This window comes from Phodopus roborovskii, unplaced genomic scaffold (genome assembly GCF_943737965.1).
Source record: "Phodopus roborovskii unplaced genomic scaffold, PHOROB, whole genome shotgun sequence".
Lineage (NCBI taxonomy): Eukaryota > Metazoa > Chordata > Mammalia > Rodentia > Cricetidae > Phodopus > Phodopus roborovskii.
In genome coordinates this window covers 21,292,616-21,433,533 of record NW_026125052.1, presented here as the reverse complement: position 1 = coordinate 21,433,533, position 140,918 = coordinate 21,292,616, and the positions used below count along the sequence as shown (strand labels likewise).

The 140,918-nt window shown below is 47.6% G+C and overlaps 1 protein-coding gene and 2 non-coding genes across 6 annotated transcripts; 1 reads left to right on the top strand and 2 right to left on the bottom strand.

The window, feature by feature from the left end:
- Positions 1-31,812: 31,812 nt before the first annotated feature.
- Tex2 (testis expressed 2) lies at positions 31,813-133,333 on the top strand. Of its 4 annotated transcripts, none has more exons than XM_051179205.1 (12): positions 31,813-31,905; positions 77,929-79,597; positions 95,312-95,512; positions 96,889-97,228; positions 99,688-99,935; positions 107,035-107,181; positions 112,145-112,244; positions 122,325-122,457; positions 128,246-128,365; positions 129,756-129,965; positions 131,518-131,638; positions 132,593-133,333. In XM_051179205.1, the coding sequence occupies exons 2-12, from the start codon at positions 77,954-77,956 to the stop codon at positions 132,713-132,715; spliced, it is 3,387 nt and encodes a 1,128-aa protein (XP_051035162.1). In that variant the 5' UTR covers positions 31,813-31,905; positions 77,929-77,953; the 3' UTR covers positions 132,716-133,333. The 4 variants fall into 4 exon arrangements, with proteins under 4 accessions (XP_051035162.1, XP_051035144.1, XP_051035157.1 ...); XM_051179187.1 differs by having other exon boundaries at positions 128,240-128,365; XM_051179200.1 differs by lacking the exon at positions 31,813-31,905 and adding an exon at positions 67,044-67,081 and having other exon boundaries at positions 128,240-128,365.
- A 1,971-nt stretch (positions 133,334-135,304) lies between these two features.
- On the bottom strand, positions 135,305-135,436 carry LOC127221626 (small nucleolar RNA SNORA76). The gene has a single exon (XR_007834458.1). It is a non-coding gene; the product is annotated as a small nucleolar RNA SNORA76 (small nucleolar RNA).
- A 179-nt stretch (positions 135,437-135,615) lies between these two features.
- Positions 135,616-135,685, bottom strand: LOC127221950 (small nucleolar RNA SNORD104). Its single transcript, XR_007834512.1, has one exon. It is a non-coding gene; the product is annotated as a small nucleolar RNA SNORD104 (small nucleolar RNA).
- Between the last annotated feature and the right edge of the window lie 5,233 nt (positions 135,686-140,918).

Sequence of the window (140,918 nt, the reverse complement as noted above, 5' to 3'; positions counted from 1 at the left end):
TGTCAGGACCTCTGCAGGTCCCAGGGAAAGGCGGTGAGCCTGAACTGGACACCGTCTCTAGAGGCTCCACCACGCCACCATATCCTGACTGGAAGTGTGTATCCCAGGCTGGGGATGTGGCTCAGTTGATAGAGTGCTTGCCTGGCATGCACTATCAGGAGGTAATTAGGCAGCAATTAGGGTATTCTTTCTAACAAACCCAATGAATACTCGGAAAAATGATCCACTAAGAACCAAATACACACAGAAACCAACTTTACAGACTTTTGGAAGTGCTGGGTTCTATCCCCACACTCCCCCATCCTCCCCCGCCCCCGCCCTCCCCCACCCCTCCCCCACTGCACAAACTGAGGTGTGAAGGTTTCTTCTCCTTGTCAACTTGACAACCCAGAATCTCCCAGCAGCAAGAGTGTTTTCCACGAGGTATTATCTAGATCAAGCTGGCCTGTGAGCATGTCTGTGGGGAATTATTTTGATTGCCTTCATCTGTGTGGAAACACCATTCCGGGTTTGCACCCCTGGACTATAGAAGGGTAGAGAAAGCCAGCTAAGCACTAAACATGCATACGTTAATTTTCTCTTGACCACGAATGTGACTAGCCACTTCAACCTCTTGCCACTGTGACTTCCCAGCTGTGATGGGTTGTAGCCTGCAACTGTGGGATGAGATAAATCCCCTTTACCCTCCATCACACTTTTTGTTGAATATTTTAAATGTTTTTCAAAGGTTTATTTATTTTACATATATGAGAGCTCGGCCTGCATATATGTGTATATGTGTAAAGTGTGTGTACCTGGTCTCAGAGGAGGTCAGAGGAGGACATCAATTCCCCTTGAACTGAAATTATAGGCAGTTGTGAGCTGCCATGTGGGTGCTGGGAATTGAACCCAGATCCTCTGTAAGAACAAGCTTTCTTAACTGATGAACCATCTCTCCAGGTCTCTCACAGAGTATTTTCTCAGAGCAACAGGAATGAAACTAAGATACCCGGTGTGTTGACAGACACCTGTACTTCAGGTACTGGAAAAGTAGAGGCAGGAAGTCGGGCATTCAAGGTCAACCTTGGGTATATAGCTAGCTTGGGCTAAATGAAAGCCCCCATTTCAAAGCCAAAGCAATAACAGACAGTGTGCCCTGTGCCAAGACGAGTTTATTTTGCTGGTAGCTTCTCTGGTAAGGTTAGTTTTGGAAGAAAATTTGACAAAAGGGCAAGTTCTTTTTCTTTATTTATTTTGTGTGTGTGAGTATGTATGAGTGTGTGTGAGTGTGTATGTGAGTGTGTGTGTGTGTGTGAATGTGTGTGTGTTCATGCAGACACACCATAGTAACTAGGTGGAATCAGAGGACAACATTGAGGAATTTTCTCAATCACTAGGTGCATGCCAGGCAAGCACCTAGTGATTGATGTGGGAGGGAGGAGGGCCTGCTCCCGCCCCCGCCCCCGCCCCCGCCCGCCCCCGCCCGCCCCACTCCAGCCTCTGCCTATTGTGGGCAGGTGGTCCTGGGTTGAATGAAAAGCAAGCAGAGCAAACCATAGGGAATGAGCTAGTAAGCAGCGCTTTTTGCTCCCCCAGGTTCCCGCCTTGAGCCCCTGCAAGCATAAGGTGAGACAAACTCTTTGCTTAACCAAGTTGCTTTTGGCCACTACTGGGTCATCTCACTGGCCCGTGCTTTCTTTTTACCCTGAAACTTCTCCCTGGAGTCTTGCCGGTCCATCCTCTATCTCTGTACATTTGGAGCTCGGTTTCTTTAGGAAGGATCTAAGTATAGACTTAAGCCAGGCAGGAGTTCTCTGGGCCCTTGTGGAAGGGCTGGCTGTTACTCAGAAGCCACCTGCTGGTCTCCCCCTCCCCCCCAGCATCTTCCCGCCCCTCCCGCCACATGCATAAACCCGACCAAGTCCAAGAAATAAAGCTGCTAGGACTGGTTTCGGTCGCCAAAGCAGGGGTTCTCAACCAGTGGGTCACAACCGCTTTGAGTCAAATGACCCTTTTACAGGGACCAAACACCATCAGGAAACATAAATATTCCCTTTTCCACGAATTATGACTAATAACAGTAGCAAGATTACAGCTATGAAGTAGCAATGAAAATAATTGTATGATTGGGGTCAGCACAGCACCAGGGTTGCAGCATTAGGAAGGTTGAGAAGCTGCTCTAGAGGGACTGTCAGGGTACCCAGAGAAGCCAGGTTCCAGGCTCTGCCTTTTGCAGCCTGCACAGAGATACCTCATGTGACTGCTGCATCTCCTCCTCCGTGGAGCCACATTTGCGTTATGTGTGTGTGATGTGTATATGACGTGTGTGTGTGATATCGGTGGGGGGTGAGGTTGCACATATCATTGTGCATATCTGGAGGACAGAGAACAACTTTATTGTTTCTTCTTCTGTTTTGACACGGGGCTCTGGGGTGGAACTCAGGTCACCAGGCTTGCCAGGTAAGCATTAAGCATCTTTATCTGCTGAGCCATCTTTCCAGCCCTCAATGTCCTCCTCCTACTCCTCCTCCTCCCTCTTCTTCTGTTTTCAAGATAGAGTTTCTCTGTGAAGCTTTGGAGCCTGTCCTGGAACTATCTTGTAGACCAGGCTGTCCTCGAACTCACAGAGATATGCCTGTCTCTGCCTCCTGAGTGCTGGGATTAAAGGTGTGTGCCACCACCGCCCAGCTTCATCTTTCTTTTTTAAATTTTCCTGTGCTGTGTGTGTGGAAGCCTGTGGGGGCCAGCAGAGAGCATCAAACTCCTTGGTAATGGACTTAAACAGACATGTGTGTTACCTAATATGGGTGCTGGGAACTGAAGTCAGGTCCCCTGAAACAGCAGTAAGTGCTCATCATGCCTGACATGTCTCTCCAGCCCACAACTTATTCTCTTGAGAACTTCATTAGGGTCCCATGAGATCTACCTTAACTCCTTCAGAGTTCAGTACTGGCAGTGATCTAAACAGCCCTCACCAGGACCCACCCCTTCTTAATATCATCCCCATGCTTAAGTACTTGAATCACTCAAACCATATCCACCTTAGCAAAGGTGGAGGCCACTGAACACTTGGCGAGTTCAAGCCCCAGGCTTGCTCACAGCCAAAGGTTGTCAAACTGGTGGAACCAGTGCCAGACTGGGGGGGCGGGAGGGGGGAGCTCATGAGGAGGGGGGGTTGCAGGTGGGCAGAGTGGTAGGGGCCACTTTGAGACATAACCACAACAACTTACACGTATCAAAAAGCCACCAGAAGCTGGCCGTGATGGCACATCCCTGTCATCACAACACCTAGGAGGCTAAGGCAGGGGGATTACTGTGAGTCCAGTCTGGGCTACATAGGGAGTATCAGACCAGCCAAGACTCCTTAGCAAGACACTGTCTCAAATAAATAAGTAGCTGGAGAGATGGCTTGGTAAAAGAGTGTTTGCTGCTGGATCATGAGGATCTCAGTTTGGATCCCAGCACTCACATCAAGCAGCTCCTCAAAGTCTGTAATTCCAAGGGCTCCGAAGCTCTGCCCAGGCTCCTGCAGGTACTGGCTCACACATGTACACATATACCCCCACAGGCACACACCCACACCTAAATAAAATAGAGAGATGGTGCAATGGTTAAGAGCACTGGCTGCTCTTGGGTTCCCAGGACCCACATGATGGCTCACAATCTTCTGTGACTCCAGTTGCTCTTCTGGCCTCCGAGGGCACCAGGCACACATGGCTTATGTACATACATACATAGCAGCAAAACAGCCATATACATAAAATAAGTCTTTTCAGAATAAATAAACAAAAGAGCGCTAGACAGAAAACAAAATAAATGAATACCCCAGAAAACCTTCAAATAGAAAAAAAAATTTAAGAGACCAGGAGGAGTCTATAAAATAGATACTGACATTATTAAAAGATATTAGTTACCGCTATGCACTACAGTACAATGGCTCTCTATATATGTTCAAGGCCAGCCTGGTCTACAGAGTGAGTTCAAGGCCAGCCTGGTCTACAGAGTGAGTTTCAGGCCAGCCTGGTCTACATAGTGAGATCGTCTCTAAAATACAACAATAATAGTTAATAGCCAAAGGATGAAGAAAAATTTTGTTTTCTTAAGCAGCATTAGAAAACAACTATTATCCCTGCTCTTCCATGAAGGACAATTTCCCAGTGTCTATAAAAGGAAGGTAAATTTGCTGGGTGGGCAGCCCTTCCCTTTGGGATACAATAAGTAGGTTATTTGATATGAGAGAAAATGTCAAAGGCTATGGGGGAAAGGTTTGAGCCGGGAAGTGAAGGACAGAGGGTGTGTAGGGGTTCTGTGGGGCAACTCCTTTGGGAGGGAGTTCAGGGGAGCCGTGTGAAGCTAATTTGAAGCTGGACATGGTGGAGCATGCCTATCATCCCAGCATTGGGGAAGATGAAGCAGGATTGCTTCAAGATAGAGGGCAGCCTAAGCTATAGTGTGAGCCCAAAGACAGGAGGAGAATTGGGACTGGACAGATTGGTCAGTGGCTAAGAGCTTATACTACTACTATTGCAGGGGACCCAAGGAAGCTGAAGGAGTCAGTGAAGAAATATCTGGACAAAGAACATTCCAGACAGAAGGGACAGCTAGGAGAAAAGCCCACGGTACAGGAACAAGGAGGCCAAAGGCATGAAGTGAGCAGATGAGCAATAGATGAGATCACCTTTATTGCTGAGTAGAGCAAACAGTGAAGTTGCTTAATTGTACACAGATCCGTATCTTCAAATGCCTTCTCCAAGCTCCTGTCAATCAAAGGGTCCCCGCTGACCCACTCCACAGCATTGAAAATATAGAATCTCAGGGCCCACTCTGTGTCTACCAAAGCCAAACCTGGGTGACTCCTGAGAAGCTTCTGGAAAGGACGCCGTGTGTCTTTACAAATGCACAGACACTTCTAGCATCTTTTCAGCCTTGAGTGATTCACAAAGAACAGTTTTGCAGGTTTAAAGAGCTTTTCCAAGGGCCTTTGAGGATCATGGGATGCCGAGATTGCCACCTAGTGGCAGAGTATGTTATTAACATTTACCTTCCTAGGAGACAATCCTGAAGAACTTGAGGGCGTGTTTAAAGTAATTACAGTTTTAGCCCAGGCTTGCCTTGAACTCTTATATAGCTGAGGATGACCTTGAAGTCCTGATCCTCTTCCCTTTAAACCCTGGAATTACAGTTTATGTAATGGTGGGTTATATAATCCTGGGCCACCTGCAGGCAAGGCAAGCAAACACTCTACCAATGGCCATGAAAACAACTCTGAGTGGGTCTAAACTGAGGGAGACTCACTTTGACTCCATGGGTTGGGGTCCTGGATTGAAAAAGTAGGCAAGGCGCTGGAGAGATTGGGCAGCATATAAAATGGCGTGTTACCAGGGCCGATGGCCTGTTCGATCCTGGGACTTACAAGATGGAAGGAGAAACCACTTCCTCCCATTTATCCTCTGACCTCCACATGCTCACCCCCTCTCCACACATAAGATAAACAAAAACAAAACTGGTGGAAAGGGAGCTGGGAGCTGAGAACCTGCGTTCATCTCCGTCTGTTCCTTCCCTTCAGGCAGGACTGTCCAACTGCCTCTTGTTCCCGCCACTGTTGGTCCCTGGTGTGTGTGAGACCCTCAAACTGTGGACCAAAGCCAAGCCCTCCGTCAGCGATCTTGCCACAGCAATGCGACAGATGACCAACACAGATGCCATGTGGGACTAGGCCGGAAGGACTGAGCAAATAAGTGTTCTATGTCAAAAGAGACTAAAGAAACTCGAGCATGGTGGCAACTGGAATTTCTACACTGGAGAAGCTCGGACAGGATGATGATGAGTTTGAGGCTGGCCCGGGCTACTAGTACATCAATAAACAGACAAAGAAATGAACAAATAGATAGATGGATAATTGGGACTATTGAGATTGCGTGTTTACATGCAATGCAAGACCCTGGATTGGGTCCCAGACTTAAAAAAAACAAATGCTGGCGGGAAGACATGTCTGGTAAAGGCAGCATTTTCTGACAAGTCTGATGAACCAACAGCCTCAGATCAATTCCCAGGACTCATGTGGTGAAAATGGTCCTCAGACACAGACCTACACACAAACAAAGGGACCTGGCATTTTTGGGAGCTCATCAGGAGCCAGACATGATGGCACACTTGGGAGGCAGGAGAAATGTGTTTACGACCAACATTTGATACTGTGGCTCCAACACTGTATCTGTGCTGACCTTGACCTCCCCTGCAAGGTCATAGCCATGGCTCTGGCCTCTCATACGCCTAAGGTTAGCTAGCACATGAGCAGATGGAGCATGCTTAGGTGTGGCAGTGGCAAACCAGCATCCTGGTTGTCACAAAATAGATCCTTTCCCCCTTCCTTTCTTTCTCTTTTTATTTTTTTACCTTTTGCAAAAGACTTCATTATTATGCATTGATGGGAGATGTCATTCTGTAAATGAGTTTCTCATACTGGTTAATGAATAAAGCACTGTTGGCCAATAGGAAAGCAAGATAGGCGGGACTAGGAGACAAGGAGGATTCGAGGAAGTAGTAAGGAGGAGTCAACATGGAGAGATTGGAGAGCAGAACTGCCGGCCCCTCTCTCCGGTAAGATAAGGCCACGTGGAAGTACTTAGATTAATAGAAATGGGTTAATAATTAAGACAGAGCTAGCCGATAAGAAACAAGTAACTGGTCAGCAGCATAATATCAAATACAGAGTCTCTGGTGTTAATTGGGTCTGGCACGGCGGTGGGTCAGGCCGGTGGGGGAAAAACCTTACTTGCAACAATGCATATATTTGATACAGGAGAGGGGCACACCACTCCCCTGTATCTGGGGACAGAACTAAGGTCATTGGGCTTCTGCACTAAGACCCTTTTCCACTGAAAATAGCTCTTCTTTATCAAGAGTCAGCATTGTTAGGTCTCACAGGCTCTCCGCATATCAAGCTGGACTTTAGAAGGATTTCTGGTGGTTAGATAAAAGCCCGAATTCCCCCAGAAACTTGTGAAACAGATTTTCTGGCTCTGAAAGGAGTCATTTTCCTTACCTCCGGCAGAAGGGACATATGGCTTTCCTATTGACATATATCTGGGGTGCCTGTCAGTGTAGCAAACAAAGCCCATGCTGGCCTCCAGGTTCCTCAGTACAAGTATCTGTCACACTTTTCAGACATCTAACATCCCAGCCCTTCTCAAATCCTCCTCCCCCCCATTGCTCACTATTCCCTCTCTTGCTAGTCTTCCTCCACTATCTCCACTACACACAAACGTTGCTGTTTGAAAATCTCTCTCAGATAGCCCTGACCTTCTCTCTCTGCTCCAGACTCTTCCAGATGCCTTTAGTGTTCTCTCTCATTCATAATAAAGGCTCTTCCCCTCTAATCATGGAGCTGTCAAGTCAGCAATTTCCTTACTGCCCCTCATCAAACACAGGTATCTGTAGATGGAGGTTTCTGTCCTGCCCGGTTCTGCAGCCCTTCAGTCCCAAATAAACATCTAGAGGTAATTGTAAACTCTTTGGCTGATGGCTCAGGCTTCTTATTGGCTAGCTCTCTCTCAGCTACTAACCCATTTCTCTTCATCTATGTATCTCCATGTGGTCTTGGCTTACCAGTGATGCCCAGGTCTCTTTCTCCCTCGGCAGCTACATGGCATCTCTCTTGAAACTCACTTTCTCTATCCCTCTTCTCAGCATTCTCCTAGTCTTGTAGCCACGCTTATATTTCCTGCCTGGCTACATCCTGCCTGCTCATTGGCCAAAACAGCTTTATTCATCAACCAATAAGCGAAACATATATTCACTCATACAAAAGGACACACCCCATCAGGTATTTATAAAGTTATGGAGCTTACTGAAATTAGGACCTCCTAATTGTCTTAGCTGGGGTTTCTATTGCTGTGAAGAGGCAAATGACCATGGCAACTCTTATAAAGGAAGGCATTTAATTGGGGAAGCTTACAGTTTCTGAGGTTTATCATCATGGTGAGAAGCATTGCCATGTGCAGGCAGATATGGTGCTGGAGAAGGACCTGAGAGTTCTACATCTTGAGCTGCAGGCAACAGGAAGTGAACTATGACAGGCGTAGCTTGAGCATAGGATACCTCAAAGCCCACCCCCACAGTGACGCACTTCCTCCAACAAGGCCATGCCTCTTAATAGTGCTACCCCATGTGGGTTTTATGAGTTTATGGGGCCAGTTACATTCAGACCATCGCTTTCATTTCTCTTTTTTCAGGCTTGGTCATCAGCTAAGAGAGATATCCAGTGCTGGGGGCCGAGCAGGGTGGCTTCGGGCAAACAAACACTCCAGGGAAGGCATCTCATGGCTGAAGGAAGACTGAGTATGAGCCAGGAGCGTGTGCACTGTTGGAGTCAGACACTTGCCCTGCCTTTGCCTGCAACTGTACGGCTGGGTTGACCACCTTGATCTGGGATTGGGTCAGGGTGAGGTTTCTCTTTGTTAGGATAGAAAATGTCCAGATTCACATCTTCCCTGGTCTCCTTATTGCTGGGGGGGATGTGGGGGGCACAATCCCAACCCCCTTGTGCTCAGGGAGTACCCAGGAAGCTGCAGTCTGGGAGCTCCAATTCTTTGTCAGAAAAATGACCCTGAGGATGGATCCCTGAGACAGGAGCCCCGAGGCAGGATTCTGTCTATGGCAAGTTATCCCAGAGCCCGAGGCTGTCTTGATCACCTGACATTCACCCAGGGAATGGGTTGGCATCTCTGCTGCACATGCCTTTGGGGTGCAGAGAGAGAAGATAAGATGGTGAAGGTCAGGTTTAGGGATCACCTTGCATTTCCTTCAGGCTGCAGCTAACCAAAGGGTTGGGGAGGCCCTTTGGCCCTCTCTACTCTTACTCCAGCCAATCAGCTTCCTTTCTTTCCTCCCCATTAACCCAGCCTTGCCTTGCCCAGCCCACAGCTTCACCCATCTCTACTGATAACCAGGTCAGACAGTCATACTTTATACTTTCTTGTGCCTTATACTTGTTTCCTTTTTTTCATTTACATCCACCTTACTCTCCCCTGTGCAGGCCTGTTTCACAAATGAAGTCCCGAAGGTGGTGGAAGCTTATTCCATTAGGCTTTGAAGGGCAGGTGAGCTGGTGGTGTAGCCCAGTAGGTAGATCAGTTACCCAATATGCACAGAGCTCTGGGTTCCTTCCACAGCATGGCACAAAACCAAGTGTGGTGGCTCATACCAAGTACTTCAGAGTTGGAGACAAGAGGATCGATCAGGAGTTCAAGGCCAGCCTCAGTCACATAGCAATTTTAAGGCCAGCCTGGGCTACATGAGTTTTTTTTGGGGGGGGTTGTTTTACTTATTTGAGGCACTTAGCAGTAGGTGTTGATCCTGAGGGGTGTGTGGCAGAACCACTGCCAGATGGAGACATTCTGGTGAGCAGGAGTACTACTTCTTTTGTTATTTGTAGCTCCGGCTGGCCTGGTACTAGCTGGATAGACCAGGCTGGCCTTGAGATCTACCTGCCTCTGCCTCCCCAGTGCTGGCGTTAAAGCATGAGCTGCCACTCCTGGTTTACGCTTGGTTTTGAGTGTCTCAAATGGGTGAGGCTGTGCCGGTAAATTAATACATCAACTTGACACAAGCTAGGGGCTTCTGGGAAGAAGGGGTCTTTGAGAAAATGCCTTCATAAAATTAACCTTTAGGCAGGTCTGTAGGGAGTTGGTGTTTGTTTGTTTGTTTGTTTTGATTGACGATTATTGTGGGCGGGTCCTCCCACTACCGGCAGCGCCAAGGTGGTCCTGGATGGTATAGGACAGCAAGCAGAGAAAGCACTGGGAAACAAGCCAGGAAGCAGCACCCCTCCATGGCCTCTGCATCCGCTCCTAGGCTGGTGTCCCTCAAAGATGGAGTGTGACCTGAGAGTCGAAAGCTGAAATAAACCCTTTCCTCCCCATGTTGCTTGTGGTTGTGGTGTTTTATCACAGCAACAGAAACCCTAACTAAGACTTGAGGTGGCTCAGGGACCCATGGAAAGCTCTCACCCTGGAGGCACACTCGCAGAAGCCTGGATGGCCTACATATGACCCTTGACCTCGTTTTAAGAAGTTTCTGTCAGGTCTAAAGGATCCATTTCCTCAGATTCCAAAAGGCAGAAGGGACAAAGGGCTACTCCGGTACCTATTAGCATGCCACCACCCACACTGGCCTCTAGGCCCCCTCAGCATCTCAAGTGCCAGTTACACATTTCTAAGTCCAGGCTAGCACCCGGGCCCTTCTCAGCTCCTCCCCTACCCTAAACTCCCTCCAGCTCCTTGGCTTTCCTCCCCACAGTTCCTTATTCCTTATAGCCCTGCTATTTTAGCCATGCTTGGTAGGTCTCTCTCTCTCTCCTCTCTGCTGTCCTTCCTCTCTCCTGCTCCTGCTTGCTCTCATGGTCAGCTCCAGTCTGTTCAATCTGTTCCTTCCTTCCTTCCTTTTTTTGAGATAGAGTTTCCTCTGTAGCTTTGGAGCCTGTCCTGGAACTCACTCTGTAGACCAGGCTGGCCTTGGACTCACAGAGATCCGCCTGCCTCTGCCTCCCACCACCCAGCCAATCTAGTACTTTCTCTCCCTGCTCTGGATTTTTCCAGATGCCTCTGGCTGTACTCTTCCTCATATTTGCAATAAAAATCTTCCCATTGGCCTGTTGGTGGTGGCACTTTAATCTCAGCACTCAGGAGGCAGATCTGTGAGTTCAAGGCCAGACTGGTCTACAGAGTGAGTTCCAGGACAGGCAGAGCTACACAGAGAAACCCTGTCTCAAACAAACAACCAAAAAGAATGAGCTGCTTTGTGGAGACTTCTCTTTCCAGGGCAGCTTCATCCAAACACTGTGTTATAACAAACCCAGGGCCTGGAGAATACTTAGCAAGGGCTCTACAATTGAGCTCTATCCAAGCCCCACGGTGGATCCAAACTTTGGGCAATTCTGCTAGGGACACCTTGCTTGCCGCTGTTGGACGGAGAGGAAAGGACAGGAAATGTGACAGTTAAGAACTTAGAGCTTGGGCACAACTATGGGCTGTGGCAGCCAACCTCTGCTTGCCCTGTGAGCCTCTGTTAAGTTGCTGTCCACTGAGGAAGACTGTCCCTTAGATAAGTGGATGACGAGGAGGAAATTTACTGGCTTCATCTGAAGTGGGAAGGGAGTCTGGGCAAGCATATAAAGGGTACTCCCCACACTGGCAAAATTACCAACTGTGCACTGCAATTCCCGGCCTCTGCAACAGGCAAACGGCGAGTCTGCACGTTGCTGGGTTGACTAAACAGTAATTAGGCTTCAAAGGCTCACAAAATGTCTCCCTTTCAAAAGCTCCCAGCCAGGCAATGTCTCTCTCACTTAATAGTGACTATTCTTGTATTCTTTTCTACCCAAAGTGGCTGTAATTGTGGGGAGCTGATGAGACAGCGCCCCTAGGGAAGCCGCTCGCAATGAGGGATGCACAACGGTTGCTTGTGGGAAGATTTGGGGACAGTTTGTCCCAAGGACTGGGGAAACTTCCTCTTGCTCAGTGAACTCCGTCTCCTGGAAATTCTCCTAAGGTGAAAAACAAGGCTGGGGTGTAGCTCAGTCGGCAGAAGGCCCTGCCTGGTACACAGGAAGGCCTGGGTTCAATCCCAGCACTTGGGAGGCAGAGGCAGGAGAAGCAGAAATTCAAGGTCATTCAGGGTACACTGCAAGTTTGAGGACAGCCTGGGCCATGTAAAAGCCTGTCTCAAAGCAAAAAACATCCAGAAATGAAGATTTATGCATGAAGACCCTGGTTATTGTACAAAAACATTGGTAGTCACTTAAGCAGTGCCCCTTAAAGAGATATGGGCCATTTAGTCTCTGTGTGTCAGTCTCTCTCTCCTCTCTCTCTCTCTCTCTCTCTCTCTCTCTCTCTCTCTGTGTGTGTGTGTGTGTGTGTGTGTGTGTGTGTGTGTGTGTGTGTGTGTGTGATATTGCACAGATAGACTACTCCTGGACTTCTAAAAACATACAATAATACGGTAGGTACCCAAAAGGTTTTGAGCGATTGCTGTCACCATTATAATCTTCTATTTAGCTTTAGAAAGTTGTAGCTTGAGCTGGACATGATAGTGCGTGCCTTTAATCCCAGCACAGGGGAGGCATAAGCAGACAGATCTCTGCGTGTTTGAGGCTAGCCTGATCTACATGAGTTAGTTCCAGGACAGTAGGAACTACATAGTGAGACCCTGTCTCAAAACAAAACAAAACGCTGTAGCTTGAACGGTCCTAGCCAAATGCAGGGTTGGCGTGGGGTCAGGAAGCTATGGAATGTGCTGCACCATTACTCAGGTTGATGAGATCAAAGGCAGTGGGGCTAAGGCAGAGACCCTGTGCTTGGAAGGACTTGGTGAAATCTGCAGGACTTGGTGCCAGGGGTTAGGGGTGGGGAGAGAGTTAGCCAGAGCAGAGTAACACCCTAGGGAGCCAAAACAATGGCTCAAGGCCTCTTTCAAACTCTGGTTCTCTGGCATTGTTCTGGTAGCTCTAAATGCCACTCCCTGGTTTGTTTATTTTACTTAGAACTGTAGACAGAATGATTGCTTCCGATTTCAAATAGCGATTTATTTTGTTTTTCTTTGCCAGACTGGAGCTTTATTATGTCTTTTCTCCAGCCTGTGACAACAAAAGGAGGAAGAACACATTTTAGACCCTTGGCTCTCTCCTGGAAGCTACCGTATACGTCTCCGTCAGTGCGAGCACATTCCTAGTATGCTCTGAGTACATCCCAGTTCGTTGATGGCTGTCATTCTGCTGCCGAGGAGCCAGTCTGGAAGTGACGGTATCTCCTCTGAATGCATGCTGGCTGGCAGTACACCCGTGTTTTCCAATGGGGAGACGTCAGCACATCTTCCTGTGAGCGATGGCAACAAGAGAACGTGTCCAGGCATTTTGTATGAGGTAAATTCCACTCTCTAACACACGAGAAGAAAAAAGAGTAAAGATAGGATCATTTTCTCTTGACTTAAGATTCATTCCTTTCTTCCTTTCCTTTTTAATTTTTCGAGACAGGGTTTCTCTGTGTAGCCCTGGCTAGCCTGAACTCACTCTGTAGACCAGGCTGGCCTGGAACTCACAGAGATCCACCCACCTCCCCTCCTGAGTGCTCGGATTAAAGGCGTGTGCTACCACCACCCAGAAAGATTTCTTAATTTTTAGTTTTTAGTTTTTATTTTTACCATATGTATTTGGGTGTTTTTGTTTTGTTTTTTGAGACAGGGTTTTGCTGTATTGCTTTGGAGCCTGTCCTGGAACTCACTCTGTAGACCAGGATGGCCTCGAACTCACAGAGATCCACCTGCCTCTGCCTCCTAAGTGCCAGGATTAAAAGCATGCACCACCAACACCCAGCCTGTACTAGGGTGTTTTGCCCGCCTTTGTGTGTGCTGTTATACCCAGTCCTTTATGAACCACAAGAAAGGAGAGAGACAACACTTATGGGTTCCAAAGGTTTTAATAAATCACCATATAAGCGGGCCGCTGAGCAATTGATCAAGGCTACAGGACAAGGGTTTGGGTGCCTTTTTCCTCCTGATAGCCCAGAGCAGGGACAGAGTCAGGGGTTAATAATCCACCACCATTTGTTGCTAAGTTACACTTTTCCACCAATTAGGAATCAAAGCGTAGGGGCTTGCATTGTGTCCATCCTTGTGAATGCAGGTGCCTAGAAGAGGTTGGATCCCTACCAGTCCTGCCTCACCCTCCACTGAATCTGTGTCCTGTCATCCTTGTCCTTGTCCCCTGCCCCATTCTGAATCCACCCCTTCTGTTCTTTTCTGAGATAATTCACAAAAGATTTCTCTAGGATAAACGATTCCTGCTGAAGGCCACGGGGAGTGTCTCCAAAGCCGGACAAGTGTAATTTAATTCTATCTTTTCAGCCTCCCAGGAGGAAACTTCCTTCCCTTCTATAGCTTCCCACTTGGCTTCTTTAGTGAACAGACTGAGATCAAACCTTGCTTCTTACAAGGCCACTGATGAACAGCCCTAAGCAGCAACTGTGTCTGTTAGCTAGAAGCCAAGGTCTCACAGGCCCTGTTACATACCGCCTCTTGTCCCCGGCTCATATGCATTAGTCTACTTTAAACTTGATTATATTTTGTCTACTTGTGTGTGTGCATGCGTGTGTGCACATGTGGCGTGTCAGTATGTTTTGGTTTTTATATTATTTATTTATTTTTGGGTTTTCCGAGATGGCACTTTTCTATGGATACAGCCCTGGCCATCCTGGAACTCACTCTACAGACCGGACTGGCCTTGAACTCAAAGATCTGACTGCCTCTGCTTCCTGGGGGTGGGGTGGTGGGGGTGGAAGATGGGAGGTAGAGAGATAGGGTAGGGGGGTAGGGAGTATATTTGGAATTAAGGGTATGCACCACCACCACCAGGTGGCAATATCTATTTTTAAAAGACGTTGTATTTTTTCTAGTTAGGTGTGGGTGTGTGTGCCTACATCTGGGCTGTTCACAGAGTGCAGGTGCTGTGGAGGCTGGGGTCATTGGATCCCTTGGAGCTGGTGTTACAGCCGTGAGCTGCCCGACGTGTGTGCTAGGAACCTAACTTGGATCAAGCAAGAGCTCTCAACTGCTGAGCCATCTCCCAGTCCCTCGGAGTGTGTACTTTTTGAAACAGGGTCTCTCACTGAACCTGGAGCTTGTAGATTCAGCTAGACAGGCTGGACAGTGAGCTCCAGGGACCCTCATGTTTCTGTCCTACATGAACCAAGATTACAGGAGTAGGCCACCATGCCTCGCTGTTTTTCTTTTTCCTTAAATGTGTGTGTGTGTGTGTGTGTGTGCGCGCGCGCACGCGCGCGCGCGCGCCTGCTTGCAGACCTAGGGAGCCAGAAGAAGCCTCAACTCTCTGGAACTGAGGTTACAAGCACTTGTAGGAACCGTGTGGGCGCTGGGGACCATTCCGGGGTCCTCAGTAACAGCACTAAATGCTCCTAACTGCTGAGCCATGTCTCTGGATCTGTGCCTAGCTTTTTAAAGTGGGTCTTGGGGATCTGAACTCAGGACCTTGTTGTACTTGTGTGGCCAGTACCTTCCCATCTCTCCCGGTCTCCTCTCCTGCTCCTATCTACCTACCCTCTGTGTTCCAGAAGAAAAAAAATATTGAGTACAGTTTGCATATCATTGTGCTGGACCTGGCCAGGATGGGGCGAGGGAGGAAAAGAGAGGGATGACCAGGGAGACAGGGTTATAAGAAGACCGAGGAGCAGGGGGAGGGAAACTCCTGAGCTGGATAAGTTTATGGTAGAGGAGGAGGTGACAAGGGCTCTGTTCTTGTGACACTGAGCCTGCCATTTGGCGTGTGCTAATAAGCACCACAGGTAGCCATTTGTCCCTGCTGCCAGTGATAAGGAAATGACTCATTTGGGAGAGGGGAACCACGTTCCCAAGTTCCAGAGGAATGTGGGCTTTTGTCAACTGCCACAATTTAGACCTCACACCCATCAAAGTGTTTTCAGTTAGAGCTGTAACTATTTTTATTTTTTTATTTGGTTTTTGGATAATGGGTTTTGTGTTCTGTCACACGTAATGGTTTAGACTTAAGGGGGGCGGGGCTGACACTTCATGACACTCTGTTCTGGGAAGCTTAGCAAATTTGTCTGATAGGGGCTTACTTCTTGTAAGATGGCACCTTGAGCTGGGGACAGTGTAGGTCAGCGGTGGAGTATCTGCGTAACATGTACAAGATCCTGGGTTTAACCCTCAGTAGGGCAAAAAAGAAGGTCGGATGATGGGAAAAACACCATCTTATAGCATCCTCCAGAAGGAATCGTAGCTGAAGGGATAAAAAAGACAAGCTCTCTCAAACCCTCCTTTCTTCCTTCCTTCCTTCCTTCCTTGCTTCCTTCCTTCCTTCCTCCCTTCCTCCCTCCCTCCCTCTTTCTCTCTCTCTCTCTTTCTCTCTCTCTATCTCTTTTACCTCTCTCCCTCTCCCTCTCCTTTTCCTTGAGGATTCTTTGAGAACAAAACACCAGGGCAGGCTCAGTGTAACCCTCAGCAGCTGCTGGGAAGATGGAAAGGAATCGAGAAAGCCGTGTCTTTGAACTGGGGTCCAAGAAAGCCACGCTGGCCCACAACAGAGGTCTGCCCAGGGTGTGGACAGGCATGCTTAGGGCTTTTAGAGTTAGAACCCAGAAGAGCAGGCAGCCTCAACAGTGAGGATTTACGAGCAGCCACCTCAAAGCCCTGTGTAAGTACACTAATGTCCCTGAGCACATCACCCAGAGGCCTCGCCACTTACTACTGAAGAGTAAGTGAACTTGGGGGGGACACAGGTGTTCTAGCCATAACAGCTCTGTCTTTATATGGATATGAATGTTTTGCCTGCATGTATGTATGTGTTTGGTGCCTACAGAGGCTAGAAGAGGGTGTTAGAGCCCCCAGAACTGGAATTACAGATGTGGATGCTGAAAATAGAACCCTTTGGGAAAGCAGCCAGTACCCTTAACCACTAAGGCATGTCTCCAGCCTTACCAAGCCTGGTGACCTGAGTTAAAACCCGTATTGTGAAAGGAGAGAACTAATTCCTGCCAGTTGTACACACACACACACACACACACACACACACACACACACACACCACATACACATACATCACACTACATACACACACTACACACACACACCACATACACATACATCACACTACATACACACACACTACACACATACCACATACACATATATCACACTACAGATACCACACACACCACACACATGCACTACACATATACAGACACATGCACATATAAATAAGTAAATGTAGAAGAAAAATAATTAAAAATGAACAATTATTTACAGGCATTCCCATGCATGTAATATAGTTAAACTCATCACTACTAGGGCTGGTTGTGTTGATGCACAACTCAAACAAACAAACAAACAAAAACCAACCAAACAACAAAGAGGCAACCCCCTCCCCCCCAAAAAAAGTCATAGGTGGTAGTGGCAAATGCCTTTAATCCCAGCACTTGGGAGGCAGAGGTAGGCAGATCTCTGTCAGTTTGAGGCTAGCCCACTCTACAGAGAGAGTTCCAGGACAGCCTCCAAAGCTATACAGAGAAACCCTGTCTCGAAAAAAACCAAAACAAAACAAAAAAACCAAAAAACAAAAACAACAACAAAAAGTAAACACACACACATACCTCACAATTAGTCATAGACTTATGTTTTAGCAAGACTTGTAAGGCTTTCTGAGGGGATGTTCCACAAATACTTTATGACTAAATGTAAACAATGACATCTTTATTTACTTCAGTGCTGCAAGGCAGTTACTGATATTATCTTCACTTCACAGACACCATCTGAGGATCCCCAGACCCCTAAGCCCACAGAGTGTCTGTCACTTATAGAGTACCAAGCTCTGCCTGAACACCTAGGTCAGAATTGTTGGGTCAAAGTAACAGACGCATTACATCAACAGCCCACCAAAGCTGCTGCTGAGCCTCCTTCAGGTGCGAGCCTGTGCGAGCCTATGCAAGCCTGTGCGAGCCTGTGTGAGCCTCAGGTTTCCTTTCTCAGCTTGGCATGGCTGAGTGACTTGAAAGCCTCACACCTGGCTCAGGCTGCATACAGACAGGGCGGGCAGGAAGATTCCCATGTGGGTAGAGTTACCAAAGAGGATCCAGGTGAGTTCCTCTTGGGCTCCACCCTCCCTTGGGTGACATGCTGGTGGCAGGTCTTGGGTATTTGAAGCACTGGCCTGAAACACTGGGCCAACCACGCTTCTCTCAAGGTCAACAGAGCAGAGACGACTTTCCAAAAGGGTCAGATTGGACATAGACTAGCTTTGGAGATGGGAGACCAATATGGACCTTTGGTTGGTAGCCACACCATAGGTGACCCGCCGTGATGTTTATGGTAGAAATGTGCCATTGTCAGTTTAATTTTCAATAGTTTTGTTTTTGCTAACAGTAGTTGCTTAAAACTATCTGGTGCTGAGGACCCTGGTTCAATTCCCAGCACCCACATGTACACAAAACACCAATGCACATAAAAAATAAAAAGAAATAATGATGATGATGTCTGGTGGTGCTGAAGGTGGCGCTGCACACCTTTGACTCCAGCACTTGTTGGGAGGCAGAGGCAGGGAAATCTCTCTGAGTTCGGGGCCAGAGTAGTCTATATTGTGAGTTCCAGGATAGACAGGGCTTTATAGAGAGATCCTGTCTCAAAACAAACAGTAAACAAAACAAAAAAGCCCTGTCTAGAGGCAGATACCTGTAATCTCAGCACTCTTGAGGCTGAGGCAAAATTGTTTCGAATTCAAGGCCGGGTCTATATAGCTGAAAAGAGTAGTTGCTTAGTTTGGCCACAAGGTGGTGCAAACGGGCTGGGTAGCAAATAGCCGGAGTCAGGCTTTTCTACTCTCCCTGAAGAGAACAAGGTTGTATGAGGAAGGCTGAGCTGGAAACCCAACACACTCATTAAAAGGCCTTCACCTTCTTCTAATGGGCAGCATTCTGTTTGCAACAACGTTTACAGAAGCCTACAATGTCCTAGCCTTGGGATAGGAGGGGAAGATGAGAGCCGGTTCCTAGTTCTCTGGTGGGGTGGAGACACCAGTAATGGCTTAGAATCACTCTCAGTAAGTGCCACAAAAGATGGCTAGACTCCAGCAAGAGAAGAGCCGGAGGAGCATAGGCCACTCTCAATCTACAACACAAGGCCAATGGAGCTGGTTGCCAGGGTGACAGGCTTGATTTCATCTTTGGAGGAAAAGAGCTTAAGCCTGACTTCTGAGGAGGAAGAGGAGGTGGGCTCTGGAACAAAGGCTAGGATTAAGAATGCATTGATCTCCACAGAGCAAGGAAAGGCAGCAGGTTTCATGTATCTCCTGGGGCAGCTTTTGTGAGCATAAAGGTTAAACAGAATTATATCTGATACACAAATTTGGTAACTAGGTTCTTTAAAAAGGTCCTGGCAATTCAATCCCAGCTCCACAGAAACCTGAGTGACACTGTACAGGCCCCTGGCTGTACCATCCTTCAGAGCAATGAGGGATTAGTCATGGATCTCTCCCGGAGGCGGTAGTGGCCATCTTTTCCCTGCTCCTCATGCACAGGTGGGATCTGGGTAATCAAGTGCCCGAGCCTCTTAGGTTTCGTTTGTTTGTCTGACACTCAGATTTTCCAGTTGCCCAAACATTGTTAAAACAGCAATTGTGGGCACATGAGAAGGAAAAGTGGTACATGTCATCCTCTTGTTCCTCAGCCTCTTAGGTGTTTCGTTTCTGGATGAAGGGAGCCGGGTGGTGAGGACGTTGTTTGGGTATTGCAGTAACTATCATAGCCTGCCCTGGTCAGTACTCCACTTGTACTTCCTGGAACGGGGGACCAGATGAAGGTCCTGCTTCATTAGACCTGTTACATATGACAAGGGCCACCAGAGGTTCATGGTCAGGTCTCTGTGTCCCACCACAGCTGGAAGACCATAAGAGACCCGACAGACCAAGTCAGCGAGTCCCGGATGAGTTGAGAGGGTTCATCAAGAGATAAAATTCCAATGAACAGGGTTGGAGATGTAAATGGCTTTCATTCATGATTCATAAGTCAGAGCAGCCTTCATTTTACGAAGGCCAATGAGAGCTGGGCACGGGGCATACCAGAAGTGTGGGTTTTGAAAGGTGAGAACAAGGAAATAACAGAACAGAGAACCTTCTGACCTTCACAGGTGCCTGCATTCAAACACACACACACACACACACACACACACACACACACACACACACACACACTAAAGCTATAGGAGAAAAACAAAAGCCCAGAGTAAGGACTGGTACCCCACTAGGTGTCGTGGAGGAGCCATCCTAAGGCTCTAACACTTTCTGCCCGGGTCAGTAATTGATATCACCCACTCCAGCCTCTGGAACCTGTATGACTTCTGAAGTTGGGGACAGATACCTTCCTGGCTTAAAAAACATGACCTTACTGATTGTGATGACAGTGTAGAGTCAGGAAGGGTCAGTTACTGTTGCTGATGGCGATTTAAGTGGGACACTTCCACAGTTGCTCAGTGTGATGCAGGAGGCAAGCTGGGGAGCAGCAGGGCTTAGGAAGCCAAGTTCACCAGGAAGCTGGGCTTGTGAGAGGAAGCGGTGGCTTCTTGGCTTCGATAAGTTTAGTCTTCTAGTGGGAATGATACCAATCTTGCCTCACCCAGAGCTGTAGGCTCTGCTAATAAAAGTAATTGAGGAGGCTCTTTAGTAAACAGAGGAATTTAATAAAACAGCAGCGTAGATCTTCCCAGAAACAGAGACCACGGCCCTGTGCTAAACATAGACCAGACCCCTGGTACTCGGGGAGCCAGTCACTTCTAACCAATAGGCAGCTACAGGACCCGGCCTTTTGCAAGGATAGGGGATGTGCTGCCTGGTTTATTGACACAGGCTGGAGTCATTGGAGTGGAGGGAGCCTCAGTTGAGAAAATGCCTCATAAGATCTGGCTGAAGGCAACCTGAGGGGCATTTTCTTAATTAGTAAATGACGAGGGAGGGCACAGCCCATTGTGGGTGGTGTCATCCCTGGACTTGGGGTCCTGGGTCCTATAAGCAAGGCAGTAAGCAGCATCCTCCATGGCCTCTGCATCAGCTCCTGCTCCAGGTTCCTGCCCTGCTTGAGTTCCTGTCCTGACTTCCTCCAGTGATGGATTATGATGTGGAAGCATAACCCAAATAAACCTTTCCTCCCCAAGTTGCTTTGGCCATGGTGTTTCATCACAGCAACAGTAATTCTGGCTAAGGTAGGTGGCAAACAGCATTTGTCCCCTCCTTGCCTGTGTGTCCCAGGGACCTGTTGGGTCTGTTTGGGACTGTTTCCAGTTCCCTCTGGCTATATACAACAGGTGTCACCTGCAAGGTGGAGGCCTTATCTGTTCTCTTCCCCCATGATAGAAAACCTCTGGATGGAGCACTTCCTTAGGAAGCAGGTGCTTGGGCCTGTGGGTACCCACAGAAAAAGGAAGGGGGGATTGGATGGGGAACAGAGCCTGGAAACCCCAGCCTTCTAGCTGTCTCAGGTTGCTGTGGGTTGACTGAGCTCAGCTGTGTGTTCTGGTTCTGTTCCATTTCCTGGTAGCCAAGGCTGCAGTTATCCAGAATCCAACTCAATGAGGACCTCTACACTTCATCCAGATAATCATTGGTGCTGCTGTTGGCTGGGCACTCACTGAGCATTCAGTCTACCTGGAGTGTTTAACAACCTTCTGATGTGAGTTCTCCAAGTGGCTTGGACTTCTGATAACGAGGGTCTGATTGGAAGCCAGAATGAAACCTTTGGCCCCCTTAAGGCCAAGTGTCAGACTAACTCTTCTGACTTAGTCCATTGGTTAAAGCTAGCCATAGGTGTGCTAATTGTCTGCTGGCACATGAACAATCTCCAAACCCAATGGTTTAAAATGATGATGATAAACAGGGCTAGAGATGTAATTCACTTGATAAGAGTGCTTATCTGGCATGCATAAGGCTCTGTGAGGCTCTGGGTTCAGTCCTCAGCACCACTTAAACAGAACAGTGGCACATGCCTGGGATCCCAGCACTGGGGAGGCAGGAGGACCAGAAACTCAAGGACTTCCCTAGCTTTATAGTCAGCTCAGGGCTAACCTGGGATACCTGTGATCCTGCTCAGGTCAGGGCTAACCTGGGATACCTGTGATCCTGCTCAGATGGGAAAAAGTAAAATAAAATGGTGACAGACATGTAAGTCTTTCACATGTAAGTACAGTGCTCGTGGCACAAACATGGACACGTGAGTTTAGATCTCTAGAGTCCACATAAAAGCTGAGCATGGTAGCAAACATCTATAAACCAAATACTGAGGGTTGGGGGAAAGAGCTTCAGGAAGGAGACAGGCATGTATGCCCTGGGTTCGCTGGACAGCCAGGCTAGCCAATCATTTAGTTCCAGGTTCAGAGAGAATATCTATCTCAAAAAAAGGAGGTTGGGGGTGGGGGTGGCAGCAGAAAGCTAGACATGGTGCTGTGTGCTTTTCATCCCACACACAGGAGGCAGAGGCAGATGGATCACTCAAGACCAGCCTGATCTACAGTGAGTTCAAAGCCAGCCAGGGCAGACCTCTGTACACACACACACACACACACACACACACACACACACACACACACACACGTTTTTTTAGCCAGGACTACACTTGTCTGACAGCTTGATTCATCCAGTTGTCCAGTTGATCCCCCCTGTTGGCAGGAAGATCCTGGCCCTCAGCACGTGGGCCATTATGTGGCTACTTGAGGATTATTGCAACATGGTGGCTGCTTCTCCAGAGTGATCCAAAACACCGAGGCAGGCCCCTGAAAACTGCTCGGTTTGCTGTCACCCCCACAAATCCTGTTTACCACAAAGACCAGGCCTGGTTCATCTGAGGAAGACTGACAAGTCAGGAATGAGCACACAGTTAAGCTCACAGGAGGCTGTCTTGGAGGCTGGGTACTACAGAAGGGCTGGGAAGGACTACAAAGGCTCCAGAGGTAAGTGCTCCCGGAGGCTGGGGAGCCAAGGGGCCTCTCTTCATCTCTCTCTCTCTAGCTCTTTTTCTCTCTTTCCTTCTTTCTTTATTTCATCCTCCCTTCTTTCATTTTTTCTTTCTCCCTTTCCTTTTTTGTTTTTGTTTTTTTTTTTCCGAAACAAGAGTTTCTCTGTGTTAACAGCTCTGCCTGTCCTGGAACTCACTCTGCAGACCAGGCAGGCCTCAAGCTCACAGAGATCTGCCTGCTTCTTTCTGCCTTCCAAGTGCTGGGATTAGAGGCATGCACCACCACAGCCCGGCAAGGTTAGATTTTAATTACAGAATAGGAGATTTGTGTAGTTCCAACAACAACCGTTGTAAAACCATGCTTTAGAACGCACACAGGGAGATGCAGCCGTGGTAGCAACTGTGAATAGGTTGAAAGAAAATGGGTGTTTTCTCCCATCTGTGCTGATAATAGCAGCTGCTATCATATTCATAACAGAAAAACTCAAACCATTTCCTGCTGTGGTGGCCCACCCAGTAGGACAGGGTTAGGAGTAGGGTTGGAGGTGAGCAGGGGAAGCCCCGCCCCCTGTGGATTTGGCTCCTCCTCTGTTGGGTAGTATTTCCAGTATATGGTTTTTCTGAAAGCCCTGTGGTTTTTTTTGTTAATTAGCTCACCTGTGTAGACAAGGGCAATTTTCTCTTTCTCTCTCTCTCTGTCTCTCTCTCTTCCTCTCTCCCTCTTCTCTCTCTTCTTTTCTCTCTCTCTCTCTCATCCATCCTAATTTCAGATGATAGCAACCCCCCCCACACCAAAAAAAAATCTGGGTCAGCAAAAGGTCTCTTTTTTTTATAAATGGTGTCTGTGCCAGATACCACCGTGGAGCCTTTGGAGTGTCCAGAACCCAGACTGACTCTGGCAGCTGCAGTTGGCTGTACCTTGCCTCCAGGGTGCAGGCAGGACCTCTCAGTGAAGTCCCATGCTCTCTGCCAACACTGTGATTTAGCAGATGTGGAAAGCCATTTTGTGTTCAGCCAGGGCATCCTGGAAACAGGGTTGAGAGCCTGCCACCTGTGAGTACAGGAGACAGTGAGTAAATGCCTTGGGTTCCTCTGCATCTGATGGTGCCCAGAGACGTTTCAGACAGTGCCCCCACACCAAGCAGCTGGGACCACCACCCTAATAACGCAAGTGTCTCTGCCCATCCCTGTTCCATCCCCTGAGCCTGGGCAGTGCAGCCTGCATGTACACACCCAATACTGTGTTCACACATGAGCTTTTTCTCACTCTTAGCTTTAGGCAGTTCTGGCCAAAACAGGTCCAAACACTTTCTCTGTCAAAGCTCTCACCCAGAGGAGGGATCTGACCCTCCTTTATATTTATGCAGATACAGGGATCACTAAGAAATTCTTCCCACTCTACAGTCTGAAGGGTGATTGTTGGGTGGAGTTGCAAGAAAGAGGGTTGAAGGCAGCACTCTGTATAGGTGGGCCGTACCTCTAACCACCTCCATCTCTGGAGTTAGAATTGTGTCTTATGGCTGGGCACAGTGGCTCCTGTCTATAATCCCAGCATTTGGGAAGTGAAGGTAAGGATCAGAAGTTCAAAGTCATCCTCAACTTGGGCTGAAACCAGCTTGGGCTGGGCTACAGGAGACCCCTATCTCAAAAAAAAAAAAAAAAAAAAAAAGAATTCTTTGCATGACCATCTGACCTCCAAGTCAAGTTCTACGATTCATCCAAAGATTCGTCTCAGAAAACCAAATTTGAAAAGCCCATGTTTAATGGAAACACAGGTCCGGGATGGCCTTCTAGCCCCCTAGAGAGAAGACGAGAAAGAGAGACTGAAAAAGCAGGAGTCTATTTTCTGGGAGGCAGTTTAAATACGCGGTGGGCGTGGTCTTGAGCATCCCTGGGGGAGGGGTCATCATTTGGCGGGCTTTCTGAGATGCAGCTGTGTTTGGAAAGTGGTAGGTGAGGGGGCTTGGGTGGAACCGCCCAGAATTTGCCTGTGGACTGCCTGGCCTCCTCTGTGCCTGGAACAGGAAGTCTGGTTGTTCCCAGTTCTTGCTCTTTCGGTTTCTTCTTTCATCATCCAACACGGATAGAACCTGTGAGGCATCGCTTCAGCTGCTCCTTCCGAAGTGCTCCCACATTCCAGTATCTGTTGTTCCTGACTCTGTTAGTCACTGACCCTGAATTCTTCAGGCCTGACCCAGTGGCTAGGGCGATCTTATGGCCCCGTGACAGTTGACATTGGTTGTCAACTTGACAAGATGAGTGGTCTCCTGGGAGACAAAGGTCTGGGCATACTGGTGAGTGACTCATGGCGTCACAGGTGGCATCTGAAAGGGAAAGAGATCTGAGCACTGGCCTTCATCGCTGCTTGCTGACTGTGGACACTGCCTCACAGGCATGGCTTCTCCACTATGGTGGCGGCGCCCTCAAACTATGAGCTCCTCCCCCATCAACCCTTCTCTTCTCAGATTGTTTTTTGTCAGGTATTTTGCCCCAAGAAATGTAGTAAACGCAGGGTCCTTGTTGCAGAGACCCTTCTCTCTCCATTGGTAGCAGCCTATTTCGTTCCCCTTGGTGGCCTTTCCAGCAGCCGCTGTTTGCCACAAAGCCTTTTGGCTATTGGCTCCTTACCCAGTCTCAAGAGATTAACCTCATTCCTACTCATAAGCTAAAAGCCATAAGCCATCAGACCAGAGTTTCCCCTGCTTCCTGCCTCCACCTAAGAATGAATCAGCGCCACGCCCTCCTTTTTCATACCCCACTCCGACCGGGGAAGAGATGACCGACCGCCTTCCCTTCCTGTCTCCCAGTCTCCCAGTCCCCTCGGCCTCCACGTTCTCTTTTCTTCATATCTCTTCTCAGCTTGACTCCAGAGAGGCTCAGTATTTCCTGCCCCAATTACACTGCTTTTTATCACCAATTAGAAAAGCGAACCTTTCCTCCCTTGGCTTTAGTGGCGACACTTTTTTTTTTTTTTTAAAACCCTCCAAGACATTGCTTTCTTCTCTTTTTGAGACAGGGCTTCTCTGTGTAACCCTGGCTGTGGAGAGACCAGGCTGGCCTCGATCTTTCAGCGATCCGCCTGCCTCTGCCTCTGGAGTAAAGGTGCGCACCACCACCGCCACTACACTTGGTTCATTAGGATTTTACTACTTTTTTGTTTGTTTGTTTTTAATTTTATTTATGTATTTATTATTTTACATGTCCATCCCAGTTCCCTCTCCCTCCCAGGATTTTACTACTTTCCTGACTTATTTTAACTACCCTAAACTATTAATTGGGAAACTCTGGGGTTTATGAAGGTCTAATTCTTTCCCCCAGCATTCCTGGGTTCACACCTGAGGGAGTCTGCGGTCTGCACCGCTCTACCAACTGACAGGGCTTTCATTCCTAGGTCTGGGGTTCTAAACCCATCAGGGCTCTGCTGCCTGCCGGCCATTCCACCTGCTACTTCTGGAATGTTTGGTACAGCTTGGTGACACAGTGGGTCCCTAACCTTTGTTAGATGAGCAAGTGGTTCAACTTGGAGTCTTGTTTTCTTTTTAGTTTCTCTCTTCCCATCCCCCTCTCTTTTCCTTTTTCTTTCTGGTACCATGTAGTCTAGGCTGGTCTATAATTCATTATGTGGCCGAGGTTGACCTTGAACTCCTGTTCTTCCTAGTCTGAGAGCTGAGACTACAGGTGTGTGCCATCATGCCTAGTTTGTGTGGTGCTGGGGAGCAAACCCAGCACTTCCTGAGTAGTCATTTTGCCAATTGAGCTACATGCCTGGACCTGTGCTTTGCTCCTTCTCCCCGACTTTTTGTTTTGTTTTGTTTTTTCTGTGTAGCTCTGTAGACCAGGCTGGTCTTGCACTCATAGAGATCCACCTGGCTCTGCTTCCTGAGTGCTGGCATCAAAGGTGTGTGCCACCACCACCTGGCTGACCTGTGCTTTTCTTACCCATTTCTTTTTCCAAATATGTAAGGCCAAGGCAAAAATGGAATTAGCTTTATTGTTTATAGATTCACGAGGAAAGGATTATCTTGAAATTGCTAAGACACAGTATTCTACCATATGCCTGGAAAGGTGGCTCTGTAGGCAAAAAAAAAAAAAAAAAAAAATGCTTGCCAAGAAGGCTGGTGACCTGAGTACGATCCCTGGGACCCACATGATGGGAGAGAGTAGACTCCTGTAAGAGTCCTTTGACCCCCCCCACATGTCATCCAGGCATGTGCATGCCTATGCACACACACAAAATAAACAAAAAGGCAGCTTTAAGACGATTCTACTGTAAGGAGTCCTTGTTAGTTCACTCTGTACATGCTATGTATGCATCCAGAGCATCTAGAAGGTGTGGATATAAAGTAAGGAACCTTGGTTGATATATAAATTTAGCATCTCAGCCCCTGATCTGCATAAAATTCTCCTTTCCTTTGTAAGTTCAAAACACATGTCTCTGTACTCCTTGACCTACAGTAAGGTTATATTAGAAGTAAAACAAATAGACAAAACTGCATTAAATACATGTACCCTACCAACCTCCAGAGCTTAGCCACAGGACATGCTGTGGAGTACTGACCATTTCTGCTCACAGTCACGTGGCTGAATGGGAGCTGCCACTCACTACCATTGTCCAGCACCGAGAAAGCACCAGGCCCCATACTGCCAGTGTGAGAAAAACATCACAATCTGAAGTATAGTTTCTACTGAACGCCTTTCACATTTGTCCTGTCATAACATTGGACACTCACCGGTGGGGGCCAGCGAGATGGCTCAGTGGGTAAGGGTGCTTGTCACCAAGCCGGATGACCTCAGTTTGATCCGTGTTGCCCACACGGTGAAAGGAGAAGGCTGGCTCCCACAAGTTGTCCTCTGACCTCCGTGTGCATGCAGTGGCACATATGTATCCTCAAAAATTGACTATAAAAATCACCAATTGGGTGCCGGACAGTGGTGGCACACACACCTTTAATCCCAGCACTGGGGAGGCAGGTGGATCTCTGTGAGTTCAAGGCCAGCCTGGTCTATAAGAGCTAGTTTCACCCTGTTTCAAAAAACCAAAAATAAATAAATAAATAATAAAGATTTTTTAAAAAAAAAAATAAATAAAAGATAAAAATCATCAATTGAATCATCATGAGTTGGGGCCATCTGTATAGTCACATATGGTCTTTAGTTAATGTGATCCTCGTGTTAGTTCAAAGAGACAGAATTTGTTATTTCCAGGGATGGAGGGGGAGAATGGCTCAGTTTTCTCAGCATGTATACGTCCCTGGTTCAGTTCCCAGCAAGGCATATATTGAGCATGGTGGTGCACATCTATAATCCTAGTACTCAAGAGGCAGAGGCAGGAGGATGAGTTCAAGGTTACCCTTGGCTATGTAGTAAATTTGAAGCTAGCCTGGGCTACATGGAAACCTATCTCAAAAAATGATTTCCATTTTATAGATGAGCAATCTGATAGTCCGAGTTTTAACTATGTAACTGTTCACATCAAGGGCAAGCAGATGGTAACTGGACTGAGACTCCAAAGCTATGTTCCTGTATTATATTTCCTTTTGGCAAAGATTAGTGCTGTTTGGCTTTTGAAGTTATGCTGTGCCGGGGTCTTTTGGCAGGCCCTGTAGCAGAACGGCTAGGAGGAGCTTCCTCTTTAGGGTCGGGGGTGTTGGCTCTTTAACTAGCTCTCCCTGCCTTAGACACACCCTTGGTCCTCTGTGAGCTTCAGTTTGTACGTTCCTATGCAGGAGACAATCATGACTACTACACCAGGTTACTATCAGTTTCAGTGAGTTTCCATGTGCCAAGGGATGATGTCTGGAGCATAGTGGCCTCTTAGGAGGAAACATTGGATTGGTGTTAAGCTATTGTTTGTTCATATTTTCAAAGCATATGAGTTCTTTAGTTTTTTTTTTTCTTTCACTTATTTAGTTGAGATGGGGGTGGGGGTGTGTCTTGCTCCAGTACTTGCTATGTGACCAGGCTGGCCTCAAACTCATAAAGATCCGCATGCTTCTTACCTCCTGGGTGACAGGGTCAAAGGATGTGCCACCACTCCCAGCCTCTTTTCTTTTTAAATTACATTTATTTTGCCATGTGTGTATGTGTGGATATGCGTGTGCTTCAGTGTCTGAGGACCATCTTTGGAGACTCAGTTCTCTCCTTCCACCAGGTGGGGCCCAGGGACTGAACTCAGGTTGTTAGACTTGGTGATGGGCATCCATATTGGGTGAGTCATCTTGATGTCTCACAATCTTCACTTTTCAAAAAGGGTCTCCTCCAAGTTTTCACACGAGGCCTTATTGTCCTTAGCTGGACATGACGATGATGAATTGGTAAGTAAAATATTGGTGGAAGGCTAGGTATGGCCAAGGATGGTGGCGGTCACTCTTTCTCCATTTCTTTCCCCCTCATAAGGTGACAGTTTGGATATTGTGATCAAGCAGACCTTCAAGCTGTGTCACCACTGATATCCATGCCTGCCATGTGGTTCCAGGCGTCACGGGGCAAAGACACCTGATGAACACTTAACAAAACCAGAGTCTGAGTTTGAGAACCATTATTAAGCCAGCCTGCAGCTGTCTGGAGAGAACATGTCTCACAAGCAGCCCTGACTGGTTTCTGCAGGGAGCTTTCAAAGGAAAACAAAAATATCCCAGTTGGCGGTTGCAGGAGGAACAGAGCAAGCAAGCAGTTTAACAGAAGCAAAAAAGCAGGAGTCAGTTGGGGCATCTTGACCTCAAGTTCCCTGGGGCAGAGTTTGGTAATTTTCTAAGAGACTTTCCCATAGGAATTGGTGTAATGGGGGTGGGGAGTGAGGGGCTCGGGGATAGGAGGGGGTGGGAGGGCTGTAAGCTCTGAGTCACACCTTAGATGGCTGCAACAGGGACAAGATGGTGGAACTAATCATTAGTACCGTGCAGGTACTCTCCTATATCCTATCTTCCTATTTTCTCTCCTCATCTTTCTTCTCCCTCTTCATCTTCTCTTTTCTTCCTGTTTCTCTATTCTGGATTTGAAGCCAGTTGGCCTCAAACTCAAGGTAAGCCTTCAGCTTCAGCCTCCCCAGTGCTGGGATTCCCAGCTACACGTGTGATCATCACACTCAGCAATAATCCATTTACTTTGGGAAGACTAAGGGAGGCAAACAATAGTTCCAGGCAAATAGGTCTGTAACCGAGGGATCAACCCGGATCGAGGCTGATCCATTGCTGACACACACACCCATTATACACAGTGCGCATCAGAGCAAAAGAAGGGAGCTGTAATGGTTAATCTTGGTTGTCAAGTTGGTTGGATCTAGAACCAACTAGGAGTGCTTCTATGCATGCCTGTGGGGTGTTTTCTTGAGTAGGCTGATTGTGTGGAACCTTCTGGAGAGGCTCAGGACTGAGGAGGGCTGGGAAGCCTTTGTGATTTTTGCCTGCCTGTGTTTGCTTCTTGATGGTGAATGCTCCTGCTGCCGCCAGGATGTTTCACTGACGTCAGAACCCTGCTTCTTTGAACTTCCAACAAGGACTGAAGACTAAGTGTCTCCCCAACAATCCTCCAGCCCTTTGGTGAAAGACAGGGGTTATTGATTCATCTAGCCTCAGGGCCTGAGCAGCTTCACACAACATAGTGTGAAGACAGACTATGTTGTGTAAGTCAGTCCAAGAAATCCTCTTTGTTATATGTATTCATGCTATCTATCCATTCTATTCTGCTAATGAATTTTGACTAATACAAGGCCTGGCCTCCAAATCCAGGGCAGTGACTTCTGGGTCACACAGGTGTCTGGGACACTAGAGCCTGAAAAGGAATTTGGCCAGGGGTAGGCACTAGAGCTTGATGATGACATTGGAATGTGACACCAAAGGGCCAGGGTGTCCTTCTGGAGTTATGAGTGGTCCTAGTGATGAGTATAGGCAAAGGTGTGTTTGCCATGAAAATGTTAATGCACTGTCTTACTGGTCAAAGAATAAGACTGACTTTCTTAAGCGCTAGGCCATAGCCTTGCTCTTTTCCCCAGCAGTTCAGGCAGTCACCTGTTGCTTCTAGGGCCCTTCTAAATCCAGCTCTTGCTACGTCCCACTCGGGGAACCAAGCAGTTTGAGTTTGTGATCTCTCTAAATTTATTAAATAGCAAGCCTCATAAACATATTATGGATTTGGATAACAAAGAAGAGTCCAGCTTTACTTTTGGCAGTTGAGTTTTAATTTCACAGCTATGAAAAACTCAAAAGAGTATGGCCTGTGGAGTCCACCCTATTAGAATCTTCAGGGGGGAACATGTTGAAAATTAAATGTCACAGATCCACCCATTCAGGCATAGTGAATAGAGACTTTGGGGTGGGACTCAAGAATCTGCATGCTAAAATGCTCTGGGATGGGTCTGATGCCCAAGTTTGGGACCCACTCAGTTAGGAGGCAAAGTGGATGATGGGAGAGTACTCTAACAACCTGCCCTCCACCCCTTCTCTGTACACGTAAGTAACCCCAAGAAAGTCAGTTTAAGTGAAAACACATGTTTAAAAGTCTCATTCCTTCTCCCTCCCCCAGACATGATCTCTCTAAGGTAAACTTATGTTATCCAAGGGTGGCGATGTATACCTATAGTCCTAAAACTGGGAGGTAGAGTTCAAAGCTGACTTTGGCTACATATCAAGTCTGAAACCAGCCTGGTCTATAAGAGAGCCTGTATCTATCTATCTATCTATATATATATATAATATGATATGATATATTACGTCACACGAGTTCTAAGCGCTAACTCTACTAATCAGTTTCGGATTGGTTGTTACGGTCAGGTGTGGAGGAGGAGGAGCTCGGAAATTGCCTTTTTAATCCGGTTTCTAGAATTGGCAGGGACAAATGTGTCTGGTGACCTTTTAAGACTCCAATTCGAATGAATTTGCCAATCCAAAAATCTCCAGATTTTTGTAACCTCTGTTTCCCTCCCGGCTGGAGGCACTTGTTGCTAAATTTCAGGAAGAGGAAATTGAGAAATGCAAAAAACTGGGGTAGGCGCCTCAGCCTCATTGGGAGAGAAAACTCTTGCTCCTCCCATTGGGACTCCTCCAGGTAACTCGCTGTACCTTGGGGCTGCCCCTTCGCTCCACTCCCCAGCGCCGCTGCCCCTTTAACAGCCCTGACCAATCGCCGGGCGATCCCCGCAGCCTCTGGCAGGCGCGCGGCACTGGCTGGATTGGTCGTGTCTGGTGCGCGGCTGGCTCCGCCCCCTCCGCCCTGTGGTTGGCGGTGGTGGCCGCGGCTGCGGGGCGGGTCCGCCGGCGGGGCGGGGCGGGGCGGCCGGTGCCCGGGGGTGGGCGGGCGGCAGCACGGCGGCCCCAGCCAGAGCCCGAGCTGGAGCCGGAGCCGGAGCCGGAGCCGCGGCAGCCTCGGAGCACGGGCGCCGGCGCAGTAGGATGAGGCAGCCAGCGGATCCAGGGTGAGCGCGCCCGGGGCCAGGTGGGGCGGCGCAGGGAGAGTCGGGCGGAGCAGGCCCTGGGCTGGGGTGGCCCGGCGCCGGGGCACCCGCAGCTCCCGCAGCCGTTAGCGCAGCGGGGCTCGGTTCAGTCCTTTCCACGCTGCCGGGGCTCGGCACGCCGGCACGGGTGGCCCTGGGAGATCCCTTCCCTGCTTGGTGGCCCGGTGGGGCGGGGTCGCCCTGGGGCCGGAGGAGCAGCCTGCGGGTCCCAGTCCCCCGGCTCGGTGCAGGTCCCGGGAAGCAGCATCCACATTCTCGCTGAAGGAAAACACTTGTCACTTCTGTGCGTGTGGCCTCGGCTTCCCGCCGCCCCCTCGGCCACCGTGGGAGAAGCTTGGGAGTGGAGAAGCGCGGTTACTTTTGCGCGGATCTGTCAGCAACTGTGCCGGCGCCTCGTTTGTTTTTCTGCAACTCCTGGCGGATGCCGGGGACCGAGGGATGATTTGTGAGCTTTAGAAGGGAGGCGGAGGCACACCGAAACCCGGGGAGATCGGAAGGTTAACAAGTGACATTGGGCTGAGGCCTAACGCCAGCAGCCCCGCTGGGAGCGTGGGGATGATGGTGGCGGAGACCCGGGGACCGTAGCGGGGATGGGAGCCTCCGGCTCCATTGCACCACATGCCACCCCGGAGCTCCGACTCCGCGCGGGAGTTAGTGCAGGGGAGTTTTCCCCCCACTGAGAACAATTTTTTGGAAAACTTAGCCCCTCAGTGGGTTGATGGTTACCTAAACCATCAGTTGTTATGGTTACACGGCATCAAATTTAAGGGCAAAGTCTGTTAAACACCCTCGCTTTTTTTCCCCCCCCAGAGCTAAGAGCACTTTGTCATTAGATTTCATAGATACTGTGCAAGGACATACTTCTTTAGAGTTGAAGAAGTGTGGGATCCGTGAGGACACACACAGGTTGTGCCCTGTTCCTGTGTGAGGTCTAAGTGTCTTGACACCATTGCCCAGCGCTCAGTTGAGAGGCCTAGTCTTTCAAGTATTTTGATTACTCTCCCCAAGGATATACAGCAGGCATCTCAATAGCCAGATTAAACTCAAAGAGAATCAGTGACTTTTATGTGTCAGATAATAAGGAAGAACAGACAGACAAGTCATCTTTGACCCTTGGGGAAGGAGTTTGAAGGATTTGGGATGGAGTTTCGTATTGGGGTGACATGCAGGGAAAGCTTACCTTGTCCTGGTCTGGTGAAACCGCCGTGTCTGTTAGTTTCTCCCAACCCTTAAAGGGTTTCAGTACCTTTTCAGAGACTTCAAAACAGGCCATCTTCTGGAGGTTGAGGGCATGGAGTCAGTTTTGTTGGTGTCTTTGCTACCTGAGCGCCTCTGGGAGTGGACATGAAGACTTGGAGGGGGTTAGCGGAGGGGTCTGGGCGACTGCACTTGCACACATTTATCTTCGGGAGAGGAGATGAACAAGGGAGTCAGACCAGAGCATGGCAGTAATGAAGTTCGCTGACTGGTAGGAAGTCCAGGGACAGGTGAGGAGGAAGGACAAGTCGAAGAGTGGTTTGGAGCCTGGCTGTGGCGGTGCACACTTTTAATCCCAGTTCGGGAGGCAGTAGGCAGAGGCAGGAGGATCTCAGTTTTAGGCCAGCCTAGTCTACAGAGTGAGTTCCAGGACAACCAGAGAGGCACAAGGAAACCCTGTCTTGAAAAACAAAACAAAACCAACAACAAAAAGAGTGGTTTGGGCTGAGTGATGGGGAGTGAGAGATACAGCATATGCTAGACATGCTACTGTATGTTACTAAAGATTATGTTCTTACACTTCTATGAAAAGCAGCATAGGTTAGGCTTCGTGGTATGTATGTATGTATGTATGCATGCATGCATTTAGAGAAAAGGTCTCCTGTATCCCGGGCTGACCTCAAACTTGTTACCTAGCTGAGGATGATGTTCATGAGTGCTGGGATCACAGGCCTGCACCACCACCCCGGGTTTATGTGGTGCTGGGAACCAAAACCAGAGCTTCGTGCATGCTGGGTAAGCCCGCTACCAACTGGGCCACATCCTCAGCTTGATTACACTTTGAGATAGAATAACTGTAGCATGTTATGAACAAAGAAATTGCCAAGAGAAAAAAATGTAATTATTTGATAACTTTTTATTGCTAGAATCTGCTAGGCTTTGTGGATATGATAGAGGTGGGGAGAGGAGGAAGGGCTCTCTCCAAGTCAAAAGCTCTTGTTTCCCGAGGGGGGAAATGTACAGAATATTATTTAATAAAAACAGAGAAATGGAGAAATCCCTCCACTGTGGGTTACTTTGATATCAGACTGAATCGTCAAAGACCAGTTTCTGTGTCAGGTTCAGCATAAAATTGTATTCACCCTTGTGTTTGTTGACTCGTGTCTTTTGATATAGGGGTCTCATTCCCTTTCTCCTGTGGGTTCATTTATTCATAAGATAGGAAGATCATTAAAGAACACTGCCCTTGTCTTCTGGGAGCCTCCAGTTTTTCTTTCCTTTCTTGTTTTTCTCCTCCTCAAGAAACTCTTTCTTGGGCCGTAGAGATGGCTCATCAGTTAAGAACACTGACTTCCAGAGGAGCCAGGTTCAATTCCCAGCATCTACAACTGTCCAGTTCCAGGGGACCTGAAACCCATGGCAAAAACACTAATGCACATAAAAAAATAAATTAATTAACAAAAAGAAATTCTCCTGTTTGACTCTTAATACCTTCTAAGGGTTCCACTTAGGAATTGTTGAGGGCATGGGATGTTGGGTTCCTTGATTCTATTCCAAAGCAGAAGTTGACTGTCACTGGAAAGACAGGTCCTAGCTCTTCCACCCACCACATCCCAGTATCATCTGGTAGCAGCCTGTGATGGCAGATGATCGCCTGTTTTTCTGGAGGAGGACCGGGGCTCAGGATTGTTCCATGAAGTAACCAGGACCACAAGCTCACTGGACACGGACCTAGACCCTCAGTATGGGGCTGTTTGACCCCAGGGTGTACGTTTGCCATTGTCCCACATTGCTTTTCCTGGGAGCCAAGTGGGGCTTGTGAGAGCTGATCTAGAGTGGCGTCTGTATGATAGGTCAGGCTCTGCTCCAGCTAAAGAGCTCTGCACTGTGGTAGGGAACAGTCATTCACAGCTGTGTTCTGCCTCTCTGCTAGATGCAGTTTTGGGGGACCCTTAGGATTCAGGGGAAAGGTAGTCAGACTTACTGGGAATTCATCTTCATGTGTCTGCTCACCAGATCTGTGACCTTGGGGAGTTGCTATCTTTGTGTACCCCAGTCTCTTCACCGGTAGACATAGTATTCATGATGTAGCAATATCAAGACAGTGCAGTCTGTATTATCTTCTCGTTCCTAACAACACTCATCTAAAGACTTATGGAATCTTACAGTGGCACATGAAATGTGTTTTTTTTGGATAAAGTACTGGTGTGTCTTACAGTCAATATGGTCTTAGTGTAGATGGATGATGGTGTACAGTATTTACAGGAAGTTATGAGGAGGGTTCAATGAGGTCACTCATGCTTGGCACACAGTGAGCCCCCATAACAATTGATGCTGTCAAATGACAGAGTGAACAGTTAATTGTAGGTGGCTCTGGGGTAAAGCTTTGGATCATCTAGTAAGCTTTGCCACTCGGAGCCTGGGTGGTAATCCATGAACCGGACTCAAGGGCTGGAGGTTTCCAGCTTGCCAGGAGCACTGTCCTTCATCGGACTGTTGTCCCCATGAGAAGCATTGATTTCAGGAACTAATGAGCCATGTCCAGTCAACTCCCTTTGTCCTGTCTATTCATTAAGTTCTTTGTCACCTTTAAATCCCCTAGTTAAAAATGAAGATGGATGTAAAAAGACTGGAACCCCATACTGTTGTTCTCTTCCATGGGAGTTTTAAAGTTACAGTGTTAGTGGAGATTGTGTGTTGTTCCTTTCCAAACTCTTCATGGTCTTGATAGTGTAACATGAAATGAGACTCTGCTAATGGCAGGGATGCTATAAGGCATGGGTGTGGAGAAGCTCTTGAGTGAGCAGAACCCTGCCTTGGCACCCAGAGGCCTGGCGATATCACCTGTTATCCCCGTGTTCCTGAATGCAGCTTTATCACTCTGTGTGGGAAAGGCTATTACCGTTCTCGATTACTTGCCCTTTGTCTCCAGCCTTAAGCACAGTCTCAGAGTACATGAACTTATGAACCCAAGGAATGGAGGTATTCAGTGTTTGAAAGGAATTACTTCATTCAGGACTTTTTGGTTTGGAGATAAGGTTTCGTGTCATAGCCCAGGCTGGCCTTATACTTTTGTTTGTTGAGTAGCTGGGATTACAGGCATGTCCTATCATTTGAGAGTCTCAGTCATGAGAGAGTATTTTGAAAAGTAGAAAACAATACTTGGGAGGCAGAGGCAGGCGGATGTCTTGAGTTCAAGGCCAGCCTGGTCTACATAGCAAGTTCCAGTATAGTCAAGACTACATAGTGAGACCCTGTCTCAAAAAGAAACATAGGAAACAATGAGCAATCAATGACAATGGGACTGGTTATTATTTATGGAGAATTGCTGTGGCTGGAATCTAAACTTGTACCTGATTCAAATATCAGAACACCCTGGGTTTGCTTGTTTTTGTTTTGTGGGAGAGGGTGTGATACAGGGTCTCCTAATGTAGTCCTGGCTGTCCTGGATTTTGCTAAGTAGACCAGGCTGTCTTTGAACTCAGAGAGATCCTTCTGCCTCAGCCTTTTGAATGCTGGGATTAAAGACGTGGGCCTCCAAGCCTGGCAATGAGAAGACTGAGGTTCAAAGAGGTTAAATAATGATGCCAAGATCCCAGGACAAGGTCAAAAGCTTATGGCAGAGTTGAGAGCTCAGTCTTGTGCTGCTCCCAGCATGCATTCTGTGGTTAAAATGGTCGTGTGTGTCTCACCCATGTGTTCTGGTACCTTTTCAAGCCCTACACCCTGGGAGCTCCCTGGGATGAAAGGGAGAGTCATCCCAATAAGGCGAGAGCTTTCCAGCCTATACCTGTTCAAATCTGGGCTTCTTGGGGCAACTTGGTTAACTAAAGACAACTCCTCCAGGAGTTAGAGGAGAGTTAAATCCTTGAAAAGAAGGGGTTTTCTTTGGTGAACAAAGACAGTGGCAGGTCACTGTGTGCATAACTGGGACTATTGAGAGAAGAGTATGATCTCTCACAGCATCTCACAGGATGGGAGACCCAGGTGGGCTTTGAAGCCAGGAAGTAACCTCTGCCTGCTGGATTTCCCTGAACGTTGGTTCTGAGAACTGTCTCCTGGGAGATTGTTGCACTGAGACACCAGGCGCCTCCCTTGCTTAGCCTCACAGTTGAATGTGGCATAGGGATGACAGCTGGCTTCAGTCTTAAGTTTATCAGGATCAAACACTGTGTCCATCAGAATCCCAACCTGCATTTAAAAAGAGTGTTTCTCCTTTGCTATTTAAAGCTTGCCTAAGCCTGTTTACTTCCTTACCAGTTCTTTTCTTTATTTCTTTTAGGTTTTTGTTTGTTTGGTTTTTGAGACAAGGTTTCTCTTCTGTGGCTCTGGCTGTCCCGGAACTTGCTCTGTAGATCAGGCTGGCCTTGAACTCACAGAGTTCACCACCGGCCTCTACCTTCCGAGTGCTGGGATTAAAGGCGTGCGTCACTATGGCCCAGCTCTCACTCAATTCTTGGTCTATTACACCCAGTGTTTTTTTTTTTTTTTTTTAGCAGTATTCCTAAAAAAAATGTTAATATTTATTATTTGGGTTTAAAGTAGAGAATTTAAAAAATGTCCTACTGAAAGTAGTTGTCAGTCACCAAGCATTTGATTTGAAGCTTTCCTGGTCCCAGGCACTGTGCTTGGCATCGGGAATCTGACGGGGAGCAAACAGATGTGCTCCCTCCCCACCTGCCCATGACACCTTCTGAGGTCTAGACAGTAGAGGGGCCAACAGATGCACTGAAAGTACCATGCATACAAAGCAGTAGGGAGTGTGGCGTCTCTCCAAAGGCGATGAACAGGGCACTGGGAGAGAGCAGTATTGCAGAAGAGGGTGGCCAGCATGACTGCGCTGATCAGGGGTAGAGGCATAGGACAGCCAGCATAGCCTGTGTGTGCGCCTAGCTTGGGACAGAGTAGAGGGGTCTCAGGAGCCAGGCAGCTCTTGAGAGGCCTGGAAGTTTCTTAACCTCCTGTGCCTCCTGTGCTTGGGAGGATTGAGTGAACCCTGAGGGCCTTTCCTGGCATGAACACAAAGAACACTGAACAAGGGTTTGCCGACTCAGCAGTGGGAAACCTGACCCAGAAGAGGTACAGGTAAAGGTACAGGGTGGCTGGCTGCTGTGCGGGCTTTCCGAGGCTTTCTCAGGCAGCTGGGGTGGATTTGTGCAGTGCCTGGGGAGAGCCAGCCCTGCCTGCAGGAAGCCCTGCATCCGCCCAGTGCTTGGTGTGGAGCCAGCTGAACTGGAAGCTGGTGCTAGTGTCTGATTGAAAACATTAAATTACAGCCCGGTGGTGGCGGCTGCGCATGCCTTTAGCCCTAATACTTGGGAGGCAGAGACAGGCGGATCTCTGTGAGTTCAAGACCAGCTTGGTCTACAGAGTCTACAGGGTGAGATCCAGGACAGGGTCCAAAGCTACACAGAGAAACCCTGCCTTGCAAAACAAAAAGCAAGCAAGCAAACAAACAAAAAAGAAGAAAAAAGAAATTACATTAAGTGTGTGTGTGTGTGTGTGTGTGTGTGTGTGTGAAAAGCTGATGTGTGGAGGTCAGACGGCAACTTTTTCGGGTTGGTTCCCCTTGCCCACTCTGGGGGTCCTGGAAGATGAACCCAGGCCATCAGACCAGGTGTGAGTGCCATTGCCTATGGGCCTTCTGGTTTAGTGTCTGCTTTAGTATTTGGATGTGGGAATTAGTTTCCCCCCTCCCCCTTAAGAGGCATCAGAAACCAGTGGCTTTATTATTAGGTGATCAGATAGTGCTATGTGTAGTGCCTGTCGGAGCCCCATCTCTAGTAAGATTTAGTGTCGTATTTTCGAGTTCATAAGGACAGCTGTAACCTAGAATCATGAAGGCCCACTGCTTTGGTTCTTTGATTTGGTCAGTAATAAATGACTGTAAACCCAGCCATTTGATAGTTTATATTTTCCTAGAAAGTGTTCGTTATGGCCAAATTTGTGTATTATTGAATTCGCTTTTAAAGTGTTTTAGCTTGAAAAAAATTAAATACACCATGTAAAAGATAATACAATAGAACCTGTGCACTCATCATGCAACTTCAATAATTAGACAACATTTTGCTAATCATTTTCCCCTTTGAAATAGGATTTTGTTTGTTTTGTTTTTCTGAGATAGGGTTTTGCTATATAGCCTTGGGTAGCTTGGAACTCAGTCTGTAGACCAGGTTGGCCTCGAACTGACAGAGATCCAACTGCCTCTGCCTCCTGGCTCCGGGATTAAAGGTGTGCACCACCACTGCCACCACAAGCATGAAATGGGCTCTTAAGCATTGTAAGTTGTCCTGGAATTCTGTGTATAGCTGAACAAGGCCTAAACTCCTGATCTTCCTTCCTCCACCTCCCCAGTGTTGGGACTAGAGGCACGTGCTGCCATTTTTCTCATGCTTGCTGCATTTCTGTGCATGCTTGCTGCATTTCTGTGCATGCTTGCTGCATTTTTATCCTCTCTTTCTCAGTTGGTTTCACACTGGAGCATCTCAGTGGATTTTGTCACCCTCCATGTATAACCCTCCATGGAAACTCATGTGGTAGGTGTGGTCAAAGAGAAGAAATATCCTGCATGCTTGGTGTTGAAATTCACAATGCAAAATGAAATGTTTTTGGAAATCTGTAGTGATGCTTTGTTTGTAATCTACTAAATAAAGCTTGCCTGGATGAAGATCAGAAAAGCAAAGCACTAGAGAATTTTTACCTCTACCAGTGCTCAGACCAAAGGGGACGATCCTGTCCCCAGCGTGACTGCAGACTGCAATGCTCTCCACCAAACCTCAGACTGCACTGAGACTGCACTGAGCTCCTGCCTTGTACTCCTCTCTAGTGCTGGGATTAAAGGCGTGTCATCCCAAGTGCTAGGATCAAAGGTGTGAGCTCTGTTTCTCTTTTAAGACTAATTCACTCTCCTGTAGCCCAAGGTGGCTTTGAACTCACAGAGATCCATCTGCCTGTCTCCAGAGTGCTAGGATTAAAGGTGTGGCCACCACTGCCTGTCCTCTATGGCTAACTAATGGCTTGGGGTGTGTGTGTGTGTGTGTGTGTGTGTGTGTGTGTGTGTGTGTGTGTAATAGTGGCTTAGCTCTTAACTCCATGTGTGGTTAACTGGTGGCTAGCTCTGCACTCTGATCCCAGGTAAGCTTTGTTAGGTCACACATACAAAATAGCACTACAGAGATCTTTGTAGCCTTGGCTGTGATGAGTAAAGGGCTGGAGAGATAGCTCTGGGTTAAGAGCAGCTGCTGTTGCAGAGGACCTGGGTTCAGTTCCCAGTACCAACAGGTGCCTTACAATTATCTGTAACTCCAGTTCCAGAGGATCCAAAACCCTCTTCTAGCATCTGCCAGGCATGCAAATGGTGCACATAAATTCGCAAACAAAGCACTCATACACATAAAATATAAATACAATCTTAAAAGAAGACTAAATGGCCATAGTGGTGTATGCCTATAATATGAGCACTCAGGAGGCAGAGACAGGAGGATTTCTGTGAATTTGAGGCCAGCCTGGTCCACATATTGATAACCCTGTAGTAGTGCCCTGTGGGCCACTGTCCATCTGTAAAGTTAGAAATATTCTGGACTGGGCTCTCTCTCTAATGGCTGCCACTTAGCATATGTGATGACCATTTGGAAGGTGGGAATTAACCTTGGAGAAACTGAAGGTTCAATTTATTAAATTTTAAACACTTTCAGGTTAAATAGTTCTGTGTGGTCATATTGAACAGTGCAAGTTGCAGTCTTGGCTGGAAATGTTCTTACCATGTGTAAGGAGCAGAGTTGAATCCTCAATACCACAGAAACACCGAAACCAGAAACACCCGTCGTGATGTTAAGCTAGAGCCCAGCATGACTGTTTGTGTTTTTCAGACTGGGTTTCTCTGTAGACCAGGCTGGCCTCGAACTCAGGAACTCACAGATCCGCCTGTCTCTGCCTCCCTGGTGCTGGGATTAAAGGCACTGGACACACTGCCAGACTTGACTAATTTTTGTTTTTAGTTGGGAGTGGCAAATGTAAGTGTAACCATTACATGCATTCCCAAGCTCAGTGCATTGATTTACATGCTGGAAGGGAGAACCACAGGGTGGGGTTTAGGGTCTTTAGTGCCCATCTCAGAGACTCCAGAAAGTTGGATTTGATGCTGTGGTGTCTCCTGAACCTAGGTGATGAGCCCTGAACCCCCGAGCTGCTGGTTCACTGTGCGCTGAGGCAAGGGAAGCAGTTTATCTTAAGGCTTCAGACCGCAGGATGACCCAGCTGGCCGTGGGAGTTGTGTGCACTACTGTGAGACTTAGAGGCTGTCCCAGGGTGACATCCAGGGGCTGGGAAGCGACAGCTGCAGAGGGCACAGGGTGTCTGGGCACTTCTTATCCCCAGGGCACAGGAAGATGGCTGGTTGATGGAGGGCAGTTTCAGTGACTGGGAGATTGGCCTTAAATTTGTGTGGACACTGAAAAACGGGCTGCAGGGTGGCGTACTAACTAACGGGCTGCCAGGCTTGTGCAGTAGCCTCCTGCTGGGGCAGTCAGCATTCCTGCTGGGCCCTTTCCTCTCTGCTGTGTGCTGTTGATGTTCGCTTCTCTTGGGCGATCCTCTTCTCTGGCTCGGCTGCCACCACTGTCAGATGGCCCTTTTTGCTCTAAAGACGGCAGTGACTCTACACTGACTGCCCATGGCTCCTGTACTCCTTCCCAGTCTGTTTACTGCACACAGCAGAGTAGGCTTTTTAAAACCTACATGGACCGATGGGGCGGCTCAGCAGGCAAGTCTGAGGACCTGTGTTTGATCCCGGGGCCTGACACGTGGGAGGAAAGCCAGTTCTCATACGTTTTCCTCTGACCTCCACACAATAGATAAAAATGTAATTTTTTTTTAAAAATCCTGACACTGCTCATGTGATGTCTCTGTGCAACCCGTGAAAGACTAGTTAAGATTACACCCTGAGCATGTGCTTTAATCCTCTTGCCTCCCTCAGCCAGGGCCTCTGCCTCCTAGAGTGTTACTTAGGTGTGCTGGCCACTTTTCCAGCCCTGGCTGGAAGGGAGCTGGACACTGGGAACTGAATTGTCCTCGGGGCTTTTCACTTCCCTTTTTAATAGTGGTTATCACAGGTTGTTATTCCGTATTCTTTAATAAACAGCTGCTTTCCCCTTCTTCCCAGGAGGGCAGAGACCTTGTGTGTTGCAGCCTTTTTTTTTTGTTTGTTTGTTTGTTTGTTTTTTTTGCAGGGGGTGGGGGCACCCAGCTTCCAAATCATGACACGGAGACTTCTTATTAGCTATGAATGCTCAGCTTCTTATGCTTGTTTCTTTCCAGCTCTTAAAACTTAACCTGTCTCTCTCCATCTGTGCTTTGTCTTGGGATTTTCTACCTTTTCTTTCTGTATGTCCTACTCTGTGGCTGCTGACACGTTCTCTTCTTGTTCTAGATTTCTCCTCCTCCTTCTCTCTGCCTATCCCTCTCCTGTGTAGATTGGCCATTCAGCTCTTTACTAGACCAATCAGATGCCTGAGGCAGGCAAGACGGAAACAAATACAACACATCTTTACATAATTAAACACATGCAGCAAAATCAAATGTAACACACCTTTACATAGTTCAAGTAATGTTCTGCAGCAAAAAAAGGAAAAATGTAACACACCTTTCCATAATTAAAATAATGTCCTACTAAGTGCCGAGGGCCTAGCACAGTATCTGCCCTTGTCTGAGCTCTGAAGTGGCTGAGTCATTTTTAAGGTAGAGTAACGCAGAAGGAGAGGGAGGCAGGGAAGATTCTGCAGCGATCCATCAGGTTTAGAGGAAACACCTGGTTCTGAGGCCAGAGTTTCTATTCCTCTGTCCCCGTCAGAACAGGGTTCCTGCTTTCCCTCGTTCATGTGCATGGCATCACAAGTGGGGACTGCAGCTGGCCTCTAGGTTAGTGACTCGTGTGTGTGTGTGTGTGTGTGTGTGTGTGTGTGTGTGTGTGTGTGTGTGTGTAGATAATCTATTTGGCACATATGTGCTGGTAGCCATTGCTACTGTTAAAACACGGTGCCAGGTGGGCACTACAGAAGGCTCCAGGAAGTTGTGGGAGGGAGCTGTGGTTGCTTCCTGGGGACGAGAAGCGGGCGTTCTGCTCTTGGAAGCCTCCCTGTTGAAGGCCGCAGCTGTATGCTGACCTGGCCGTTCACCTCAATAGACTGACTTTTTCCCTCAGACTCCCTTCAGATGAAATGGGGGAGTGCCTGGCACCTGAAGTTCTGCATCCGAGCTCACAACCACAGCTCCATATCTGTGCCCCAGGGAAAACAGGAGACACTTTGATCTTCCCCAGACTTTGAAGTTTTGAGTAGGAGATTGAAGGATATGAGGTTAAGATGGTGGGTGAATTCCATCCACAGCTTTGTGATTTAGAAGAGAAAACTGGTGTGATGTGCTCTCTGTGTGGAAGAAAGGGACTCTCTCCACCAGGGCCTAAGATGCCAGAGAAGAGGTAACCCCTTGTGCGGGGGCTGGGAGGGCAGCTGAGTGTTTTAGTTAACTTTGTCAACTTAACACAGGCTACAAATATTTTGGAAGAGAATCTCAGCTGAAGAATTGTCTAGATCAGAACGGTTTGTGGGATGTTGTCTTGATCGCTCACTGCTAGGAGGACCCAGCTCACTGCAGGCAGCTGCAGCACTTAGGCGATCTTGGCTGTATAGGAAAGCTAGGTGAGTATGTGTCCGTCTGTCAGCCAGCAAGCAGCATGCTCCATGGTTCTTGCTGTTCTTTGATTGGGACGCGAGATTCTTAGTTGGAGTCAACGCTGTGTGGACTAGGAGGCAGACCTGACATCAGGTTCTTGCCTTAACCTTATTCAGTGACAGCCATGATATAGAATTGCAAGCCAAGAATTGCAAGCCGAGTAAACCCTTCTGCTGTGTGGCTTTTGGGCAGGGTATTTTGTCATAGCAGCATCCCTAGCCGGAGAGGACATGAGGGATCTCATTCTGGGAGACGTGCAAGTCTGGTTAACAAGGCCTTAAGGGCTGGGTCTGGTGGTGCACAACTTTAATCCCAGTACTTGGGAGGTAGAGGCAGGTGGATCTCTGTGAGTTCAAGGCCAGCCTGGGCTACACAGAGAAACCCTCACTCAAAAAACCAAAACGGAAAAAGAAAAAAACAGTCTCAAGCTGTGTGTTTCAATGACACAGAAGAGAACATAGAAGAAAAGTGTGGACACGTGTAACAAGTAGGTGCCTTGGCATGACAGTGGCAATCAGGAAGGAACTTTTAAGTGGACACTGGGACTGAAAGAGGGGTGTGACTGCCTACAAACTTTCGTTTGAGGTTGAGAAGTTCAGACTGCAGCACAAATAATGGGGTGGGTAGTTAGCATTGGAGGTAGAGCTAGGAAGGGGGGGTCATGTGGTGGTCCCCAAGGAAACATTTTAATTGTGATGGAAAGCGCAGTAGGAGAGCAGGTGATACTCTAGTGAGACTATCTGCTAGACCTAGGCAGCAATAGGCAAATTTTAAACCAGACTCTCTGGCAGGCTTAATCAAGCATGCAGATGTTTGTATGAGGTAGACCATGTAGGACTACCTTGTGGAGAACAGGTGGAGGGGAAAGAGACAGAGGAGGAGGGAGGGAGGGAGAGACCAGGGGACGGAAAGAAGGGCAGAGGGGAGGTGCATGTGCTTAATGATACCAAATGGTAAAAGCCAGAAGGGCATCCTCCTATGAGTGTTTATATTGCACCTAATGGTACCGAATAGGGAAAGGCCAGTTGTTAGTGTGTCCAGAGTCAGTGTGACTGCAGCTGAGCCGTCAGTAGGAATGAGCAAATGCTCACCACAGGCTGGCTCTACCTCTAACATCATCAGCTGAGTATTTCCTTGTAGTCCTTAGAATGAAAATGGTGGACTTCTGCCCACCTGGACCCAGGAACCACCTCGGTGTCCTCTGTGTCCAGATGCTTGTTAGAAATCACTTCTTGGGCTGCTGCTGCTGCTGGTGGTGCACGCCTTTAATCCCAGCACAGAGGAGGCAGAGGCAGGTGGATCTCTGCATTTGAGACCAGCCTGGTATACAGAGTGAGTTCCAGGACAGCCAAAGCTGTTACATAGAGAAACCATTTCTTGAACCCCGCACTCTCCACCTTCCACCCCCCAAAAAAGGAAGAAATGACTTTTGGGATGTCATTTCTCAACAGTGACTCACGTAGGCGGAGTCGTGCACAAAGACCGTATCCAGGACCTTAGCACATGCCCAGCTTACACTGTTGCTTGCACCTACTGCAGGTGAGCCGGAGAGCGCCCAGCCGCCAGTCCTGCGCATCCATTGCTAATACGCCAGGCAGACAGGAGAAACGTTGGTCGGTACCCACCCAGGGACTGGCTAACTCATGTATCCTCTGGGCCTCCATCCATCTAGTGTCCTGCAGAGCTCAGAAACTCCAGCACCTGCCCTGTGGACCCTGGGGAGCTGTCCTCGGGGAGACTGGAGTTGCTCCCCCAGTGAAGTTCAGAAGAGCGAGTGAAGTGGAAAATAAGTCAGGGTAGTGAGAAGCCCAGGAGAAAGGCGGTGCTTTTGTTTTAATTTCCCAGGGTAGACCAAAGCCTCTAGGAATAGGGGAGTGCCGTTCGATCCTGACGGGGAGGTTAATAGTAAAGCAGGAACATTAATTTTTTTTTTTTTCAAGGCTAAAACTCCCAGCAGAAATAGCTATTGATCATGCTCTGAGTGAGAGACCAAACTCATTTGTTGGACTTGGCTTTGTCTCGAGGCTTGACTATGATTGAGAATGTGCTCCTAGGAGACTTAATAGCCTGAAGTGGATTTCATTTCAGGGGATCGGATTTGTGGCCCCAGAATTTAGAAAAGGGAACAGCCCATCACATATCTCTGCATCAGGCAGCAGAGATGTGTTGGCAGCGAGCATTTGTAAGGCCAGGGCTGAGCATTTTCCTGGGGCAACAGTGTAGAGGGCCCTCCAAAGGACTGCATGGATTCATGATGCAAGGGAGTTCATCTTGAAAAATAAAATTGAGCCGGGCGTTGGTGGCGCACGCCTTTGATCCCAGCACTCGGGGGAGGCAGAGGCAGGCAGATCTCCGTGAGTTCTGAGGCCAGCCTGGTCTACAGAGCTAGTTCCAGGACAACCTCCAAAGCAATACAGAGAAACCCTGTCTCGAAAAAAAAAACCCAAAATAAATAAGTAAATAAAATTGAACACACATTTCTGGACTTTTTCTGTTTTGACCCATAGCTTTGAAGGAATAGTGGAGAATTTGCAGCTGTAACTGTTTCTGAACCTAGCTGCTGTGGCCTGTAGTAAGCATGTGGCATCTGCAGTTGATATTGGCTCCAGCTTCCTCTTCCAGGATAATAGCCTGCTCACCCTGGGTGCCCCAGCTTTGCACTCCACTGATGAGTGAACACATAGCAGGCACCTGCGGATCAGTTAGTGCTGGGTGAGAGCCGTGTTTTATGGCACGCTGAGGAGAGACGATGTATTTTTAATCTCATGTTTCTGTTTTAGGAGCTCATTTATACAAGCGCTTAAGTTGATATTTAAAGTAGAAACCAGGAGGTTCCATTTCCAAGTCTCTCTCTCTCTCTTTTTTTTTAATTTTTATTTTTATTTATTTACTTATTTATTTTGCTTTTTGAGACAGGGTTTCTCTGTGTAACAGCCCTAACTGTCCTGGAACTCCCTCTGTAGACCAGGCTGGCCTGGAACTCACAGAGACCCATCTGCCTTTGCCTCCTGAGTGCTGAGACTAAAAGCATGGGCCACCACTGCCCAGTCCTTTCCCTAATTTTAGTGTAGTCTGCAGTGTGTCAAGGGCAGGTACCTGAGTTCAGGCCTTTAGACTTTACTGTCACCTGTCAGGGTAATTAGTTAGTGTCAGCCTCTTCACAGTGTGATACCGTGCTGAGGGATGGACAGATGGGAGCATCCTAACACATACACAAGGAGCCAGAAACTCTTTAAATGTGTTTTCCTAATGTAATTTCAGCACTAGAGACTGAGGCAGAGGGATTGCTGTGTGTTTGAGGCCAATCAGCACTCAAGGCGCCACACACACACACACACACACACACACACACACACACACACACACACACACACACACACACACACACGAGAAAGTAAAAAGGAAAAGAAGCATCATCTAATACCTTAACTCCTGGGATGATTTCAGGCCAGGTCTTTGAGGCTTTTAAAGGGCTATACCAACAGATTATTCCTGCCTTGGGTTAGGTAGGCTGGTTAAGCAGCAGTCCCACAAGGGCTGGCCTGTGACATCTCACATGAGATAGTGGCGCTGATGGAATGACTGGGCAGGTCCAGAGTCTCAGGGGTCAACCTTCATCTTCCTGAATGCAGTGCCTTGACCACTACACCACCTGGACGATCTTGTCTTCTGGGGACTTCTACAGTCCTGTATCTCAGAAAGACCTTGAACTCCATTGAGCTGAAGGTGACTTTGAGCTCCAGATCTCCTGCCTCTTCCTCCCAAGTGCTGAGGTACAGATGCCTTTGAAGAATCTTAGAGGAAGTGTTCAAATACCTAGGGTAACATTAAGCACGCTAAGTTCTTAATTACAAAATTATTAGAGTCTTTTCTCCCAACTAATAGCTTATAAATCAATGTACTAGTTTTCCCAAATTTTTCTCCTTCCCCCTTTTAAATTTAAGAAAATATTTATGCATGTTTCAGATTTTCAATATTTTTGTTACTTCTTTTGTCTGGTAGTAACCAGCTGTGTTCCCATCTGGGCTTGGTTCCAGGAGTAAAAATACTGGTGAAACAGCAGGAAGCCCAAATGTCCTTTTCCTAGTGGGAACTTCACCTAGAGTCCCTTGTATCTTGGCCAAACTCCTAGGGCCGCATGCCTACTACCTAAAGGGATCCCATCAAAACTTTACTGAACTATTTAAGTAAAAACATTTAATGACTTGAGAGGCACAGCTTGTTCGAGGCCAGCTTCCTCTACCTAATGAATTCCAGGCCAGTCAGGGGTACACAGTGAGACTCATCTCAAACAAACACACGACAGCAACAAAAACAACATGTAGTGAATTCTCTACATCAGGTGTTTTTGGGGGAGTGGGAATGGTTGCTATCTATGTGGCTTTGGCTGTCCTGGAATTCACTATGTAGACCAGTCTGGCCTTGAACTAGCAGAGATAGATTCATCTGCCTCTGCCTCTAGAGTGCTGGGGTTAAAGGTGTGCACAACTACACCAGGTCTATCAGGTGTTTGATCCACGGAGAAGGAGAAGGAAAGTCTGTCTTTCCAGTAGTAGATGATTGTGAGTGTTGGGGAGGGTTTGGGGTCTCTACTGTTTACCAGGGTTTCATGCAGCTCTCACGTGTGAGAGCGCATGTTCTCACCCCTGAGGTGAGAATGGAGTGATCAGTTCCCAGCAGGGGTGAGGCTAGGTGCACCTGTTGCCAGAGGTACATCCCAGGCTGTCTTTACACACCAAAACCTCCCTTCCCTGGCCACTAGCCCCCTTAGGGCGGTGGTGCAGGAAATGTCATGTGAAATTGGCCTCTGGCCAGGTTCTCAGGTCCCCAGGGTATTTTCTCTTTCCTGGTTTCCTTAAATTTCTTTAGACAAGAAAGATTGTCCCTCTGACCTTTCTTCGTGGAGCTTCCTTGTTTTTCTTGGTGTTCTCTCTTATTCCTTCTCCTCTCCCTCTGCCCGCTGTTATCCGTCTTCATTCTAAATCACTCCGCTCACGGCGTTTCTGGTGGGTGTAGTAATTCTTACGGATCAAACAGGACCAGGAAGCCTGATGCTCCCAGTAGTGTGGCTCTGGCCAGTGGCAACTAGTCCTCCCTGACAGTCTTGGCTTCAGCTTGCCCTTCCCGCTTTGAGTGCAGCCACCTGCTGTGGCAGCCTGCAGCTGGCCCAGAGCTCACCCTCGCACAGCTTGTGTGCTATGATGGTGAGCCCTGCTCAGGGGTGTGTGCTGTGTCTTACCTCCCCTTTCCAGTTTTGCCAGCCAGCGGCAGTAAAGACAGAAATTGTTGCTTTCAGAAAGACTATGCCTCTAGAGGCATCACGATATATGTGCTAAAGCTGATAGTAGGTGACATTGTTGTAGCAGAACCCTGTCACCGGAGCTAGCCTCCTTCATTCCCGGAACATTGCAATGCTGAGGAGTAAAATAGGGCAGGCTCGTGCCCTGAGAGAGAGGCAAGAGCTCTACCACTGAGCTACATCGCCAGCCCCAGAAGTTTAAGTCAGATCGTCTGCTTTTGCTGTTTCCATTTCTTCCCCAGTGGTCTGGGAGTCAAACCTGGCTCTTAAAAGGGAGAAAGTGCTCCGTTCTTACTACTTCTGAGGAGTCCTTCACCCACAACGGTGGGCGTAATATCTGGGAGGCACTGCTTAAGAAACCGGATCTCTTCATTGATGGAGCCATCCATGAACTGGTAATGCAAGCTGTCGGTAATTACAGAAAACCTACCGTGAGACTCATCTAAAATTAATGAAGAGTCAGCGCCGTGAATTTTAAATACAGAGGGAGTGGGGCTTAGCCCTTAATTGTCCAGGTGCAGATGACTTCCTGCTGCACTCTGTAAGTCTTCAGCTGGCTCTCCTTGGTTTGATGTCTTCCCTCTCATCCAGCTGGCTTGCATCTCTGCTACACAAACTTCTTTTAATGAGAGGCTACCAAAGTATTCAGGTCAGGCCAATTGTTTAGGTTGTGTCCTGTGAATGGTCTAGTGCTTTCTTCTTCCTTCCTTCCTTCCTTCCTTCCTTCCTTCCTTCCTTCCTTCCTTCCTTCCTTCCTTCTTGGAAGGGTGGTGCTCCAGAGAGGATTTATTTGTGTAGTCCTGACTGTCCTGGAACTAACTCTATAGACCAGGCTGACCTCAAACTCACAGAGATCTGCCTCTCTCTCTCTCTCTCTCTCTCTCTCTCTCTCTCTCTCTCTCTGTCTCTCTCTGTCTCTGTGTGTGTGTGTGTGTGTGTCCCCGTGCTGGGATTAAAGGCATTAAAGGCATGTGCAGCCAGGGACTAGCTGGTCTAGTGCTTTCTGTTTTTTTTTTTTTTTTTTTTTCCAGACAGGGTCTCCTCTACCACCCCTTTCTCGTTCTCTCATTTTGTATTTTATCTGTGGGAATGTTTTGCCTGTATGTATAGGTCCCGCATCCCCATCTGGCCCATAGAGGCCAGAAGATGGCTCTGGTTCCTCTAGAATGGAAGTTATGGGTAGTTGTGAGCTGCCATGTGGGTGCTGGGAATGGAACCTGGGTCCTCTGTAAGGACAGCAAGCACTTCTGACAGCTGGGCAGTCCCTCCAGCCTTCTCTCTTGTCACTGTCTCAGCAAGTTTCTCCCAGAGTAGCCTTGCACTTCTGGAGCCAAGAAATTCTCCCACTTCAGCCTTCTGAGCCCCTGAGTCATTGCCACATGCCATCCTGCCCAAGGGCTTTACAAGACAACAGTAACATGCAGAGAACAAAAAGGTTGGCCGTGAAAACCAAGTGGAGGACTTTGACTCTGCTGAAGGTGGGATGTGTGTGTGTGTGTGTGTGTGTGTGTGTGTGTGAGAGAGCACATGCAGATCTCCAATCTCAGTTAGGCACATGTGCTGTAGTAGATGCTGAAGGTATTTTGAGACTAAACTCTTTATTTACTTGGTGACTTGGACTTTATAGGCATACGGTTCCACGATTTACCTGGAAGGGTGTCTGTACGATGTGCTTTTGTGTGACTTGAAGAGGGTTCCAATTAGGATAATGAGTTTGAGACAGCTCACGATCATTCATTTTCTAGACTTTTAAGGGAATTGTCAAATTACAGCAAGTAGAGTTAGAAATTATTTTGCAATTTCCCCAGCTGATTGCAACTTCTCCTTTTGCACATCTAGTCATCTTGGAAATAATAGTTCCAAAGTATCTTTTTTATAAATGGGACTATTTTCCAAATAGAATGGTAGCTTTTGGGCTAGAAAAGTGGCAGAAGGTCCCAGTTACTGTGTCTTTAGCCACTTTGGGAAGAAGATTGGTAACTGGGTGGACCTGTAATGGAAGTAAGATTGTTAGAATCACCAGTCATTTTCTTCTGGGTTTTAGGAAATGGGATGATCATGGTGGGCCCCAGCTATCACTGGGGGGAAAGTAGAAAAGTAATTGATATGATAATTGCTTTTTTCTTTTGAGTCAAGAGCTTGCTATGTAGTCCTGGCTGGCCTTGAACTTGCAATAATCTTCCTGCCTCTGCCTACCAGAGCCAGAAGATTGTCATGTCTGAAAAAGTAGAGTGTAAGAATTTACCAATACAAAAATAAAAAAGTAAAATTGAAAACTGGGAGGGAACTGGGCAGTAGTGGCACACCCAGCGTTCAGGAGGCAGAGGCAGGCAAATCTGAGCTCAAGGCCACAGCCTGGGCTACCCAGAGAAACCGTGTGTCAGGAGGGAAAATAAATGTACAGGTGTTCTTCGGGGATATTAACCCTTTAACCCTGTAAGACCTGAGGTGCTGAGGGTCTGGAGAACAGTGAGGAAACAGTTAACTTTTGACATAGAACTGCTAAGTGGCTGGGAAATCCTGCTTGGGAGGGAAGCTTCCAGATGTACCTCCATCTTGGGTGTGCTGAACTGTTGAAGACTCAACATTAATTTGACCTTTGATGGGAAACTGGATAAAATGCTGTATCTCAGAGGGGATAAAGGGCTTTGTGAATCACGAAAGATTGCAAAAGGGAGTGCCCACCCGTCCGCCAGTACAGAGCAAACCCAAGATCAGACCCCATCCAAGACCTTGCCCACAAGCAAGATGGCTGCATGGGCTGCAGCCAGAAGGTCTCCCAAACAGAGACCTCTGCACCCACAAAAACGTGGTGTGGGCTGCTGGCGAGGCTGTTTAGTGGGTCTCTGAGAGACAGCTCTGATTCCAAGCAAATTTGTTGGGAACCCTACTCATTGGAGGCAGCTCCGAGAAACCTGGGTCTCCTGAAATAACCCAGGGTAAAACTCTGCTGCTATGTTAGTCACTGACGAAATACCGGAGGGAGAAACTCAAAGGAGAGAAGGGTTGTTTTCGATCTCAGTTTTGGAATTTAAGTCCAAGATTGGCTGGAAAGTTCCCATGCTTTGGGCCTAAGGTGAGGCAGACATTACAGCGGCAGACCAAGAGGCTCCTTGCTCACTTGATAGGGAGAGGGAGGTGGATGGAGTGGAAGGTGTGTGTGTGTGTGTGTGTGTGAGAGAGAGAGAGAGAGAGAGAGAGAGAGAGAGAGAGAGAGAGAGAGAGAGGGAGGGAGAAGGAGGGAGAGGGAGGGAGGGAGGAAGGGAGGGTGGAGGGGGTGTTGGGGTTGGGTTGCTCTTGTCCAGGCCAAAGCCTTGCTGCAGTGATTTATTTCTATCCCTTTTGCCTTTCTTCTTCTTCTTCTTCTTTTTTTTTTAAATAATAATACAGATGCTTTATTCAGTAGTTGCAGGTCATCATGGACCAAGTGGTAGATATCCAGGACCCAGCAGCAAGGTCGGCGGAATCTCTGAGCCTCTCTTTGGCTGCAAGAGGGTGAGCACATCACCCTCTCGAACAGGGCTTGGATGATAGAGCAGCTGGTGTCATCCATAAGCTCCACTGTCCCTGTGACCTGGTCCTGCCCAGCACTTTGGTTACCCTAGCCGGCTTGATAGGCTACACATGACCTGTGTCCATGGTGGCAGAGGGCCTTTTTAATTTTTTTAATTTAAATGTCTTAAAAAAATTATTATTCGCTTATGTGCATTGGTGTTTTGTCTGCATATATGTCTGTGTGAAGGTGCCAGATTCTTTGGAACTGGAGTTACAAACATTTGTGAGCTGCCGTGTGGGTGCTGGGAATTGAACTTGGGACCTCTGGAAGAGTAGCCACTGCTCTTAGCTGCTGAGCCATCTCTCCAGCCCTTTGCCTTTTTTTTTTTTTTTTTAAACAACAGGTCTCAATTTGTATCCTAGTTGACCTAGAGCTCACTCACTTATTATGTAGCCCAGGCTAGCCACAAAAATTACTATCCTTGTGCCATAGCCTCCTCAGTGCTGGGATTATAGATGTGCAACTTCATATCTGTCATGTTGAACTATGAATCCGTAAAGGGATTTATTCTGTTGATGACATTAGAGCCCTCATGATCCAGTTACTTCTCAAAGCCACACCTCTGAACATTTCTGCATTTGAATCCAAACCTTTAACACATAAGCACTTTAGGGAACTTCTTCATATTCAAGCCATAACAGGCACCCCAGTAAAGAATGTTAGCTTCTAGGTGGACAAGACGGCTTAGCAGGCAGAAGCATTTTGGCAACATAGGAAGCAGGGACAGAATTGGCCCGAAACTTGCATCACATATGTGTGCCTTGACACACACAAAATAAGTTCTTTTTAATTTCTTTAATAATAATACGTTCAAGGTCATCCTCTGATGAATAGCAAGTTTGAGGCCAACCTGGGCTCCATGAGACCCTGCCTCAAACAGTGTCTTATGAAAACTGCCGAGTGTTAGCTTTGCATCCTGTGTTCTGGTCCTTTGTTCACCTTACCATGGGCCTCCTGCTAGGAGCAAGTGACTTTGGCACACGAAGGCCTAGAGCCACAGGTCTAGGCCCCGGATTCCTCAGGGACCCTGGTAGGTAGTCGTCTGCAGAGGTGGCTTGGTTTTTCTGGCAGAGGTCTGAAATGTTGTCACCACCCAGGCTTGCCTCCCTTTCTTGGGAGGGGCCTTTGCTTTACCGCTGAACTGGAAGCCCGGTGTCTGAAAGGAGTGCATTTTCACAGGACAGGGTTTTTACGGTGTTTCTCTGCCTCTCTTGTCCTCTAGAGTTGGGCGGGGCTTAAGTTCCTATTCACTTACTCTAGTGACTGCGGTGCTAGCTTCTGAACAGTATTGCTAGCTGACACAGATTCACTGAACTATTTATTTAGGGTCTTCTTTCTTTTCCTCCCTCCTCTTTTCTTCTCCCCTTCTCCCCCCTCCTCCCTCCATCCCTCCCTCCCTTCCTCCCTCTTTTTGCGCTGGAACAGTCCTTTGTAGCTCAGAGTGGACTCATACTTGCTCTGTAGTTCAGGTTCCTTCTGTCTGTGTGTCCCAAGAACAGATTACATGTCTGTGCCCCCCCCCAGAATGATCTATTTGGAATTTTCTAAGGAGAACATAAATAACTTATTTAGGGTTTGTGTGCAGTGTTCATTTAGTCATTTATCCAATAAATAAAGTACCTGCTGCATGCTGGCATGGGGACACAGCAATGAATAAAGAGGTTTATTCCCATAGAGAGTGTATTCTTGACATTTTTTTATTTTTTGTTTTATTGAAATAGGGTTTCTCTGTATTGCTTTGGAGCCTGTCCTAGACCTTGTTCTGTGGGCCAGGCTGGCCTTGAACTCAGAGATCCACCTGCCCCTGCCTCCCAAATACTGGGATTAAAGGCTTGGGACACCACCACCCAGCTTATTCTTGAAATTTTAAAAAATTACATTTTTTTTTAATTTATAGTGTGTTGTTGGTGGGCATGCCCCCCCCATGTCTGTCTGTCTGTGTTGCTCAGAGGACAACTTGTAGGAGTTGGTTTTCTGCTACTACCATGTAGGACCCAGGGATCGAACTCTGGTTGCCATGCTTGCCATCTAGCATCTTGACTTGCTGAACCATTTCGGTGGCCCCTCCCCTTTCCTTAGGGACATATTCTTGTGGGGCAACAGGTAACAACAGGTGGTAGGCATATGCCATGATGCCAGGTAGTACAGTTTTCTCAGAAAACTGTAGAGAACAGAGGCTGCTCTTTCAGGGTAAGGCAGTCTGGAAGGTCTTTGAGAGGAGGCAGCCCCTGAGCAGGGACCAGCTGTTTACTCCAACAGACTTGGAGTTAACCTTCCCTGGGTCTTAAAGTTCATGGGGCCCCTTTGCAGCTCTTGGCAGAGTCATTTGAAAGACTACCCCCCCCCTTTTGAGAGGGCGATCCAGTCATATTTTCCCCCTCAGTTTCCTGTGGCAAGAATGGAGGAGAGATGTCACCTTTCTGGCTGCCTAGCCATGGCTCAAGGCAGAAGTACGCAGCCCCTTGCTCTTCAGTTGGCTTTCGAGCTAGGCTGCTAAGCCTCACTGTCTGATAGTCTGTGAAACCACACCAGTCCCTCAGTAGTCTCCACAAAGAATGCTTTCCCTAGAGTGGGCCCCACATCTGGAGTCCAGGTGACCTGAGCTGCAGGGACAGGGCACAGGATCCAGACATAGGTGCTGGCCTGAGGCTCTTGTGAATATCGTTTTAAAGCTCTGAATCACAAAAAAAAAAAAAAAAAAAAAAAAAAAAAAAACCCCGACAGCCTGCCTTTTATGAAGCAGTTCCATTCTGCTGGTAGGTAGTACTGACTGTGTCTGAAGCATTTCCCCACATGTGTGACCTTTTGGTCACCCCCACAGCTCGCCCCATTAACAGACACAATTGGTTTAGAGCCGGAACTGGCAGGTTGGTGGGCGTCAGTGGTCCTGTAAACCCACAGCAAACGCCGTGACTGTCTCTCTGCATGCCCCGCTCCCACACCAGCTTTCCTTCACAGATCAGAAAATGGAGACTAAACCAAGGCAGGGACTAGCCATGCAAAGAGAAGCCCACAGCTGCCAGCGGCTTCCGTGCAACCCCGTCCATGTCCACACATGCTGGGGGGTAGACGCACCCCGCTTTGCAGGTGAAACAGGAGGAAGCTCAGGAAGGTTTTGTGACTTGCCTGAGGACTCAGCTGGGCAGGGGCAGCGCGAGGGTTGGCACAGAGTTGAAGCGGGAGCCACGTGTCTTCCCTCTGACACTCATCTGACCAGCCTCAAGCCACATGGCCCTTGCCTCTGTGACTCCCAGGTCACCTTTGCCAATTCTGAGCTGGAAAAGGGTGGTGGGTCATGGGTGGGCAAGTGCCATTAATCATCTCAGGTGCCTATAAAGTTAATAAAAGGCTTTGAAACATTTACTGCAAAAAGATCCATATGCACGCACACGCTTACACACATACATATGTCCATAGAAAAGATGACGGAGGACTCCTTGGGTATGAGTCCTTAATGCTGGCACTCAAGAGGCCACCAGTTTAGAGCCTTCCTAGGCTACAGAATGAGTACCAGGTTCACCAAGACTGCCTCAAAACAAAACAAAAACATGTATTACAACACAACCATGGAGAACCAGTGTGTCTCTATAGCTATGGCATATCAGGCTTTAATTGCTGTCTTGACGGCTAGTCACTGTCTCCCCCTCCTTTGTCGTGATCCATTGCATCCCATTTCTGTGTAGGGCACAGAAGTGTGCCCTCTGTCAGGACTGCATAATGTTTCCTTTGAGCGTACATAGAATCCTTAGTTGACAGTTTGAGCTGTTAACCTGCTCCGGCTTGGCAAGGACTTCACCTTGCAGTGTTATTTCTCGAGGAGAATACATTGTGAGTCTGGCTTAAAGATAAGCCTCATTTGGAAAATTGTTCTGTAAATTGAAGGGAGCTTGTTTACCATTGTTTCAGTGGGTTTGAGTTGGAAACTTGCCATAGGCATTTGGTAGAAAACAAACATTTTTTTTTTCCTACTTGAGTTTTACATTTTGATCCAAATTCTGTAAGTAATAAGTAAAACTTAACAAAGCTTTGGGGTAATGTCCATGTCTTGAACTGAATAGGTAAATCTCTTCAGAGGCTGGAGCACAGACTGGTGAGATGGCTTAGAAGGTTAGAGCACAGACTGACTGCCCTTAGAAAGCACCTGAGTGTGGGTCCCAGCACCCACAGTGGGTGGCACGCACTCACTGTACCTCCAGCTCCAGGGACTCTGATTGCCTTCTGGCCTCTGGACATGGCATTACGTGTGTATGCATAATTAAAAATAAAATCTCTAAAGCTATAGCAGAAGGGGTTGAATTAACAAAAATAATGTTCTTTAAAAATCATGTTATCTGGGCCCAGTGGCACACATCTATAATCTCAGCACTTGGGGAAGCTGAGGTAAGAGCATGGCCTCAAGTTCGAGGCCAGCCTGGGCTATGGAGTGAGATCCTGTCTCCAAAGGAGGAAAAAACCAGAACAAAACCAAACCTCAGCAACTCAATGAAGTTATCTTGAGGCCAAGTGAGTAGCTACTTAGATCCAGGAATAAGAAAGACTTTTCAAGTAAGCAAGCAGGCCAGCATTTGGTCTTCCTGGCAGGGCATGGCCTTTCCTGGTCTCTGGCCCTGGGAAGCGATTCTCAGACGTGTGTGTGTGTGTGTGTGTGTGTGTGTGTGTGTGTGTGTGTGTGTGTGTGTGTGACACTTCCATCATTCAGCATGGGGTCTGGGTTCCTTCTGTTAGTATAGGGCTCCAGGAGCCACTTCTCTCCCTGGTAATAACAGTTACTGAATCAGAACCTTGAGCATCTTCTCATACCCACATGGCGAGGTCACCAACAGTCTCAGACTCCAGGATGTCTCAAACTGAACCTACTGCATTGTTCTTAAACCTCACAGACCGCCCTCTTATTCTGGGCACCCGTCCTTCCGGCTTTTGATCCCAGTGCCCAGAGTTCATCTGGAAGAACGGCCTCTTCCTTCTTTTGCATCCAGCCCTCAGTGGCAACCAATGTCTCCTGACTCAATTCCTTCTTTTGTCAACATGGCCATGCCGAGCCCAGGCTGTCAGGCTCTCATACTGAAGTGTGAAGAGGCTGGCTGATCTGAGCCTGAGTGCGGGGTTTGGAGTTCACTCTGGTCACCTGCACGCAGGTCACATCCAGTCTCCCAGCCACGGGGGGGGGGGGGGGCTTCTTTGGATTCTCCAGTGGCTGTGGGCCTCACCCTAGGGACTTGCTCCTTTCCTCTTCTCCAATGCCACCCTCCATGGGTCATTGCATTCATCTAGGGATGTCAGCCCAGTGCCCCATTGCTTAGGAGACCTGTCTGTGATTAATCTGCAAACCAGTGTGACTCCCTGCTGGCAGTGTCCCCTTAGCCTGCCAGTGCCCTGGCTTTGTCATTGATTATTGGATCAGTCCCTTCTTCTGGCCTCCCCAGGGTGGGCTTGGTGCTGTCCTGTTTTGAGGACTGTGAGGAAGTACTTAATGTCTTGTCTCTGCTCTCAGAGCTAGAAGGATTTGACTGACATCAAAATGTTTTTGCAAACAGACTCAGCAGTGAGTAAATTGTAAAATGAAGAGACACTTAGATCCACAGCTGATTCCAGATGCTTGCTTTATGGACTAGTTGAGAGGAATAAGAGTTCAATTTTAGCTAGGTGTTATTTTTGAACTCAGTTTCTGTTTGGTAGTGCTTTGAGCCATTTAGACTGATTCATGGGACAGTATGAAAAGAGAGATTAAGCCTGCGCTGGTGGTGGTGGCGGCGGCGGCACATCACCTTTAGTCGCAGCACTCGGGAGGCATAGGCAGGTGGATCTTTGTGAGTTTGAAACCAGCCTGGTCTACATAGTGAGTTCCAGGACAGGCTCCAAAGAACAGAGAAACTCTGTCTCAATAAACCAAAAAAGAACAGGAGAGAGAGAGGGAGAGAAGAAAAGAACAGGAAGATTGAATCATGAACAAAACTACCATACAACATGGAACTTCTCAGAAACCTCTGTGTCTTAGGTTTCTTCTATTGCTGTGAAGAGACACTATGGCCACAGCAGCACTTACAAGGAAACGTTCAATTGGGGTGGTTTGCTTATAGTTTCGGAAGCTCATGGTGGGGAGCATGGTGGCATGCAGGCATGTGTGGTGCTGGCTACATCTTGATGTGCAGGCCACAGGAAGTCGACTGAGACACTAGGCAGTATCCTGAGCATAGGAAACCTCAATGCCCGCCCCCACGGTGACACACTTCCTCCAACAAAGCCACACCTCCCAATAGTTCCACTCCCTTTGAGACTGAGGAGGTTAACCACATTCAGACTACCACACTTAGCCAATTATTATTGTCACCCACTTCCCTGGGGATGGAAATATATTCTCACCATAAGAGAGGGGTGTGCTATGTTGTGGGCATTGTATGGCCAGTACATTGAACAGAACACTTATTTACAGGGAGGTTGAGGCAGGAGGATTTTGAATTGAGGTCTTCTTAGGCTACCTGGTAAGACTGTCTCAAACAAAGAAACATGCTCAACATTTACTGGCATATATAGCGATGAGTATAGAGGGCAGGACAGATGAATAGTGCTTGGGAGAAGAACTGAGGTCATGTTGTAATCTGTGGTTTATTAAATGGAAAGAAAAATTCATGATGTGGTACATGTGTCCTTAGCCGGCTCCTGTTTACCCTAGACAGATTTTCTGGAGCTGTGATAATAGGGACAGTGACATTGATAGCCTGCTCTGTGACTCGATGCCGCTTCATCCTGTGCCTTTCTGGGCTGTCTCCTAAGCTCCTTCCCTCTTCCCACACTTTCTTCCCTTCTATCTTATCTTCCTTTTTTGAGTTTTCCTTTTAAAGATTTATTTATATTTATGTATATGAGTGTTTGCCTGCATGTATGTATGTGTACCATGTTGCATGCTTGATGTCCACAGAGGTCTGAAGAGGGCATCGGAACCCCTGGAGCTGGAGTAACAGATGGTTGAGCCAACCTGTAGGTGTGCAGAACCAAACTCAGGTCCTCTGCAAGAACAACAAGGCTCTTAACTAACACTGAGCCTCCTGGGGTGTTTTTTAGACTCACAATCTCTCGGAATCAATGCTCCCACCCAGGTAGATAGGGTAAAGTCTCTGCTTTCCCAATAGCTTGCTTGAAGGCTGTGTTTCTTAAACACAAGAGTACCGTAGAAAACTCCTACTGGCTCCAGATTGCTTTGTGGATGAAAGCAGCTGATCGAGGCAGCATACACAGTTGTAAGAGTGTGATCTTGCAGCATGAGTCCTGGCTCTGCTAGTTAGTAAGGGCTTTGCTACCTTGGTAAACTGTCAGAACCAATTTGTCTTTATCTAATTTTTTTTTTAATCTCAATTGTGGAAATAATGACAAATCAAACCTAGGTCTTCTGTGAAAGTAATGCAGCTCTTAACCACAGAGCCATCTCTTTAGACCTAAGTTAAGGTGTCTTGGAACAGATGCTCCACCCAGGTAGATAGGGTAGTTACAGGGCTTACGTGAGACATTGCTGACAGCAGAACTGGGCTGGCCCTCCTAAGAGGTTGTTGTGGTTTAGAGCTCTCTGGTCCATTTTCATACCTCATGACTGTGACTTGGATACATCAAGGTAGCCCCAACCCACCCTCTGTGTCCTGTTTGTGTTTGGAGTCTGGGTCTTGCTACAGTACCCCAGACCAGCCTTAAGCTTACTAGGCAGCTGGACTTATCTCCTCCACCTCGTCTCCCAAGTATTGGGGTAACAGGTGTGTGCCCTGCTGCTCTCTGCTTGAGTTGATAAGGTCACATGTTACAGTATGGAGTGTTGATCTTTACTAGAGAAATTAAAGAGGCTCCCATAAATGGCTTTGTGTGTGTGTGTGTGTGTGTGTGTGTGTGTGTGTGTGTGTGTGTGTGTGTTGGGGGTTGCTGGCTGTTCTGGAACTTGTAGACCTGGCTGGCCTTGAAATCATAGAAATCTGCCTGCCTCTCTGCCTCCTAAAAACTGGGATTAAAAGTGTGCACCACTACCCGGCTTTAGATGTATTTTTAATTATGTGTGTGATGTGTGGGGTGCCTGAAGAATTCTAGGAGGTGCTGGGGACTGAACTCTGGTCCTCTGTAAGAACAGCAATTGGTCTTAATGGCTGAGCAATTTCCCCAGGTCTCTCATAAAGTTTTGGAGAAAAACAAAACTATATACTTTATATTTTCTCAGGGGAAAAACTTCTAAATTTTCTTTAACTATAACAGCTGCCGAAATGATGGGTCCTCAAGGACAAGTGCTATTTTTCTTAGAGGTTGTCTTCCTCTCTGTCGTTAAGATACAAGGGAAAGGTGGATGTGATGCCCTGTCTACCTTTAAATCCCAGCTGTCAGGAGACGGAGACAGGTGGGATTCTATAGGTTAGCCAGAACTATACAATAAGACTCTGTCTACACACACACACACACACACACACACACACACACACACACACACAGAGTTAACTAACATTCTTAACACTTTACAGCTTATGGAACTCTGCCCCATTCTTTCCACAGTTTGAGGGACAAAGTCTCCACTGGGGTCCTCAGTGTAGACCCAACCAGGCTGCCCTGTACACACACTCTTTCCAGTGAGTCTTGGCTGTCAAGCCATGCCATGGAAGGTGATTTGGGGTATTGAGTGCTGTTTAATGGTTCTGATTGCACATGGATGTGCAGGGAGCCTGAGTCTGTGTGGCAGACAGCCCTTTCCAAAGATTCACAGAAGCTAGGAGTAACCCAACAACACACATAAAGGCAGGCCATTATGGTTAGCGCTTGAACTTGTGAACCGAGAGGCCTCGAGATCACAGTTTCACAGCGCCCATTTCTTTGAAACACCAGTGGGGTCCAGTGCAGCCATCGGGCTTCCAGCACTTCCAGAATTAGATCAGACCGTCTGGCTCCATGCTGTGTACTCTTATTTCTGGTTATGAAATGCTCCTTGTGCTTAATTTCCTCCGATCTGCCAAGAAGCAGCTCTGCTCTTCTCCCTTTACGCAGTTTTCAGTCCACCTGCTTTTCTTCACTGTCCCGCACTCTGTCCCGCCTTTGTGACAGTTCTGGGGTAGACCTTCAGGAATGGGCATGCTGGAGCCATGTTGGGGCCCACTCTGCACCCAGAGTTTGTGGGGCTGTCTCCAGCCACAACCTAAAGGGCAGACAGTGTAAGTCCAGCATGGTAGAGATCAGAACACTGACATATTGTGCCATATGGCCATAGCCGCGACAGCCCACCTCTGAGTCCTCATTTGAAGTATCTGAAGGAGTTGATTGATTGCAGAACAAGAGTCTGACATAGAGTAATTGCTTTTGAAGTGGTAGCTATGGACTGGAGTAACCAGTTAGGGGTGCCAAAGAGTAGCTGGTACCGTACCCCTTGCTGAGTCCTGGCCCACTTCTCCTGCTTCTCTCTGTCTGTCTCTCCCTGTCCCATCACCTCTCCATAGTAGGTGTAGTATGTTCCTAATGCTGCATATTAGTTTGGACTAGTGAGCCTCAATTCCTAGAATGGCCATTGTGGAGCATGTACATATATGTGCACACACATGTATGCATGTATCTGTATACGTTTCAAGACGCATAGGTTTGTGACTGCTGGAAAGTTTTCTTCCACGTCCCGAGTTCAGTTCCCAGCAACCACATGGTGGCTCATCTACTATGAGATCTGGTGCTTTCTTCTGGCCTGCAGGTGCATGAAGGCAGAATACTGTATACATAATAAATAAATCTTAAAAAAAAAGGCTTATCATATAAAGGTGCTGGACACTGTGCCTTCACTTCCCAGGACCCACTTCATGGGAGGAGAGAGCTGACTCATGCAAGTTGTCCTCTAAGGCCACACAACAATGTGCCATGGCAGGGGTGCCTCACCAATTTGGAATACATAAATATAATAGAAATTTGTCACAAGAAATGTTCAGTTGTGTAATATGTGGAGTGGAGATGACCTGGGATTGTGCCTCTAACCTCACATCTACAAAGGAACCCAGGAGAGCCAGGACATTAATGTTCAGACTAGAATCTTACTAGAGAGTTCGGAGATGTGGCTTGATGGTTAAGAACATGCAGGTTCCTTAGCACCTATATGGTGGCATATGACTGTCTGTAACTTCTGGTCCAGGGGATCTGGTGCCCTTTTCTGATCTCCTTGGGCATCAGGCATGCACATGGTACATATACATACATTCAGGCAAAATGCCTATCACATAAAATATATTTAAAAAACTTAAGGGCTTAGTAGAAACTACATACCTATCCATTCAGAATAAAGACATACATTTCTCAAATCATCAAAATCCTTGCTTTTTGGTTTTTCTTTCTTTCTTTTTTCTTTCTTCCTTTTTTTTTTTTTTTTTTTTTTTTGGATACAGTCTTAGGCAGACCTTGAAGTTGTAATACGTCTGCCTCTATCTGTCAAATAATAGAGCAAATAACAAGCATGCAGGCTTTTGGAGGTTGAGTCAGGGCTTGCTAGGCAAGCCCTCCATGAAGCGAGCCACAGCTTCAGCCTTTCTTGCTTTTGTTTCCAAATGCATGCTGGTTCTAAGTTCTGAGTCAGAGTTGGTCCAGTCTAACTCTAGACTCGGTTACTTGAGATAGTAGCAGGTCTCACTCCCTTTAGAATGAGGTTGACCTTGAATGGGCATCCCATGACTCTTAAAATCAAGTAATTGATTGAATCTTGCTTGTTTAGCTGTGCTTAATCATCACACCTGTAACAGTGATTTAATTTCATGACCCCAAGCCTCTATACATTATATTGTTGATTAAAATTTGTATCTGTATTGAAATGGAAAAGTAGTAAACTGAATTAATCACTGTTAAACATTGTTAGACTCTTGTGAAATTTTAGGTCAGCAGAGGGAGAAGACAAAGAAAGAATTTGGTGTAATTCAGGTACCATCGTACCTGGTCCTGCATGTTGAAATATATACTGAAAAGGCAGAATTTGGGAAGATGTGCATATGCTGACCCAACTAGCAAAAATCAAATGTTTCTACATTGTCTTTGTATTGTCATTGTTCTTAATGGTCCTTGCTGTTGGAATGCCATCATAGCCACGACCAACTAGTTCTGGTGATGAGTACAAGCTGGAGACCCCTAGTCTGTTTGATTCTTGGTAATATGCCCCTGAGTTATGTGCCAGTCATCCTGCATAGGAAAGATGTGCTGCTGGTTCCAGTAGCAACAGTAGCTCACATCGGCTGTGTGACTTCTTAAATCTCCCAGCAGCTCCTAGGAGGTAGGCACTGTTGTCTTCACTTTGAATAGGCTGGAACTTGTCATGGTCACATGCTGAGAAATGATAGAGCTAGGCTCTGAAGCTGGGCCTGGCTGGTTTCAGTTTGACTTTTTTAATTTTACTTTTTAAATTTAATTAATTAATTTATTTTTTGAGACAGTATCTCACTATGTTGTCCTTGCTGTCTGGAAACTCAGGATGTAAACCAGGCTAGCCTTGAACTCACAGAGATTCACCTGTCTCTGCCTGCCAAGTGCTGGGAGTAAAGGTGTGTACCCACAGAGATCAGAAGATGGCATCACATTCCCCTGGAGCCGCAGTTGTGGGCTATAGTGAGCTCCTAATGTGAACCAAACTCCTCTTCTAGAAGAGCAACAAGTGTTTTAGCCTCTGAGACATCTCTCCAGCCCCAGAGTTTGACTTTTTGTTTTGTTTTGTTTTTTAAGACAGGGTTTCTCTGTGTAACAGCCCTGGCTGCCCTGCTGGTCTCTGCCTCCAAAGTGCTGGCTGGGATTAAAGGCGTGCAGCACCACCACCACCACCACCACCACCCAGCTCAGTCAGTTGTTTTGCATAATAGGTTTGCCCACTCAACTCATTTCGGAGATCTAATGTTAGACCTTACAACAATAACGTCTGTATTAAAATCACAGAAGTCAATAATAAATCAAGCACATATTGAGGCAAGCAGGTGGGCAAAGGGTGCTGCCCTCTGTGGGAGCGATTGATGAGTTTTCCTTGGGCAGGGTGGTGAGCAGCCAGCCTGTATCCAGTCTCCCCTTGGCATTTACCCATAGCCTCTAAGGTGCTCCTACTTGAATGGGACAAATAATGATTCCACAGGATCACCAGAACGGCTCTCTGTTAGAGAGTCAAGAGAGTCTCAGGGATATTGTTAGCTTATAGGTAGCTTGCTTTCCTCCTCAACCTTTCCCTCCAGCCTGTACTGAGAAGCAGCCATTAGGTACCATCTGTGCTCACTTGAAGCATTTTGTTTGCTCGGGTCCTGCTCAGACCTGAAGTGTGCACATAGTGTCTTTCTCTGCAGTGCTTAGAGCTCACTGTACCGTGTCTTTCATGATAGAGTTTAGCTCTCTAGCAGCTTCCCACATGCTTCTTGTGCTCATGGCTTTGTGATCATGTTGCTGTGTGGTATGGGCTCCTGTGGAGGGCTGGTTCCTCCCTAGTTTTCCAAAGTCTCGATTCTGTTGCATGAAAAAAAAAAAAAAAAAAAAAAAAAAAAAAGTTGTGCAAGTCAGAGCGTCATGACACATATCCTTGGGCCAACCTGGATATAGGAGTTCAGACTCCAGGAATCCATTAATGGTGGAGAGGGAGAAGTGTCTAGACTTGCTCATAGGGCCTTTGACTTCCTTTCTAGAACTTTCTTTTTTTGGTATCGTATGAACTAAGGCACTTTGGAGAATTAAGGAAGGGAACATCATGGATGACCATTTTGGCCATCCCATGATGGACAACAGTAAGTAAGTTTGGTATGGGGTTGGGATAGATGGGCAGAATTAGGGAATTGATCCGTCTGTTGAGTTTAGAATTGTGCGTTATGGGACCTGGGCATGGGAGCAAGGAGGGGGTGGATGGAAGAGTTTCATAGAGAAATGGGAAGTAGTAGGTGTTTGTAGTTGGATGTGTGAGGCAAGGTAGCTCTGCCTACCTCACCAGAACTGGATGCCTTGAGGAGAGGCATAGTCCGGAGTCACATCAGTGAATCTAACTGTGAGATCAGCAAGGTAGGCTAGGAAATTCTTGAAAGCAGCAAGGGTGTGGCTAACTTCCAGGACCAGATTCCACGCTTGCAGATTCCCGGCTGGGTCTGCTGCAACTGTCACCTGGCAGTCGGTCCCTCCTTAGCCTTCTCCTGCTGAGTGGATATCACTGTCCAGGTGACTTAGGGCCTGGGAGCTGGGAGTAGATAATGGTGTTAATGACAAACAAAAGTGGCCGGTCTGTGAGTAACTCTTGAAAAAGAGCCCACTCTTCTCTCTCTCTCTCTCTCTCTCTCTCTCTCTCTCTCTCTCTCTCTCTCTCTGTGTGTGTGTGTGTGTATGTGTGTGTGTTTGAGAGAGAGAGAGAGAGAGAGAGAGAGAGAGAGAGAGAGAGAGAGAGAGAGAGAGGTCTAGTATATGGAACTCGGGTTGCCAGGCTTGGTGACAAGCATTTGTTTTTGTTTTTTGAGACAGGGTTTTTTGTGTGGCTTTGGAGCCTGTCCTGGAACTAGCTCTTGTAGACCAGGCTGGTCTGGAACTCACAGAGATCCACCTGCCTCTGCCTCCCAAGTAGCGGGATTAAAGGAGTGAGCCACCACCCTGCTAGTGACAAGCATTTTTACCTATTGAGAGTCAACTTGTTGTCCTTCACATCCCCCACAAAGGGCCAGAGAGAAGGTTCTTTTTTTTTTTTCCTACTGAGTTTTGTCTCATGAAGGGCTCGGCAGAGTCTGAGAGCATGACAATGTGGAGAATGGTAGGGTAGTTCCTATCCGCAGGAGGATGGAGCTGGAGTTTGTCCTTAGAGATGTTTGTGTGGAATATGATGACACACATTGAGGTTGAGAGCCCAGTGTGCTCTGCTGTCACAGCCAGAGCAAGGGCAGCTGTGGCTGTCATCTGCGTCCAGTTGGGCACCAGAGGAAGAAGGCTGCAGGGTGCCTGGTCAGGCCAGATGCCTGTCCTCCACTTCCTTCACATGGCACCGATGTGCCTGTGACCAGATAAAAGGAGTGTTTCTACAGCTGGGCCAAGCAAGTCAAGCCTGGAAGGAGTCCCAGTATTTGCTGGTGTGAGTTAAGCTGGCTAAACTGTTTGGAAACTAAATTTGACTGGATTGTCTTCAGGGCACTGGTCATCTGAACTGTACCCTGATATCCTTTGTCTGACTTTTAATATTTGCCAAGAAAACGTCTCTGGTGCAAAGTGGAAAAGTAGAATTCCTAAGTGTGTTCTATTCTAGTAGAATTTAGAGCCTTCTAGAAAGTTCCTTGAAGACAATGGACAAGAGTCCCCTCACAGCTCAGAAAGGTGGAGTGAGTGAAGGGGCCTGCACCACCAGTTCAGGGCTTGCCTTGCTTGAGGCGCCTGCCACATGGCTGCACTCGGTATGTCTTTTAGTGGCATTATAACTGACCAGTTGTTGGGATCTTACTCTTGTGTTGCCCTTGGGCCTATTAGTTCATATCTAGGCTGCCCTCAGCTTAAGTCCTTCTTGGGACAACCGCAACAGTGGAGGGGAGTATTGGCTAAGGAATGTTCTCACTCGGGATTTATAAGCAAGTGACCCTCAGAGGAACCACAGGGTGGCCGTGATGCAGGGTTGGGACTGTGGCTCTGTGTGGAGCACAGCCGCTTCTGACTCTACAGGCCCTGAGCATGGCCTTGGGTTTCTTGCCTCCCTTGCTTGCCTCATGCTTCATCTGCCACTGGGAATGCCCTCTCCCCTCAGCTGTGCCAGTCAGCTTGCTAAGGCCATGGAAACCTCCTCCCAAGTGGCCGCAGGGAGACCTTCCACCATACTGTTTCAGCAGCTCCCATCATTTCCTTGTATTCCTTCCACATACATACATACATACATACATACATACATACATGTATACATACATACATGCACACTCAAGCTCAAACCTGTTGTTTACTTATTGATTACAGACATGGTTCTCTCAGTAAAACCAGTCTGGCCTGAACCAGAAGGAATCATGCATGAGCTATCATCATGACTTCTTCAAACCAGGCTTAACAAAAACCAAAAAACAAGAAAGAACCGTCTGTCTTGGGGGTGAGATTCTTACTATAAATAGAACCCTGATGTAAGATTATACTTAGCAGATTTTACTGTCCTGTATCAAAGTTAAGTCTGGTGATGTCTCTATAAAAAAGTGTTGCTCACTGAAAAAAAAAAGGCTGATAATTCTGCCCCTTTGAGCTCTCAAAAGTTTTCTTAATTTAGGAAGAATTCATCTGAATCTTTGCTCTTGGAGAAGATGAATGACCAGTAGATACTAATGGAATTCAGATATGTAAACTAGGCTTCCTAATTAGATAATATGATTTGGGTGGGAAAAAATCCAAATATATTACTATTACTGTAGCTAGAACATACAGAGGTGATTGTTTATATAAAATTTTTAAAATAAAAAAAAATTGTGTAGCTTTGGAGCCTATCCTAGCACTGGCTCTGTAGACCAGGCTGGCCTTGAACTCACAGAGATCTGCCTTTCTCTGCCTCCCAAGCACTGGGATAAAAGGCATGCGCCACCACTGCCCAGCAAATTTAAAAAAAAAAAAATTTGAAGGCTTTTTAAAACAGATGTGTGTTGTGTATCTGTGTGAGTGTTTGTCACATGTGCAGGTGCCTGGGGAGGCTAGAAAAGGGGTACCATCCCCTGGAACTGGAGTCACAGGGAGGTGGGTGCTGGGAACTGAGTCTGGGTCCTCTGAAGGTGCTCTTTGCTGCTGAGCCATCTCGACGGTTCACAGAGCAAAACCTCCATCTTTGTGTGGGAAACTGTCCACACTGTCTGCGCTCTCTAGACACGAGACCAACCGAGCAGCAGAGCAGAAATGAGAGTGTACCTTAAGATAGAAAACTGAATGGCCAGTTCACAGACAGATTAAAAAAACAGAAGCAGGTGAAGTAGACATTTAGCGACCACTGGAGAAGTGAAAATTTCCCCCATGCCACTGGATTAGACAAATAAAAGAGGATGTTTGCTCTTGTCAGTGGTGCAAATGAGGGAGGGCAGTCTACATATACAGGCTTAGTGGGAATACAAATTGGCTTCAAAGTTTCAGGTATGAGCCACCTGCTGGTCCTTGCCTGTGATGTCAGTACTTTTGAGGTGGATGTGGGCGAGTCAGGAGGTCAGCAAGGCCAGCCTTGCTATGTAGCAAGTTTGAGGCCAGCCTGGGCTACATGAGATCCTGTGTCGAAAAATAGCAGCAGCAAAAATTTTAAATATGAGCCCGATTCGACACTTCACTTCAGCTCTTATAGATGCATACTTGCAGTGGACTTGCTCTTAAACACAGACCTATGTAGATTTTTTTTAACTTTATTTTATGTGCATTGGTGTGAGGGTGTCAGATCCCCAGAGCTTCCATATGGGTGATGGGAATTGAACTCCGGTCCTCTGGATGAGCAGCCAGTGCTCTTAACTGCTGCACCATCTCTCCAGCCCTATAGATGGTTTTTCAAACATCTGATTATACTTTTGGTAGAGTGTCTGCCTCTGTACATCAAAGGCTCTGGGTTCAATCTTGGGTATCACACACAAGAACAAAACAAAGGAAGAATTTGCATGGTCCCTGGTATAGAGCAAGCCCTCCTTAGATGTTAAATGCTCTTGGGGTGAGGTGGTAGGTCAGTGGTTAAGAATGTTTGCCGAGTAAGCATGAGGATCAAAGTTCAAATCCCCAGCACCCATGTTAAAAAAAAAAAAAAAAAAAAAAAAAACAAAAGAAAAGAAAAGAAAAACAAAAAAATCAGGTCAGTATGACTGTGCATGCCTGTAGTCCCAGAATCAGGTAGATCCTAAAACCAATCAGCCTAGCCAAAAGGGAGAACTTTGCCTTCAGTGAGGGACCCTGCCCATTTACACACACACACACACACACACACACACACACACACACACACACACACACACACACACACGCCCTGCCTACCTCTCTTGGTAAGCATTTCCTCAAGATGGACTTTGGAAACTGGTGGGACTGACCCATGTGCTGTCATGGACTGGGAAATACTGAGTATGTCCTAAACTTGAAACTACAGACCTTAAGAAGGTTCAGAAGGGGAAGGAAGTTTCGCTTGCCTGTGCACATGCATTTTTCCTAAGAGGGGAACGTATGGTTTGTGTCTAAAATGTGAGTCCCTTTTAACCACTTGGCCTTTTTAAAATTCATTTTTAAATGAGTAATGTGGGCTGTAGGCTTGAGCGAAAGTGTTCCCAGAGTTGAGACGAGGGTGTCAGATCCCCTGGAGCTGGGATTATATGTAGTGGGAGTCACGTAATGTGGGAACTGACTATGGGTCCTCTGTAAGAGCAGCAAGTACTCTCAACTGCTGAGCCGTCCGTCTCTCCGGGCCCCACACTTGGACTTTGGCATTGCACATTTTACCTTTCAGTTTTTAACTGGAAGGTGGCCTTGGCTTCCAGGAGGAGCAGTAGGTTGTGGCTCAGCTCTCAGAGAGCGTCGTTATTTCACAGTAACGCTGTAAGTTCAAGGCACAGTGAGGCGTTGGCTTTCTGTTCTCACTACTTGCAACCCTGCTTGGTATTGTGTTAGGAGATGGGGACTCTGGCAGGCAGAGCTCCCGAGCATTGTGCTTGTGTTAGCTGACATACTGACGCTGTTGTTTCTCTCTCCCTGTACCTCAGGCCAGCCTGGGACTTGTGTAGTCCAGGCTGGTGATCTTCCTGTTTCTTCTGCCCCCGCTGCTGGGTCACTGCACTTACCTACCCCACACCTTACCTGAGTTCTTACCCTCCTGGATGCCATCTGTGACAATGACCAGTGGTCTCTGTGCTCCCCCTGAGAATGGTTCGGCTGAACTAGCTGTTTTGTTTGCTTATTGTGGGTTCAGGGGATTGAATTTAGGTCCTCACATTCGTTCGTGCAGCAGGCACTTTACTCTAGGCTGAGCCACACCCCCTCCCCAGCCCTGGGCTTGTCTTTATAACCCTCTACAGGTCTTGTGTGGCAGTGCTGGAGAAAGGGCCTGGCTTTGAATGGACTGCTGTGAGTTGGGTTTGGTGTCATAGTTGGAGCCATCTAGTGACTTGTACGGAGAATGTTTCATCACATTAGTGTTTTGATCCCTTCCTCTGGAATATGGACCTTTTTGGCCCAATGGTGGTAGGAGGCATGGGCCTGCTGGTTTACTCATGGTGTAAGTTCTGTTTGGTGCTGGTGGTGCTGGATCTGGTGGTGGCAGCAGCAGCGATGGTGCTGGATTCAAGGAGGTGTTGGCCGGGAGTCTAGGAACCTGATGACCCGTGGGAAAAGTTCTGGCTTCTACAGGCCTGGGTGTCTCAGAGCATTGCTAGTATGCAGAGTCCAACCTTGTCATCTTGAAGTGGAACTAAGGCCAGGCTAGGCCATTATCCACCATGTCGGTTTTGCCAGATTAGGGTGACTGCCGCCAGCTATCAGCTGCCTCGCTGACGTAAATGAATTTAGGGATGGCTGTTAAAAGATGCACTGGAGAATTTTTAGGCTAAATTGGGCCTTTCTTTTCTTTTTTCTTTTTCCTTTCTTTCCTCCAAGACAGGGTTCTTCTGTGTAGCCTTTGCTGGCCTCTAACTCACTCTGTAGACCAGGCTGGCCTCGAACTCACAGAGATCTGCCTGCCTGTGCTTTCCAAGTACTGGGATTAAAGGTGTGCACCACCACCGCCGGACCTTTCTAGATGGATGATGTGGACAGACCCACACTATATGCCGTGTGGCATCAAGGCAGAAAACAGTCTTACCCTCCCTTTCCTCCTTTCCCCCAATTTTTAATGAAAACAACTCACATTCAGAGAAGTGTAGATGAAGATAAACCACCTTTGAGGTGTGGGGGATGACACGCACCTTTAGTCTTAGAACTAGCAAAGGCCAGCAGAGACTCTGTAGTGAGACTCTGTCTCAAAAAAATAAGAGAGGAAAAAATCACCTTCGCAACAGGGTGCAGCTTGCTTTTTCCCACTGCCAAAGGAAGTTTTAAATTAAAACTATTGACTGATATAGAGCCAGTAGGGTGTGTGCAATTTTAACCTTGACAAATTAGGATTACCCTTGAGAAAGGAGGCTGTACCAAACCTGACCGTCCCTTGTGTGGAGGCCGGTCCGTTCTCATCCACACGGTTTTCTTCCCTCCTGCTGTAATCTAGTACCGGGGGAGGAGAGAGAAGTACTAACAGCTCTACTACTGTCTGTCTGTCTGTCTGTCTTCGTGAGAGAGGACCAGGCAGATGTTCCTGGGTAGGCAGCACCCAGGGGTATGCTCTGTACGGCTTTGATTGCTGGAAGCCAGGATTGGTTAAAATACAGCTGGAGGAAGGAAGGAATGTTGTTATTAGATTAGAAAAATACAACAACAAAAGCCAGTGCCAGAGAGGTTATTATCATTTCATAAATGCCATACTGAGTCTTGAAATAGCTCATCATTTCTCATTGTCCAGCCTGATTTGCTGCCAATTAGCTTTTCATGGTTTAATTAATGAGACTAGCCCTTTGGGGTGTCTAGAAGTGAGGTGAATTTCATTGATGTCTGGTATTCCCACTCTCAGACCCCTGGACCGCTTGTACAGCTTGTGATAGGGAGGGCAGCTGGCTCCTTGAGGAGCCTTGGGTGATTTCGTTGTTAAAATTCGATTGAAGCCATTGACTTGTTCTTACCGAGTGCTATGTAAGTTCTGGAGCCCCAAACCCTGATTCAAAGCTTCCTCTTTTTTTTTTTTTTTTTTTTTTTTTTTTTTGAGATATAGTTTCTTTATGTAGCCCTGGCTGTCCAGGAACTCACTCTGTAGACCAGACTGGCTTCAAACTCATAGAGATCTGCCTGTCTCTGCCTCCCAAGTGCTGGGTTTAAAAGCTACTACATCCAGCTCAGCTTTCTCCGTCTTAACTGAGAGGTGACAGTAGCTGTAATGAGGAAGCATGGCTTGGACCTGGGGAAAGGCCATCAGCAGAGCAGGCAACATCCTGCTTTCCAGGAACGTGGCTGCCGAGCCCAAGCTCACAGAGAGCATTTGGCTGCAACAAGCTTTTTGTTTTCCCTTAAATGTTTGAGAGCATAAATACATCTGCATCCCTTATCTTAGAAGCCAGCCACACTGAGTAAGAGCTAAAGTGGAGTTCTGTGCATTGTCTCCTTTGCTTGCTGAGTCTGTGTCTCACTGTGGGGCTCTGGCTGGCCTGGTGCCCATGCTCCTCCTGCCTCAGCCTCCACAGTGCTGCGGTCACAGGCACGGCCACCTGACCCGGCTTTGGGAGGTTCCTCAGTTTGCATGCATTGATGCAGATATGGATGCCAGAGGAAAACTTTGGGGGATTGGTTCTCCTCTTCCTCTGTGAGGACTCCTGGGTTTGAACTCGGCTCTTCGGGCTTGGTGGCAGGTGCCTTTGCCTCCCTGAGCCGTCTGCTTGCCCTTGAGAGGAAAGGTGATTCTGAAGAGTGACTGGTGTTTTCTCTCTGTTCCCTGGACTTTTCCTTTTCTTGAATAGATCTTGTAATGATGCCAAAGAGTGCTAGAGTGCCTGAGTAATGGAGAAAAGGCTAACGTGTTTTCAGATCCTCGGCGCAGTAGCCTTTGGAGTCTGCCCCAGCAGACTTAATAAGGACTTTTTATTTCTTAAGGAAGCATAATGAATTTCAACTAATTTCAACAGCCTTGCAAACCTCCCTGCAACAAATCAGCAGCAGCTCGGAGCCTACAACTGGCACACATCTTACTCTACAACGGCTGAGCCTGACAGAGAACCTAAGTTCCCTCCCCAGGACAGACATGGCAGGACAAGGTGTCCTCTGACTCCACATGTGCACAGTGTTACACGCGCGCGCACACGCACGCGTAAAGAGAAGAAAGTACCAGTGTGCCAGCATAGCCCATGTCTTGGTGGGCAAGGGGGCTTCTCTAGGGTCTTTTTAAATTTTACTTATTTTTGTTTTGCATGCAGTGGTATTTTGCCATGGGTGTCAGATCCCCTGCAACTGGAGTTACAGACAGTTGTGAGCTGCCATGTGGGTGCTGGGAATTGAACCCAGGTCCTTTGGAAGAATAATCAGTGTTCCTAACCACACTGAACTCTCTCTCTCCAGCCCTCTCAGGTCCATTTTTAGGGTTTCTTTTCCCTTAGTTTTCCCCTTCTTCCTTGATCTGTTGCTTCTCAAAGGATTTCAGTGTGTACATGTGGTGGGCTTGAGCACACAGCAGCCTTTGCAGACACCAGACGGTGCCTACCCCTCACTGGCCTCCAGGCCCTTCTGGGGCTGGACACAGTCTAAGAACACTGTGATGACATCAGACTTGCTTAAACATATCACTGGCAGGATATTGTCCCTAAGGGAGCCTGGTGACAAGGTTAGTTTTCAAATCTAAAGACCCACTTCACACTGCATCCACAGGTCAGTGCAAGACTCCAACATCTTGAGGTCTGCTGGTGGCTTTGGAAGGAAATGAGCAGGGAAGGCAATCTACATTGGCATTTCAGCTCCCGAGGCTGAAGGTTCTCTGTTTTTGTAAGCCTGGCTGTAATTGAGTTTTAGCAGCAGAGGGCACGAGGCTTGGCATTTTTTATGATGCTAGATTGTGGGATGGATAAGGAGGCCTTTCATTTCTCATTGCAGCTGGTCACATGTTGCTGGTTCAGAACTGAGCTCTTGGCTCATGGGGAAACATCGTGATGGATCACAGAGAGGGTAGCCACTGTGGCCAGGACAAAGCAAGACAAAGGAGCTGTTTGCTGCTGTGGGAAGGGTGTCCAGACTGGAGCGTCGGGAAGGCTGCATCTAGCCCTCCCTCGGTTGATTGCTGCTGGGGCAGACCACGCCATGTTTCAGTGCCAATTGGGTGCGCTTTCCTTCTGGCCTCGCTGTCCTGAAAGACTGACTGAATGTGGGAAGTCAGCTCTGTTGGCCATGGAGCCACCATAAGAAGGACAAGAGGAGGTGGCGTGGAAGAGACCTGATTAGATGCCTGAAACCCGAACCATGGGCTGGCTCTAGCACACTCACTTTACCAGGGATTTGGCAGCCTTTGCTCACCTAGTCTCATAATGAGCCTAAGGAAATGGGAACCCAGACATGGGCTCTCGTGAAGCATAGGCCAACCCTGGCAAACTGGCACTTTGATTCTACCAGCCCCTGAGTAGGAGCACCAGTCCATCACCATATCATAACAAACGGGGCCAGGGGTGTCCTTGTGTTCGGAGAGTGGCAGTGTGCCCTAACTTCTGCTGGCTTGCTTTAGTGAGGTTAAGAAGCAGAGCCAGGCTTGGTCCGTGTGGACTTGACACTGTCTACAGTGAGCCCCTGAAGCTCTGAGGCTTGGCCAGACTGCCTGCCCCATCCGGTGGCCTGGCATCCAGTTCTCTGTGGGGCCTAGTTCAGGGGACTTGGGGACAGGTTGATCAGAGATTTCAGAAATCCTTTTCAGTTGGCAGGTCATGAGCTCTTGACTGGAAGTTAGCCCCTAGTGGCCTCTGTACAAAACATAGAGCAGGTGCCTGCTTTGTCCCTAAGGTCTGGCCTTGTTGCTGAGGTTGCGGACTCCACTGACGTCTTAGCCTGTGTCCTTGGGCTGCGCCTAGCCTGGCCTTCTGCTTCATCTCTTCATTTCTGTCCTGCTTCCCAGGAAACCAACTTACACTATGCAGCCTCAAAATTGCATGCTTTGTCCTTGACGTGTGCCCATAGTACCCCTCCCTTGGCAGCCACTGTTCCCTAAGAAGCATCCCCAGAACAGCACAGCCTTGTTTACCGCTGGTGTTATCAAAGCAACTTACTGAGAATTAGCCAGTACCAAACTTTCTTTTAAAATTACCTCTACAGTTGTTTTTTTTTAAATTACCCCTGGGGAGGGGGCGGGGCAGGCAGGAGAGGAGGCTCAGCAGTTGCCAGCACAGACTGCTCTTGCAGAGGACCCCAGTTCAATTCCCAGTACCCCTATCATCAGGTGATTCACAAGTGTCTGTAACTCCAGCTCCAGGAGATCTGGTGCCTCTGGCTTTCTTGGGCACCCACATGGATACATGCATACCATGTGTGCACATGACCATACACGTGTGTAAATTAAAAGAAGTCTAGAAAAATTATTCTTATAAAGCTAGGTGGCAGTTGAATGAAACTGAGCTCTCTCTCTCTCTCTCTCTCTCTCTCTCTCTCTCTCTCTCTCTCTCTCTGTTTCAGAGCTGAGGGTCAAACCCAGAAAGAACCTGGCACTTGCTAGGCAAACACCCTACCCCTGAGTAAATCCCCAACCCCTGTCATTGTTTCTGTTGCTGCTTTGTCTTTTTTTTTTTTTTTTTTTTTTTTTTTTATAACCGACAGACCTATTGACATGAAGATAGCAGGGAAGAGCTAGGCCTGCCTTGAGTCCTAGTGCTCAGGAGGCAGATGTAGACATAGTTCTATGAATTCGAGGCCAGTGTGGTCCACATAATGAGTCCCAGGCTAGCCAGGGCTACAGTAGCAAGACCCTGTCTACAACAAACAAAACAAACCAGAGAAGTCCAGAGGCTGAATTTCCGAGCTGTTGCCTATTGCTGGATGTAGATTGCTGTGTCTGATTGATGGAGTGCGTTCTCTCTTCCTGCAGTCAACCCCAGAGGAGGGTCCGCAGATTGCAGAAGAATGGGAACAAAACTCTGTTGCAAAGTAGTTCCTCTCAGGGATTTGATGGTGAAATGTTGTGTTCATGTGTTGTCTGGGCCCTGGCCCTGGTCCTCTTGCCATGTCAGCCAATTCCCTCCCTCTGGTGACGTAGGAGTGCCGTTTCCCACCCCCGCCACGCCAGGTTCCATCTGCTCTCCTGTTGGTAGTATCAGTTGCTGGCACTTTGGACAGCAGGGTTTGGCAGAAGACCTAAAGGTCGGACTGAGCAAGCAGTGTGGTATTGATGGCCTGTGGTAGGCTGTGTATCCGTGTACATAGTCACCCTGAGCACAAACAAATTGGAAAGTGCCTTCGCTCCCCATTTTGCAAGTAATACTGAGACTGAGAGGTTATAGCTTGTTGGAGTTGTGGCATGTTTGAGCTTCAGAGCCCCCTGGGAAAGGAGTCAGGGTGAGAAGCCTGGTGCCCTGTGCCAGGCAGATGCCCTTTCCACTCACCCATGATGCCTCTCTGGTACCTGGGATCGCCATCCCTGACTACCTCCTTATGTTGTCCTGCAGGCAGAGAACAGACCTAGGGTCATACCATGTCCACACTGGTCTTCATGTCCCGCCCTTTCTCCACCCCCCCCCCATGCCCGTCCTGCTACTACTGCTTATCAGCACTGGGGACAGAACAGCTGTCCCGTCTCACCCTGGCCTTGTGTTCACAGAACTGCTGATGTCTGATCCATGTCCTAGCTCTTCTGGTGACATCTGTGTACCGCCTGTCATGGTGCAAGCTGGCTGTAATTAACCAGGCGTGGGGCCTCACACTGTCTCCATCGTTCAAGAGTGAATAGGCAGGCTGGAGGATCATGCATTTGAGGCCGGCTTGAGCTACATAGTCTGCTGCCCCTTAAAAGCACAGTGACGTTAGATGTCACAGGTGGGCAGCTCTTCAGGTGGCTGCCTTCCTTCCATCTAATCTAGCTAAAGCTCCGGAAGAGCAAAAGTGCCTCCCCATCGTCCCAGTGGTATCTGTGTGTGCTGGTAGGCTACCACATTGCCACTCAGCTTTCTTCCGTTTGAGCAGATGCTTGTTCTACCCGAGGCTTCGTCATAGCTGCCTAAATGTCCTGGCTGTGTGGCACTGGTCAGGTAAGAACAGCAGGTCATGGCAGTCAGTTTCTACATCTCTCCACTTACTGCAATGGCAAGACAGTGCGGGGCTGACAGAGATTCGAGCGAGGCACATTGTTAGAGCCGTTGTCAAACTAAGTGGGTGCAGTAACCCTCCTGGGCCAGCTTTTCACAGGTGGAACACCGCTGGCGAAATTCTTATTCCGAGAGCCTTAAACCCACCAGGATGCTTCCTTTTAGCTTGACAGTAGAGAACTGCGGATAGAAATGAGCCAGTTAAAAGAGAGGAAGTGGCCACTGAGCAGTTGCGAGTGAGACAGACTGTTTGTCATTTATAACGCCAGTGTGTGGTTTGCTCATGAAAGAGAATGCCTAGCTAGGATTTGTCTAGTGAAAATTAAACCATTAAACCTTCCAAAGCGAGAAACTCTGGCCATCTGCACATGGCTCTGTCGCCTGTGGAGAAACCACTCTCTGACTTTTGCTTTTCCTGTTGTTTATCACAGAGCCTGAGCCCTTGTGAAGCTGGCAATGACAAGTCTGAATGGTCGCCATGCCGAGAAAACCATTGACATGCCAAAACCATCAGCCCCCAAAGTGCACGTGCAGAGGTCCGTGTCCCGAGATACCATCGCCATTCACTTCTCGGCATCCGGGGAGGAGGAGGAGGAAGAGGAGGAGGAGTTCAGGGGGTACCTGGAGGAGGGGCTAGATGACCAAAGCATTGTAACGGGGCTTGAAGCCAAGGAGGACCTCTGTCTTGAATCCCAAGGTGGCTATGACCCTGTGGGCCCTGCTGCCTGGACCATCTCGGCAGATGGAGTGCCTGTACCAGAGACCCCTGCCATTTTGCCCGTCTCCGAGAATACTGTAAAGCTGCTGGAGTCCCCTGCTCCAGCCGCACAAGTATTAAGTACAGTGCCACTGGCTCTGTCCCCAGGGTCATCTTCATCTGGGCCCTTAGCTAGCTCTCCCAGTGTGTCATCCCTTTCTGAGCAGAAAACCAGTTCCTCGTCCCCACTGTCTTCTCCTTCCAAGTCCCCTGTCCTTTCATCCAGTGCCTCGTCCTCCGCTCTCTCCAGTGCAAAGCCCTTCATGAGCCTGGTGAAGTCCCTGTCAACCGAGGTGGAGCCAAAAGAGTTCCCCCACCCCCCACGGCACAGGCACTTGATGAAGACTCTGGTCAAGTCCCTGTCCACAGACACGTCCCGTCAGGAGTCGGATACCGTGTCCTATAAGCCCCCTGACTCCAAACTCAATCTGCACCTGTTCAAGCAGTTCACACAGCCACGGAACACGGGCGGGGACTCCAAGACCGCGCCTTCTTCCCCACTGACTTCTCCTTCGGACACTCGCTCCTTTTTTAAAGTGCCCGAAATGGAGGCGAAAATCGAAGACACTAAACGACGCCTTTCCGAAGTCATCTATGAGCCCTTCCAGCTCCTCAGCAAAATCATTGGGGAGGAAAGTGGCAGCCACAGGCCCAAAGCCTTATCTTCAAGTGCTTCAGAACTCTCCAACCTGTCCAGCTTGAATGGGCACTTGGAAAGCAATAACAACTACAGCATCAAGGAGGAGGAGTGTGACTCTGAGGGGGACGGCTACGGCAGTGACTCCAACACCCCCAGGAGCGACCACCCGAAGCCCACCGAGGAAGCCGCGAAGGAAGTGGAGACCAAGGGCTCCCAGGGGAGCAATCTGAAGGACGTAGGTGTGAAGACAAGTACTCTCGTTCTTGAGAGGTGTTCCCTGTCTGCCTTAGTGAGTAAAGAGGACGAGGAGTTCTGTGAACTGTACACTGAGGACTTTGAGCTGGACGCTGAGGCCGAGGGGAGACTTGATAAGCCCCTAGATGCCCCCCTCAAGCCAGAGGTGCTTGCTGACGATGGCATGGTTCTGGACAGCGAGGACGAAGGGGACTTGGCCACCCAGCACCAGGAGTTACCGGTGAAGACACTGGGCTTCTTTATAATGTGTGTCTATGCGTACCTTATCCTCCCCCTCCCCTACTACATGAGCGGGCTCCTCCTGGGCATTGGCCTTGGGTTCATGACTGCTGTTTGCATGATCTGGTTTTTTACACCACCAAGTGCTCATAAATACCACAAATCACATAAAACTCTGCGACACTGGTACACAAGATCCCTGGACATCAAAGAGCCTGAAATACTGAAGGTAAGTCTCCCTAGAGCCACTGGCAAGCACAACCAGCGACGAGTGAACTTGTATCTAGAGGTGTTTGCATCAGGGGTGTGTTTAAGACTTTGGGGCCTCTCTCTATTCTCCAGGAAACCAACCACACTGCTGCCCTGGAAACCCTGTTGGTCATGTTTACCTGTTTACCAGGTAGCTTTTCAAAGTTCTCCATGGCCCTGGAAAGTGACATTGCTATCTAGTTCCTACTTAGGTCTAGCCTAAGTTAGCCAGGTATCTGCTACATTTTGAGGATCTGTCCTGGCTGAATGTTAGGATCCTGTATTCTTATTTTTCAGACAGTCTCAACTCTGTAGCCCTGACTGTCCTGGAATGTATTGTGTAGAGCAGCCTGGCCTCGAACTCATAGAGATCCCCCTGCCCATGCCTCCTAACTGTGGGAATTAGAGGCGTGTGCCACCATGCCTGGCAGGGTTATATTTTTTTGAGGTTCTGACATCAGGTTGAAAGCTTGTAGGATTGCAGGAGATAGCCAAGAAGAGACCAGTTACCGCCAATTGATGGCACTTGCTGCTAGCTTGTCTCTGTGCACGCTGAAACATGGGCTGAGAAAAGATGTCACCTTTCCGTGCATGCTGTGTGTCAGGCTTTGGACCTCTGGGGGGGTGGGTTTTATGGGATGATCTTTTGGGGTGCAAGATTTCTATTTATTTCTGTATATTTATATTTTTCTGACTGTTATGTATACTTCATAAGCTTCATAGCTTACAACTATAGCTGTTGCCCAGCATGGTGGTGGCACACATCTATGATCTCAGCACTCAGGAGGTAAAGGCAGGAAGATCTCTGAGTTTGAGGTCAGCCTAGTCTATATAGTCAGTTCCAGGCCATGATTATATGGTAAGATCCTGTCTCAAAACAAAACAACAGAACAAAAAAAAAAAAAAAAAAAAAAAAAAACAGTATGTGGTTGAGGGCAGTGGTTGCTCCTGCAGACTCATTTTGGGTCCCAGCACCCATGTCAGGCTGGTTCACAGGTTCCTTTAACTTCATCTCCAGATGAAGGATGGGCCGCGGAAGGCATCTGCACATACATACGCACGTGCATGTGCCCATACACACACACTCACACACACACACACAATGTAAAAATTAAAATCTAAAGCCAAGTATAATTGTCATTTATATAGTTTGAGTTATATAAATAACTCAGGACATAAAAGTTGTCAGTGTCAACCACATTGGTTCCCTGTGGGCATTAGATGCTTCCAGTTTTACACAGGAGGTATAGATAGGGACTCTCCTTGTCCCAAGGTTTTGAGCCTAGTGTGGCCCCCACCGCTATGGTATAACTGCAGAAAGTTCACTCCCAGACTCCCCCTGAGAAGCCCTTGCTGCCCTTACCGGTCTTCAAGACAAATTCTGCTTACTTGGAGCAGTTTTGAACCTCATTGATCATAAAACCCTTAGCTTTTCAAGTTACAAGCTTGTTTGGTCTCTGTTAAATTTATCTAGACTTTTCTTCCCTATAGATGACAACAAGATCTCTCTCTTTATTGTAAAACAAAAACAAAACAACACCTGGGGTAGGACGGTGTGGGGGGGTACTCTTTCCAAGATTCTGTTTGTTGGTTTTTTTTTTTTTTTTTCACCTTTCTTATCTAAAAGAAAGACACAGGGAACCTAAAAAAAAAAAAAAGAAAGAAAAAAAAAGAAAAGAAAAGAAAGAAAGAAAGAAAGAAAGAAAGAAAAAGAAAAATTTATTCTTCATCAAACCCATGTTGGTTTAATGTATTATCCTAGCTTTTTTTTTTTCTTTCTTTCTTTCTTTCTTGACGCTCTGGTTTGTGTCTGTACCACACACGCACAGACTCACCCACTCTTCTGTTTGAGTTGATGTGATCATATACCTTACAGCGTGACCTCTTTTCTTCCTTCCACATGGCAGTTTGTTATGAGACAGTCTCTTTTTTTTAAGAGGAAGCTGGCTCTTGAGGATGTGACACCCTTGGCTCAGCATGGATATGTGGAGTGGCGCAAAATGACTCATGCAAGGTGGCTTCACTCCTTCAGAAGGGCGATGATGTGACTACCTGATTTACACACGCTCTGAATGACTCCGTGCTAATTTTAGCAAAGAAAAATGGTGCTTTTGTTAGTCCCAGAGCTACTGAGTGGCTGAAGCATTTGATTTCTACCGTTTGAGGAAAGTTTTTAATTTTAATATAGTCAGTCTCCAGTGTTGATCCAGTCACAGCTGTGGGTTGACAGTTTACCAACTACCCAGAGGATGACACCACGGTGGTATTTAAACGTTCCTACAGCATGAGAAACAGTAAAGGTAGGATGCTAGGCGGGGTATGTTGTCTCATTCCCACTGTATCATGGCCCTGTTCAGTCCTGGTCTGTGCTCATGAAGCAATGGCGGCACAGAGAGGTTGTCCAAAGCCATGCAGTCTAGGTGTATGCTTTTGGTTTGTTTTCTGTTGCTAATCACATAGCACCCAGGCTAGGTAAGTTAGAAAAGGGTGCCAGGTTGGGAGGTACCACCTGTACTTTCAGCATTTGGGAGGCAAAAGCAGGATGCTTTGAAGTTTGAGGGAAGAAAAGTTGTTCTTTTGGTTATATTCATGGTCCTAGCCCATAGTTGTGGGGCTTATCTGGGAAAGACCTTCTTCCTGGGAGAGGACTATGCACATGGGGCTTCGTTGCTAGGTGACGGGGAACACCAAGCATGTGCTCTGCCTTCCCTGTCTTCCTTCAGAGCCACCAGATTTGGATCCGGGGCTTCCACCTGGTGGCTTTATCTAATCTGTCACCTTCCAAAGGCCCTGCCCCCCAAACTCAAGGCTAGCCCCAGCTCTCTGCTGATCTCACGAAGACTCTGGGACCAGAGCAAGCTTCTTTTAAGGTGTGGGAGTTCAGGCAAATGAGAAGCAGCGGGTAGGAGCAGGACTGCCTCAGGCACCCAGCCCAGGGACGCAGAAGCACGAAGGCCAAGGTAACAGGCTGGTAGCTCAGGGCAGCCTCTTGTGATCCACCGGCTCCAAGAAATGTCACAGTGCTCCCTCTTTCTCATATGCTTCTGGAGTTGATATTTTGGGTGTCCAGCTAGATGTCCTGGGCTGGAAGCCCTAGAAAGGAGTGTCAGGACCTGGAAGGCTGGGGTGTTAGCTGTTGCCCTTATGATGGCTACTGCGTGTTCCTGACCAAATTGGATGGGCATCCTCAGGACACTTACTGTCACTTGGCCAGGAGTGTATTTCATCCAGTGCCTCTCTCACATGCCAACTTTCCCACTTGTTTATAATGAAAAACTTCCCAAGATTCCAGAAGGTTCATAGATTTATGCTGGAGAGTGACTCAGATGCAGTTTTGAATTATATTTATGAGCAAGTTCTTATCTGACATATAAATTGCCATCTCAGTGCAGAAGGATGTTGGTTCCCAGAGTAAGAACTGTCTAGAGGGTTGGCTAAAATTACATTTATGCCTTTGCAGAGACTAATAAAAATGAATTTGGGAAAAACCTTTGTTCAGCAGTGTTAGATATAATAAGAGGGACAGGTTGTTTTAATAATTAGGTTCTCTAAATACAGGCTTTGCTTTTGATATATAAAAGTAATTTTGAGCCATGCACAATGGCTCATGCCTGTAATTCTAACACAGCAAGAGACAGGGAGATCAGGAGTTCAGGGCCAGCTTTAGCTACATAGCAAGTGCAAAGCCAACCTGGCCGACATTAGACCCTGTCTCAAAATCAAAAATCAAATCACAACAGCAACCATTAAGAGTAATTTTTGAGTCAGACATAGTGACTTCAGCTCTGAGGGAAAAAAATCTTAAGCTGGAAGCCAAGGTGGTAGAAAAAAAACCGAAAAGCTGATCCTGGAAGGATGGCTCAGTGGTTAAGAGCTCTTGCTGCTCTTCCAGAGGTCCTGAGTTCACTTCCCAGCTCCACATTGGACTTCCAACAATCACGTGTAACTCTAGCATATGCATAAGTAAGGAGACATAATGGTTCCCTCCCATGTACCAAGAACCACTTACAGTAACACTTACCCAAGTCTCTTTCCTTCCTTCTAACAGTCCATCATGATTGGTCTTGAACTCACTATGTAGATCAGGCTGACTTTAAATTCATATAGCTCTACCAGCTTCTGCCTCCAGAGTGCTGGATTAAATGTGTGCTCACTAATTTACTGTGTGACTGGCTATTATTCTGGTCCAGCTATGCATAAATGCATAGCATCCTAGAAATGCTTGGATTCTTTATGGTTATCCTAGGAGCATCCTCTTTGCTTCTGTTTTGGGTATTATCCCGTGGAGTAAGAAAGGCTGTAAGTGCGATGGGCTAAAGATTTCTCAAATTGTGTGTGTATTTTTTTTTTTAAGAGTAGTAAAGCATTAACTGAAAAATGCCACCTATGCTTTCACCTCTACGTTTATATTTAATGTATAAGAAAAATACATTACACAAGCTGAGCATGGTGTTATAGCTTGAAATTTTAGCATGTGGGAAGCTGAGGCAGGAGGACCACAAGTTCAAGCCAAGCCAAGAATACATAGCTGCAGGCCAGCCTGGGCTAAGAGTGACTAAAATGAGCCCTGTCTTCTTCCCTTCGCAAGAAAGGTGCACAATTCTCTGAAGACTGTTCTTGCTCTACAGTCATTAGCTCTCCAGGGCAAGTTTGCCATTATCCAGTGGTGTGTGTGTGGTGTGTTTGTGTTGTATGTGTGTTGAGTATAAGCGTGTGTGTTTAGTGTGTGTGAGTATTGAATGTGTGTTCAGTGTGAGTGTTGTTTGTATGCGTGTGTGTTGAGTATGTGTACATGTGTGTGTGGTATTAGAGGCCAGGGTTCTTCTGTTTCTCAGCTTCTTCTCTCGGTGGTATACAATGGGTTGCAGATGATATTATCAAAAAGAAAATACTAGTTTTTTTGCTTTTATCTGTATTTTTTGCTCTTTCTAGGTATAAAAGTGACTAAGCTTTGTGATAGTTGGTACAGATGATCATGAATTGACCTTTGACCATAAACATCCGAGCTTATCTATTTGACCTTGAAATATACAGGTCTATATATTATTATTACTATCACTAAGCTTCACTATGAGAACATATACGGTGCCTTAGGTTGTCAGCTAAAGACAGTGTGAGGAGGGCCTGGGAGATAGCTCAGTCCATAAAGCACTTGTCACACAAGCCTGATGACCTCAGGTCCAAAGAACAGGAAAAGGTGTACGGAGGGAATCTACTCCAGAATGTCCTCTGGAACACACACGCACGCACGCACGCACGCACGCACGCACGCACGCACGCACACACACACACACACACACACAGAGAGAGAGGGAGAGAGAGAGAGAGAGAGAGAGAGAGTTTATAAAGGTAACATGACAATATAGTAAAAATTGGCAAAAATGCAAATTTTGTCCTTTTCTGCTCTGCCTCTCTTGTTTATTGTATGTGACTTATAAGTGAAGGTAAATATTGTTGATACATATTCAGAAGCTGCTTGACTAAGAGGAGGGGCGATCTGGAAAGCTAGAGGCTACTATCTTATTTGTTTGCTGATCTATTATTAACAAGTCAGTGTTGAAATTATATGATGTGATGTTTATTGTGTATGAACATAAATAGGACCTTGGTTATCTCAATGGCTCATCTGAGATCATTTAATTAGTCTGCTTAATCTGAGTGCTTCTTATCTCCCACTCTGTTACATTCCGCCAGTGCACTATAATTTAAAATGCAGTACAATTAAAAACTCACCTGAGCTTGGGAGATGTTCCTGTGAGGGATAGAAAGGCTGAGATAAAGGCTGTGTCCCACGGTTTGTGGTTCAGCCGTGATGCCAATGAGTCCAGTGGTGGGCTGTGCAGGTGACCTTGAAGCAGTCTGTTGGAGGGTGTGGATGGTGTTGATGCTGGCATTCCTTCCGCTGATGGACCCCACCCCCACCCCCGCCCCTGTCCCTTTCTCTGTAATCTCTTTGAGTAGCTGTTTTAAATATTGGCTGTCTGCTTGAGGCTATTATTCATCATATAAATTTTGTGTGTCTGCAGGTTAGCTTTATCATTCCTGGGTAAAATTAGAATTGTACCAAAGCTTTAAAGTGTGGATCGGGCTCTTTCTTCGCTGTTCTCCAACCCTAGGATCTCTGATGCTGTTTTAACAGGTGACTGGGTCCCAAGCATCAATGCAAAAGGGGGCTGACTCCAGTTTGTGCAGAGTGCTGCCTGCGTTTCACTTATGGTCCAGAGGAAATCAGTCACCTGTACGTGCATTGCGGGAGTGTCAGCAGTGGTGGCCTCAGGTCCTGGCTTCAGCCTCCGTTCTCGAAGGCTCTTTTTTGATGGATGAAGGGTGAGCAGGGATCTGAGTGACAGGCGAGTCCCCGTGCCAGTGCAGCCACAGGATAAAACACGCTGCAGTGTTGCTGGTGTCAGCCCTGGTACCACACAGAGAACTCTCGTTGCTTCTTGGGACCAGAGGGCCAGCGCTCTCCTCTGGTCCGCTCAGCATCAAGTGACCATGGGAACGCTGGCCTTGAACTCCTTCCTGGCACCATAGTGGCTTCTCTAGACTTTATTATTTTGCAAAAGGTTAATTGTAGCTTTTAATCTTTCCCAGGATTAAATGGGCCCCTTTATAGATTGTGGTTTGCACTGCCAGCCAAACGTGGCTTCCGAGTCCAACAAAGACTTGAAGAGAAACCCCTGACCTTTTCTAAATGCTGTCACAGGACCAGACTGCAGGCCAGACGGCTGCAGCCTGCTGACTGGGTCATTGTTCCAGAGGCATGCACTGTCTCCATTAGAAGGGTTCCAGGTTCAGAAAGAAACGAGGCTTGCCTGACATCTCGGTGGTGTGAGTGGAGAGATGGCAGCTCTGACGAGGTGCTAGCTATGTGTCCCCAGCTCTTGGTGCCCCTCCCATGCCAAAGAAGCTGCGGAAATACCTCCCTTGGAAATTTAGGTGAGCAGGTGAGCAGGGCTCAGCCTGATGCTGGCTGGGAGTTAGTCAAGTCCTGGGAACATTTTGACGGCTGATGGTAGGAAAAGGTAGCTTGGGTTTGTGTTAGGAAATTGCATTTTGCAAAGGAGATCTGGTTTGAAGTGTTGGGGTGCCTCAGGGGCAGACGGGGTGGGGGGAGGTCACAGCAGAGCTGAGTGTGGTAGCATCTTGACCTGAGCAAGGCCAGTGCACTCCCTGGCAGCCTGTGTGCTGTGGATCCTGCCTCAGCTCCTCTCTCTGCCTCCTTATTTTCTTACTCGGTGAAGCTTTGTGCAGGTCCACTTTGTCACTGCCCCCTGCCCACCGCTTGAGGACAGTGACCGAGCAATTGCCCAGCCTGTTCTGGGGTGTCTCCAGGAGTGATGCAGACACTGTACTTAAGGGCTGGCATGGGAGGGGCCACTCCGTCCAGCCTTCTGTTTGTGAGTTCTGAGAATTCCGTTTAAAAATCCTCATAGCTACTTTTGAATCAGGCTTTGTTCATAAGGTCAGCCAAGAGGTGTTAGCTAGTGCTGAGGTGTTGTGCCTCGACCTCCCTGCTCTGTGGAGTTTGCAGCTCAGTTAATAATTAAAGCAATCAGTTAACAGGGCCAATGAGGACGGAAGAGCTGCAGAGAAGGGCAGCTTCCTGGGAGAGATGTCATCTCTGCTGTGACCTGAAGGGTGACAAAGCACTGCCCAGACTGTAGGGCCATGTCATGTGGCCATGATGGGAGGGCCACTCCTCAGTCAGTCAGGCAGGCCAGGGGCCAAGTCCCAGCCAGCTGTCCCAGTCTCGATGAAGAGACAGATCATTTACTGCTGTGAGCTTTCTTGTGTTCATGGCTGTAGGGAATTGGCAAAGGAAAACACACGCACAAAAGACAATGCACGTGAAATTCCTGGGATACCAGGTGCTACTGTGAATATTTGTTAGTATTTTCAAAACCGTGCTTAAGGTTTGTTCATTTTTATTGTGTGAATTCTGCTCCCCAAAGTACTGTCAGCATGCAGAAATGTTGTGGTTTACATGTAGACTATGAATGGGGTGAGGAAGGTGGCGAGGTAGGCTGAGCCCTCTTACAGGATGGACAGGCAGGGTCTGAGGACTGAGCAGCACCCACGGCTTAGCTGGCAGGTGTTGGAGGCTCAGGAACCTGAGCTGTTCCTCCGGAACCTGAGTTGTTCTTGCTAACAGTGTGTGGGTGGTCAGAACGTTTTTATCAGCAGGCTTTCACCAGATCAAACACAAGCATGCTAGAGTCTCCAAAACTAACAAGTGATTATTCACAGTACATGTGCAGTCTGAGTCCCGATCATGGGTGGTGTGTGTTTGTTTGTGTGTGGCACCATGGACTTTAGCCTCAACCAGATGTGGTGAGCAGAATTAAAGGAGCGTGACATTTCAGGAAGGAGATCTGAAGATGGAAGAGAAGGAAAATAAGAAACCATAGCAGCTGGGCATCTGCGGGTGGGAGGCGCGCTGGCCTGGGTCATACTGATGGGTATTGAAGCAGGTGGGGGGCACCGGGGGTTGAGGTATGGCCTGGGCTCTCCTTGCCTCGCCACTGGAGTGCTCGGCAGGTAAGGTTTCCATGGTTTTGATCTGTGTCCCGTCCTCTGAATCAGATCGTCCTGGTATTTGTCGAGCAAAGAGGGTGACCTGTATCTGTCAGAGCTGTCAGCAGAGGCTAACTGCTTCCTCATGGCTGACTACATCCTGCAGAGTGGAGCCAGAGCTGGGAGGGGCCTGCTTGCTCTTCAGGTCCTGGGCCTGCTCTGCACTAACTAGACCAGCTCTGGAAGCATGGTGGGGGAGGTTGCTTCTGTTCACCAGTTACAAGAATTGACGTAGGAACAGAACTGATCTGTAGCTCGTTAGAGGGAGCAGGCAGCATGCCTAACCTGTGAACACAGGACCCAGCTCTCTCACACTGTGCTCTGTCATCTTATTTTCTCAACCTGAAAAACAGAGAAATAAGCTAAAAACTTGATAGCGGTTTCTCCGTAGATATTTGTGTTTGAAAAGAGGAATACATTTGGAAGCTCTACTCAGTGTCACCTGCTGGCCTGTGGGTTTTTTTTTTTGTTTGTTTGTTTGTTTTTTTGTTTGTTTGTTTGTTTGTTTGCTTGGTTTGGTTTTGTTTTAAAAAGACAGGGTTTCTCTGTGTTGCTTTGGAGCCTGTCCTGGAACTCACTTTGTAGACCCGGCTGGCCTCAAACTCACAAAGATGCACTTGCCTTGCTTCCTGAGTGCTAGGATTAAAGGCATGCACCACCAACCCCCAGCTACTTACTATGCATGTCTGTAAATGCTGGGTTATTCCCAGCACTAGAGAAATTGAGATTGGATGACCTTGAGTTCAAGGCCAGCCTGGGATACATAAGAACCCTGTCTCCAGAAACTAAAGAAGAAACCTGTCACTGCAGTAGAAAGATCCTGGCATATAACAAGTGTTTAAAAACTGAAGTTACGCTGTTGCTGGTTGTGATGACACATGCCTTTGATTTCAGCACTTGGGAGGCAGAAGCAGGCGGATCTCTGAGGTTGAGGGCAGCTTGGTCTACAGAGTGAGTTCCAGGACAGCCAGAGCCACACAAATAAACCTTGTCTCGAGCCTCCCACCCCCAGAAAAAGAAATTAGTTTCCCCTGCCCTGAGTTTCAAGCTGTGGTAGTGTGTGTCCCAGCATTCAGCTTCACCTGTAACACACACACACACACACACACACACACACACACACGGGCATGGCTGAGCAGGACATTGCTACTAGAGCTTCTAAAGAAGTCTTGAAGTCTATGCTCATCCATGATGCCTGGACACATGAACTTCACGAAGCTGCCCCGGCCTTAAACAAGCGCCAAGCCCATCTCTGTGTTTGCATCTAATGTGACAGGCCTGAATAGGTTAAGTTGGTGGGAGCCTTTGCATGTAGCACCAAGTCAACCTAGTTAGGGTTGGTGACAACAAGAAACTGGGGGGGGGGGGGACGGAGAAGGGAAACCCCATAAAGTGGTTGGTTGCAGTTGTGTGTGGCTAAGAACTACATCAAAGAATCTCAGGTCAAGGGTGCCATCAAAAAGTACTTCAAATGGAAGAGTGGATGATATGCTGGCTCATTTAGAGTAGAAATTATAGAGAGAATGTTTTCTGACCATAATGTAAATCACACTGGAAGTCAGTGACAGAAAAGTATCTTTAAAATTCCCAAGTGCTTGAAAATTAAACAGCATCCTTCTAAATAGCATGTGGAAGGGAAGTTAGGAATCATTTCCGATTGAATGGGATAAAAACGCGGCATCAACATATTTCATTGAGTGTAGGATTTAGGAGGATCTGTAACAGTAGTACAAGTTTGTGTTCAAACAGAGAAGCATTTGAGAGAAGTGCGGATTCCTGAGAGGACTAAGAGACGGGACGTCACCGCAGACTCTCTAGACATTGAAAGGTCAGAGGGGTACAGTCCTGCAGTGCGGGAGGGTCTGACTTTGAGCCTCCAGCCTCTGTGTAAAAAAAAAGCAAGCTGTGCTCGCCAGCCTGGCCCCAGGGTGGATGAGACCCCGTCTCAAGAGAATAAGGCAGGGGGTGGCAGAGCAGGGCACCTAGCATCTTGTGGTATTTGTCAGACTAGATGGACTAACCTGGCCTCCACTCTGGACACAGGTAAATCCCCACACACATGCACAGACCCAAAGATTACAGTGAAATCACACTATGGCCAGAAGTTGGGAACTTAGCAGGAATGAATTCTTTGCAGACCTTGGTTTTATAGTTCAAACGATAAAAAGGCAAGCCCAGTGGCACATTCCTGTAATCCCTGTATTTAGGAGGCAGAGGCAGGAGAATCTCAAGTATAAGATGAGTCTTTATTTAAAAAACAAACAACAACAACAAAGAAACCCAAACATGTCATTTGACTAGCCCATTAGAGGTTAAATAAATTGATTTCATGGTTTAAATTTTTTTAAGTTTTCCTACAATGAAAACTCTTAAGTTCGTTTGCAAAATCTCAAATAGAAGAAATAATGTGAATTCTACATGAATGTCCAGAAAAGAGAAGGAAGGATTTCACATGAGTTTGGTTGCTCTTGGACACAAGAAGAGGTCACTGGATCCCTGCAGCTAGAGTTACAGGCAGTTAGTTGTGAGCCACCTCTTGTCAGTGCTGGGACTTGAACTCAGGTCCTCTCTAAGAGAAAGGAATGCTTGTAATCATAGAGTCATCTCTGCAGCCCCAAAGCATTATTTTTCATTGTGTATATATGGGTGGGGCTGTGTGAGAGTAGGTGCATTTGCACACAGATGCCTTTGGATTCCCTGGAATGGAAATTGCGGGTGATTATGAGCCCCACCAGTGTGGGTGCTGGTCCCTGAACTTGGGTCCTTGAGTGAGGAGCCTGCTCTCTAACCACTGAGCCATCTTTACAGCCCAGCCTAACTCATGATGCTTGCTGAAGTTAAAGATATAGCATGAAAACTAGATTATTTGCCCTAATCAACTTAGAAAGACATTAACAAATCAAATTGAACCATGTAGATAAAGGAGAAAGAGTTTCAAGGTGAACCTTTAGTGGTAGAGTACTTGTTTGGCCTGCTCAAAGCTCTGAACCCTATTCCCCCCCCACACACACACACACACACGGAGCAGGAGGGGGTACAGAACCTTGATTTGTACTGTCCCCTGGTTTCTCTTGTGTAAACATTTTCACCATGACCAGGTTCAGGCTCCCAGGGTGAAATCACTGAACATGGAGTTGGAAATGTATAGACATTGGCTGTCAAGAACTGGGATGATTTGGTTTCAACATGTAATGTCCAGTGTTGTCAGTAATCCCAATAATGCAAGATGGAGTCAACATTTAGTCAGTATTCACTACAACAACGAATGTAACTCAGCACAATAACAAACAAAGGAGAGGGACATTCTCCACGGCAGTGCATGCCAGTAATGCCAATACTCTGGAGGCAGAAATAAAAGGATCTCTGCAAGTTTGGCACCGGCCTGCCAACATAGTGAGACCCCATGTTTAAAAAAAGGGTGGGGTGGGGTGGGAGATGGCTTGGTAAGTAGAATGCTTGTAGCACAAGCGTTAGGACCCATGTCTCTAGCACCATGTAAACCAGCGCTAGATGTGGGAGCGCATGTCTGTAACTCCGTACTAGAGCCAGAGACGGGCAGATCCCAGGGCTCTCGGGGCAGCTATTCTAGCTGAACAACAGATTCCAGGCCCAGGAATCTGGCTGAGGAATACCTCCTTATTCATTCTCTCTCTCTCTCTCTCTCTCTCTCTCTCTCTCTCTCTCTCTCATACTCACATAACCCAAGAAAGGAAAAGGTGAAACCTTATAATATTTGTTTATTTAATTTTTTTAATTTGTTTTATTTTGTTTATTTTAATTTGTTTATTTAATTTTTATGATGGTAAAATAATTTGATGTAATCTTCTGACCCCGAGTCCCCATCCAGCCACCTTTGAAGCGGTAAGGTACATTGTGCGTCCATTGCTGCCACAGGAGCCCTTGAAATTCAGACTCTTGCTTGAGGACACAAAACATTTTCATTAGCCTAGAGAGTTTGTCTTTTCTCTTAGCAATTCAGTATGTTTTACACTTTTCTTTGGCTGCTGAGTTCTAAGCCGTTGTCCAGATGGGCCTTCAACTCAAGCGATTCTCCTGCCTCAGGCCTGAGACCTGAGATTAGATACTGCAGCCTCCACACCTAGGAAGCTGTGCTCTCGTATGTTGAGGACAATAAAAATGGCCCTTCTGGGAGGAGTAAAGCAATGGCAAAGCACATGAAACCTTGACATTAAGCCTTGGCCTCAGTCGCAAGCGCCCAGATTCCATCTAGTATTCCCCACACCGATACTCGTGGAAGACAGTTCTTTTCAGGAGGTTTATGGTAAACCACTGCGGCCAGGCACAGCAGATAGGAGGGAAAGACTTTTAATCATTGTTCATCAGAGGTTAAGTCTGCTGGGCCATGCTTTCATCATGGTATTCCATCATGGTACCCAAACAATGTAATTTGAGAACACTTTACATTTCACACAGTTGTCCCCACCCCCAGCAGGCGCTCTGACAGTCCATCTGCTTCGATCCTCCTGTGTTAGGGATTGCCTCTCCCCCTCGGGTCATTGCTGGTTCATTTTCAGATGCTAGACTGTCCCCTTCCCATGAACACTGCTTACTCATGCAATGTCTGAGTAAGCACATAAATGCTGCTCGTGGTCAGTAACTCAGAGAGGGGAGAGTGAAAGCCTCCCAGCCCATGCAGAACAAGTCTCCTGAGTCATGTGAGTCAGTGTAGCTGGTTCATAAGTTTTACCACCCCCACCCCCCACCCCCACACACAGATAAGTGTGTTTGGCGCCTTGTACTGGGGCAGCCTTTTCATGATGATGTCTCTTAGTCATATTCTGGTAGGCCAATGGGAGGAAGACCCCGTTCCCTACTCTCTGGTGGGTATTGTTTGGTCAAGAATCATCCTATCCTGTTTCTTTTTTAGTTCCTAACTTTTTCCCAGGACCTTCTCCCGGGAGCTACACAAGTGCTCCACCACTGCCTCCCAGCCTCTAGACTCCTTTAAATCTTAGTATCTGCTGCTGCTGCTGGACAGATGGCTCAGTGGTTAGAAGCACTTGCTTTTGTGAAGGACCTGGTTTGGTTCCCAGTACCCTCATGCAGCTTCCCAACCACTTTTGTGCAAGTGGCGCACATGCTCGCATGCAGGCAAAACATTCACACACATCAAAAAATAAATCTTAAAAAAAGATCTTTGTAATCAGCCCTAGCATTTGGCTTGACTGTGGATTTGATGCACTGTGGCGATGGATGGACAAATGGAGGGGGTTCTGGGGTCTCCTCATTCTCTGAGGCTTTCTGGTCAACACTGATGAGGAACTCAAATATTTACCATGGAAACACATTCCCAGTTCTAGTTGTTTCAAGTAGTACTTGTCTCCTCATTACAAAGTGAGCCAGGGGACTCAGTTAATATTTCTTATGGATCTTTTAGGAGGTCTCAGTGACTCCCAAAATCTGAAAGAATGCTCTGTGGCGGGCGAAGTGTTAAGTGATAATACTGATTACAGTTATAAACATTGGTACTGTCTGTTTGCTGTTCTGATGTTTTGTTAGCATATATTATCATACAAAATGATGGGTTTCTTTGAGTTCATGTTTATAAATTGTGTACTTTGCTTATTTTTATGCCTTTTGTGTTCTGTTTGTGCACTTCAATAAATGTAAATGTTATTTTTGAGATCCATGTATAAAACTGGGCCTGGTGGCATAGGTCTATAACCTCTGCTACTCAGGCCAAAGCTAGGGGCTCAAAAATTCAAGGTTTGACCGAGTGCCCTAGTAAGACCCTGTCTCAACGGAGGGAGTGGGGCCTGGAGAGGCGGCTTAGGGGTGAAAAGCAGTTTCTGTTCCTCTAGCCCCAATGTCCTCTCACAGCTTCCTGTAACTCAGCTTGAGGGTCTGCTGTCCTTTTCTGGCCCCTGTGAGTACCCACATACATGTATACACACACATACACAGACATACACATGCACATAAATAAAAGCAAGACAAATCCAGGGGCTGGAGTGATGCCTTAGCGCTTAAGAGCCGTTGCTGTTCTTGCAGAGGACCCGGGTTTGGCTCTCAGTACCTACATGGTGGTGTGCAAGCACCTGCCACTCCAGCTCCAGGTGGATCTGACTCCCTTTTTCTCCTCCTCAGGCACCAAGGAAGCACACAGATAGATACATGCAGGCAAATCACTCACCCATAAAATAAGTCTTTAAAACTTTGAAAAACACAAAAACAAGCCACCATATGAATACTTTTGTACCAGTTCGAGGCTGGGTCAGGCTGCGGAGCACTGCTGTAATCACTTAAATTACCGTAGGAACTATGGCATGTTGGTTGTGCCTGTTTGTTTATTTGCTGTCTGATTCTCACTCATCTGCTTTTCACTCATTGTATGATTTCTGTAAGGTACCTGTCACAGTGTCATTGAAATAGGCTAGTAAGTTTCTAAGTCTTAGAGGAATGGTAACAGGAGTTCATGGGGTCTGCAAAGTGTCAAAGATTGTTTGCAGGTAGGCTGGGAACAGCAGAAGTTTGACTGATTTAGAAAGCTAGACTAGGTGCTGGTAAAATGGCTTAGTAGGTAAAGATTCTTGCTGCCAAGCTTGTCATGGAATTAATTCATTCTGAGTCCCACATGGTGGAAGAAACGACCTGCCTTCCTTCCAGCTGTCTTCTGACCTCCATGGGTGCACTGTGGCATACATGTAATAAACAAACAACTAAATAAACATAATCTAAAGACTACACCAGACTGGGAGTCGGGCATGGTGACCCACACCAGTAATCACAGCACTCAGACCGTGGAGGTAGGGGGATCACAAGTTTTTGGCTAGCCTGAGCTGTATTGTCACACACAGCCAGGCCAGATCAGTGCTCATTCCCAAGGGAGATTAGGCAAGGAGCCTTGCTCCATGACGTACGTAAGACTTGAGTTTCTCCTTTTGCTTGGTGGCTTAGAAAAGAATCGTTTGTTTAGGATGGTAGGTATTACTATGCTACCTCCCCAAATTTTAGTTACTAAAACCATACCAAATTGCTCTTCAGCACTCAGCACTGGGAAGTTATCACTGCGAATGGTGAGTTTCCATCCTGATGTCCAGGACACCGGCTGTTTGCACACTATTCACTCTTACTCATAAAGGTGTTTTTCCATCAGGGATGGATGAACGAGATTTACAACTATGATCCAGAAACTTACCATGCGACTTTGACACACTCAGTCTTTGTCCGGCTTGAGGGTGGAACCTTAAGACTTTCAAAACCCAACAAAAACATATCCAGGAGGGCAAGCTACAATGAAACAAAGCCAGAAGTCACCTACATCAGCCAGAAAATCTACGACCTCTCAGACAGCAAGGTGAGTCTGGGTAATTTTGGAAGCAGAGCTTGAATGAATGAGAAGCATTTGGAACCTTGATTGCCATACTGCACCCCACCCCACCCCACAATGATATTGTTTATAGGCCAGCATCTCTGACAGCAACTGTGAATCACAGGGCATCCTTTGGGTGGGCTCATAGCCTGGATCTCTGTGACCTTCCAGTGTGGAGCTTGTGTTGCAGCTCCATGGACCTCATCTCCAGGAATAAGGGCTCTCTGCACTCAGAATTTTGACTTTAAAAGCTGATTATAGGGTCCATCCCCAGCACCACAGTAGTGGCACAGACCTGTACTCTCGGGAGGCCAAAGTGGGAGGATCCCCATGATAGAGCCTAGGCTACATAGTTTGAGGCCAGGTTGAACTATGTCATGGAATCCTGTCTCAATCTGCTACCTCCATACACACCCTGGGGGAGAGGGGGGGGCTGGATTTTTAGTCTAAAAGTGATATGTTGTGGTACCACGTATTGATAAAGGCTCTGTAATGTGTAAAAATTGTGCACATGCCAGTATGTTTCTCTCCCCCCTTTCTCTCTCTCTCTCTCTCTCTCTCTCTCTCTCTCTCTCTCTCTCTGCCTCTCTCTCTCTCTCTGTCTCTGTCTCTCTCTCTCTCTCTCTCTCTCTCTCTCTCTCTCTCTCATTTTTCGAGACAGGATTTCTCTGTGTAGCTTTGGAGCCTGTCCTGGCATTCACAATGTAGACCAGGCTGGCCTTGAACTCACAGAAGTTCACCCGCTTCTGCCTCTGCCTCCCAAGCACTGGGGTTAAAGGTGTGTGCCACCACGGCCCAGCTTTGATAAGATATTATTTATATTTTTGTAGAAAATATACATTTATTACACACAGGCATAGGTTCTCCTTTCTTATAACTAGTGTGAATGGTCTTTAAGTTCCTCCACAGTAATGGAAGTATGTAAAGTAGTTGCTATATAGATTCATCCTTGAATTGATTCCCAGCATTGACCTGCACTTCCTGTCCCCCACCGCACCCCCAGCTTAAGGGTCACCTAGGGCCATTAACCCAGTTGGCTAATGTATCTAATGTATCTAAGCCTTTTGATAATAATCAGAGTAATGTTGCTACTCTGCTACTGCTGCCTAAGAATGAAAGATATCCATAGCTCGTGTGTAGTTCTTAAATATGTACACTTCGGAATTTTGAGAAATAGCAAGTAATTTCTAAAAATGTATCCTGTGTTCTACAGTCAGGTTGCAGACAGTTAGTGAAAGTTATTTAACTTCCATCGTTTTAGTCAAAGGCTCAGAAAGGTTAACCTTTCTGCTACATGTAACATTGATGCACAGCGGGGAATAGTCTTTAGTATGTAAAGCATCCGTTGCCTTTCTCCATAGATTTATCTTGTTCCTAAAAGTCTGGCTCGCAAACGAATCTGGAATAAAAAGTACCCCATTTGCATCGAGCTTGGTCAGCAAGATGACTTCATGTCGAAGGCTCAGACGGATCGGGACACTTGTGAGGAGAAGCCACCTGCTGAGAAAGAGCCGGCAAGCGAAGACCTTAAGAAGCCACCGCAGCCTCAAGAGGGGACAAAATCTAGCCAGAGAGACCTGACACTGTACCTGTTTGGGAGAACCGGCCGGGAGAAAGAAGAGTGGTTTAGGAGGTTCATCCTGGCCTCTAAGCTGAAGTCGGACCTCAAGAAGCCGCCTGGGGTTTCTGGAAGCAAGTCAGGTAATAGCGTTTGTGCTAAGTGTGTATGTGTTTAAAGGGCTGATGGGAAGAGTAAGAGGGAGTGCCAGGCAGGCAGGCAGGCAGTTCAGCACTCTCTGCCACCTCAAGCATCTTGTCATGACATGTATACCTTTTACAGTAACCACTCTTTGTACTGAGGCATCTTTCCGGTGGTAGTGCATTTGCAGGGTTATGTGGTTAGCCTATGGTGGCACCCTGGGACTCTCTCTTCTTAGTACTCTCGGAAAAGCAGCTACAGGAGACCCTTGTCAGAAGAAAGTGTAAGAGCAGCATGGTGGCACATACCTTTAATCTCGGGACTAGACAGTCAGGCAGGTGGGTCTCTGGGAGTAAGAAGCTAGCCTCGTCTACATAGTGAATACCAGGCCACCCAGAGCTACACAGTGAGAGCCCTGCCTCTGCCACCCAACTGTTGGGACTAAAGGCATGTGCCACCAAGCCCAGATGCATTTGGTTATTCTTAATGACTTGCACTTATGACACAGTGGTAAGAACCAGGAATGTGGGAGGCCTTGGTACCTGTCTCACACTGAAATCAAGCAAGCCTTCACTCTCACACTATCAATACCTTGATTAGCCCGAGCTCCTTTAAAACACTGAGGAGCTGAGATGGAATTTAAGGTACCAGGTGAAGACTGCTGTATCTCAAAGCCACTGCCGGACAGTTTACATATTAAAGACCACCTACCTTGTTCGTCAGTGTTACACTATCAGAAAGGTTAGCCTTTCTGAGCCTGACTAAAACAATGGAAGTTAATGTATGAACAGCCACTGCCCAGCTGGCTTCTTATCAGCTGTGACGGTGACACTGCGGCTGAACCTCCCGTGACCAGGCACCTCTGTAAATACCACAGAAGTCCTGCTGGCTGACTCAGCCTGCCCTCTCTTGGGGGTAGTATCACTTAGAGACAAAGGTTTTGCTGGCACAGCTCACAGTTCAGGCTCTGGCTCAGGAGATCCAAGCAAGGATGGAGATTCCTAGTTTCCAGCACTCAGATCCAGCTTAGTCAGAAGTGGCTACAGGAGGAACAGAACCCGGGAAGAGCAGGAAAGCCTGGAGCTCCCTGAGACAGTTCCAGCATGGTGTTGCCAAGAGCCAGCCACGAAATCTAGAGTGGTGACAGCTCCTATGCTCTGTCCCCGCCAGGTGAAGAAGCTGCCCCGTGGCAGGAGACAATAGCCATACCATAGTCAGGTTCTATCCTTGAATTGGGGTTGGGGAGAATGTTTGGCTCTGTCTTTATTAACTAAATTCTAGAGTTTATTTGGGTAGCTCTTCGTTTTCTCCTAAAGTCCTTCTCTTCCTCCAAATTCCAATCTAGGACAACACCACATTGGGTTTAGTTTTCATCTATTAAAAGAAATGGTGTGGGCGGGAGTACAGCATCGTTCTGACATTTAAAATAATGGTAAACCTTGAAGTGATTTGAGAATGATAAAGGGTTATGAAAAGTATGAACTCTAGGTAAAACCTCAGGAAGTCAGTCCTGGGAAAAGAACCTAGCTTTAAAAACAAAACAAGACCAAAAAAAAAAAAAACCTAAGTTTAAAGTAACGTTCCCAAGTGTTTGTGCCTGCGCTACCAGAGAGAGCGGCCGTTCAGATGGCCGGGAACGGGCAGATACCACCTGATCTGACTTGATCTTTACCTCTCTGTTCTTCCCTTGCTCACACAGTGAACTGAGCCGATCAGTCTGTCAGTGCCAGCATGCTCTAAACCCTCTATTGCGACAGGATCAGCTGACCCTGGGGTCAGGCTTCAGGCCCTTGACAGCGAGGCTCCTGACTTTGCCTCCAGCACGCTTCCTCCTTTGTGTGTCGCCTTTACAGGACTCCCCTGACTCTCTCTGTCTAGAGCGTTCTTCTGCCAGGGCAAGGAAAACGGCAGCTCTTCCCTCAGAAACTAGTGCAGGTGTCCGTGGTGTCAGCGCTGGGTCAGCAGCTCTTGGCAGTTGTCACCTACCTTCCCCATGTCCGCCTTGTTCTCCTGGTTAGCATGGGGTGGGTGCAGGGAAGGTGTGTGATGGGTGATCTGTCGAGTGGAAGATGGCGTCTTTGAAATGCGCTGAGCTAAGGATGAACAATTCATTGCTTCCTGCCTACCCTCCCTTTGCTCTGTTAGCATCCATGGGCTCACCCTGACTGGAGGGCACATTGGTGCTGTGTTTTACATTCTCCTACAAGACCACTGGGAGCAACGGAAAAGGGTGGCCACCTACCTGGTGTACTGTGATGCCCCCATTTCAAAGTTATCTCGAAGAATAAAAACCATTCTAATAATCACCTATCATTAGGGCAGAAAGTATTTTTCAGGGTAAGGGTTGTTTTAAAACATCATTTGGAGGCATTTTAGCTGCTTTTCCATTTAACCCAGGGGCATTTAGTTATTCCTGGCCGTTGTTTCCATCTGTATTAACAGCTGTCACTTGTTACCCCAGGGCTTTTGCCCACTCACAGCAGACACAGCAGTCCCTCGGGGCACCTGACTCATAGCCGAAGCAGCAGCAAAGGCAGCATGGAGGAGGTGATGTCCCAGCCGAAACAGAAGGAGCTGGTGGGCAGCGTGCGCCAGAAGGTGCTTCTGGACTACAGTGTGTACATGGGCAGGTGTGTGCCCCAGGACGACAGGAGCCCCCACAGGAGCCCTGTGCAGAGTGCGGAGAGCAGCCCCACAGCTGGGAAGAAGGTAGGCGGCCAGGCCGGGGCCTTTCTGCGCTCTCTCCTTTAAACTGGCCTTCGTGTGTGAGGGATTCATGCCAGGCCTCCCTCTTCCAGATTCCAAAGGCATGGTAATGAGCTCGACGTGGAAAGGCATGTAATGTCTCAGAGTTCCTCTGTTCAGGGAGACGGCACAAAGCCAGCCTTGGGTGACGGGACGGACTGAAGCTGGGTTAGAGGTGATGGAGGAGAAGGGCTCCACTACTGTTTGTGTCATCCAGTTCTCTTTGAGGAGTTGGTCAGTGAGTCACAGTGATACATGCTAGAGGACCTTCCAGAAGGGTCCACAGCAGGAGTGCGGTTGGGATACTCAAGGGATAGCATTGAGGCCGATGTGGCTGGGCAGTAAGCAAGGACGAGAGAGAGAGAGGTAGCTGATGTGGAGGGAGGGCAGGGTCTCTTAAGGTCTGTTCTGAGGGAGAGAGGAGGTTCCGGGAGGGTTTAAACAGGCAATGCCTTTGTTCTAAGCTTAAGTGACTCCATGGAGAATGGCTGTGGGAGGAAGGAGTAAGTGCTCTGAGATGTGGAGGGTGGGCTGAGATTTGGGTGCTACTGGGTGATTGAGAGACGAACCAACTGGTTTTGCTGATGGACACGTGGGATGTGAGGGAAAAGGAGGTGGATGGATTGATGCCTAATTTTTGTACCTGCGCAACAGGCTCTAGGTAGAAAGGTCGTAGAGTCACTGGTAATCAAGTGTGACGCCTTAGCCATCACAGGTGGCCCTCTGCTTTGTAAAACACTGCTTTTGAAGATTTAGCATGAGAATGGCTTCGCAGTGTAACAAGCTGGACATCGACATAACAGTCACTCCGGACACAGTTGTTAGTACACACCGCCATATGCCAGACTTGCCTGGGCACATCAGTAGAATTACTCTAGCCCTCCCCAAGTCCCCACAGACTAGATCTCTCCATTATGTTGGTGGGGAAGCTGACCTGAGAGACATCAGGTAGCCTAGGTGCACAGCAGGGCTGTGCCTCAGAGCAGCAGCACAGCAGGAGCGGGAGGCCTCTAGCACAGGCTGATTCCAGAGTGATCCATCAGCACGACAGTCCCAGCAATCAAAGGGCATTAGGGTCGTCATGGGTGAAATTATGCACATCCCATTACTTAGCCGCCAAAGACAGAAATGTGGCCGTGAGGAACACGTGATGTTTCCTCCTGTACCTTTGGCTGCCCCTTGGTTTCCGTCTCTTCTGTGTGGAGGTGACCGCAGACCTGACCTATGTGAACTTTAGCGCAAAGACCGTGTGCCCCTGCTGACCTCAAGCTCACTGCTTCCACACACACTCTGAATCACCAGCTCTAGGCTAGAGTAGGTGACAGCATCTCTTCTTCGTCTGTGACAGCTCCCTCCTCCCTACAGTCCCTTTATCCCTGGAAGTCGGTTGTTTGAAAAACAGAGGCAGGTGGATCTCTGTGATTTCAAAGCCAGCCTGGTCTACATGGTGAGTTCCAGGACAGCCAGGGTTACATAGTGAGACTCTGCCACCAAGATGGATGGATGGATGGATGGATGGATGGATGGATGGATGGATGGATGGATGGATAGATAGATAGATAGATAGATAGATAGATAGATAGATAGATAGATAGATAAGAAAACCTCAGATTGCCAGACTTGGTGGCAAGCAACTTTACCTGTTGTTCCAAGAATAGTCTCTTTAGTCACTAAAATGTCCACAGGCAAAAGTTGAACTTCTGCCTGGCATTCCTTACCTGGCATTCCTTACCTCACAGTCAGTGGTCACAGACCTCAAGGTAAAGGATAAAACCATAAAACACAGAGCAGAAGTAAATCTTTGAGTTAGATGAAACCTCCTGAGCAGGACATGAGGTACATATATACACCAGTAACTGTAGCAGGACACGGGGTACACATACACCAGTAACTGTAGCAGGACATGGGGTACACATACACCAGTAACTGTAGCAGGACATGGGGTACACATACACCAGTAACTGTAGCAGGACATGGGGTACACATACACCAGTAACTGTAGCAGGACATGGGGTACACATGCACCAGTAACTGTAGCAGGACATGGGGTACACATACACCAGTAACTGTAGCAGGACATGGGGTACACATGCACCAGTAACTGTAGCAGGACATGGGGTACACACCAGTAACTGTAGCAGGACATGGGGTACATATATACACCAGTAACTGTAGCAGGACACGGGGTACACATACACCAGTAACTGTAGCAGGACATGGGGTACACATACACCAGTAACTGTAGCAGGACATGGGGTACATATATACACCAGTAACTGTAGCAGGACATGGGGTACACATACACCAGTAACTGTAGCAGGACATGGGGTACACACCAGTATCTCTGGCACACAGGAGGCCAAGAGAAGAACATGGGTTCAGGCTGCTTAAAAGAAGATGATGAAGCAAAAAGAAAAAAATACAGACCCTACTTACCACATAAGCAAACAACTAAAGAAAAGTAAATCCGGGCTGGAAGGAATCCGTATTGGCCCAGGACCCTCCAAGACCGTGTTCTTGGCACAAAGGAGATTTTATTGGTCCCAGAGGGACAGAGGGCAGGGAATTAGAGACAGACAGGAATAGAGCTTGTGAGAGAAGGGGAAGAGAACAAGAGAGAAGGGGGAAGGAGTATTTATCCTGGGGTGGGGAGGAGGACAAAGGACTGTCTCTTGGAAGAGAGGGGACACATGTGGCCCATAGGAAAACGGCAGTTTGTAAGTGTTCAGATGAGGTGTTTAATTTTAATTGGGCATGTAGCTAGCTTTAGGAATGTGATCTAATGGTTCTTAGCAAGGCAGAGGGAATGAGGGAGAAGGGCAAGGCCTGCCAGAGCCGTGTTTGCCATTCTCCGCTGGCTAGCGTCCTTTTATGGGCACCACCCAAACTCAAGCCTTGGGTGAAATGAACAGTACCATCAAGAGCACTAAAAGCGGGCTGTCCACATGGCTCTGTGGGTACGCTGCCTGCTGCCAAGCCTGATGACCTGAGTTCAGTCCCAGAACCCACATAGAGAGACCTTCTCCTACAACTAAATACAAGTGAAACAATAAGAGCAAATTTTCAACCAGGAGCTAGAGAAACGGCTTAGTGGTTAAGAGCACACACTGCTCTCCCAGAGGGCCGGGGTTTGATTCTCAGCACCCATGTCAGGTCGCTCACAACTGCCTGTAACTCCAGCTCCAAGGAATCTGGCACACACTTCTGGCTCCCTAGGCACCTGCATGTGTGTGGCATACATGTACCCAGACACATATACATGAACAAAAATAAACATAGTAAAAATAAATCTTTTTAAAAAGATAACCCAAAGAATAGGAGAAAACATTTGCAAACTGTATCTCTAATTTGGGTCAGGCCTAGTGCTGCAGCCCTGTAGTCCTAGCGCTTAGAAGATGGAGGCTAGAGAATCAAAAGTCAGTGAGTTCAAGGCCAGCCTGGGCCACATGAGACTCTGTCTTACAAAACCATGTTTTGGGGGTTGGTGGAGAGGAGCCAGACATGATCTCACTATACAGCCCTGGCTGGCCTGGGACTTACTATGTAGACTAGGCTGACCTCTAACTCACAGAGATCTGTCTGCCTCTGCCTCCAGGGACTGAGATTAAAGGCACAGGCTACTACCCTGCTCCATTATGTTTTTTTAAAGTATTGAAAAATACTGAGACTGGGCCTGGTGGTACATGTCTGTAACCCTCGTACTCAGGAAGCAGAGGTAGGAGGATTGCCAGTTTAAAGTCATCCTGGGCATGTGGGGGTGGGGTGGGGCAGGGGAGTGGCTGGGCAGCAGCATCAGGGCTTAAAAAATATAGTGGAAATGTTTCTGTCCTGCCTGGAAAGAGAGGTCATGTGTGTGTTCTGTAATGAATATGCATTGTTTTAAAATCAGGAGGAACAAGCACACAAGCGTGAAGAAAGTGTCCTACCGTGTCTGCTCTTGGGCCAGGCTGCCACATGACCAAACTCAGGGGCAGAGGCCCCTCTTTCTTTTAGCAGAAAGGCACCCCTGGCCTCCCACAAATGAAGCACATGTGTGCTGTGCTGGACACAGACGTTTGTTTTAGAATACCGTACTTCCCACGAACTATACGGTCTCAGTGGCCTTGCCTCGGCTTCAGAACGTTGGCTTCTCCAAGCACTTGTGTTTGGAAACCGTGCTGGGGAGGGGGGAGGCAGCACAGTGGATATTCTCCTCACAGCCACTGAGCAATATTGGGAAGTGTGTGCACATGTATTCTTTTGGCTTTAATTTTTATGGCAGCCACTGGGGATGCGTTCTAGCAACCCGTGGAGGCCAGATTCCACTGGCGGTGCCAGTGTTCTGCGGCTCTTGCAGAGGCCTGCCTCAGCTACAGGAACTGATAAAGAGGAAAAACAACTTGCTTGTCAGTTCCTTCAGACATTTTGCCACATCGTATGCCACCGGCTTGACCGTCGTCGTAAAATAGCCTTTGTTTCTTGCTGCTTTTTTGGTGGAATTTGCTTCCTGTGAAAATGAACATTATAAAGAGAGGCTGATAGAGGGTAGGCACTCCGTCCTAGAAGGGACAAGGTAGCCTCCTCTTCCATGTGGCCCACAAGACTAAAAATGACGTGGGTCTGACGTGGGTCTGACGTGGGTAGTGGTTTCACACTGCCTGAGCAGCCTAGGGGCCATGTTCCTCAGGCATGTAATGTTTCTTCATAAATCTGGGCAGATGATCTGAGGCAATTAACCTCAGGCCTGAAGATGGCAGCACAAGGCGTGGGGGTGGGGTGAGCACACACACATGTGCACACACACACACACATGCACACTTGTGGCATGGTTAAGAAATTGTTGATGCCACCAGGTGGTGGTGGCACATGCCCTTAATCCCTGCACTCAGGAGGCAGAGGCAGGCAGATATTTGGGAGTTTGAGGCCAGCCTGGTCTACATAGGGAGTTCTAGGACAGCCAGGACCACACACAGAAAAGCCCTGTCTCAAAATATCGCTGATGCCAACTTCTGTCCTTCCATCAGATCTTGGTGGTGGGAAATGACTTGGTTAATGTGTAAGGACATGTTGGCACCAGGGAAGTACACATAGAATTCTCTAGAGTGCGATAGAGCCACCTCTTCTGAAATGGAAGGATCAACATGTATCTTTTTGTGTTGTTTTTCGAGACAGCATTTCCTTTTTGTTTTTTTTTCAAGACAGCATTTCTCTGTGTCACCTTGGCTGTCTTAGAACTCAAAGAGATCCACCTGCCTCTGCCTCCTGAGTGCTGGGATTTAAAGGCGTGTGCCACCACCACCCAGCTAATGTGTATCGATTTTAAACAAGGGTGTTTTAAAAAACTTTTATTGGTGTGTATATGTCTGTGTGTCTGCATGGGTGAGTGCCACGTGTGAGGTACTGTGGAAGCGGAAGAGAGTGACAGGTGGCATTGAAGGTTGTGAGCCACCAGTGAGTGCCCCCTGCAGCCCCTTTGTTTGTAGTGAGTCTCTGACGTCACCGGAAGCAGCCCTTGATCACCTAGAGTTGAAGTTCAGGACGTGTCGTACACTGATGTGTCACTGGAATGGGAGTGAGCTCCCCACTCGCCTTCTCAGAGAGAGAACTGGCACAGCTGTGGTATGGCACAGGGGCTGAGTGTCAACAGGGTCAGACCCTAAGTCCAGGCTTCAGAATTGTCACATGACGTAGACCGTGGGGGTCCTCACAACCAGTCACGCCTGCCTTGGTCAGATTGTCGGCACCTAATGACCCGTGTGCCATTCCACTGGCCAGGCGCATAGCCAGGTGGGGCGGTCAGTTGCACAGAGCAGGTCTTGGTGGCACAGAAGGAGAGGACTGTGGACAGTGTGTGGCCTACACGTGTTTCTGTAAGTCACAAGGGGGAAGCGCGAGCAGGCCTCGGGCTTCTCTGCACTTTGAAACCTTTTGATCTTTCCTCTCAAGCGCTTGCTTTTCTGTGTGAGGCTGTAGTCGAACTCAGACACCTCTGCAAACGTGTGTCTCATCAGCGGGACATTCACACCCTCCCTCCTCGTGATAGTAAGCGGAGAGCCAGAGTCAGGCTGCAGTCACAAACGAACTAAGGACCTCTCGTTCCTCAGGCGGAAGTGGGGTCCTGTCTTTCTGGGGTATTGCGACGCACGAATGTGGTGATCCTCGGAGTCTGCTGTTGGCCTGTGTGCAGCCATGGTCAACAGCACTGATGCCGCCACCCCTGTGAGTGCCGAGCCCACCAGCACATGCTTGCTCGCCATCAAACCTCAGGGTCCCCTCGGCTGCTGCTGCTGCTTGCCTTCCTCCTCTACCCCCACCTCTTGACCCACCGTAGGCCTGATTCCATAGTCTAGTGACTAGTCCAGGAAGGTGGAGACAGATCTGCTTACCCACTGGTCACAGCAGATGTTTCAGACAGATTGTGTGTGGGTAGAGGGGTAGACATGAGGGTGTTTGCTGGGCTGGGGCTGAGGAGAACATCTGTCCCGAGAGTCGTGCTCTTATCCATCCATGTGGTCCTTACTCTCTTCTTCTTTCCATGCTGAGAGGGCTTCAAGAACCCCTGACTCAGCTGAGTTCAGAGTCTCAGAGGTACGGCCATGCATGAAAATGTCAGTATTTTTAAGCACCTCAACAATGTCTTGACCTTTCAGGGATCATTCTGAACTTGAGCCCCCGCCATTGAGAAACTCATTTCCTCCTGGACGAAGATGGGCTTGGCAATTGCAGGCTCAAGCCTAGCTGGGGGAGGGATAGGCAGGCTTTGATAGTTAGCTCATTGGCGTCAGATTAGTCGGGAGGGGGCCATGGGCAGGGCAGGTTGTCTGAGCTGGTGCCGCAGAGTGTTAGCTGGATCATAGGAGGACTGGCAGAAGCAGAAAGCAGACAAAGAGAAGGTTGCAGCTGCAGCAGCCAATTTTGTTTCTTCTTTTCTCACTCACTATGTGGGACTTGTAATTTATAGGGAAGATGCACAAGTCACGTGTTCCGTTTCTATAGGAGGAGCCTTCGGAGGCTTTATGAAAATAAGCACCTGTCTGAGTCTCCAGTTGTCTGATGGCTAATTTGGTCTCTTTTCTTTTGCCAGTTGCCAGAGGCCCCACCCTCTGAGGAGGAAGAACAAGAAGCCTGGGTGAATGCCTTGCTTGGAAGAATATTTTGGGACTTCTTAGGCGAGAAATACTGGTCTGATCTGGTGTCAAAGAAAATCCAGATGAAACTCAGCAAAATTAAGGTATCGCTTTTCACACGAGAGGCCTCCGATTCCCCACTTCTTCATTTCTGTCCCCTTAGGTCTGACGTGGAAACACACCTTGGCCTAAACATACCTCACACACACAGCACATTTGCCCGGGATCACAAACTGACCTTGATCTGTGACTGAGCATCTGGGGACTGAGTCAGCTGTCCCGATTGCTTTTTCTAGTGTTGCTATGTCATTATCCTCCCCAGGTGGAAAGTAGGAACTCCCATAGCTGATCTGAGGTAGAGACAACTTAAACTGTCCATCTGTTTGCAGTGACCAAGCCACGTTGAACCTCATAGGAGCCTTTCTCAGCTGCCCTCCTTCCCTCGCTAGGACTCGCTAGTTAGTGCTCGCTCTAAATGTGTCTGCCACTGACCTTTGCTTTTGGCCAGATGTCTCTTTGTATTGGACTCCGATTGCTGATGGACTGCACCTAGTGCTAGGCCGGGTCTGCTTGGAAGTGAGTTTAAACTGCCAAAGGGTCCCTCGTGACTGTCATTTGCCAATCAGAGGCCAGTGGAGGTCCCGAGAAGCAAGTCTCTGGCCTGCTAAAGGCCAAGGAAGAGCACTTTGGTCCCTGAGCCCTCACCGAGAGTCCCGCGATCAGAAACTCAGATCCTCAGCTCTGCAGTCGTTCGGGCCATAGTGTCCTTTGAGAAGCGGAACTCTGTGGGTCCTCCTAGAAGAGCGTGCACTCAGGCACGTGAGCAAGTGTGCTCAGGCAGCTGAGGCCTCCCAGGCAAGGGAGCTTCACAATTAGGTGAAGTTAGGTTTGAAGAAGATATGGACACAAAACAGCTTCAGTTTGCCTTTGGGTCTTCCTCTGGGCTATGACAAGCTCTGTGTCCTGACCAGTCTCAGCCCTTCCCCAGCAATCCAGGGAAGAAGAGAGGCTGGCTTCTGACCTGCAGAGATTTTAGAGCAGAGCCCTTTGACAAATGTCAGCCAGTTAGTGTCCTCAAAGTGGTGGGTTGAGAGTTGACCTGGCCCCTGCTGGCCAGATGTCTTGGGACAGTAATCATTAGGGTCCCTCCTTATTGGAGAAAGAGATGTCAGCAGCCACCTAAAGTACACATGACCTCTTTGTCACCTTGGAAACGACAGAAGCTGGAGTCTCAGGTCAAGCCACATGGAGGGGCTGCCCTGCCCCTTTCTAGGATACTGGAGAGCTGTGCTTCCCCCGTAGCTAGAAGTGGACAGGGCGTGCCTGAGTCCAGATGGGTGCTCACCAGTTCCAGAAGCATGGGGCAGCCTCCTCTAAACCAGGAGTCATGGGGCCTCTTCCCCGGTGGAGTAATGAAGGCTCCCTCATCCCAGAGAAAGTTTAGGGAAGTTGTCTGTTTCCTTCTTTCTATTGGTCACAGAAGCTCCTGTGTTTCACCAGCTTAATCTCCTTCTGCTTTTTCTGGTCAGAGCTGAAGGTTAGGATGGGAGCAAGTGCCACAAGTCAGGCTGGGGAGGGCTTTGTCCCTTCTCTTACTGTTCCTCCCCTCACCCCCACACCCTTCTGATCTGTTGCTGTATGTATGGTGTGCTCTAAAGATCGGAGGATACCCAGGCGGAGGAGCAAATGCCAAGTGCTCCAACCCCGATCGCCACCGTTGCGTGCAACGATGACTTGTGTCAGCTGGATATTGCATCTGGTGTCCAGACGTGGGCTTAGGCAAGCAGAGTTTCTACCCCAACAGCAAGTGAGCTCTTTGCCTTGGCCACTGCTGCTCAAATACATCTCTGAGATGCTCGTGCCTGTGAGCAGATGCTATCATTGCACACAGCCTGATGATCATCCGCAAATCAGAGCATATCTGGGCATCTGACTGTTCTGTTCCCAGTCAAGTTTATTTAGGAAGGTAAGGAACACGAGGTTGTTCCTGGTTTCTGGTTTAGTGACACACAGGAGAGGCTCTCTTGCCTTCTTTAGCAATTGAAAGAGGCTGATTGAGGAATAAACTGAGTGAGGCCAGGTTAATTGGAGATGTACCAGCTTGGGGTTAGGTACACCCAGACTGTTGTGCTGGTTCACCCAACACTCACTCCTCAGGCCTGGTGCCTTCAGGCCCTGACTCTGTCTCAGGACCTGTCTTAGGTCCTTCCTTTGCCTTTTCAGCAGTCAAAGGATGCAGGATAGGGTGGGGGTGACGTGGAAAGAAATAAGTTCCTACTGTGGCGCGGTGCCAGACACTCGATCCCATAGAGGTGCTGTTGGAGGTGACTATGCCTTGGCTAGCCCATGGAATCTCTAACCTGGCAGGCTCCTGAAATGCTAAGCCCTGAGTGGCAATTACAGACAAAAATCACTGTGGCAGCCTGGTGATGGTGCCCACACCTTTGACCCCAGCACTCAGGAGACAGAGACAGGCCGATCTCTGTGAGCTCAATGCCAGACTGGTCACAGAGTGAGTTCCAGGACAACCAGGACTACACAAAGAAATCCTGACTCAAAAAAAGAAAAGAAATAAAAGAAAAAGGAAGGAAGGAAGGAAGGAAAAAAGAAAAAGAAAAAAGCACTGTAGCAAGTGTGTAAGGTGTAGCAAACTTGCTTGGCCAAGTAACGTTTTGTAGGTTGACAGAGAAGTCAACACATCCACATTGATGCTTTTGGGGGGTGTATGTCTAAGATAGGGATAGACCAATTCAGACAAGTATGACCAAAGGCTGGACATATTTAGCTCAGGGGATACAGTGTTTGCTTCCCATGCAAGAAGCCCTCAGAAGCTATAGAGTGAGTTCGAGGCCAGCTGAGCTACACAAGACCCTATCTCAAATGTTGATTGGATGCTCTATTCATCACAAATATGACCTCCTGTCTGTGACCCTCACCCCTGTAAAGAACAAACAAACGAAAAAAACCACAAGAGAGTTGAAGTTCTCTAGCTGATGAGTCCTGACAGATCCCACTCTCTGCCGAAAGCCAGTTACAGAGATTCACCAGGGAAGAAACAGATCCACACCTGGCCAGCTGCAACCTCACTATGTGGGAAATCTTGATCAGTGTTTAATTATTTTTAGTCTTAATTTTTACAAATGTAGTGTAACACGAAACTAGAAAAGTACTCATAATTAATATTGTGTTAGGAACCTGGGCAGTGGTGGCACACACCTTTAGTCCCAGCGCTCTGGAGGCAGAGGCAGAGGCAGAGGCAGAGGCAGATGGATCTCCCAGTTCAAGGTCAGCCTGGTATACAGACTGAGTTCCAGGACAGCCAGAGCTACACAGAGAAATCCTGGTGGTGGTGCATGACTGTCAATCTCAGCACCCAGAAGGCTGAAGCAGGAGGAGGATCATAAGTTCAAAGCCAGCCTGACCTACCTGGTGAGACCCTGCCTAAAAAAAAAAAAAAAAAAAAAAACTAACAAACAAACAAAAAAGAATATTATAAAGTTTGATGCTAGCAGAAAATATTACAGTGTAGACTCCAGCGTGGTAGGAATCTAGTATTTAAAGGTGACAGTACAGATAAAGTATTGGTTGGTTGCTCAATGAATAGGTAGAGATCAATAATTAACCATTTGATCCAAAAATGCTGAATACCTAATTTAAAACTTAGGCTAAACTGGGTGAGGTGGCACATGCCTTTGGCTCCAGCCCTGAATGGCAGAAACAAGTAGCTCTCTGCAAATTCGAGCCAACCAGGGTTACATTGACATGGGAGGAGAGGGAGGAGCCCTTACACTAAATAACAAATGACCTGAAGATTCAGAAAGTAAAAATTGGACGAGTGTTGGTGGCCCACGCCTTTAACCCCAGCAGAGGCAGGTGGATCTCTTGTGAGTTTGAGGCCAGCCTGGTCTACAGAGTGAGTTCCAGGACAGCCTCCAAAGCAGTAGAGAGAAACCCTCTCTTGAAAAACCTAAAAAAGAAAAAGAAAGTACAAATTCAGGCAGAGGAAGTAGAGTTAAGTTCATGGTGTGATCTTGGGGTCACTTAGGGATTTCTGAGAAGGACAGCGGTCATTTCCTCCTAATGAATCCCTGCCTGGGGTTAGTCTGACCCATCGGGAACAAGAGGCATACTCAGATGAGTAGCCAGAGCAGATGCAGAAACCCAAGGGGAGGCTGCAGACTGCCTGGGCCAGCGGAGGTGGGGAGCTGTGAGGGGAGAGCTGCCTGTCTTGAAGGAGGTCAGACTTCACTAGAGTGTGAGAACAGATGCTATGAACATTTCCCCCTGCACTATCCCTCCCCTGGCCCCTGGTGTACCCTGATGACCATATGCCACCCAAAGCTGGAGAGATGGGGGACACCGGCTTCGTGGGCACAGTCTGCACAGACCTGAACATTTGGAGCAGGTGGTGCGTGGATGCTTGGGAGGAAGATGGAAATAGGCAGCCCGGCATCAAGGGATATGGAGTTGGGTTTGGGGCTTTAGTTTTGGTTTGCCCAGTTATTTTTAATCTCGTGATAAATTTACCTGTCAGAAATGTAACAATGTGTTTGTCTCCATCCCTTCTCCTTACCACCTGTGCGTCCTCCTCCTGGCAGGTCTCAGGTCAGATGCCACACCTTATCCATGCTCCTCACCTCCTTAGCCAAGATGGCCGTCCCTGACCAAGTCCACACTCCTCTGTGCCAGTTCCTGCTTTTTGTTTTTGTTTTTGTTTTGTTTTTGTTTTTGTTTTTTGAGACAGGGTTTCTCTGTACTGCTTTGGAGCCTGTCCTGGAACTCGTTCTGTAGACCAGGATGGCCTCAACCTCAAAGAAATCCACCTGCCTCTGCCTCCTGAGTGCTGGGATTAAAGGCGTGGGCCACCAATGCCCGACCCAGCTCCTGCTTTACGAAAGTATTATTTGTCTGATCACTCATTTACGCCTCTGTAGTTTGAACATAAAGATGGGGCCCAACCCCTTACCTACCCTCTCCTCACTCAGACAATATGTGGACCTCTGGCTGGCCTTAGTGTGGGTACCAGCTTACTAATGTGTCTCATTCACTTTTGTTTCTTTTCTCTAGCTCCCCTACTTTATGAATGAGCTAACCCTGACAGAACTTGACATGGGTGTAGCTGTGCCAAAAATCCTTCAGGCCTTCAAGCCTTATGTTGATCACCAAGGTAACTCTTAGTGGACTAGAGAGAAGCTGGCCATTTATATGATGGGGTTGAAATATCCTTTCAATGTAGTTTTGACATCAAAGCTTGTGCTTAGAAGTAGCTGAGTCCTAACCATCCTATTTCATGTGGAGTTTGGATTATGGTTTTTTGTTTGTTTGTTTAAAATTTCTGTGTGTGTCTGTGTGTGTGTGCGTGCGTGCGTGTGCACATGTGTGTGTTGGGTTGGCAGAGGGAGAGGTTGCATGGAAGGCAAGGTATATGCATGTTGAGGTCCGGACAACTCTATGAAATTGATTCTCTCCAATATCTTTAAATGGGTTCCAGGGCTTGAGCTTAGATCTTTACTTTTGTATGACAAGAACATTTGCCCACTGAGCCATCTCCCAGCCATTTTTTGTTTTGCTTTGCTTTGTTGGTGTTTCATTGTTGTTGAGATACTCTTCCTGTATAGCTCAGGCTGTTCTCAAACCTCACTCTGTCTGTCTTTGAGCTCATGATCTTCCTGCCTCAGACATGCGCAGCTTCATGCTCCAAGTGACCGATGTTTACCACAGACACAGTAGGGAACTGATTGACAACAGGTCTAGGTTCATTCTCCTAACTCTAGTCTTCCAGGCTGTTACAGGGTCTTTCCCAGCCCCAAGACACCCTCGAGCCAGTTGGTGTGAGTCGTAGCCCTTGCAGGGTATGAAGCAGTGAGCTAGGTTTTAGCTGCACTCTCCTCCCCTGGGCCCCCACTCCAAGAGAAGCTGCCATCTTCACTTATGTCCCAGCCTCATCTGCTGCACCTTCTAAGTCGCAAGATCGTCTTTATCTTCCTTACACCCTCGTGGGTCTTGAGGATCTGAAAGATCGGGACACACATTGGAAGGCAGTATTTCAGGGGCAAGTCTGTCTGCGGGAGCCCAGCTCTCAGACGTGAGGCTTTAGGCATGCCATGGCACACAATAGTTATGCCTATTCTTGTGAATGAAGACAAAAAGGGATTGATTAGAATGTGGAAGGAATATAAATAGAATGACGATGATGATCACGGCTTTCTGTGTCTTTTGTAATATGTGGCTTCCAAGGGCGTCAACAGGGAGGAGTTAGTAATGCAAGAATTAGTTAGTAATGCAAGAATTAGTTAGTAATGCAAGAATTGTAGTAAAACACAAAAGATGAGCGAGCCTGGTGGACAGAGAGAACTCTTCTTGTTGACACATGAGGGAAACATCACCCGTTCCCTCTTCCTTCACTCTTCCCTTCTTCCCTCCCTCCCCCTCCCTCCCTCCCCCCTCCCTCCCTTCCTCCCTCCCCCTCCCTCCTTCCCTCTTCCCTCCCTCCCTCTCTTCCCTCCCTCCCTCTCTTCCCTCCCCCCCTCTTTCCTCCCTCCCTCCCTCTTTCCTCCCTCCTTCTCCTCCCTTGCTCTTCCCTTCCTTCTTCCTTTTTGAGACAGGGTCTTGCTAGGTAGCTCGGCCAAACAAACTGCCCTCCTGCCTCTGCCTCCCGAGTGCTGAGATTACAGGCGTGTGCCCACTCAGTTTGCAGTTTCAGTATCCGTTGTCAAGGGACCATGTTGAACATTGTTCCCAAGCTGGCCCAGGAGTAGTGGGTAGTAAACACAGCTTTCTGGGAGAATGACATGCATTTTGAAGTCAGTATCTTGTAGAATTTATAGGCTATAGAACAGCTCTCTAAATGGCTGTCGATCACACTTAGTGAAATCATTATTTTTGACTATTGAGTGAATCACAGCTGTTACACATTATGAAGAGAGTGTTCTGTGATTGCACTCAGCAGCTCTGTGTGTCCCTGTAGCAGGGTTGAGCTGACAGGGCACACACATTGATCTTGAAAAAAGACACAAGTCCGCCTAGTCCTTGCACAGGGAGATCACCATTCAGGTTTGTCTGTACCTCAGTCAGTCTGAGTCCTGTTGGGGTTGGCCAGGTACACAGAATAAAGCTAGCATAGATTTGGACTCTGAAAACAATGTATTTGTTCTAACCTGACACAAGGTTGGTGGTTCTAGCCCCGCCCCCTTGTGGTACAGTGTGGTACCCGTTATCAAAGGGTGTGCCACCACTACTTTAGCTGCGTAGCCAAGATCTTCACCCCATCAGTGTACAAGGGCAGGATCCTCCTCCTCCTCTGACCCATGGCCGCTCTGCTGCCCTTTGCTCCCTGTTTCTTCAAGAACAGACAGTAACAAGCTGTAAATTATCAGCTAGCACAAACTTTCCGAGAGCTGGGCTTTTAAAAGTAAATACTGTAGACGCCTGTTGAGGTTTCTCACGTGCTCACAGCCTCCAGAATCTCAGCACGGCCCTTTCGTGGGTTAATAGAAATGTCTAAGGAAAGGGCACTGGGCAGGGCACAGCAGGCCCTGCAGCATTCAAGAGTGGCCCCCGTGGCTCTGAACTGTACACACAGGGCTGCTTCGGCAGCCTGTGAGGTTAGTTGGAGACCTAAGTCTTGGGTTCCTTTCTGGTTTTTGGAGCTGGGGCCCGGGTGAGACATTTCAACTTGGCAGATCAAAGCCTTGCTGGTTTGAATCTGTTTGAAGCTTACCACTTCCAGGGTAACGTGTCTGCCTGCTTGTGTGACGGGGAGAACACGTTACCAAAGAAAGGAGCAAAAAAGACATGAAGTCTCTGGGGTTATTTTAATTTCACTGAGCTTTTCTAAGCTTTTTGAAGGGTGCTTGGGTGATGGTAAAACGGGGTGTTTTTCAATGACAGTGACATGTTTGTGCAACTGTGGTTGATTGCTTTCTACATTGTGCAAACGATAAGAGTATGCTTAATCCAAACCTAGGTGGCAGTCATGCTCCTGAGTGGCAGAATCTCATGGGACTGCTGTCCTATATGTGGTCCACTATTGACCAAAGGTCACCATGCAACAGTGTGTGACCGTGTGAGTTTGGGGCTTTGGTCTCCATTGCTCTCAGGAGAGCCTTCCCTTTTAGGGGAATTAAAAGCTGGGGTGACTTGCTGCAGCTGACCACAGGGGAAAACAAGGGCTCCCTTGCCTGGCAAATGTAGCCAAGCAGAGGCTGTGATAGAGGCGCCTCCTGTGGGACCCCTGTGCCCTTTTGAAAAGCCCCTCCTGGGGTCTGGAAAGATGGCTCATAAGAGCACTCGCTGCTCTTCCCGAGGACCCAGTCTCCAACTCCAGTTCCAGGGGACCCAATGCCCTCTTCTGACCTCAGTGGGCCCTGCGTGTACATGGGCACTCAGACATACATACAGGCAAAATACCCATACACGTAAAATAATAAAATACAAATAACTAAAAAAAGAAAACACTAAGAAAGCAAAGAAAAATCTCTTGTGGGTCACAGGGCTGCTCAGGCTGCTTGAATTACGGTCTTAGCCATGCACTTTTAAGGTTTTAAGATAGCATCTCTCTGTGTGGCCCTGGCTGGTCCAGACCTTGCTATGTATATGTAGACCAAGCTAGCTTCTGACATGCAGCAATCCTCCTGTCTCTGCCTCCCAGGTTCTGGGATTGCTGACATAATACACCATGCCAGCCTGCCACTCAAGCTTCCGAAGCAGTGCAGAATGTGGTGTTCAGTGCCACCCCATAGTGACATAGCTGAGCTCAGAAACCCAGAGCCTCAGGAGAGTTCCCGAACCTCTTTGCTTCCTCCCCTCCCACACACAGTGATGGCCCCTGCCTTCCTACCTGTCATGAGTATGAGTTAACACACAGAAGGCGATTTAGACAGTACCTATTCTTTTGCTTTTTGTTCTTTTCCTATAACAGCCGTTGCCCTTGATACCGCTCCTGGAACGTGTAGGATGTAGGTCTAGGTGGCTGTGGGGAGGAAAGGAAGTTTGCAGCTGGGTGCAGTGGCACAAGCTTGTGGTCTCCTCACTCTTAGATTGGCGGGAGACAGGAGGATCACCCTGAGTTCAAAAACAATTTGGGCTTCATAGTGAATCCCAGGCCAGGCCGTGCTGCATAGTGAGACTCCCAAAAACAGAGAAAACGGGGCTAGAGTGGTGCTTCAGTGGTTAAAAGTGTGTGCTGCTCTTGCAGACCAGGGTTCAATTCCCAGCATCCACATGATGGCTCACAACTGTCTGTAACTCAAGTTGCACAGGATTCAGTACCCTCTCCTGCTTCCACAGACAACATGCACACATATGGTACATAGATATACATGCAATCAAAATTCTCACACCTATTTAAATTTTATGTTTATAGATGTTTTGATTACATGTATATATACAGTATGCATGCAGTACCCACAGACGCCAGAAGAGGGCATCGTTACAGACAGTTGTGCGTCACCATGTGAGTGTTGCTAATTGAACCTGGGTCCTGTAGAAGAGCATCCAGAGCTCTTAACCACTGAGCCATTTCTCTAGCTCCTTCTAAAAAGGTTTTCTTACGGAGTGAGAGAGACTGAGATTTAGATTGTGTCAGCCTTGTTAAGACAGGACTTTATGTCAGGATGGTTGTAAGGTAGGAAGAGCTACAGAGATGTTATACAAGCTCATCCAGGTTCAAGGAATTGCACTTTCCCTGGGATCTGAGAGCATATGACACCAGTCTGCTTGCCAGGAACAAAACAGTTACTGAGGTGGTCTGGAGCTGAGTAACCCCAGCATCCAACTAACTAGGTGGAATTTTCCCTTGGGACCGTGATCAACTGTTCCACCAGCCGCTTCCCAAATAACCACTCAAAGACTTATTGTTAAATGTAAATGCTGGGTCGATAGCTCAGGCTTATTACTAACTAGCTCTTACAACTTAAACTAATCTACTCTAGTAACCTGTGTGCTACTTGTGCATGACCTACACCTTTCCACCTGGCTGTCACTCCTCTGACTCCGCCTCCTTTTTCCCAGCATTCTGGGTCTACCCCAAAAATCCTGCCAATTTTTTTCTAACAATGAGAGCAATACCTATTTACATTGTACAAAGATGGATCCACAGCATCCAGCCTTGGTAACCTGTGATCAGATGCTCCTTTTCAAGTTTTGTTCCCTGGGTGCCAGATGTTCACTTTCAGAGGGAAAACCAGCTGGATGTGGTTAAAAGACAGAGTCAGGGCAGGGGGCTTGAGCCAGGTGAACAAGCAAGGTCCTAGGGACTCTGGTACCTTCTATGCTGTTGTAACTATCAACTTGACACAAAGACTCTTATTGAGTAACTATCTGGGTCAGGTTCGCCTGGGGCACATCTGTGTGTGTGTGTGGGGGGGTTGTCTTGATTGTTGATTGAGGTAGGAAAACCCATCCTGAATGTGGGTGGCACTGTCTTAATGGACTGGGCCCTGGGCTGTGTACGAATAGAAGCTTTGCTCAGTAGTCACCAAGCAAGAATACATTCATGTTCTCTCTTTCTCTTACTCTTTCTATCTCTCCCCCTCTCCTCCTCTCTCCCTCTCCCCCTCCCCCTCCCCCCTCTGCCCCTCTCCCCCTGACTGCGGGTGTGGTGCTCTGATTTCCTGCCCTGGTTCCCTTGCAGTAATGGACTGCAGCCTGGAATTAAAGCCAAATAAACCTCCTCCTCCCTGCTTTATGTCAGGCTTTTGTCACAGCAACAGAAGTGATGCTAGAACACCTTCGAAGCCCCGGGTGCCCTGTCCACGAAGCCCTAGAGATAGCAAGAAGATGGGGCTGCTGTGTGAACCCACATGCTCTCTGTGGCCATGGTGGGCAGTAACTGAGGCCATGGATTTATTAAGGAGACATGGGTGACAGCAAGCATACTCCATTCTGGTTGCTGTCCACCTTGCCCCTGGGGACTGCCCCTGGCAGTCATGAGTATTTATTATCACTTTACATTGTGGTCTGGGCCGAACTCTGCCAACCAACCGATTGAGGCTATCTTCCTCCTCCTCCTCTTCCTCCTCCTCCTCTCTCTCCCCTCCTCCCTCCCTCCTCCCTTCTCCTCATTCTTCTTCCCCTGACCCCCTATTCTTTTTCCTGATTTTTTGAGACAGGGTCTCATCAGACAGGGCTGATGTCATATATCGTCCTCAAATACTTCCTCTTCATCCTACTGTTTAAAAACTGGGTCTCCCAGCACTGTGATTATGACACATGATCCAGCTTTTACCCGAATGCCTGAGAGTCAGTCAGATCCTCCCTTGTGCTCGTACAGCAAGCACTTCACTGAGTAAACGGGGTCATCTCTCCGGCACCATTTTCTTTCTAACCATGTGCTCCCTGAAAACAAGTTCCTTACAGCCCCTTTCAATCTGTACAGTGCTGAGAGCTCGGTGGCACTTTTGGGGTATGAGCTGTCTTTTCTTTGGGGCACTCCTCTGAGCAATAGTGGTGTTGGTAGATACCTTTCCCCAACAAAGATGGAGATTGGAAAATCAGCCACCCTGAGCTCCTGGCAGGGCCTTGTACAAAGACCCTCTAAGGTTTGTCATTTTGTTGTCTTGTCCTTGGGCACTGCTAGGGTAACAGCATGGAGCTGTGTGTTCAGGCTGAGGTGCCACTTGTGGAACAGTGCCTGTCTCCATCGTGACATTGTCTGATTCCCCCCATATTCTCCCAAGGCAGAGTCGGGCTTCCTAGTCGGGTCCATCTGTTGTCTTTGCAAGCCAGGACCATGTGCATAACAGTGGTGCTAGTCTCTACTCTGAACTGCACATGCTGTCAGCTTCTTGGGATGCTCCTTGCCTGCCTAGTCATTGCCATAGAAGCTTTTTTTAAAAAATGTAATAGTGAATAGTTCTTTTCTGAATTTGCAAGCACATCATATTTAATTTAAAATATTTTTTTGGCGGGCTGGAGAGATGGCTCATTGGTTAAGAGGCCTTAGCTGCTCTTCCTGAGGACCTGAGTTCAATCCCAGCACCCCCACAGCAGCTCACAACTGTCTAACTCCTGTCTGATGCCCTCCTACAGACATACCTACAGGCAAAACACCAATGTGGATAAAATAAAAATACTACGTATATTAAAAAAAAATATTTGTTGGCCATTTGTATCAGTTTTTAAGTTCTCAGCCCATTCTTGGTCCCATCCTAGGCTGTGGTGGGCCTCATGAAATACAGTAAGCGGTTTAAAACCAGACACTGGACCAGGGATGTAGTTCAATGAGGCAGAGTGCTCACCTAGTATGCTGGCAGCCCTGGGTTTCATCCCCAGCACTGCATGAGCAGAGAGTGAAGGTTTATACCCATGATTTCAGCACTTGGGAACAGAGGCCGGGGAATCAGAAGTTCTAATTCATCCTTTACTGTACAGCAAGTTTGAGGCCATCCTGTAATACACAGCATCCTGTCTCAAACAACAGTAACAATAAAACGGAATTAAACACAACGAAGCCACCAGAAATATGTGATCCTATCTAGACCTCGCCCTGAGATAGGTTTCTGGATCTCTGTGCAGGGTTTTCCCTGTGGCAGCTGCCGCCAGAACAAGAGAAAGGATAAGCAGCGTGTACTGGCTGCTGGCTACACACAACCCTCTCTCAAGAAGATAGTGTGTAGGTGAGAACCCTGTACAAAGGTCAAGAAATGTGCAGTGAAATTCAAGCCCTTGTCCATGTGATTGGCCTCCAAGCGTTTCCCTTAGCCTTCCTGGTTGGGGCTGGGAGAGATGTGCAGATCTGTGGCTGGGGCCTGAACCAGCCTGTGTCCATAGTGCTTGGTTTTTTTTGTTTTTGTTTTTGCTTTTGTTTTTTTAAACAAAACAAAAAGCAGCCATATAGCAAGGAACTAGAGAAATGACCTTTGGTTGAGAGCACTTCAGTTTCCAGTACCCACATTGAGTGGCTCACAGATACCCATCACTGTCGCGCCAGGAAATCTGGTACCCTTATGTATTGGCCTCTTCCAGAGGACTTTTTGAATTCCAGTACCCATGTTGTGTGACTCACAACCACTTATAACTCAGCTCTAGAGGGATCCAGATGCCCTCCTCTAACCTTTGTGGGCTCCTGCATACCCTCCACCCCCACCCCTACACACACACACACACACACACACACACACCAGTAAATGGGGGGGAGCAAAACCTCCCATTTTGAAAGAGGTAAAATTTGGTGTCTTTAGTATGACAATAGCTTTCAAAGGCAATGCATGCCATTAATATTATTTGGAAACCTGGTTAAGATTTCCAAAAGAAATTACTGTGTCCTTTCTATATTGAGTTAAAATTCATATGTGGCCCTTTGTACTGAGCCCTCCTGGAGGTGATGAAGGACTAAACGTCTTTACTGAAGCAGGTGTGTGTTTAATTTCCCAGTTAAGATTTTGAAGAGTAAGCTAAGTAATGATTTTTTTTTTAAATCGCCTAATGTAGGCTAGAAAGGAAGCAGTTTTTCCCAAAAAGAAGATAATCACACTTGACCTGTGTGCCGCTTAATTAAATCAAGTCATCCCTAGAAAACAATCATGTTCAATAACAGGAAGGGTTTGTTGAAAGTGAAGTGGGAATTGTTCCGCCGTTGGAGGAGAATTGTGCCATTAGTACTTTGGACAATGCTTTTATCTGGGGACTGGCCTCGTGGGGGAGGGGCTATTAACTACAAACACAGCCAGTATGAAGAATGGTTTGAGATTAATTTCCTGCTTCCTTTTACATATTGTCACTTGTCTTAGGAGACTCTATAAAAGTTTATTAGCATTTAAATAGCCACTTGAAGGATCACATTTTGAGTAAAAATCTATGAGGTCTTATGGAGCTCCAAGAGTGGAAAACATCTCATGTAGCTCTACCTGCCAGGCCAGGTCAACGGATTGTGACCATCTTTGTATACCTTAGACACTGGCCCAGTAGCCATCCTGGTAAAATGCAATATGAGCTCATTGGCAGTAATACCCTTCTGACAATAAGTTCTTAAACTCATGCCAAATGGTTCCCCGGATTTACCTAGCTACTCCTGTTTCTATTATTAGATAATTTCCAGAAACAAAAGGCTACTAAGGATATAAGAATTTGGGGGCTGGAGTCATGACTCAGTGGTCAAGAGCACTTGTAGCATTTGTAGAAGACCTGGCTTCGTTCCTAGCACTTACACAGCGGCTCACGATGCCAGTTCCAGGGGCTCTGATGCCCTCTTCTGACCTCCTCTAGCACCAGGCATGCACATGGCACACAGAGAGCTATGTATACAAAACACTACACTAATAAAATAAATCTTACAAAAATATCTAAAAGTTTCATTGGTGTGTGTATGTGCATGAGAGAGAGCGAGAGTTTAATGAGTTTTAAACTTCTTTAAAAACATTATTTATTGTCTGCAGGGAGGAAGGTAGGATGTGGTGGGGCTTGTGCATGTGGAGGTTGGAGGACAACTTGTAGGAGTCAATTTGCCATGTCAGTCCAGGGAATCAATCGCAAGTCATTAGGCTTGGTGGCTGGGATCTTTACCTGCTGAGCCGTCTCAGCTTATTGGGCACAGGTGAGGGAGCTTACAGGAGTGTGACTGTCATATTACTACAAAGTCCCAGCCCCCTGCTGACCAATTCCTAGAAGCTGCCTCATGGAGTCATTGAGTCATTGCGGTCTCCTTACATCGCAAACGGCTGCACGTTGACCACCCATCCTGGCAGTGCTGCGTCAAGCACTTCCTTTGGGGCATGTTTTCTTACTGTGAGGGGGAGAAGCCAGGGAGAGGGAGAGGATGGGGTCCTTACAGTGCTACATGGACATTGAATTCACTGTGACCCCGAGTGGGCTGCCATGCTCGTCACTGCCCAGCATGCAAACCGTCACAGTCTTTTCCTCATGTGAAGCAAGGGCAGAGCATCCTCACCCTCTCCACACCACATGTCAGTCACATGTGGACTTTAGCTAAGAGTCTGGGAAGATTTATGTGTATGAGTGTTTTGTCTACATGTATGTATGTATATGTACCACATGCATGCCTAGGGTCCTTAGACATCAGGTGTCAGATCCGCTGAAACTGGAGTCACGTAATGACTATAAGCCATCATTTGGGTGCTAGGAACTGAACTCTGCAGGAGCAGTTAGTGTTCTTCATCATTAAACTGTCTTTCTAGTCCTGAAAATACAAATTTTGATACTGTAGTTTAGACTCGTATTTCTTGGGAGGCAACAAGCCAAACCGAACAAAATGAACCTTTTTTTTTTTTTTTTTTAACTATCCCTCTAGGACTCTGGATCGATTTGGAAATGTCTTACAACGGGTCCTTTCTGATGACTCTCGAGACCAAAATGAACTTGACCAAACTAGGTAAAGAGCCTCTTGTTGAAGCCCTGAAGGTTGGAGAAATTGGCAAAGAAGGGTAAGGGGCTATATATGATTTCCTAACCAACCTGGGGGCGGGCAGCCTCTCCCTGCAGCCTGTGAGAAGCAGGTTAGGGTGTGGGATCCCCTGCACGGGCAGCTAGCTCAGTGTCAAAGTGAGCTTTACACCCAGCATCTGCTGGCATCAGCACTGTCAGAGGTGACACTGTCAGTTACCCGGAAAGTATCCCTGGTTGCAGACAAGCAAGACAGACATCTAAGCATAAACTGGTCTGTGAACTGAATCCTTACTCTGAAGGCTGCTTCAGCTTCCAGCCACAGACAGCACTATTCAGAGCAGATTAAGGTCCCCTGGGGATCTACCACTTTAATCACCAGGTCGGAATTATTTATAACGAGATGGTTGATTTCGAAGCTAAGAGGATGCTCTGCGAGTGTTCTGAGAAGCACTTTCCCGAAATAATACAATATTGATTTGCTTAGTAAATTCTTCTCTTTGTAGATAGTACATATGTTCCCCAGAGTTAATCTGATTTAGAAATATTCCAGGATTGTGAAGTAAATAATGGAGCCTTGATTCCACCGCCCCCCCCCCCTTTGGTGCCAGATTCTCAAATACCTTAAAGGTCACTGTTCTGACGACACATCGAAATGATGTGTCTGTTTTAGCTGAGTTAAAAGATGTGGCCTCTCCCATCTGCAGTCAGTCCCTAATCCTCCCGCGGGGACCAGATACAGGGCCAAGGGCTGCCTCAGTGAGTGAACTACTCTGCAGACCGTAAGAGACTGACTGGCTCTTGGATGTTTTTGCCTAGTTGCAGCTGACCAACCGTCTTGAGGGCTGTAGTGCTGGTAGAGCAAGGAAGTTGAGTGGTGTCTCCAAGAGCATTGTTTGGCTGAGAGTCCCTTGATTTAGTCAGGTTGTGCATTAAAATGTTCCTGCTCTAACAATTGGAGAACTGCACCTGCTCAGCACTCATCTAACCTGAGTCTGCTCTTTTCCTTTCCTTTCTCTATTTGTTAAAATGGATTTGGATTCGGCAATCTGTGGATTGGTATTTTCTGGTGAGTGGCATTCATCAACTCCCTGTGTGGCATTCCATACCCTGTGAGTGCTGAGCCTGATCTGGTCCCGTTTGAAGCCATAACAGATGTCTTCTCATCTTGTTCCGGGACATGAAGGCACAGTCCAAGGGCTCGGGAAGGCAGAGAGCAGAGCAGGGGCAAGGCTGTCCTAACAGAGTCTCCCTGAGCTAGCCCGGAGTCAGGCCCAACTTCTTGTCCTGCAGTCCCACTCCACTCTGACCCTGTAGCTGAGCAGTGCCAGTCTGGCCTGGTGACAATAAAGTTGTAGAAACACTGTGGGCAGACGCAGTCTGAAAATGTGGTCTCCTGGGCTAGGAATGCAGCTCAGTGGGCGAGCAGTTGCCTAGCATGTGCCAGGCCCTGGGTTTGATCTCCTTGGGTTGTGTCTACCAAATGGGACAGGGACCGAGCAGTCTTTGGTCATAAGCATCTGAGTAAGGAGCCTTTCTGGGCACAGCCGTGCCCCAGCGTAGGGCTTTGGGGCTCTGTTGGAAAGATGAGTTATACACATCAGGTGGGCAGCAGATTGCTTCTGGTCATTCTTGTCCTTCAGACACTCTACAGTAACTGTTACTGGTCTGCCTGCTCATAGGATGCCGTGCGTCTTTAGACTGACTGAAAAGACTTCCTTTCTTTGGGAACATGGCTTTTATGGTAAAAATGTGTATCTAAAGCCATCTTTTTATAGAAGAATCCTGTCTAAAATGTGTATCTCCTTGTAGGGAAAATGTTGAAATATACAATAATACGTAATTGGCTATCACTTACTTTTCAATGCAAAGAAAAATACAATCCACACCAGGCAGTGGTGGCACACGCCTTAAACTCAGCACTTGGGAGGCAGAGACAGGAGGATCTCTGTGAGTTGGAGGCCAGCTTGGTCTACTAAGGGAGTTCCAAGACAGCCTTCAAAGCTACAGAGAAATCCTGTCTCGGAACCAAAAAAACAGACAGAAAAATATAGTCTAAAATCCTGAGAAATGGACCCTGGTGGAAGCTGAGGACTCTAGGCCCCTTCTTTATTTCAGAAAATGTTTCCACAAGCATGATTTGGCTTGGAGTTTCAAGAAGCATCTGAAACCCTTGAAAGCCCATGCATGATACTAGAGCCAAGCTCCAGAAACAGTTCTCAGATCTGCTTCCTCGGTTCCTCAGCCATGAACATGCAGCCGTGGTGAGGCTGAGGAGAGGAGAGACAGAAGTCAGCCCATGTGGTGTCTATTATTAAGCATCAGCGCCTTCCTTAATACCAAACACCCAAGGGGTGGACTGTAGCAGCCCACAACAGCACCCTTTCCAGGCCCTCCCTTTTAGCCACCTGTGCCTGTCCAGGCCTCACACCATACATGGGTTTGTTCCCACTGTCCAGCTTTGGCAGGGCCTTGGCTGCTCTGTTCAGTCTCCACTCAAGTGATTGTGCTCTTGGGGAGCTTCTACAGTGATGCTGATTAGGCCGTGAGAACTGATGGGAAGTTTGTTTATAAGTGGTACCCGAAGGGCAAGATGGAGAAGTTGAGATCTAGGTTGCTTTAGTGTGAAGTTGTTTCCCTTTGCAAAGCATGTCCACTGTCTGTTTGTGGCCATTTATCTTTTAAGCTTTTACTTCTGCAAGCAGCATATCTTCTTGTCACATACTGTAGTTAAGTCACTTGGGAGCATTAAGGCAAATATGGTCTTCAAGGGCTGGGAGTGTAGCTCAATGGAAGCTCTTGCTTAGCATGTATGGAATGCTAGGCTCAATCCCCAGTTCTATGGAAGTGGAGGAGGTGGTGGGTGCTGAGCAGTCTAAACTGCAGGAAAGAACTGTGAAGGGCCTTTAAATGAGTCAAAGGGCTGCGACATACATGACAGATTCTTTAATGGGCAATAGGGTGTTTTTGCAGTGTACTTGGTGCAGCTTGGGCCAGTATGTAGCTGCACCTGGCAACCCCTCCTCAGCCTACTATGCTATCACCCAACCCCTAGGCCCTTGATGTTCCTGAGAGCCTAGTATACTATGATTCAACCTTGTCCCAAATGTGTGTGTCTGCATGCACGGGCACACGCAGCTAATGCATGGGACTGGTTTCTTATAAATAAAAGAAAACAAGTGTGTTCTTCTGTGTGATGTCCCCTCCCAGGGCACGATTATATACTCTTCACTGAAAGCATTTCTTACAGTCACTTTTTAAAATGGCCTATGGAGTCTTCGCCATTCTTTTACCAATTCCAAAGTGGTAGCAAACCAGCCTGCTTTGCAGGTGGGTTCAGAAACTGCTGGAATGGGGCTGGGGGAGATGGCTCAGCTGTTAAGAGCATTGGCTATTTTTCCAAAGGACCATAGTTCAAGTCCCAGCACTCACAGAGAGGCTCACAACCATCCGTAGCTCCAATTCTAAGGCCATCTGTTGCCCTCTTCCAACACTTGAGAGGCCGAGGCAGGAGCCTTACCCTGAGTTTGAAGACAACCTGGACCACATAGTGAGTTCCACAAAGTGAGATCCCATCTCAGAAGAAAGGAAAATAAAGAAAAGAAACTGGTCCAAGACAGAATCCATGACTCTCTTATCCCTGACTCCAGGCACATATCTCAAGTGGTTTTTAGCAGGGACAAGTGTAGCTGGAATGAGCCTGTTCTGTGGCTCTCTGAGAGGGTGGGACTCTTCTGTAATTCTGAGGTGTGTTGAAAGCCAGTAGTTTCTCACATACTACACGTCTTTTATAAGGTTGTGTAGTGTATCCTCTAAAATTCTTGATTTTCTCATATGGTCAAAAGCGTAAAATGCACATTTAGATGTAAAAGCTGCATATGAGCCCAACAGCCACAGGCTTAATTGGTCCAGGGTTCCACATGATACAGCTCCCATTTGGATGATAGCAGTTGATAGAGGTGCCGGTTGGTCCAAATCAGAATCCAATCCACGGCATCTGATACACTGGAACCCGTGCAGCGCTGTCTGGACTAGTCACACAGCCACAGAAAGAAGCTTACTCTCTCCCCTACAGAGGATTTGTTTTGGTACCCAAGTGCTCAATGCAGCGCTCACCCTTTGGCATCTTCTACCCAAGCGATGGAGATGCCAGCTGGTACACATTGGTGGGGACTTGAGGGGCCATGGCTCAGCAGATCTCACTATGGTCCCAGATGCTGTTGGCAGCCCTTTGTGCTGTGTGTGGATGAGGACTGCCCTGTGCTGCTGGGCTGGCTTCCATACCTGACAGCCCAAGGCTAGCACTGAGAGCCCCACTGTTGGACTGGATGGAGAAACAGGACAGTTGTGTAATTTCTGGCAGTTTACATTTCTGACTCCCCTTACCCCAAAACCCAGTTCAAGGTTTTTTGAGGATCACATTTGCCCTGTAAATGTGAAACCCTAAGGCGTGCTCTTTGAGGATGGCCTTCCCATGGGACCTCAGAAACAGCTCTGAGCAGTGAGGGCATAGACTGAACTAGCCAGTCCTGTTAGGGGAAATGGGGGTGGGGGTGGGGGGTACAGGTGCTTCAGATGAGGAACGGCTCCTCTGAGGGTCAACCCCTTCACTGTGGAAGTCCAGTGTGTTGGTGCAGCTCTGGCTCCATTTCAGAGCCAGGGTGAGCAGGATCTGTGTGTCCTGCTGGGGAGGATATGCGTGGGATCTTCTTACAAGCCAGCTCCTGTTTCAGGGTGAGAGGCTCAGCCTGACCGGCCCTCTCATGCATGCAGCTGTGTGCTCTGCCCTTGACCCCCATTAATCAGAAGACAGTCACCCTAGTGGCTCAGGGAGGTGTCAGAGCGGACAACCGCAGCAGGGAGACTGGGTCTAAGCTGCTTCGCCTTGCCCTGCCTGGAGTAGTTTGCCCTAGTCAGCAGTACAAGGCTGTGTTTAGTGACCATTTGGTGGCTTAATAGTGTTGAGAGACAGTTCTGTCCTTTGCTCATTTCATGCCTAGCTAAGGCCCCAAGCTGTAGAGATGGGGCCCAGCTAGTAATCTCTCAAGGAGGCAGCAACTTCCACTGCACCTCAGAAGGGAACCAGCTCTGCTGGTGATCCTGCGAGCCCCATCCCTCTGGAACCCTGAAGCGTGTGGTAAAGGACAGTGCTCTATAAGGGGGCTGCAAAGCCTGGCCTTTTAAGTTTGTGTTGTTCTGGGAAAGTCCCTGAGTTCTCTGTCAGGTGCTTTCTTGAGTCCCCTGAGACTTGGTACCTTGTGGCTTTGGCCTTTCTCTGTGACCCGCCTTCCCTGCCCCCACTTCAGCCCAGGATATGGAGCAGGTGTGGGGTCACATATCTAATCTCACTAGGAAGGGGTCCAGTCAAAACTAATTTGAGGGGTAGTTAAACCAAAGACAAGGACTTGCCTGTACCTCACTCATCCATGGTAAGAGACAGTCATATCACCAGCATCAAACTGCCATCATAACCCTGCTAACTATCCATTTTTTCCATTCACATCCCCACCCTTGGCCCCTGCGTTTTATGTGACTCCATCACGCTCCTCTACCTGTCTTTTTGGTGCATGCTCAAAGCAACTCTGTGGGCTCAAGTCCTCTGCAGTCCTGTCAGGGGACTTGGAGTTTCCCAAGTAAGCAGCCAATCCAAGAACTCTTGGATTCTTAGTGACACTGACAACAAGTGATGATGTTCTTCTTTCTTGACTCTCTGGCTCTGTGTGTGTGTGTGTGTGTGTGTGTGTGTGTGTGTGTGTGTGTGTATACACTCGTGCACATGAGCGCACACGCACATGAACCTGTGATAACTTTCACCCTGTTCAGTTGCAGGCCCAGGGTGTACTGTCTAGCCGACAGTGATGAAGAATCCTCCAGTGCCGGCTCCTCTGAGGAAGATGATGCACCGGAGCCCAGTGCTGGAGACAAACAGCTGCTCCCCGGGGCTGAAGGGTAAGTGGATGGGGCTTCTGGAGGCTCAGGAGGTTAAGAGGGCCGCCAGGAGTCTTTGCTTTCCTCTCCAAGCCTTTTCTTCCACACCTGAGTGAAAGCTTTCAGCATCAACATCCTAAGAGGTCAGACTTTGGCTTTGTGTTGCAGTATAAGTAAATAAGTATCAGGGACTTTGAAGGACAGGCCTGTCACTAGAATTGCACCCTGGGTCTTCAGAGGGCAAAGGCTGCACACCACCTCCCCCTGGTGGCTGCAGAGAGAAGGGACCCAATCACACCACAGCCAGATCTGCTTGCTGCTGCTGTCTGAGGAGCTGGATTTTGAGATTATGGATGTCCTAGCTGCTCTTCTGGCTGGTGAACTTCATCTGGGCACCCTCTGTGCCTGCTCCTTGGGCAGTGTAATGATCAGAGTGCATCAAGCGCCTTTCTGTAAGGACCTTTAAATTATTTAAAGGGAGATAAAGAAACACTAGATTACAGCACCGGGTGATTGAGAAACTTGTAAGCACAAGCAGCCTGCTCTCTTTGAAATGGTTCAGAAGGAGAAGGGAACACAGGTGTTTGCAGCACAGTCGGTACCCTCCTATAACTATTGTTTAGGGCTAGAGGTGGAACTTGGTTACACAGTGCTTGTCTAGCATGGCGAGGCCTTGGATTCAGCGCCCCTCACTCCCAGAGCACCCACGTTGCCCCTGGTGTCTGAAACTGTAGAGTCTAGAAAGAAACCCACCAGGCGGGTCTGAGGCAGGCCCCGCTCTTCCTGCATTGACTTGATGCAGCCTTTCCTTAAAGGGGGAGGAGAGGGGAGAGAGTTCCAAGCCCTTTGATAAGCACCTGGCCCTAACATCCCTAACATCGTCCGTTAGTCGCTGCTGTGTTGTCTGTCTGTGTGCTGTCCAGAGACCTCCAGAGACCGGGAAGTTCCCGGCAGGACAAGGACTCACTCTGAGTCTGTGAGGGATGACTCTGATTGGATGTCCACAGTGTCTGACCTTTACCTCCTCTAAAGTAGTAGTTCTCAACCAAGGGTAACTAAACCCCTATGGGGACTGACGTTTCATTATGTTGATGGAGAATGTTCTTGCCATCTAATCCTCTGAGGCCAAGGAGGCTGCTAAACATCCTGTGTCCACATGATTCTCCTCCTCAAACAGAGTGACCTGTCCAAAGTGCGCCCAGCCATTGGAGAGCGAGTGCAGCCACAAGGCCTGTGTTGGTCAAGGATATTTGGGGCCAGCGAGACGGCTCAGCAGACAAAGATACCTGCCACCAAGCCTGACAGCCTGATTTGATCCCTCAGAGCCCTACTCCACAGGCTGCCCTCTGACTTACACACGCGCCTCTGCACGCCCTCCTCACTAACACACCTTTGCATTCTTTTTTGGAAGGTATGTTGGAGGTCATCGAACAAGTAAGATCATGAGGTTTGTCGATAAAATTACCAAGTCAAAATATTTCCAAAAAGCAACGGAGACAGAGTTCATTAAAAAGAAGATGGAAGAGGTCTCTAATACACCCCTGCTGCTAACTGTGGAAGTGCAAGAGTGTCGCGGCACCTTAGCGGTCAACATTCCGCCACCCCCGACCGACCGGATATGGTACGCGCATGCCCCAAGTGGGACCGGAGCGCTTCCACATGCTTTCATTGTATTTTCTTCCGTGACTGTCCCGTCCCGTGGACATTTGAGGATGGTCTTCATGTCAGAAGTTAAGATGAATGCAAAGTTTGTGAAAGGGGCTGTTTCTGTCCTTGGTCCTTTCTCTAAAGCTGACTCATCCAGCTTCCTCTCTGCCTAGCCTAGGGTGGGTGAGTGAGTGGGTGGGTGGGTGAGTGAGTGAGTGGGTGGGTGGGTGAGTGGGTGGGTGGGTGAGTGAGTGGGTGGGTGGGTGGGTGAGTGAGTGAGTGGGTGAGTGGGTGGGTGAGTGGGTGGGTGGGTGAGTGGGTGAGTGAGGCCTTAGTGTTGGTTTGGGAGGCTGGTGTGTGCACTGGGCATGGGTGACAGGAAGCTATGTGAGGAACAGGTTGAGTGGTCCTATCACCTGGGGAATGCTGAAGATACAGACAGGCCTGGCACACTGGCCAGGATTTCTGCCCTTGGCTTGGGGGTCGGGTTACCGTGCCTGAGCCTCAGTTTAGAATTGATGGATGAGTTATTCACAGGCCCAGCATCCATGTCTGTGACTCTCCATTTAAAATTGTGAGTCCTGTAAAATAGTCGTAGTGCACATGGTCAGGGAGTGAGAGTTCAGAGCTCTTACAATTGCAAATGGCATTCTTGATGAAAACACGGCTCTACAGTCCAGCGTAGCATGGACCAGTGCGCTCGCATCTCCTTGGTATGCAGCAGGCTTTGTAGAAATGTTTGGAAGTTTTCCCCAGGCAGCTGATCATTCAATGGCAATGCTGATGTTTCCCAGCAAAATTCAAAAATAACTTTGTAGGTTTTTTTTTGTTTTGTTTTGTTTTGATTTATGAGACAGGATTTCTTCAAAAATAAAAATCAAAAAGGAAGAAAGAAAAAAAGAGAGAGAGAGCAGTCTTTAGAATAATTTCTGCCTGAGTATACTTAGGAGCATGCCCACTTAATGGGGATGGCATTCAGGAGACTGTGTCTTTCAAAAGTTTTGAAGTGTGTGTGTGTGTGTGTGTGTGTGTGTGTGTGTGTGTGTGTGTGTGTGTGTGTTTGTAATGAGCAGGGTAGTAGTGAAACATGCCTTTAATCCCAGGAATTAGGAGGCAGAGGCAGGCAGATCTCTATGAATTCCAGGACAGCTAGGACTATTTACACAGAGAAACCCTGTCTTGGGAAAAACAAACAAACAAACAAACAAACAAAACAAAAAAAAAAACAAAAATAAAAACAGGAAAAAAAGGTTATTGTCACTTTAGGGAAATTAAAACCCAAAAGGTGATGCCCAGTTCCTGGCCTTCTCTAGGCTCTCCTCCATCATCAGTGCTGGTCAGAATCCATCAGAGCCCCAACACTGTCGGGCAAACATAGGCATTCCGAGCTCACACTGCTGTGCTGAGTTAGGTGTGGGGCAGTTCAGAACTGGAGAGCATTTAGTGATGAACCCTCCCTGTCCCAGTGAGGGGTCCCCACTTCTTTTCTCTGCTTGTCACATGTGATTACTGTCTTCTTCAAAAAGGTATGGTTTCCGGAAGCCACCATATGTGGAGTTGAAAGCTCGGCCAAAACTTGGAGAGAGAGAAGTGACTTTAGTTCACGTGACAGAGTGGATAGAGAAGAAGCTGGAACAAGAGTTTCAGGTAAAGTTGCCCTTACCTTGTGTTTCCCACCGAGAGTAAGAATGTTGGGTGGAGCTGGGCAGTTACACCTTTAATCCCAGCACTAGGGAGGCAGAGGCAGACAGATCTCTGTGAGTTCGAGGCCAGCCTGGTCTACAGAGCAAGTGCCAGGACAGGCTCTAAAGCTACACAGAAACCCTGTCTCAACAAAACAAAACAACAACAACAAAAGTTAGAGAGCATTGTGTGGAATGGAGGATCTGGACTTCATCTGGGCCCAGGTCCTCTTTGAATTTTGAAGGAAGCCACGAGTATTACTGAAGCTCAAATGTATTATCAGACACACAGTTATAAACAGTATGCAAAGAACAATCTCTTTGTACCACTGATTTTCCTTTGGACAGTCACCATATTAGGATTCTTTTCATGTGTAGCTCTATATGGTTTTGTCGTGAAAAAACTCAGCCTATGTTTGTGCTAAGATTTAAAAGAACGAGTTCATTTGGCATATGTCCTGGGCATAGTGATTTTGAAATACTGCATTCATGTAGTTGAACGTTTCTTATGTAGTCAATGTATGCATGTGAAACTGAAGACTCTTACCTCAAAGCGGACACACCAGGTTCTTCCTGTATCCATGCTCTCTTGTGACTCCTTGGCTCCTTTGAGTTCACGTGTGGAGGAGCTGGCCATTTAGCAAAGTGCTTGTGTCACGAGCCTGAGGGTCTGAGTAAAAACTTCACATCCACATAAAACCCCAGGGCTGGGGGACTAATCAGCCAGCCAGTCTAGTCACATTGAGTAGCTCTAAGTTCAGTAAAAGACTTTTGTCTCAAAAAATAAGGTTGAACGAAATTGACACACACATACACAAACAGGATGGTAGAATTTGTTTGGAATGTATAGGAAAATATTTCCTATATGAAAGGAGGGCAATTGCCTGACACACAGCTGTTGTTTAATATCTCCCTACAGAAAGTTTTTGTCATGCCAAACATGGATGATGTTTATATCCCTATAATGCACTCGGCCATGGACCCTCGCTCCACTTCCTGCTTCCTGAAAGACCCCCCTGTGGAGGCCTCTGACCAGCTGTGATGGGTGAAAGTGGGACATTCCCAGTATTATGAGACCTAGCTCGAGGTGTGGGGTTTGTGGCTGCCATCTGTGCTGTGGGGCTGGCCTTTGCTGGTCCACAGCTACTTGTCTCTTAAAGGACGGCTTCTGCCCTCTGCCTGCAGTGCCCATTCCACCGGGAGGTGTCGCTCCCTGCATCCAGTGACTAGTGTCTGGTTTGCCTGTTGCAAAGTTTTGACTGGCAAAGGAGACAAGAAGAGCCATCATGTGGGAGCCAGAAGTTACAGCTGATTACAACACCGTGGCTTGCTCTTTTTTTTTTTTTTTTTTAGTCTACCAGGTTTTGTAGCGGCGCAGAGCTGTACAACTGGAAGGCTTCCCCTTGCCTCTTGCCTCCTCCAAAGCTTTTCCTCAGGCAGCTGGTGCACAGGAACATTTCTCCACTCTGCACTTTGTACGCATGATTGCAGCCCTCCACCCGTGGGGAATATCACTGTGGTAATCTGTGTGGAGTGTGGTTTTGTGAGCCATTTCATCGGTGGTAAAGATAGGCTTAGCAACTTCTTTTCCTATTAAATTGTGCATTTTGGAAGCAAGTAGCCATAGGTCATACACACCCACAAACACATTTTCAGCTGGGGTGGGGACGGTGGGTTTCATGTGAACATCAGGCAAAGCCATGAGATCAAACCATCCCAGATGAGGTACAATCACCTTGCTTCTAACCAGTCCTGATTATTTCCCATGACATGAGCATAATGTCAAACAGTGCACACAATTGTTCCCCCCTGGTACTCATGGGGTGGGGCCAGAAAGCCAGAGCCAAGCTGTTCTTCTCTGGTTTTCCTACCTGCTCTTCCTGGAGCTTCTTTAGGAAGGATCTTGCTCATCTAACTGCTTTGGGAGGTTTGTGGGCAGTTCCCTTCTCTGATGGCCAAACAGAGGGCTGTTCTTTACTTTCTAGTCAGCGTCAAGCACTACATCTCCACATCTCCACGTGCACTTGTGACCTTTCTTTAATGTTGCCAACTTAAGTTTGAGCATTTGTATCAGAATGTTTAGTTTACAAATTTGGGGGCCTCTAATTGTGTAAGTTGCTTTGAAAAGACCTAATAGTTTTGTTTAAAGCTGCATCCAATGTCAAAATTACCTTGGGTAACTTTTGGTAATTTAATGTCTGTGCACAAAGCTAATAAGTGTTTTGTTTTTTTAAACAGCACCTTGCCTGAAGATGACTTTAAAGAAATTAATATATTAAAAATTTATATTTGAACTTTTAATCATCCTATTGAAACATGACAGATTATTTGACCACTCCAGTCAATGTACTGCCCTAATCAATGTGTAAGCCAATGCACCTGTCACAGTCTGCATGTCTTGTTCTGTTTTTTTTTCCTGTGCAGTAGTGACTAAGGGCGAAGACCAGATTAGAAACACTAAAGTGTAAAGATTACACGACTGTACCCTGCCACTTAAAGTAGTTATGTGGGGACTTAAAATCGCATTGTTTCACAAAATAAATATCTCATGTCAAACACCAGGAAGGCATCGGTTATTTCTAGGAAAGGCCATAAAAGAAAAGCAGAGCACCTCTGGGCTAGTTTTACCCACGCTTCCTACCTTCCAGCTTTATCGGGGTGGGGATGCAATTGAATTATGTGCTTAACTTTGTGGTACAAAGGAGGGACTAATCTTGACTTCTAGGCAAACAGGCCTTGGGACCTGCTCCATAAGCTTCCTTCCTTCCTTCCTATCGTTTCAGCTTACTTGTTGGCTGTGCTCTCATTTAACAAACAAGATGCAATGCAGGCTGTACTATTCTTGCCCACATTAGAGCCATGCTGACTTGGGATCAGGGGCTGTGGTGGTTTGTAACTGGGGCTCACTCTTTTCTGTGCATTGGGCCCTCCAAGCCTGTGCATGTGAGAGTTCCTCGATCTGACAAGTGCTCCTGTATTTAGTTAACATACCTCCCTGGCTAGAATTGCTTGCTAGTAAACTAACCTGACAATTTAGTTTGCCTAAAGCCTGTCAAAATGCCCAACTAAACTATTTCGATAGTTATTTCCTCATTGATATCAGAAGCAGTAAGAATTCTCTATAGTATGCAAGTCTTTAATCCCAGCACTCGGGAGGCAGTCTAAGTTCGAGGGCAGCCTGGTTTATAAGATTCAGGACAGGCTCCAAGTTAGAGAAGACCCGTCTCCTAAATTCCTCCCTAACCTAACCACTGGGTGTCCTCAGTTATTCAAACTGAAGTGCCTTATCAGTTGGCTTCACCCCACACACACACCCGTAATGGAGAGGCACCCTCTGGCACATTTGCTAGTCAAACATTGATCACCTAGGAGGCCTCCCCTAATTACTTTTCGATCCCCTCCCTGACCACATTTAAGTCGCCTCAGCACCCATGTGTAGCAGATAGCGATTATACACTTCCAGGACTAGTCATCAGGGTCCTTTCCTTGCAATCCACTCTACGGTGGGCCGAACATTATCTCAGTTATCACCCAACAGGTCCGCGCACGTGGGCTATGGTTACCCCGTGGATATACTGCTTGCCAGCTACCTCCTCTCGTCCCCGAAGAGCCTTCTGGTAGGCTGGTTTCGGCCTGTAGCTAGCAGTTAAAAGGGCCGCCCGCGATGGGCAGGCGGCCCCAGTTATGAACTAGCAATTGCTATGGCGCCGCAGCTTAACCCCCGGCGCCACGAGATAGGGCGCCGGGGGCTCAAAGGCAGCGCGTCGGGGGCAATGACACACGGACACCAGCGCTGCAGTCACAACACTTTATTCAAAGACTTGGGGAAAGGCTGGAGAGGTCCACGCCGTCCGCGGCCTTCCACTGGGCACATCTGAAAGAGAAGCGCAGGGTGAGGGGATGGAAGTTGGCCGGGCCCGCCATTCCCCGCCGCCGCTGCCGGCTCAGACTCGGATTCGCATCACCCGGATCAGCAGTCTAACGCGTGCTATGTATGGATTGTCATCACTGCCGGCTGGCCGCCCACCCACAAAAGGGGCAGCCCTTGGCCCACGCAAACACATTACCTTGGAGCACCACCCGTCGCTAAGAGGGAGAAGAGGTAGTGAGACCTTAACTTAAAGACGACTTCCGGAAGTTGTTGGGCGGGCTTTTACGACACTGACCAATAGGCGGCCGGTTCTCTTGTCATGTGCAAAAGAGCAATCGGCTCATTGGTCATGCTTTCTGAGTCCTCCAGAGTGTAGAAAGGTCACGCTCTAACCATAGAGCTGGGGAGAAACTGGCTGTTTGCAGGTTATGGACTTATCGCTTCCGGATTTATTTTCTACAATTCAGTTCCGAGGGTTCTGTAATTAGCGCATCCCTTAGTAGTAAGCAGACAAACGAAAACGTCATGTATTGGAGGTACTCTGTCCCAGCAGCCAGGGTGAGGTTGGGAAAATGAGCCTAGGTACCCCAGGACCCAGGCAGTAGAAGGAGCTGACTCCCTGTCTGAACGAATAATGATTTTGTGATGAATTGGGTCTTTCAATTTTTCTGGTCCTCAGTTCCTACTACCCTCCCACAGCCTGGCGTGATGACTCGTCCGTAATCCCAGCACTTGAGATGTTTAAAAGCCCAATCTAAAACCTTTATTTTCTATATTGTGTGTTAGGTTGAAAAAAACGTGTGTATGCAATCCTCACTAAAACTGGTGAGGATGCAGCGCGACAGATTAGCTCCCGTTACTTAAGTTTAGGAGTATAGAATAGGATAGCCATTTTGGAGAAGTAGTTATAAATTTCCACTTGCCATGTGATTCATTAATCCCTGGGAATTTGCTGAAGATAAATTAAAACTTGTGGGAGCATAAGAGCTCATACATAATTGTAATTGTGTAAATAATTCAAAAGTCTTACCCCCAACTGCGAACACACCAAGGCTCTATAATGGGTAAATATAAGCTAATTATGTTGTCTCTGCAATCAAAAGCAACTTGAGAAAACACAATAGTCCTTTGTCAGATGTGATGCTTGGAAGTTTCCAGAGATCTTTGCGGGCTAACATCTCCCTGCCCCTTTTTTCTTCAGAAAAGATCTTGCTTGGGCAACCCAAACTGGGCTTGAATTCATACTCTTGTGTCAGCCTCCCAAGTGCTAGGAATCAGGAGTGTGCTCCACCTCATCCAAGGAGATTCATCATTTTTCACTTTGTTGGTATTCTCTACTTTTTATTGTCTTTGTTTTTTTGTTTTTTTTTTTTTTTTTTAACTCCTTATCTCAAGAGTTACAATTATAGTTATGTACCAACCCCTTGGCTTTTCTAGTTTCTTTTTCTTTTTTCCTTTTGGTTTTTCAAGATAAGGTTATGTAGTCCTGGCTTTCCCGGAACGTACTCTATAGACCAGGCTGTCCTCGAAATCAAAAGGTACACCTGCCTCTACTTCCCAAGTGCTGGTTTGATTAAAGATGTGTGCCACTACACCTGCCTAGTTTCTTTTCCTTCCTTCCTTCTTTCCTCTCTCTCTTTAGATTTATTTATTATAAATAATATTACACAGTGTTCTGTTATTTTATTTTGTAAGTTTATCTTATTTGTGTTACTATTTGTGTATATGTATGTTTGCACACATGTGGTGGTCTGACTGTGGTGGGTGTGCCCACGGTATAGACAGAGAGTGTGTGTCTCCATCTGTGTAAGTCAGAGGAGACCTTTGGGGGTCAGCTCTTTCCTTTGACCTGTATAAGGTGTGGTGTGGTGGTTTGGGTAAGAATGACCCCGTAGGTTCATGTGTTTGAATGCTTGGTCCCCAGTTAGTGGAACTGTTTGGAAAGGTTTAGGGGGTGTGGCCTTGTTTGAAGAGTGTGTCGCTTGGGGGGGGGGGGCTTTGAGGTTTCAAAAGGCCACACTAGGCACTCTGTCTCTCTCTCTTCTCCTCTCCCCTCCACCCCCTCTTCCTTGTCACTTTAATTCCAGTACTCAGGAGACAGAGGCAGGCGGATCTCTATGAGTTCAAGACCATCCTGGTCTACAAATTGACTTCCAGGACAGCCAGCACCTCTACCTACTGAGGCATTTTGCTATTATTGTAAAGCATCTGGGTTTGAGCACTTCTTGTGGCATCCCTAGGAAGTGAATACCATTAGAGACCAGAGAGGGCACTGAGCATCCACAATGCCACAGGACCGCCTCTGCAGCCTGGGATTATCTGACCAATTAAAAAGAAAAGAAAATTCTAAAATAAACCTGGCCCCAAATGTTGATAGCGTTGAGACTGAACAATCGTGTTTTCTAACACTGAGTTCTCTTCTACCAGCAAACTAGAGAATGCTGAAATCTAATGTACATTTTGTTTAGCTGTTGCCCATCAGTTGTATTGGGTTTGGCTTTGTTTTCAAGTTCAACTTTAAGGTATTTACACATTTAGGATTGTGATGTTTTATTCATGAGTGGGTTCTTTCATCGTTGTGAAATATCCCTGTTATTTCAAAGCTAACTTGAATGATATCAACAAAACCTTCCTAGTCCCAGACAAGCCCTTGTTCTGTAGCCCAGGCCAGGCTTGAATTCTCTGTGTAATCCACATTGACCCCCTCTTAGCCTCTCTAGAGCTAGGATTACAGGTTTGTGCTACCATGTCTGAACCAGTGTCCTTGGGGTAATTTTTGTAAGGTCCTGCCTTTCTTCCTCTATCTTTTGACTTTTAGCCTCCTTCATATTTATATTTAAATTTAATACCTGTAAAAATCTTATAATTGAGTCTTGAAGTTTCAAGGGTTTGTTTTACTTTGACAGATCTACCTTTTTAAAAAAAAGTTGTATTTTATTTTATGTGTGTGGGTTTTTTGCCTGCATGTATGTCTGTGCACCACCTGTATGCTGTGCCCACAGAGGCCAGAAGAACATGTTGGATCCCCTGGAGCTGGAGTTATAGACAGTTGTTAGTTTCTGTGTGAGTGCTGGGAATTGAACCCAGGTCCTCTGGAAGAGCCTTAATTTCTCATAAACCATAGAGCCATCTCTCCAGCCCCCAGGTCTGCCTTTTAACTGATATATGTGGACCATTTACATATTTTTCTTGTTATTTATTTATTTATTTATTTTGAGACAGAGTTTCTCTGTTTAACAGCCCTAGCTATCCTGGAACTCTGTAGACCAGGCTGGCCTCGAACTCACAGAGATCCACCTGCCTCTGCCTCCCTGAACTCTGGGATTAAAGAGAGGTGTGCATTACCACCACCTGGCTCCATTTATGTATATTAATAGCTTTACTGAAAAATAACATACCACACACAACCTATCATTTAAATAACTCAGTGACTTTGCTACACCAACAAAATTGGAATCATTACCACTATTAACTTTAAAATGTCTTCATTAGCCTAGAAGCCTCATCATTAGGTACCATTTTCTCATCCTCTCCTCCAGCCCTAAACAACCACTTGCCTACTTTCTGCCTCTATCCACTTGGGCCCTTTGTGTCAATGGGATGGGTAACAATGTGAACCTTTGCAATTGACTTCTTTCACTTAATGTTTTTCAAGATTACGAGTTTGTACTATCTGTCAATATTTAATCCATTTGATTGTGAAATAGTATTCCAGTAAGTGGCTATACTACTTTTCTGTTTGTCTTTATTTCTGTGTGTGAGGGGGGTGGTACAGGAAGGGAGAGAGACCACATATGTAAAAGCCCATACCAAGGCACACAGATGAGAGTGAGACTTCAGGTGTCATTCCTCGTCTTCAATCTTGTTTGAGCAAGGTCTCTCGTTTGCTGCTTTGCCTCCCATCTCCACACGGGATCAGCATTTACAGATATGTAACATCATGGCCAGCTTTACATGGGCTCTGAGGATCTGAACCCGGGTCTTGAGGACATTTGAGATGTGAGCTGCATTGCTTCACCCACTGAGCCCTCTCCTCAGCCCTGTGCCAGCCAGCTTTTGTTTACTGTGGGTGGTGGACTTTAGGAGGACTGCTTCCATTCTGGGGAACTTATGAATAACACGAAGTCCTGAGTTCCATCCCCAGCACTGCATAACCCTGCTGAGGAAGTGCAGGCCCCTGTAAACCCCAGGAGGGATAGAAGGCCAAGAACATCCTTTGCTACAAATGGAATCTCAGGCTACAGACGCTGTCTAAAATAACAATTGGAGCTGGGAAGATAGCTTAGTGTTTAAGAGCACTGGCTGCTCTCCCAGAGGACCCTGGTTCAATTCCCAGCTCACAACTGTCTGTAACTCCAGTTCCAGGGGGCCCAACACCCTCACATAGATATATACACAGGTAAAACACCAGTGCATATAACAATAAATCTTCAAAAAAGAAACAGCAATCAGCTACAGTTTAGTTATTTTTAATAAGATTTATTATTATTTTTTCTAAGTGATGATCTATGCTGGAGGGGTGCCCAAAGTCTCCTAGTGCTGGGATTAAAGGCGTGCACCACCATCGCCTGTCTCCAGAGTCTCAAAGGAAGGAAAATAGCAAGGAGTCTGGAGGAAGCCAGGAAATGACCATATCCGAGAAGGAAATGTTCAAGAACTTGAACAGCCCGGAATGAAACAGTGGCCTACAGGAAAACAGTATGAAACTAGACCTCTGCAGAGATTTTACTAGAGGAAGGATGTTTGTGAGCCATCCAAGAAAAGTTTCCAAAGAGTTCTATGGAATTAGGCCAGACATCGGGGATTAGGAGGACTGGACAGTGAGGAGGAGATGGAGGTGTTTTGAAAAGATGGTCATTTCCACCCTGGCTCTGACCTCCACAAAAGGCCTCCACACCTCCCCATAAATAAATACAATTAGAAAAAGAATAGCAACTAGGCACAAGTGGAACTGGGACATAGCTTTCATTATCGTAACTAAACAAAGCTCGGAATTAAGCAAATATTTGGGTTCTTGTTTGATTTTAGGTTTTGTTTGTTTAATTTTTTTTTTTTTTTTTTTTTTTTGAGGCAGGTCTTATGATGTAGCCCTGGCTGTACTGGAACTCAGTCTGTAGACCACACTGGCCTTGAACTCACAGTACTCCTCTTGCCTCTGTCTCTTAAATGCTGATATTAAGTATTGGGCCACTCTCTCCAGTTTGTTTGGTTGTTTTTGTAGCAGTGTTTTATAGGGCCCAAACTGGCCTCTAACTTGGAATGTAGATGAGGATAGCCTGGAATCCTGATCCTCCTGTCTCACCTGAAGTGTTGGGGTTATAGGCATGAGCCACTATACCTTGCTGATCTGTGGGTTCTAACTGGATTCTGCCTT

Excerpts from the sequence above, each read along its gene's own strand:
- Tex2 (XM_051179187.1), top strand. The coding sequence starts at position 77,954 with ATGACAAGTCTGAATGGTCGCCATGCCGAGAAAACCATTGACATGCCA. Across the intron at positions 129,966-131,517 it reads CCCCCGACCGACCGGATATG|GTATGGTTTCCGGAAGCCAC; the intron begins GTACGCGCATGC and ends TTCTTCAAAAAG. Across the intron at positions 131,639-132,592 it reads AGCTGGAACAAGAGTTTCAG|AAAGTTTTTGTCATGCCAAA; the intron begins GTAAAGTTGCCC and ends ATCTCCCTACAG.